This window comes from Oncorhynchus mykiss, chromosome 11 (genome assembly GCF_013265735.2).
Source record: "Oncorhynchus mykiss isolate Arlee chromosome 11, USDA_OmykA_1.1, whole genome shotgun sequence".
NCBI classification, from domain to species: Eukaryota; Metazoa; Chordata; class Actinopteri; order Salmoniformes; family Salmonidae; genus Oncorhynchus; species Oncorhynchus mykiss.
In genome coordinates this window covers 14,596,884-14,739,623 of record NC_048575.1, presented here as the reverse complement: position 1 = coordinate 14,739,623, position 142,740 = coordinate 14,596,884, and the positions used below count along the sequence as shown (strand labels likewise).

The window sequence follows — 142,740 nt, the reverse complement described above, 5'->3', positions numbered from 1 at the left end:
TGACCATAGAGAGCCCTTGTTTCTCTAAGGTGTAGTAGGTCAGGGCGTGACTAGGGGGTATTCTAGTTTAGAATTTCTGTTGTGTTCTAGCTTATATTTTCTATGTTGGTGTTTTGTATGATTCCCAATTAGAGGCATCTGGTAATCATTGTCTCTAATTGGGGATCATATTTAAGTAGATATTTTTCCCACCTGTGTTTGTGAGATATTGATTTGTGTTTTTTTTATATATTTGGTTTTGTTTAAGTTTCTCTTTGAATTAAAAATGTGGAACTCAACATCCGCTGCGCCGTGGTCACGTTCTTACGGCAGCCGAGACAGTATGTGAGATCAACAGAGAGGTGTATTTTCTGGGGGATTTAAATATTGACTGGCTTTCATCAAGCTGCCCACTCAAGAAAAAGCTTCAAACTGTAACCAGTGCCTGAAATCTGGTTTGGGTTATCAGTTATCCTACCAGGGTCATTACAAACAGCACAGGAATGAAAACATGTATTGATCACATCTGTACTAATGCTGCAGAAATTTGCTTGAAAGCCGTATCCAGATCCATTGGATGTAGTGATCACAATATAGTAGCTATATCTAGGAAAACCAAAGATCCGAAGGATGGGCCTAATATAGTGGATGTTGTTGATGTAAAGAATATTTGTTGGTCCGTGGTGTGTAATGAGGAGCAAACAGACACTGAACTTGACACATTTATGAAATTCCTTATTCCAGTTACTAATAAGCATGTACTTATTAAGAAAATTACTTTAAATACTATTAAATACCTGTGTATTGATGAGGAATTGAAAAATGGTATGGTTGAGAGGGATGAGGCAAAAGGAATGGCAAATAAGTCTGGCTGCACAACCCATTGGCAAATGTATTGCAAATTGAGAAATCATGTGACTAAACTGAATAAAAATAAGAAGAAACTACACTATGGAACAAAAATAAATTACAAAATGCAGGGCCGACATGCAAGTTCCTTACTTTTTTCCCCTTCTTACTTACCTCTTCCATTTTTGTGGTAATGCTACAATTAGTTGGTCATAATGGTTAGAGCAGACATTTCCATATGTCTGTGTTAGCTGCATGTGTGACATAACTCCACCAGTCCTATTTATGATATCATTCACTAAAATTATACCTTTTTTTAAAGTTTCTTAGAAAAATATGTTTGTTTTTTTAAATCAATAAGTATATTTCAGTTTAACCACAATATTTGTTGTATTATTTGTTCTGTCTTTTCAGGTGGATTAAACTGAAATTGCAACCAACTTTCTAAGGCTTGTTTTAAAAAAATAAAATATTTTTGAGATGATTTCCTTTTCAAACAACCGAAAGTGAGCAGGTGTAATCTGAATAAAGGGGAAAAGGCCCTTCTTGAACATAAGATGAGTCATTCCTACCAATTTACTAGAGAACCAGTTTGGATTTAAGTATAACTTTTGTATGACTGATGCCTTAAGTGAGAGGTCTAATGCTTTAATATTTAATCATTTCTGCCCTCCGAATTCATATTCCTTATATAAATAGGCCCTTTTAATTTTGTCTGGCTTGCCATTCCAAATAAAATTGAATCGTTTATGTTCATATAATTTAAAAAGCAGGTCACTAGGTGTAGGCAAAACCATAAGCAAATAGGTAAACTGAGATATGACTAAAGAGGGTGATTTTTCCACAAATAGACAGGTATTTTCCTTTGCATGGTAGCAAGATTTTATCTATTTTTGCTAACTTTCTATAAAAATGTATTGGAGTGAGATAATTTCTTTCTTTTGGGATTTGTATACCGAGTATGTCCACATCTCCATCAGACCATTTAATTGGTAAACTACACAGTAATGTAAAATTAGCATTTTTTTGTGATCCAATACGTAATACACTTATTATAATTTGGTTTTAATCCAGAGAGGTTAGCAAAAGTACCTAGATCCTCTATGAGGCCGTGGAGGGATTCTAATTGTGGTTTTAAAAGAAAACATGAATCATCAGCGTACAATGACACCTTCGTTTTTAAGCCACGGATTTCTAATCCCTTAATATTATTGTTTGATCTAATTTTAACAGCTAACATTTCGATGGCAATAATAAATAGATATGCTGATAGTGGACAACCTTGTTTTACTCCTCTAGATAATTTAAAGAAAAATTTAATTTAATTTAATTTAAAAGTTTCTCAGATGTAGCCATTATTTACTTTTTTACACCTCTGGTTACTATACATAACTTTAACCCATTTTATAAGAGATTCCCCAAAATTGAAATATTCTAGGGCATTTATATATAACCTCCAGTCGTACTTCATCAAACATCTTTTCAAAATCATCTTTGATTTCATAGTATTCTATTGTTTCCAGTACTTGTCTTATATTATCTCCAATGTATCGTCCATGTAAAAAACCTGTGGACTGAATCTTTATATATACCACTTGGGTCCTGTTTCAGTAATAATGATATCAGACCTTCTTGTTACGTGTCTGATAATCTACCATTTATATAGGACTGGTTAAAACATGCTAATAATGGTCCTTTGAGTATATCAAGAATATGTTTTGTATACTTCCACTGGTATGCCATCCAGCCCTGGAGTTTTCCCAGCCTTAAAGGATTTAATTGCATCAAGAAATTCCTCCTCTGTAATTTGGCCTTCACATGAGTCTTTCTGTACAGATGTTCATTTTACATTATTATTAGGGGAAAAAATCCATACAATTAGTTTCAGTTAAAGGAGATGGAGGAGACTGAAACAAAAACATATTCTTAAAATACTTTATTTCCTCTTTCAAAATATAATTCTGTGAATCATGCGTGACTCCATCATTTGTAACAAGTTTTAATACATTCGTTTTAGTAGCATTTCTATATTGAAGATTGAAAAATAATTTGGTGCATTTTCCCCCATATTCCATCCAGTTCACTTTATTTTTAGAATATATTACACTGGATCTTTCTTGAATAAGTTCATCCATTTCTTTTTGTTTTTCCTCTAACTTATTCTGTGCCTCTATGGTACCGTTTTTATTGCTATCTAACTGTACTGTTAGTCCTTCAATTTCCTTTGTTAAAATGGACTCTTTTGATCTAAATTGCTTTTGTTTTATAGATGAGTACTGAATTGCACAGCCTCTAAAGGCCCATTTAAAAGTGTCCCATACAGTAACGGGATCTGCTGTACCTATGTTATGTCTGAACAAGTCAGTTATACATTCTTCTGTCCTAGTTCTAAACAATTTATCATCTAGTAGGCTTTAATTAAATTTCTAATATCCTCGCCCACGTGGAAATTCTGTAAGAGTAATATATATGCCAATTATATGATGATCCGACCGCATTCTGTCACCTATCAACACGTTTTTAACTTTTGGTTCCAGAGAGAATGGCATAAGAAGTAGTCAAGACGACTAGCTTGATAAAGCCTCCGCCATGTATATCTCACTAGGTCAGGGTATTTGAGTCTCCATATTAAAATCTCCCACCATAATAATATAGTCTAGTGTTGCTTGTAGAGTTGATATATTCGCATATATATTTTCAAATAAGCTTGGATCGTCATTATTCGGACCGTATAGGTTAATAAGCCATATCTGTTTATTGTCCAATAACATATTTTAAATAATCCATCTACCTTGATGATCTGTTTGGACAATTTGCACATTTGGATCAAAATTACTGTTAATTAAAACCATCACCCCTTCTGAATTTATTTGCCCATGGGAGTAAATATATTTCACCCCCCAGTCTTTTTTCCACAAAACTTCATCTAAAATTGTTGAATGAGTTTCCTGTAAACAATAGATATTATATTTCTTCTCTCTTAGCCAGGTAAATACTGATCGTCTTTTCTTATTATCTGCTAAGCCATTACAATAGTAATTGGCTATACTTATTTCACCACTTACCATAATGAGACAACTTTCAATTCTATTTATCAAAATATATGTTTATAAACGTACCATTAAAAAGTAACATGATGATTGAGTGTCTATATAGCTGTACCTTGATATTTGCATTGCTACTAAGTAAACCTCCAATTTGTCCCCACTATTCCAACCGCTAAAAGCCCTCCTCGTCCCGAGTTGGGTTGTCATCCCAATGCCCGGCAGACCACCCCCGACCCCCCGTATCCCATAGCCCTGAAAAGACTGGGATCCATCCTTCTAAAAGAGCACAGTTCCATTTACAGAACAGAAGTAGATCAACCGCCAAATGCATTTCCATCACCCTCACGTCAATTTGTATTATATATAGCAATATATATATATATATATATATTAAAAATCCTGTTTCTTATTTTCCATAATTAGCTATTAATATTTGTAGTAATGGAAGGCAATTTATGCAAAGGATTTTACCTCTCACCAGTCTCACCATTACCAAAAGTACATTATTGCAAGCAATTATTATATTAGCAAACAATTATTGTGAATCATCCTATATTGTCCCTAACATATTTTACTCATTCGCAACAGTTGTGGGATACGCACATACACCCCCACAATCATACACACTAAACCCTTTCCCCCCACACAACCATAGGCTCACATTCTCAACAGTTGCACCATCCCAGAGCCCAACTTAAGAAAGGTCTTGATTTACGAATGCATGTACAGCTGCAGCTGTATCAGAGGGTGTTCTTTAATCGAAGCCTCTCCAACATAATCCAAGTAGAATCAAAAATTCCCCATGGCAGCTGTCTATGCCCATTGTAAATCCAGCTTTGAGTAAATCCAGTGTGTCTATGTATGCGGATGACTCAAAACTATACATGTCAGCTAAAACAGCGACTGAAATGACTGCAACACTTAACAAAGAGTTGCAGTTAGTTTTAGAGTGGGTGGGAAGGAATAAGTTCATCCTAAATATTTCTAAAACTAAAAGCATTATATTTGGGACAAATCATTCACTAAACCTCTACTAAATCTTGTAATAAATAATGTGGAATTTGAGCATGTTGAGGTGACTAAACTGCTTGGAGTAACCCTGGATTGTAAACTGTCATGGTCAAAACACGATACAACAGTAGCTAAAAATAATTATTAAGGCTATATTATTATTATTATTTCAATGCTATTGCCTGCGTTTAAGAAATATATATTATTGAGGATCATGCGGTGAGTTATGCATGCCTAGTTTGTTAATTTAGCCTAGCAGATATTTACATACCCTAATCACAGTCAAAACAAATCTATTTTGTAACAACAATATCATGGAATGAAATATAATAAGTTAGAAATTGACAGTTTACCAAATGAAAAAGTTACAAGTGTATATAGGCATGCCTGATGATATGCAGCTACTATGTTAAACAACAAATGTATTTTTCTTATATTCATTGAGAATCAGATACTTCAGTTGTAACTGGTTCTATTACGCCAAATGTTTACAGTTGATAGTCAACTTTAGCACTGTTCCAAAATATCCTCTTTAACAATGGCCTGAATAGAAATCACAACGTTTCCAGTGTTGCAGCATGTGCCCATTCGTTCTCATGCTCTGTTGTGGTATTAAAAAGTCATGTCAAATCATGTAGAATTGCATGAAATCATTTTATAAAAAGGCTATTTTTTATCAGACCACAAATAAGATGATAGGTTAATGTAGTGCTTTTATTATAATGGATATCTTTTAACCTCTACCCTTGTCTAAAGTGGTCTGCAAATCCACAACCTTCTGGCTATTATTTTGGGTATAGGGGAGGGTCATTCTTATTTTTTATCAAGTGTTCAGGTTTGGGTCGGGGAAAAAAAACACTTTACTGAAGGGAGGGACATCCATTTTCATTTCAGAGAGGTCAGATTTTCTCTAGGTTTCCCTCATTATAAATAACATACAGTCCCTTAACAAAGAATCTCTCTCTCTACCTAGAGGACAAGCATGGTGAGCAGTGAGTCCCATATTGTCTATGGAGTCCCCTATAACGATGGTGAGGCAATAGGTTTTTATCTAACTCCATGGTTACCTGATCTCTGTTGAATTGTTCCTCTGCTTAGATGGTGAAGTGAATAAGGAAATTAAATCTAACAGGTGTTGAAAGATCAGATCAATGAGAGAAGATTGCAGATTGATTATTGATGAGTCTGATCTATACACTGCATCCTGGAATGGATCAACCATGACACGTACAGGTCCCTGGTGGGGTCTATTCAGAAGTGACACACACACACACAGTACACACAATGACGACTCACTTCCTGGCTTAACACTCATCCATCCACACATTTATGACCAAGTCAGCAGGACATTGAGTATCCTCTTTTCACACCTCTCACCTTCAGTCCATTGAGTCTCGAAGGAGAAGAGCATTGAGCAGTCAGTAGGACTAAAGACAGTGTGGCGTTTATGGATTATTTTAAGTAAATCATTTACCATTTTTTTTATTACTAAGAAATGCTAAACATGAAGTAATATGACATTCAGATAATGATAGAATCAAGTATTATAATCAAACTGTTCACTTTGTTCATGAGACTGGATTTAAAAAAACAGACATTGTAATCATGGCAACGAGAAAAGTAAGACAATGTCTCCACCGCGTGGACATGAGGAATTGTTTTTCGAATGGGGACATTTTAACCCGGAAATAAATTAAAGTGACCTTTCACGTGACATGAACCACGTATGTCGGACATGCTTCCAAAAATGGCTGCTTGCAGTATAGAAGACGTGCTTGCTAAAGCTGAACAAGATGAGGCTGAAAAACTCAAAAGTATCACCGTTCAAAAAGAACTGGACCTTGAGTTTGACATCGGAAACCTGGTCGCGTACGACAAGAACCGTATTGACATTCGACAGTTCCGTGAACAGAAGAAAGACGATTTCCTGCGCTCGCTAGCTCGTGACAACACGCAGCTCCTGATCAACGAGATATGGAAGCATCCCACAGAGAGAGTAGAGGAGGTAATCGTAGTCAAACTACCCGAGCCGACCACTGCACTGCCAAGAGAGAAGCCCCCACCGAAGCCCAGGCCTCCAACCAAATGGGAGGAATTCGCCAAACTGAAGGGGATCCAAAAGAAGAAGAAAACTAACCTGGTATGGGACGATGTTGCCAAAGAGTGGAAGCGGCGTTGGGGCTACAAGCGTGTTAATGATGGCACGAAAGAGTGGCTAATTGAGGTCCCCGAAACAGCCGACCCCAACGAGGACCAATTTGCCAAACGGAACAAAGCCAAGAAGGAGAAGGTTGCAAAAAACGAGCTGCATCGCCTGAGGAACATAGCCAGGGCACAGAAGATCAAAGTACCAGGTGTTGGACTCACACCGACCGCGCAACAATCCACAACTGACCTGAGTAGGGCTGTCAATGTGGCCAAGGTATCCACAGCTTCCGCAGGTAAATTCCAAGACCGCCTACCGAAGGAGAAAGCTCCCAGAAACACCGGGAAGAAGAGGAAATTCCAGCCTGTCATCGGTAACTTTTCCAGTGAAAAGCAGAGGCAGCTGGATCTGCTCAAGGTGATGGACAGTAAGAAACCTCGTCTGGACGTCAACAAAGCTGTAAACAAACAAATGCGAGAGGATGACCGAGAGGAGTCTGCAGCGAAATTTAGGAAGGGGGGGAAGAAGGGACGCAAGGGTGGTCATTTCTCTGGAAAGGGTGGGGGTGGAAAGGGTAAAGGAGGAGGAAAGGGTAAAGGAGGAGGTGGCAAAGGAAGAGCAGGGGGTAAAGGTCAAGGACCACCTGGAGGTAAAAAGGGAGCTGGGAAACGCTAAAGGGGAACATTTGAAACTTTGTATGTCATACATCACAAGAGCCTTGTCTCAGACTACACAGTATGAATTGCCTGCTTCATTATGTTTCCCACCTGCATGTTGCTGGGTCCCTGAGCTGTCTCCCCTTAATGCAGGTCAGGTACAATAGGGGGGAGGGGCTTCTGTCCCGTCATGCAAATTGTAAATAGATCACCCATGACATTGTGTAAAAATGGTATATGGTGATGATTTGCCTTGTGTCTACAAGACTAGCCTAGTGGTTAGAGCATTGGACTAGTAACTGGAAGGTTGCAAGTTCAAACCCCCGAGCTGACAAGGTACAAATCTGTCGTTCTGCCCCTGAACAGGCAGTTAACCCACTGTTCCTAGACCAGTTAACCCACTGTTCCTCCGTCATTGAAAATAAGAATTTCTTCTTAATCGACTTGCCTAGTTAAAGGTAAAATAAATACAAATTTGATGTAAAAATGTGTAACTTTTGGGTACAGAGTTATGTTTGATATTTTTCAACACAATTAAAATCAACTTCATAAAGATGGTGTTTTTTGTGTGATTTATCATAAGAATATAAGGCAACAAACAGTACATTGTAGTTTCACTGAGCACAATAGCAAATCAAATATTTTTTTTTACATGTGCTGAATACAAGTGTAGACTTTACCGTGAAATGCTTACTGATGAGCTCTTTACCAACAAGGCAGTTAAAAGTAAGGAAATATGCAAATAGATAATATTATAAAAGTAACAAGATAAAGTTACAATGCTATACACAAGTAAGTTCACAACTTCCATGTGATCCAGCTACAGACAGTAATGCCACATGAGTTTGAGTTTATTTTTACAGGGACTGCACATTAATCAACGTTTCAGTAAAAGTGATAGTTTTAGTCAGCCTGCTAATTTTCAACCGCAGTCCCTGGGCAGGTTATTTAAAACAATACCAGTACAGACAAATGAGGAGCAGTGAGCCCTTGCAGAGCGACATGGGACAAGCAACACGTAGTGCGCAGACAGAGCAATAGCACAGAAAGCAAATAAACAAATCTATTTATCAGGTTTTTCCCTGCACGTGCATAACAGGCATGACAGCTGGGGTGTGCAACACTTTGGGTCAGAGGGGACGGAGGGGTGAACAGAACTCTCCTTCACTATGCTCCTGTAGAGGAATGCTTTGGAAACTAACATTGTGGCTGAAAGTAGGGATGTGCTATAGTAGAAGACTGCCTCAGTCAAGTCAAGCAATAAGAGCCAGATGGAATCAGCAGAGGTCTGCCCCAAAATTCTACAAATTGTCCTGCACACAGGCAATGCTGTAAAGTTATTGATAAGAAACGGTTTCCTGGACACAGATAAAGCCTACTCCTACACTGACCCTGTTTAGTAGTATCATATGATGATATAAACAGAGAACCTGTCTGTCTGTCTCTCATGCATTGCATGTAGGCCTAATGACCAAGAATAGAGATGTTATGAATGCTCTTCCCCATAAACACACAGTAGACTTAAAGGAGGTAGGCCTGCTAATCAGATTAGCTGTGCTGGTGGTTATATAAAACAGGCGTTTGGCCCCAGAGAAACAGACAGCCCAGGGACACTGCTGTGTATGCATACAAGTCGCAGGAGGCTACTGAGGGGAGAACGGCTCATAATAATGTCCGGAACGGAGCAAATGGAATGGCATCAAACACCTGGAAACCCTGTGTTTTAGATACCATTCCAACTATTCCCCTCCAGTCATTAACACGAGCCCGTTCTCCTCAATTAAGGTGCACCAACCTCCTGTGATACTATACAGTATATCACAAAAGTGAGTACACCCCTCACATTTTTGTAAATATTTGAGTATATCTTTTCATGTGACAACACTGAAGAAATGACACTTTGCTACAATGTAAAGTAGTGAGTGTACAGCTTGTATAACAGTGTAAATTTGCTGTCCCCTCAAAATAACTCAACACACTGCCATTAATGTCTAAACCGCTGGCTACAAAAGTGAGTACACCCCTAAGTGAAAATGTCCAAATTGGGCCCAAAGTGTCAATATTTTGTGTGGCCACCATCATTTTCCAGCACTGCCTTAACCCTCTTGGGCATGGAGTTCACCAGAGCTTCACAGGTTGCCACTGGAGTCCTCTTCCACGCCTCCATGACGACATCACGGAGCTGGTGGATGTTAGAGATCTTGCACTCCTCCACCTTCTATTTGAGGATGCCCCACAGATGCTCAATAGGGTTTAGGTCTGGACACATGCTTGGCCAGTTCATCACCTTTACCCTCAGCTTCTTTAGCGAGGCTGTGGTCGTCTTGGAGGTGTGTTTGGGGTCGTTATCATGTTGGAGTACTGCCCTGCGGTCCAGTCTCCGAAGGGAGGGGATCATGCTCTGCCCAATGAACTGTAGCTCCCCAGTACCGGCAGCACTCATGCAGCCCCAGACCATGACACTCCCACCACCATGCTTGACTGTAGGCAAGACACACTTGTCTTTGTACTCCTCACCTGGTTGCCGCCACACACGCTTGACACCATCTGAACCAAATAAGTTTATCTTGGTCTCATCAGACCACAGGACATGGTTCCAGTAATCCATGTCCTTAGTCTGCTTGTCTTCAGAAAACTGTTTGCAGGCTTTCTTGTGCATCATCTTTAGAAGAGTCTTCCTTCTGGGACGACAGCCATGCAGACCAATTTGATGCAGTGTACGGCGTATGGTCTTAGCAATGACAGGCTGACCCCCCACCCATTCAACCTCTGCAGCAATGCTGGCAGCACTCATACGTCTATTTCGCAAAGACAACCTCTGGATATGACGCTGAGCACATGCACTCAACTTCTTTGCTCGACCATGGCGAGGCCTGTTCTGAGTGGAACCTGTCCAGTTAAACCGCTGTATGGTCTTGGCCACCGTGCTGCAGCTCAGTTTCAGGGTCTTGGCAATCTTCTTATAGCTCAGGCCATCTTTATGTAGAGCAACAATTCTTTTTTTCAGATCCTCAGAGAGTTCTTTACCACGAGGTGCCATGTTGAACTTCCAGTGACCAGTCAGTATGAGGGAGTGTGTGAGCGATGACACCAAATTTAACACACCTGCTCCCCATTCCCACCTGAGACCTTGTAACACTAACGAGTCACATGACACTGGGGAGGGAAAATGGCTAATTGGGCCCAATTTTGACATTTTCACTTAGGGGTGTACTCACTTTTGTTGCCAGCGGTTTAGACATTAATGGCAGTGTGTTGAGTTATTTTGAGGGGACAGCAAATGTACACTGTTATACAAGCTGTACACTCACTACTTTACATTGTAGCAAAGTGTCATTTCTTCAGTGTTGTCACATGAAAAGATATACTCAAATATTTACAAAAATGTGAGGGGTGTACTCACTTTTGTGATATACTGTATATCTGTCTTGTTACCTGAGCATTTATTTAAGATGTATTTCCTGATCTATTCACTAGATGGTGGTAAAGCGCAGCTACAAGCCCCAGATGAACTGAAACTGACCCGGGGTGAGGTCATCCTGCTTCTGTGTAAAGATGAGGAGGCCCGGTGGTTTGGGCGGTTGCAGAATGGACAACAGGGATACGTCCCCGCCTTGCATATCGGGGATCTAAGCCACCAGGTTAGTGGTTAGTGGAAATTATAAACTGGGGGGTTCGAGCCCTGAATGCTGATTGGCTGAAAGCCGTGGTATATCAGACCGTATACCATGGGTATGACAAAACACTTATTACAAAACACTTACCAGTTTATAATAGCAACAAGGCACCTCAGGGGGTTGTGATATATGACCAATATACCACGGCTAAGGGCTGTGTCCAGGCACTCCACGTAGCGTTGTGTAAATGAACAGCCCTTAGCCGTGGATATTGGTCATATACCACACCCCCTCGGGTCTTCTTGTTTAATTGTGTTATGTTAGGCAAAAGCAACGTTCCATCTCTGAGTGTGCAACAAGATATTCTATGTACTTGGCTGGGACAAAAATCTGCCCTAGAATTGCTCGCAGAGATAAGATTGTCCATCCCTGCTATTTATAAAGAATAGCTCTGCTGACTTACAGAACAGTATGGCAGGTTAGAATAGCCTCTTTAGCTGCCTACCTGAGGTTCGTGACAGGACAGAGGGATAGCAGGAGAGAAGAGTCACAGCAGTAATCCCACCCGTTCACTGACACACCTCTGTTTGTGTTCTCGGGATGATGAGCCAGCTAACGATGTCTGTTGCTTAGCAAGACGGTGTTCAGCTCAGGCCACGTATGCAGGTGGTACTGGGTGAGTACATCGCGCCCAAAACACACACAAATATACACATATACACACACACAATCCTATCCTCAATCAAACCCCCCTCCACAAGTGTGTGTACACAACACATACACACACACCCCAGCAGCTGCTCCCACCCCACACAACCCCCCCTCAACCCTTTTCCACCCCCTCCCACTCCACTCCGCCCAGAACAGGTGGCCCCTCTCTCATCCCTCATTAGTTGACAAAGCACAGAGATTAAGACCCCCACCCCACCATCCCTATCTCCCTCTGATCAATTCCCTCTCACTGTACTGCTGTTCCCTCACACAACACAGTGGGGGCTCACAATCACAGCCATAGGTTCAGGGGGGTGATGAGGGATCCCTCTTTCCCTCTAAAGGTATTGTGTTTCATAATGTCAAACAGTGAAACAGAACTGCCTGTATAATCTGACTGAAATACCCACAGTGAGCTAGGAAATGTAAGCAGACAATTGTTGGATGTTGTTTCAGATATTATCTATGATCATACATTTGACTTATCCCAGTATGTGGGCATGTAACTTGGCCCCACCTTCTGTGTGTGTGGAGGTGAACCTTGCTCCTTAAGCTGTGAAAGCTTGCACACACACACACACACAATCACGCACATGCAAATGCACACAAACACACACTCTGAGCGAACCCCCTGAACAGCCCTGTGCTTGTCTTGTCTGTGTGGAACGCTGGAATTTGGGTCAGCGGTAATAAACAAGTCCTTTGTGTTTGTTGTGTCCGTGTTGTCCCCCAGTGCACGCCAGGCTCTCCGCAGAGCCAGCAGAGCAGCAGCAGGAGGGGGTCCAGAGGGGGGCCAGAGGAGGCCGAGGGGAAGAGAGAGGGCCCCATACTGATACTGAAGTCCAGGATTTGTCTCCCTAACAGGCAGCCCCATCCCCATCCCCAGCCCCATCCCCATCCACAACACCAGCCCCAATCCCCAGCCTCATCCCCAACCCCAATACAAGCCCCAGCCCCAGCCCCAGCCCCATCCACCACCCATCCCCATCCCCATCCCCATCCCCAGCCCCATCCACCACCCCAGCCCCAGCCCCATCCCCAGCCCCATCCACCACCCCATCCCCAGCCCCATCCACCACCCCATCCCCATCCACCACCCCATCCCCAGCCCCAGCCCCATCCACCACCCCATCCCCAGCCCCATTCCCAGTCCCAGCCCCATCCACCACCCCATCCCCAGCCCCAGCCCCATCCACCACCCCATCCCCAGCCCCATCCCCATCCCCAGCCCCATCCACCACCCCATCCCCATCCCCAGCCCCAGCCCCATCCCCATCCCCAGCCCCATCCACCACCCCATCCCCAGCCCCAGCTCCATTCACCACCCCATCCCCAGCTCCATCCACCACCCCATCCCCAGTCCCATCCCCAGCCCCATCCCCATCCACCACCCCATCCCCAGCCCCAGCCCCATCCACCATCCCATCCCCATCCACCACCCCATCCCCAGCCCCATCCCCATCCCCATCCACCACCCCATCCCCATCCACCACCCCATCCCCAGCCCCATCCACCACTCCATCCCCAGCCCCATCCCCAGTCCCAGCCCCATCCACCACCCCATCCCCAGCCCCAGCCCCATCCACCACCCCATCCCCAGCCCCAGCCCCATCCACCATCCCATCCCCAGCCCCATCCCCATCCCCAGCCCCATCCACCACCCCATCCCCAGCCCCAGCCCCATCCACCACCCCATCCCCAGCCCCAGCCCCATCCACCACCCCATCCCCAGCCCCAGCTCCATTCACCACCCCATCCCCAGCTCCATCCACCACCCCATCCCCAGTCCCATCCCCAGCCCCATCTCCATCCACCACCCCATCCCCAGTCCCATCCACCACCCCATCCCCATCCACCACCCCATCCCCAGCCCCATCCCCAGCCCCATCCACCACCCCATCCCCATCCACCACCCCAGCCCCAGCCCCATCCACCACCCCATCCCCAGCCCCATCCCCATCCCCAGCCCCATCCACCACCCCATCCCCAGCCCCATCCCCAATCCCATCCACAGCCCCACCCCCAGCACTGTTGCTAGTCTACAGTTGGTCCTCTGGCTGCATAATTTAAGAGCTGGAGTGAGGTTAACTACTTCCCTGCCTCTTCTGTAAAGTGTTCAAGAAAGATCAATCATGTATATAAAGCTTCCGTGATTAAGTTGTGACAATAATCAAGACATAAATTGAGGGGTTGAAAAAGGGGGGGAAGTATTTTATTAATAATCAAAGAGGAATAAGATGTATGACTATATTTTATAAAGCTAACTGTGTTTACTTTAGCCAAATAATGTTCCATGAGTCTACCTGTGCTTTTCTGTTCCATGTTGTCATCCTTATTAGGCTGTATTCTTTATTTAGCAACTACGACATTCGAAAGCAACATGCACTCAATCATTGATATATTTTATTTTGACTATAAACTGTTCAACTGTAATTTGTGTAAAACGAAACATCAGCCAGGAATGTATTTTTCATAAAAATCATCAAACCGTGCTTTACACTCATGCCAAAGGAAATGGCATCTTTATTGTGAAGGTTGCCCGGGCAACGGTAAAACAGCTCTCTCACTGGACTCCACAAAGAATGTATCCTTTGGAAGGACTCAAAGTCAAACTCTCTAATCCTAATCCTAACCTTGACCTATATCAATCAGATGTACACGCCCCGTCCACCAGCCCAGTGACGTGTCTTTTGATCAGTTGGTATCTGTTCCATGTAAGGAGCTATTCTAACAGGGACCATCTCCCTGCCTAATATGTGAATCTACACTCTTAGAAAAAAATGTGCTATCTTGAACCTAAAAGGGTTCTTTGGATGTCCCCATAGGAGAACCTGTTACAGAGTAGTTGATAGGTAATCGACTAGCTGGGCTGTTCCCCTGACCCCGTATGTAGCGACTTGTACAGTACTTGAACATGGCTATTGAACATTTGTGTCTGTCTTCATTCTTTTATCTAACTTACCATACAGAAACATGGTATCAGAAGTGTCGAAAACCACACATTAGTTATTTTTTGTAGCTAAGCACAGTATAGAGGCAGTTACGTTCCATATGCGAACACACGCCGTTGTTTACTGCTAACGTTAGTCACACCAGTGATCAACTCGTTGTTTACTGCTAACGTTAGTCACACTAGTGATCAACTCGTTGTTAGCAGGCTAGCTAGCATCACTAACTACCTCGATGGCTGAAGGAAAATACATCTCATCTCCTATTCCATCGCTATGGCAGCGAACATTCCGCCACCAAAACCCATGGTTCTCACAGGGGACTGGAATACTAATTTGGCAACTCTGAGGAGTTTAATGGGCAGCAAGCACATCTACAGGCACAATCTCACCTTCACAGCATGACAACAGGGTGATGCAAACGCCATACTGAATGCATTGGAGAATTACTTCACACACGCCAGGAATGTCATTTACAAGTTCGTTTTTTCTTTTTAAACTGCAAACAGGAAGATTTTGAGTCAGTACTATCTGATACTTGTGAATAAAGGGGATTGAAAGATGAACTGATTTGTAACAACATAGTACTTGGGATTGCAAATGAGGACACTCGCCGGCGTCTACTAAGAGAGAAAGGCCTAACATTAGTTACTGCCATTGAAATGTCCCGCACTGCTGAGTCACTGACATGAGAATGAGAGCAATGGAAATGGAAACCCCACACACTCACGCGGATAGTGTTCACACTGTTGCCAGGCAAACATTCAGACAAAACCAATTGAGGCAGAACAATTCACCACGAACGGCAAACACAGACTGCCCCAGAGCATGCAAATACTGTGGAGATGCACATGCTAGAGGCAAAGAGCACTGCCCTGCCTATGGCAAACCATGTAGAGCGTGTGGAACTAATAATCACTTTACAAAAGTATGTCTCAAAAGAAGGGTGAGTGAGGGCTGTACACTCAAGAGGTAAGAAATGGTTTGTGACACTAGGGTTACACAACAAGTTGCAACAATGTCAACTGGATTCCGGTACTATGTGCCATGTAATGAGCTACAAAGACAAAATATATCTGGCACCTGACACACATCTCTTGCGCAGCGATACTAGACTAAAGCTGTACTCAGGAGAGCTAATGACTTCTATGGGCACCTGTGCCTGGGGAGGTACACTTTGAATTGAATGAGAGCGTCACTCCAGTCCAGTGTGCTCCTCGCATTGTGCCCATTTCAATAAAAATGGCTGTGATGACCCAGATGGACAAGTATGAGGCCGATGGCCACATGACATCTGTGACTGAACCAACTGACTAGATCAGCAATATGGTCATAGTGAAAAAAACAGAGAAGCTGAGAGTCTGCATCGACCCAAAGCATCTGAACCAAGCACTGAAACGATCCCACTACATCACGCCGACACTGAAGGATGTCCTCAGCCCTATCCCCATCCCCTATCCCCATCCCCTTGGTGGACGCCCGAGATGCATTCCTGCAATGTAAGCTGGATGAAGAAAGCAGCTTCATGACTACCTTCTGGACCCCCTGAGCACGGTAACGCTGACTCAAGCTCCCGTTTGGTGTCTCCGTGGCGCATTGGTATACCAACGCGAGCAGCACAAGTTACTGGCTGGGCTCAAGGGCATTGAACCCATCGCCGATGATGTCCTGATCGTAGGCTGTGGTGACACAGACGAAGAAGCAGTACGCGACCACGATGTGAAGCTCCTGGTACTGATGGAGCGCTGACGATCAGTTAAGCTTGGCCTTGTCCTGAAGAAGCTGCAGTTCAAGGTGAAAGACGTCCACTTCCAAGGCCACATTCTCTCTGTAAAAGGCCTGAAGCCGGACCCAGACAAGGTCCTAGTGATCCTCGACACGCCAAACCCGTCTGATGCAAAAGGAGTGCAGTGTTTCATCGGCTTTGCAAACTATCTTCTAAAGTTCATGCCACACCTATCAGCAGTCTGTGAGCCTCTGCACTGGCTGTTGGACAAAGACACAACATGGCACTGGCTATTCAAGCACAAGGCTGCAATGCAAGAGATTAAATCTCTGGCTTCATCCATGCCAGTGTTGTGTTACTACGATGTTACAAAACCTGTCACAATCCAGAGTGACTCCAGCCAAAGTGAACTTGGATGCTGCCTTTTTCAGGAAGGCCAGCCCATTGTGTTTGACTCGAGAGCGCTCACCCCCGCCAAACAAAACTATGCACAAATTGAGAAATAGTGCCTCAGCATCGTCTTCTATCACTACTTATATGGTCGAGAGCTGGTCACCGCTGAAACTGACCACAAACCACTCATTGCCGTATTCAGTAAACCTCTCCTCAACACGCCCAAGAGGCTTCAAGGCATGCTCCTGACTCTGCAAAACTATAGCCTGTAGGTCATCTACAAGCTGGGACCAGAGATGTACTGTACATCAGCGACACACTGAGCAGGGCAACAGCACCATGTACAGGCAGAGGCATTGCCTATCAGTGACATGACATCTGTTCGCTACAGCAGGAACAACAAAAGGTTCAACAGATCAATCAGGAAGACTACTTGAACATCACAGATCACCGCCTAGGCCAGATCAGGGCTGGACAAACACCTTACAGTCGATGATGTCCATGGTTCTCACAGGTTGGCCATACCTGGAAGAGGAGACACTTCTCACAGTGAGAGAATACTGGACCTTTCGAGAATAGACGAGTGTGCAAAATGGCATCTTGTTCAGAGGTCAGAAGGTCATTATCCCCAAATCACCCAAATCACAGAGATGCTTACACTCACACACTCCAGTCACGTTGGAGGTTACACATGCTACCGCCAGGCTCGTGAAACATTATACTGCCAAACATGCAAGCAGAAATGAAAGACTTTGTCAGAAGCTGTACCACATGCAACGAGTATGCTCATGAACAGCAAAAGGAAACCATGATGTCGCACGAACTGCCCACAAGGGCCTGGCAGATCGCCAGCATGGACTTAATCAGCCACAGACAAAATGACTATTTTCTCATCGTTGATCACTACTCAGACTTTTGGGAAATTGAACTGCTCCCTGACTTGTCTGCAGAGACGGTCATAAAGCGCTGTAAGACACAATTTGCAAGGCAAGGCCAGCCTGACAAGGTCATCACGGATAATGACCCAGAGTTCATTGCACAGTTCAAGCTTTTCGCCTCAGAATGGCAGTTTGACCACGTGACCTCCCCTCCAAGGCACCCAAAGGCAAATGGCAAGGCAGTCAGCTGTCAAGATTGTTATGCAAGGACTTGCGTGACAGCAACAACCACTGATAAAAACCTGTTACCCTTGGTCTTGCGTGACAGCAACGACCCCTGATAAAAACCTGTTACCCTTGGTCTTGCGTGACAGCAACAACCACTGATAAAAACCTGTTACCCTTGGTCTTGCGTGACAGCAACGACCCCTGATAAAAACCTGTTACCCTTGGTCTTGCGTGACAGCAACGACCCCTGATAAAAACCTGTTACCCTTGGTCTTGCGTGACAGCAACGACCCCTGATAAAAACCTGTTACCCTTGGTCTTGCGTGACAGCAACGACCCCTGATAAAAACCTGTTACCCTTGGTCTTGCGTGACAGCAACGACCACTGATAAAAACCTGTTACCCTTGGTCTTGCATGACAGCAACAACCACTGATAAAAACCTGTTACCCTTGGTCTTGCGTGACAGCAACGACCCCTGATAAAAACCTGTTACCCTTGGTCTTGCGTGACAGCAACAACCACTGATAAAAACCTGTTACCCTTGGTCTTGCATGACAGCAACGACCCCTGATAAAAACCTGTTACCCTTGGTCTTGCGTGACAGCAATGACACCTGATAAAAACCTGTTACCCTTGGTCTTGCGTGACAGCAATGACACCTGATAAAAACCTGTTACCCTTGGTCTTGCGTGACAGCAACGACCCCTGATAAAAACCTGTTACCCTTGGTCTTGCGTGACAGCAACAACCACTGATAAAAACCTGTTACCCTTGGTCTTGCATGACAGCAACGACCCCTGATAAAAACCTGTTATTCAAGGCCGTGCGTGACAGCAACGACCCCTGGAAAACCATCTTACAGTGGAGGAACACACCCACCGAAAACATGGATAGCAGTCCAGCGCAACGCCTTCTGTCCAGACGTCTGAGGACTACCATCCCATAGCCAACCAGGTACTTGAGCCCTGTGTCACGGTTGGCGTCATGGACAAACTGTGCCACAGAAAGCAGCTCGCTAAGGTATTCTATGACTGGACTGCTCGAGACCTACCGGTGGGTAAAACGATAAGGATGAAACTGCTCACAGGAGACCACACATGACTTTGGTAGCTGGGCACGTACCTACAGCAAGTTGCACCACGTTCTTACCTGGTGGATGTCGGTGGCTCCCGCTATCGTTACAATCGGGTGGATCTGTGCATAGCAGAGCAGACAACAAACCAGAACACACCATACACTCACCTAGATGAGCTGCATCACAGTCCAGGCCTAACGGCAAGGGGAGCAAAATTGAGACATGAGCCAACTGAGGGGGAGGCTTCTACCCCACCAAGCTCTCCAGCTCGTGGCCCTAATCCTACCCACCAGAGCCCATACTTACTCACCGTGGGTCGGCTATGTAAGCCACCGGAAAGGCTTACTCTGTAAGCAAGGGACTGTGTTAACTTGTCCTCTGTGATAAAAATACAAAAAAGAGAGAAAGACGATAACTGAAGTAAAAAGAAAATGTAATTTATTTCTTATGACTTGACTGTTAAGAACTTAATGTTGTGCTGTTATTTTTGCACTTTCGATTGAAAAATATGATGTTACAGAGTCTAGTTGATAGGTAATCGACTAACTGGGCGTTTCCCCTGACCCCATATGTAGGGACGTGTACAATACTTGAACATGGCTATGAACTTGACATTAGTGTCTGTCTTTATTCTTTAATGTAACACATCATACAGAAACAGAACCCTTTGAAGAACCCTTTTTGGTTCCCTGTAAAACCCTTTCCACAGAGGGTTCCACATGGAACACAAAATGATTTTACCTAGAACCAAAAAGGGTTCTCATGTGGGGCCAGCCAGAGAACCCTTTTGGAACCTTTTTTTCTAAGAATGTATGGCTAGATACTGAATCTAATGGTACTACCTAGCAGTAGTGCTAACTTGGGGGAATGCCCTTGGGCAGGGCATTGACCCTGGATGCTTCTGTGTGTCACTCTGAATGGGAATCTGTTGGATGACTGGTATGATGTAGTTGTTGAGCGGCTTCACTGTAAGTATATTGTATGTTTCGGAGATTCAATAAATAAATCAATTAAAAAAATTAAACTTGGGTGAATGCTGGTTAGTTAACAAGGTAGACATTTGAAAAGCCAAAGCCATAAGCCATTCTGTAACTTATTACCAGTTGTATGGTCAGTTTAAACCCCTGTGTTGTTCAGAGGGAAGCAGAAATGGTGTAAGAACAACATCTTGATCTTCTTCACAATTGGGTATTCACTCACAAATCTTCCTAATTTCTTAGTATGTGATATAGAATGTTTGATGCTGGAGGCCCTGTAGGACGTTTGATGCCGGATGCTCCATAGGTTGTTTGATGCTGGAGGCCCCATAGGATGTTTGATGCTGGAGGCCCGCCACAGCCTTGCTATCAGGATTATTGTGGATGTGGTTGATATCCACGGGTGACAGTGTGCCTTTGTTTATGTGTCCCACTGCTCCTCCCTCACCTGAAAGAGGCCACACTCTTATGGGACCCAGGGGGCTGGGGGGGGGGGGGGGGGGTTCTCTCCCATCCTCACCTGTGGAGCAACAGATGCTATGCAGGACAGTAATGAGCCTACCCCACCCCGGGTGAACAGAGTCTGTACCCCTCATACACTCTGTCTTCCCTGCTCATTCAACCAGGGCCCCTTGACACCCCAAGCCCTATTCAATATATTAATAAACACACACAGAGCCCTCTTTATGTATCTATTGTTTGTAGGCAAAGATGTGTAGTCAGGCAGTAGGCTCCACTAGCATATCATGTACTTGTGTTCGTATGTGAGCCTGTTTAACCTCACAGCAGTGACAAACACAGGGAGAGTGGAAACTAGGACCTATTTACAGCAGAAAGGCCAGGTTCCAAAACATACAAGTACACACCCAGTGCATACATTTACATACACACTGGTTTTCCCGCCTAAAGTGCCCCATCCACTCAGTGGTGTGCTGTGCTCTGTGTTCAGGGGGAGTCTAACAGGGTGCCTGACAGATGACTGCCCTGTCAGTGCTATAATGGCTGCCATCTGCTGTCTGGCATACACAAAGGCTGGCAGTGTCAGTGTGTATACGGATGTGTGTGTGTATGAGTGTGTGGGTGTATGTGAAGGGGATATATGGGAGGGGCGAGAGACACTTTTCACATGCTGCTCCTTCGAGCTCTCTGCAATGAACATACACACACCAGTGGAGATTTTAGCATGTAAATCTTGGTGGGGAAAATTCGCCCAAAAATATTTTCGATGCATGCCAGCAAAGCCACCACACAACACAACCCAACACTAAACAATACATGAATTGCACTATAACGGTGACAAACGTTGCCCACAAACTGTAAGGGCCTACATAAAGCTGTCCCAACAGCAATCCCAACACCTTACCACCACTACACCTAGCTATCAGTGGAGCCTTCTCTGGCAACGAAACAGTTCATCAGCCTCATTTACTGCCTTAAAAATAACATAGCTGATATGGCTGACTTGCTTAAACAAATGTGGTTTCCACTAACAATGGAGATATACAAACTATGGAGCTGTTAAGAGGCAATCCATAATTTAGAGCTAAAACGGACGTAGTTCAGTTCAGCACTTTTGAAATGTACAGCGACAGAATTCAGGACATGGGCTGTTCTTACAGTATTGTCCCTGTACACCAAGTCAGAACTGGAGGATAAATAAAGGGGGCCTATAAGCAGACAATAAAAGCTCTTGCAATATTCAATGAGTACATTTCTCCAAAACAGGCTATAGGCTACATGTGCACAACCAAGTTGGGACAGTAGGCTAAATTAGCTACAGTATATCTCCCTGGCATATTACATAATTTATGCAGCAGCTGTGCTCACTTGTCATCAAAGTCTGGCATTCTCTGGATGTATGGTGCTTTCAAGACAACTGGGAACTCAGAGAAAAACAAGGTTGAATCATGATGTCAGTGATCTTCAGGTTGGAGCTCTAGAAAGAATTTGAGTTCCCGACTTGGAATTCCGATTTGGATGACTGTTCAAAATGTTTTTTTTCAGAGTTCCCAGTTGTCTTGAACTCACTGAAGTCTGAAATTTCCCAGTTCTGAGTTTCCAGTTGTTTCAATGCAGCAGAAGTCATGCTGGACAGCATGGCCAATGTATTCAACTTTTTCTGGCCCATGGTTTTGCATGTGAATGTTTATCCTTTTAAGCTTGGGAAAGAGACCCTTAAACCCAGACCTTGACCACACAACCTCTCCACCAAATAGCAGGCTACAGTAGTGATTGCTTTGCAAAGCTTTCAGTTAGCTACTGATTCCTTTCAAACCACTCATTGTTGAATTTGCAATTTCCAACTTGTGTAATGTTTATGTCCAATGGCCGATGAGCACCGACAAGTTTTGTCTATCATTTCTCTTCATATGACAAGGATTGAAAGGATTTCCAGTAGACTGTTGACTTGATTCATGATGATGACTGCTAGTTAAGACTTTGAAAGTATGATGTTGACATGATCAGTTCAATCAAAGCTACGGTAGATATAATGTGATTTTACGTAATTTAATCTGTGGCCAATGACCTTGAGCCTTCTTGGATGGGCACTTCTAATGTAAATCTATGGCATCACCCAACGGGCTTGAATGTTCTAGCTCTCCCTGTAGATTTTGCAGCGACGTAGTGTCCCCATGAGTGACAGAACACCGAGCCAATCACGGTGCAACTAGAGAACATTACCAACCCCTACGCTCTGTATTTTCCGCTGGCTGCCCCACCACCACAGAAAGCACAGAGCTAGCCTGAAACACCTGCATTTTGGAGCTGACTCACTCAAGAAAGCAAAAAAATACCATGTTTGTATGCTGCTTCATTAACTTTTGTAAGTTTTTATTTTATTTTTTACATTGTTTGCAAACTGATATATGACACGTATCAATGCCAAAATAACATGCAAAACAGGCACACAAAAAAACACCTGCCCTGAATGACGGGTCGCCACTGACACACACACACAGCAAGGTTTGCAATTGCGCACCTCTGTACATTAGGCCACATCCAAAGCACATACTATAATAAATGGAACAGTATGTTACATTTCATTGAAGTAAAATGTATTTCTCTAAAATCACTGAATTTGTTACTCATTGATTGAGTGCTACTACCACAATAAATGGCTGTCAATACACTGTATAGTTTACACATATCTGTACTGATATGCAACAGGTGCATGTGTGGCCAAGCTAAGGCAATAAGAGGTGCACTGTGCAGAACCAAAACAATACACTCAGTAAACATAACACTTTACAGGCTGCTGCCAACAACCAATTAAAAGGCACTTAGCCTTTGACGTGTCTCATAGCTCAAATCAGATTCAGTGTTTAGTGGTCACATGTACAGGGTTGCAGGTGTGATTGCAGGGTACAGTGAAAATCTTAGGCTCCGAGCTCCAACATGCAGGACTAAGTGAAATAAAATAAGGAAAATTGTAATAAATCTTGCCCAGAAAAAGAGCCATAGGCAAGGGAAAATAGATTGATGTAGTGGATATTTGTTTGTGTGTTGCTCATGCTTCCCTAACAAAAGGCAAGTCGCTGGGCCTTGTACCCCTCCTCTTGAGGCAATTGAGTGGATGGGGATGTAAAAGCAACAGGCCCTGGGGACAATGGGGCCCGGGGGCATTAAGTCACGGATGACTTGGCGTATTTAGGGCCAGCAGCTGACCCTGTGGAGAGGCATCTTGTCCTGGTGGAGGGGGGCTCGTGTCCGCAAGTACACCACAGACAGGGGTACATATAAACAGGGCAGGGAACGGGGGTCGGGCCTGCAGTCAACCCCAGCCACAGCCATCAGGACCTGACAGGGTTGGACAGGGAACAGAGAAGTCCTTCCACTGGATGGTAAAGGGATATACAGAAGGTATTGACATTGAGGTTTGACATGTGATTAACACTGAAGTGTTAAAGGTGCGACATCATATCGCTATTACATGACACAATAACAAAGAACCACAAATGCAATGTAATAACATTTTATTACTATTCCATATTAAGTACATGGTTCCATTTGCAGTTGGCAGGAATTGTGTTGCCTGGTTACGATTACAGCAGAAAACAAGACAAGTGTTACGTCTGTGATTACTGTACAAACATGGTACTGGAAAGGTCCAGCGTATTGCTTGTTGTTCATGCATGATTATAACAACTACTATAAATGTATTTAATTCCCTCATAAATAGGGTTAGATGTCCAAGTATTAACATACAAACATGTTACAAACCAAACATACTGAAGTCAAACCAACCAACAGAACATACACATTTAGTGTAGCCGATGATGGAAAATAAGAAAGATCAGAGACTGAAGCTCTGTGGAGCTCAGAGAGGGTGAACATACATTATCTTTCCATGTGAACTCTCCCGAAGAGATTCCCTTTTTATTCTCAAACACACTTAATGCTAGATAATCCAGATTATAATCCAGATTCTAAACAGTTGGAAGACTGTTGGAACGAATGACACCAACCATCACCACAGGGAATATAGATACTCTGCTGCACCCTTTTATTACAGAGGTAACCAATCAGAGCTATAGAAAACTGCATTGTCACATGAAGACATACAACAAAAAAATTATATTTTATTGTCTGTTGAAAATCTTATATTGTCCTGTACTTGTGATTATTACTGATAAACAATTGATCTAAAAAATATATAAAAAAAAGCTTAATCTTTACAATATTTCCATCTTTACAAAAAGCTCAATCTTTACATGCCATGCAAAAACATACATCAAGCAGCTCCATCTATACCTATTTAGGTCAATGTTCAATCGTCACATGTAGTGAGACATTCATCTAACGGCATTGGATTTGAAAAAAATTAACAAAACACACACATAAAACGAGCAATGCTCTCAAACAAATGAACGAAACAACACTTAAAACAATGAGCAAAGTGCAATTTGTCTATGATTAGAGACTGGGTCCTGCTACAAAAAAAACAAACTGATTCCAGGGGAAACTGTTCTATCAATAACAACTCAGTGATGTCACTATACGAATGATAATTAACTCAATCTGATAGTTAAAATAATTAGTGAATAAAAAGGAATTAGTGGCAGTGCATGTTTGCTTGTTATGTCTCATTTGGAGAGATTAGGTGAAAGGTAGCCCAATCCTTTTCTGATAAGAAGAAAATATAATTATTTTATCATTTATCTTTGTATTTAAATAAATAAATGAGTAAACATTGAATAAATAGAACATACAGCCTTCATGCGAACAGGAGGATCCCCTCAACTAAACATGGTCGTTTTAGCACACTGAGCACTATTGGTCAGTAGCAAACATGACAACTGGATTCTGATTTTGGATCAGTGTACCCTTCCCCAATCACAACCTAGATCGATAGAAGGTAAGAAGTAGAACTGACAGATCAAATCTTAGGGGCAGGGAAAGGCTTTAGGAAGATTGTGTTCAATTTACACTTATATTAATATCTACGTTTTAGAATACAGATAATAAATAAAATACGGGGGGAAAAGTACCCTTCCATTTGGAGTTTCTTCGCAGTTTCACGCTATGAAATACATTCAACAAATGTCTCAACTTGAGACTGCTAAAGGAAAGTATGGCCTTGGAACAATACAGTCACATCACAAGTGCTAACCAGTTACCTCCTCAACACTGATCGCTTCTCTGCAGCCAACCCCAACTCAGTAGTGCCATACAGACAGCGCTCTGTCTCTCTCCTAAGACTTGAAAACAACAGGTGTAGCAGTACAGGGTAGTTCTACAAACAAGTTAGAAAATATACATATACGTGTAATATTACATCATAAAACAGATTTTTTTCATTTTTTATTTAAACAATATATGAACAATATGAGACTCAGCCACTGCTAGTAATAATCAGTCTATTTCTACAGCTTACTACTTACTGTATGTGCAGGTTGTTCCGTTTGAACACATTATAGTGCAGAAAATCTAGTATTTCTTATCTGTACCTGTTACATGGCTAGGCTTGTGTGTATTCAAAAGACAAACCAAGGAATTTATGGCTACAAAAACTCAAATCAAGGACGTCAAGGTTCTTGGGTAGTGTGACTGAGAAAAAAATTATTATATAAGTATTCTGTGGTACACTTGAGTGTTCACTTAGGGATCTTATCAATACACAACTTTCAAAATGATTTGAGTTGCCTACACCAGATTGTGTAAGTATGCTAAGAGTCGTTAGGAGAAGGAGCGTGGTTTACATAGCAACTCTGCCGGACGGGTGTAGTGTGTGGTGACATAGGCCTCAGAGGACGAGGGCCCTCGAGGTGCAGGCGGAGGATGGGTAGGTACTACCCAGATACTGCCGGGCCTGCTCTGTCATGATCCGCTGGTCCTCAGTCTTCCCATAAACCACTGCTTCCCACTCGCTTTTTACCTGCATGAGAAGAAGAGAGGATTTATCTCTCCCACCTCTCAACCCTTCTATCCCCTTGTGACAGCCAAGACCTTGATGCTCAATAAATACATTTTTACTAAAAAGTGGCCAGCTGAACCCAACATACTGTGTAATTTGGACAGACAATATTTTCCCTCTCTCCATCATTATATAAATAATCTGAGGAGCAATAATGTGAGGTTAGTTAGGATTAAAACCTAAGAGACATGTCTGTGTGTACCTGTCTAAGTGAATCGTGGTGGGACATTCTGACCGAAGGGGGGTTCTTCCTCTTGCGGGGGCTGGGGAGGTGGAGCAGGGGGGCACAGGACCCCTCCCTCCCAGACGAGGGGGTGCAGGGGTGCTCCTCTCTGTCTCTCTCAGGGAAGGGGGTCATCAGTAAGGAGCTGGTCAGGAGACTCTCCTCTGGGACCTGGAGGGGGGCAAGGAGGGGTAGATATTGATTAGTTGGTTGGTTCATTGGTTGACTGACTAGTCTGATTAGTTCCCAGAACACACCTGTGCATTATTGCGCTGTTCCTGGAATAGCTGGACGTTAAGACAGTCTTTCCCCCAGGAGTCCAGCACCAGGGACTTACGCACTTTCTTGGCTGGCCCATCCACCTGGAAGGAAACAGGGACAAGGTTGTGGTTAGACTGGATTAGAGGTCGACTGACTATGATTTTGCAATGACGATACCGATTATTGGAGGACCAAAAAAAGCAGATACCGATTAATTTTTTAAAATATATTTTTAAAATCAGCCAATTTTTATATATTTGTTATAATGACAATTACAACAAGACTGAATTTTATTTTACCTTTATTTAACTAGGCAAGTCAGTTAAGAATAAATTCTTATTTTCAATGACGGCCTAGGAACAGTGGGTTAACTGGTCTAGGAACAGTGGGTTAACTGGTCTAGGAACAGTGGGTTAACTGCCGCCCAATTAACACTTTTATTTTAACTTAATATAATACATAAATAAAATCTATTTAGTCTCAAATAAATAATGAAACATGTTCAATTTGCTTTAAATAATGCAAAAACACAATATGTGCCATGTATAAAAGCTAACGTTTAAGTTCCTTGCTCGGAACATGAGAACATGAAAGCTCGTGGTTCAATATCCCCTTTTAAGAAGTTTTAGGTTGTAGTTATAGGAATTATGACGCGTCAACTATTTCTCTATTTTTCATTTGTATTTCATATACCTTTGACTATTGGATGTTCTTATTGGCATTTTAGTATTGCCAGCCTAATCTCGGGAGTTGAAGTCATAAACAGCGCAATGCTTGAAGTACAGCAAAGAGCTGCTGGCAAATGCAGGAAAGTGCTGTTTGAATGAATGCTTACGAGCCTGCTGCTGCCTACCACCGCTCAGTCAGACTGCTCTATCAAATCATAGACTTAATTATGATATAATAACACACAGAAATACGAGCCTTGGGTCATTAATATGGTCAAATACGTAAACTATAATTTCGAAAACAAAACGCTTGTTCTTTCAGTGAAATACAGAACCGTTCCATATTTTATCGAACGGGTGGAAACCCTAAGTCTAACTATTGTTGTTACATTGCACAACCTTCAATGTTATGTCATAATTATGTAGAATTCTGGCAAATTAGTTCACAGTTTGCAACGAGCCAGGCGGCCTAAACTGTTGCATATACCCTGACTCTGTGTGCAATGAACACAAGAGAAGTGACACAATTTCACCTGGTTAATATTGCCTGCTAACATGAATTTCTTTTAACTAAATATGCAGGTTTAAAAATATATACTTCTGTGTATTGATTTTAAGAAAGGCATTGATGTTTATGGTTAGGTACATTTGTGCAACGATTGTGCTTTTTTCAGCAATAGGCTTTTGTTAAATCGTCACCCGTTTGGCGAAGTTGAAGTAGGCTGTGATTCGATGATAAATTAACAGGCATCGCATTGATTATACAGGACAAGCTAGTTAACCTAGTAATATCATCAACCATGTGTAGTTAACTAGTGATTATGTTAAGATGTATTGTTTTTTAGAAGATAAGTTTAATGCTAGCTAGCAACTTACCGTGGCTCCTTGCAGCCACAAGGTCCTTTTGATGCTGCACTCGAGTAACAGGTGGTCATCCTGCCACGCAGTTTCCTCGTGGATTGCAATGTAATCAGCCATAATCGTCATCCAAAAAGGCTGATTACCGATTGTTATGAAAACTTGAAATCGGTTGACCTCTAGACTGGATACCAATAAAGACAGCCAGCACTAACAACTACAGTTCTGTAAAAAACACTTACATCATGTTTCCATGTCATGAAATGTGGTTGTAGTTCCCTGGTGAAGATGTCTGATCCAATCTCCTGCTTCAGCACCTCCCTGAGGTCTTCCTCCAGGAAGGCCAGGGACTGGGGCTGAAATATACACACACACTTACATTAATACGAGCACTGTCACAAAGTACTTACACTCTTAAGCACACACATTCAATTATAAATACTTAGACTACAGGGCACAGACAGAGCAACTTTACACTGACACTTACCACCATCTTTAGTGGCCCATGCATCTTCTCCTGGGCGGCCAGGGCATTCTTAAACGGAGTAGGAGTTCTGGGAGTCGGAACCATGATGGACTTACGGATCTTAGGGGTCCTGAAACTGAGTGAGGCAAAGAGAGATATTCTTACAACACCTGCTAAAATGAAGAGATCAATCCATCAACAAACATGTAATATACCCAATTAAAAGCAATTTTGAAGATATGGAGGAACCTGTAGCCGCCTCCTACCCCACATTCTCTTTCTGGTGTTTGGGCGTGGTCTCCCTCTGGAAGGGTGTGTTGAGGAGACACTTCTGGTCACAGACCGGGGTGGAGGTCAGAGCTGGATTGTCCAGGTTCAGATGCTCTCCTCCTGATGTGTTGAAGAACTGGATAAAGTTAGAGAAGGGAGATGGAGAAGAAAGTGGGAGTGTAAAGTAAGCGTCTTTAACAGACTGTACTACCAGAGCCAGATGCATTGTGCCATCATGCTTTAGCTTGATCTAATTCCTAGCATCAGTCTTACCTGGGAGGGGGAGAAGGGCAGTGCTTTCGTGGGGGTGTTCTTGGGCGAGTTGGTGCTGAGTGAGTCTAAGAAGGATGGGCAACTCCTATCAGGGGACTGGTCCCCCCTCTTCCTCCTCCCCAGGGTAGGCAAACTCGATCTGGGCATGTTGTTCGGGGTGTGGGGGGAGGCCTTCCCCTGACCCATGGGGGCACAGTGCTTGGTGGAGATGCCGTTGGGGTGGTCAACTGCGTACCTCATCCCCTCTGTGGCTCTCCCCTGGGGTGCGTAGCACCCTTGTGTTTGTTTCGGGGGGGTAGTCGCCTCAGACATGTCGAAGCTGGACGCCTCGCTCCACGTCATAGGGTCCTGTAGAGCCAGACACATCTACAATGGATTTTTAAAACATCCATACTCTGGGTCTGGTATATGTAAACACACACTGCCACATACACACAGACACCAAATGCACATCTACACACACTCACCGAGTCGATGAGCTCCATGGACTCTGCGAACTCTGGGATGGTCTGCAAGGTGGAGAGCACGGAATTAGCCTCCACAGACAGGAACTTACTGGGGGAGACGTGGTGCTGGACCTGGAGCCCTCGGCCCTCCTCTGGGCCCCTCCAGCCCTCCTCAGCCTGCTCCATCGGGGGGCCCCGGCCCTCCTCTGGGCCCCTCCAGCCCTCCTCAGCCTGCTCCATCGGGGGGCCCCGGCCCTCCTTTGCCCCCCTCCAGCTTCCCTCAGCCTGATCCTCCAGACTGCTGCTGCTGGTGGTCATGGTGTCGTCTGACACGCTGTCTGCCCAGCTGGAGTAACGCTCCACATTCTAGGGGAGAAGAAACTGGGGTTAGTGTGGAGGTGATTGTGGTGGCAGGATCAACCAGGGCTACTGTACAGGTCAAGGTTGGGCCAATGACATTTCAAAAAGGTTTCAATGGAAGTTGAGCTGACAAGGAGAAAGCAATCTAAACCCAAATGTATACCCCAAACCTTATCTCCCACCCAACTGCCAAATTTAACCCCTCAGTTTTAAACTTCAAACTTCATGTGAACTCTTTAGACCCCTAGTGAAAGCCAGATGTTGGCATGGTGTGAGATATTGGCATGGTGTGAGATATTGGCATGGTGTGAGATGTTGGCATGGTGTGAGATGTTGGCATGGTGTGAGAGAAAGAAGGGAGAGTACAGGGCAGGACACACACTGTACAAGTGGGGTGACAATAGTCAGTGGTAAGCATGGGTTGCACTGCACTAAGAGATTTATCAGATAACATCTGAACCACTGACATCATCATAATAGTTTGATCTTCAATGCAGGTGAAAATCAGATACATGGATGGAGTGAATAGAAAAATGAAGAAAGGAAAAGTCAAGGCTGGTCTCAGAGGGGATTCCGGTTGAGAAGCAAATTTGGGGTAAAAAAAAAAGAGAGTGAAAAAAAGAGTTGAAAAATAAAATGAAAATAAAGGACGTTTGGTTCCAAACCAAACTGCTGGCTGAAGTGACACACGGTGCACTACTGCTGTGAGGAGCGAATAAGAGATTGGAGGGAGGGAGGGAGGGTAGAGGAGGTTTATGTTGGCGGCCGCATGGTGGGATGGCAGGAAGCACTGTAAATGGGGGTGGAAGGGGTAGAACTAGGAAACACAACTAACGGGAGTGTGGGGAGAGGGGTGAGATGGTTAGGCTACTAAGACAACACTACAGTACAACTAGGAGCTCACACACAGAGAGTGTGTCCTTACACATGGGCCTCGGTACTGGGCCTGTCTCCGGACCTCAGTCTCTGCTGACATAAGCAGAAGCTCAAGCTCCTTAATTCTCTGCTCTTTGTCTGGGTCGTCATGGCAGGACGGCTGGAATAAACACACACGGGAAGGAGAGGAGGACAGGACGGAGGGAGTGAGGAAAAGGAACGGAAGGAAGGAGACAACAAATGTACTCGCAAATTACTCAAGTCAGACTCAAAGGCTTATTCAGATTAACACCAATCCACACATTTGTTAAAAGACACAGAAGAAGCAAGGATTCAGGAAGATCGTTCAGTTGTTTGATTGAGAGACTGATTAATAAAAAGTGCAGACTGAAGGTAGTAGAGTGGGAAAGTATATGATGGGGAAAGTGGACAGGATTGAACAACTTGTCTACTGATTTAGGATCAGATGCCCTTTCTTCAGTCCAAATGTTGCACATTTTGAGGAAACAAAACACCTGACTCTGGGTCAGTTGTAAGGGACAGGTCACTCACCGATAAGTAGCTGGAGGAGTCTTGGAGGCTGTCCATCAGTTGGCCACAGTGAGGGCTATAAGGGTAACCCCTGAGCTACAAAGCACAGGACAGACCCATCAACAACAAGCCTTCAAAACTCAAATAAACCGAATGATCAAGACAAACCTATGCAGAGGATCTGAACTGAGAGACCCGTGTCTCACCTGTGTTGGTCCTTCCATGCCCAGAGGGCTGTGCCCATGGTGGGGGGTGTCTGGTTGGGGGACACAGGGTCTGTGGTGACTTCTCTTCACCCCCCCATGGTCAAAGCCAAATCCCCTGCAGCCCTCCTGAAGATACCCCTCATGCTCTACCTTCCTCCTCATGGTGGAGTTCCAGTGGTTCTTAATGGAATTGTCCGTCCTATAAGCGTGACATGACATTTTAGACTGGTCTGAACAAACCTTGTGCCCTAGGCCCAACCCTTTTACCAATAATGTAGCTGTAAGCAATATGGCACCACCAGTTGGAGCCATCACCGTACTGAAGGAGATCAGACAAGGAGAAGAAGGGAATCCATTTTACTCTATTGAGTTGCAACCGCCCACAACCTCAGGCATAGAACTGTACAGTATATCATTATGTTACCTTCCAGGCAGCAGCTTGGAGATCTCAGCCCAGCGGTTGCCCAGGCGTTTGTGGGCCTGGTAGATGATGCAGTCCTCCTCCTGGGTCCAGGAGGACTTCTTTACTTCAGGGTTCAGGTGGTTGTGCCAGCGCTCACGACATTGCTTTCCGATGCGTCCCTGCAGGTGCTTAGCGATCACCGACCAGCGCTTGGGGCCATATTTGTGCACCAGGTCGATCACCTACACACACAAACATACAAAGAAGACAGGGAATTGTAAGTGACTTCTAACAATGCAATCCAGACAGGCATTCCTCTGGACCTCTAAAAATATCTATACTGTTTAATATTTAATCTATGACTGGAGGGATATAGGCCATTTATGAAACTCCACTACAGCCCCTTACTTCAAACAGAGCTGCCACATCATCATTGGCAACGTCGTAGAGAATGTCCAGAATGAAGCAGAAGAAGTAGAACTCGGTGCCATAGCGCTTCTATCATGGAGCCAAACGTGTGATGATATCTCTCAACAGTCCCACACTAGCCAGCGCTATTATCTTCCTGCATATCTTACTTCTAGCATGTCACTAAGGGCAAGCCAGAACAATCCTATCACTGGCATGTATTGTGATGTGAAGCCTAGATGTTGGAGGAGCAAGACCCCAATCTTGACATTCCAGCAGGCAAGGCATCATGTAGTTTTATTTAAGGAATGCATTGTTCACCTTCCACCTATGAGAGATATGATCCTACAGCCTGGCTGAGGAGGGTCTCACGACCAGGGAGAGGCTGTTTAAGTTGTTTAAAAGCATGAGGTAGTGGGGTGTTTGCAGTCAATGAAAACTACTGCAGGGGCTGCCGACGGGGACACAGCGCAGGAGAGGAACGTGTGTACTGTATGTTACTTTCAATGTTTCAGATTACAAGAGAAAGGTCTGTTATGTTTATACTGCAGCTTGTTTGTATTATCAATGACCTGCTCCAATAAAGCCCTCTACCTTCCTTTTCTACCTCTTCCCCTCCTCCCTTCCCATTTCTTTCCCTCTACTCCCCCCTCACTCATGCCAGGTTGGGGTAACTCCCATCTCCACTTACCTTCTGATCCTCCTCTTTTGTCCAGGGTCCTTTCACCAGCTCTGGGTTGAGCACCTTCTGCCAGCGGTGCTGACACTGGCCATCTGTCCTCCCCTGTGACAGACATACACAAAGCAGAGCATGACACCTCAGTAACACACAACCCCCCCCCCCCCCCCCCCCCCCCCATCCCACGAACACCACGTGTTATTACAGTTATTCACACACACTGGCTAATAACCCATTCCTTACACAACACCATGTGTTATTACAGTTATTCACACACACTGGCTAATAACCCATTCCTTACACAACACCATGTGTTATTACAGTTATTCACACACACTGGCTAATAACCCATTCCTTACACAACACCATGTGTTATTACAGTTATTCACACACACTGGCTAATAACCCATTCCTTACACAACACCATGTGTTATTACAGTTATTCACACACACTGGCTAATAACCCATTCCTTACACACCTGTGACCCGTCTTATCACCTTTCTTATCCAGATAACGTACTGAGTGTACAAAACATTAAGAACGCCTTCCTAATATTGAGTTGCATCCCCGCCATTTTCCCTCAGAACACCATTTTCTAACAGTGTGTCACAGTTGTACCACTTACTGGGAAATTATTAGCTACTAATTTCCAGGAGTCTGTTCCATGCTGCTCCACTAACTTCTTCAGCCTCTCATCCTGCAGAGAGAGACAGAGACAGAGACAGACAGAGACAGAGACAGAGACAGAGAGAGAGAGAGAGAGAGAGAGAGAGAGAGAGAGAGAGCGAGGTGAGGAGCCAACCTTCCTGAGACACTCCCTGTATCTCCAGTACTTCAGAAAAGTAAACGCCCTATGGGGCTTCCTTCATATAATGATAAATTAAATGATAAACCAACAGTGTTGAACAATACAGCACACATTTACAAAATAAATCATATTCTATCTACTTTGACCCACCTCGTCACAAGACCATTTGACTTTGCACAGTATCTTCTTGTCTTTGCTCTTGTCCTTACCCTCAGGATCTGTGGAGTGTAGATCTTCATCGTCAGACTCACTGAAAAGGAGAAAGAGAGAGAGAGGGAGGTAGAGGAAAGAGAGACATGGAGGGGAGAGAGGGCAGATAACTGTTCAGAAAAACGACTGCATGAAACTAAGCTTACTCATATCACTTCATTATAATCAAATCATTACTCTTCACATTTCATTATCATTAAATCAACATAACTGACATAATTCAAACAGAAAAATACAAAAACAGGAATAGTACATTATTCATGCCACAACTGAGTCACATACAGCACCAACCCACCGATACCCCACTACAAATAACCGCCCAATTTAAAACTGAATCAGATGTCAATGGATTGAGCAGGCACAGAGTAATTCATAGTGAGGCAAGACTGGCAGTAGTCTCAGTGAGTGGCATGCAGCTGTAAACGGCACAGAGATTCATATTAACAAGGACATTCCTAACCATAATTAGAGTAGCCTAGCCTCCCATTCCCCACTAGATCAGACATAATGATGCCTGGCTGTGGCGGTCTCCATGCCTAGGTTGAAAAAGGGTAAAAGCTAGTTTTATTGGTTATAGTGAAACAACTGTTACCCTTTTTGAAGAAAATCCAACATCACACAACTGTCCACTTTTTGCCTCATATGTTGATGTTAGGAAAAAACATATCTCCAATATATTAGAGACTTGCTGCTTCTCAGGCACCAAAAGGCTGTAATACAGCTGGTCCTTCTAATGTGAAACTGTGCTGTAATACAGCTGGTCCTTCTCTAATGTGAAACTGTGCTGTAATACAGCTGGTCCTTCTAATGTGAAACTGTGCTGTAATACTGGACACAGCTGGTCCTTCTCTAATGTGAAACTGTGCTGTAATACAGCTGGTCCTTCTCTAATGTGAAACTGTGCTGTAATGCTGGACACAGCTTGTCCTTCTCTAATGTGAAACTGTGCTGTAATGCTGGACACAGCTTGTCCTTCTCTAATGTGAAATTGTCCAGTAATGCTGGACACAGCTGGTCCTTCTCTAATGTGAAACTGTCCAGTAATGCTGGACACAGCTTGTCCTTCTCTAATGTGAAACTGTCCAGTAATGCTGGACACATCTGGTCCTTCTAATGTGAAATTGTGCTGTAATACAGCTGGTCCTTCTCTAATGTGAAATTGTGCTGTAATACAGCTGGTCCTTCTCTAATGTGAAACTGTGCTGTAATACAGCTGGTCCTTCTCTAATGTGAAATTGTGCTGTAATACAGCTGGTCCTTCTCTAATGTGAAACTGTGCTGTAATACAGCTGATCCTTCTCTAATGTGAAACTGTGCTGTAATACAGCTGGTCCTTCTCTAATGTGAAACTGTGCTGTAATACAGCTGGTCCTTCTCTAATGTGAAACTGTGCTGTAATACAGCTGGTCCTTCTCTAATGTGAAAATGTGCTGTAATGCTGGACACAGCTTGTCCTTCTCTAATGTGAAATTGTGCTGTAATGCTGGACACAGCTTGTCCTTCTCTAATGTGAAATTGTGCTGTAATGCTGGACACAGCTTGTCCTTCTCTAATGTGAAATTGTGCTGTAATGCTGGACACAGCTTGTCCTTCTCTAATGTGAAATTGTGCTGTAATGCTGGACACAGCTTGTCCTTCTCTAATGTGAAATTGTGCTGTAATGCTGGACACAGCTTGTCCTTCTCTAATGTGAAACTGTCCAGTAATGCTGGACACATCTGGTCCTTCTAATGTGAAACTGTGCTGTAATACTGGACACAGCTTGTCCTTCTCTAATGTGAAATTGTCCAGTAATGCTGGACACAGCTTGTCCTTCTCTAATGTGAAATTGTGCTGTAATGCTGGACACAGCTTGTCCTTCTCAAATGTGAAACTGTGCTGTAATACTGGACACAGCTTGTCCTTCTCTAATGTGAAACTGTGCTGTAATACTGGACACAGCTGGTCCTTCTCAAATGTGAAACTGTGCTGTAATACTGGACACAGCTGGTCCTTCTCTAATGTGAAATTGTGCTGTAATACTGGACACAGCTGGTCCTTCTCTAATGTGAAACTGTCCAGTAATGCTGGACACAGCTTGTCCTTCTCTAATGTGAAACTGTGCTGTAATACTGGACACAGCTGGTCCTTCTCTAATGTGAAACTGTGCTGTAATACTGGACACAGCTGGTCCTTCTCTAATATTAAACTGTGTCACCAGAGAGTAGTTGTGCAAACTTAAATCTGTCCATGGAAATGTCTTGTTGCTGGGCAACACTTCCTTCATGGCATCACATTGTGCCAGGGGTAGAACATCTAATAAACAAACAGGAAGGAGGCTGAGGACACCGGTTGCCCAGAGTAACCCCAGAACAACCCTAACCTATAAGTTCACACTGACACTGTTCTAACTGATGAGAGCTACACCACAGCTGCCAACAGATATACTGAGCTGTTGCCCTTGTTGTATTCCAGATATTGTCAAGTAAGAGTCTGATGTTGGGCAATACCACAGAAACATATGGGCCTAAATGTACTCTAATTGTACAGTAAGGTTAAGCTACCCTGGTAATTGATCAAGGTCAGCCACAGCCCCATACAATCTGGAGTCTGAAGGACAAGGACTGCATTCAGTAGCCTTTGTAACATTAACATGCCTGTGTAGCATTTGCCAGCAGCATACCACTCTGCATCCCATGGCTAGCTTGCTTCTAAAGCTAAGCAGTGTTGGTCCTGGTCAGTCCCTGGATGGGAGATCAGATGCTGCTGGAAGTGGTATTGGAGGGCCAGTAGGAGGCACCCTTTCCTCTGGTCTTGAAAAAAAAGATTGAAAAGGTGATTGATTGTCCTGTGTAGGGTGCTGTCTTTTGGATGGGACGTTAAACAGGTGTCCTGACTCTCTGAGGTCACTAAAGATCCCATGGCACTTATTGTAAGAGTAGGGGTGTTAACCCTGGTGTCCTGGATAAATTCCCAATCTGGCCTTCATACCATCATGGCCACCTAATCATCACTAGTTTACATTTGGCTCATTCCTCTCCCCGATAACTATTCCCCAGGTTGTTGCTGTAAATGAGAATGTGTTCTCAGGTCAACATACCTGGTAAAATAAAAATGGCTCTCTAATGTGCAAAATAAGCAATCATTTCTATACAATATTCAGCATGATGCAATCGTCCTGGTTGGGATGAACATTCGGGTGGATTTACAGCACTTTTCTTCTAAAAGAAATGTCAAAGTACAAAGTTCCTAAACATGGCTGTTGTTTTGGCCTCTGAGAAACACTTGCACGAGCCAGCAGAGCACATGAACACACAAATATTGGAACACGCACACATACACACACTGTGGTGGGTAGAACAAGGCCTCCCACAGGTTCAGTACTGGCCTGTGATGAAAGGGCTTCTTCAGTGCTGACTGGGACATGCCAATAAAATGTCATCATAATTCCCTCACTACAGGAAAGAGAGAGGTAGAAGTGGCTGGGTAATTCTACATCAACAGGCTCTTTGTCCTATATAGGTGTGTGTGTGTGTGTGTGGCATAAAGGTAGGAGTGTGCGTGGCATATAGGTGTGTGTGTGTGTATGTGTGGCATAAAAGTGTGTGTGTGTGTGAGTGTGTGTGTGTGTGCGCGCTGCGAGGAGGCAGGTCAGGGAGTGGCTAAACTAATAGGTCAGCCCTAACGGTCCAGGCTGAACTAAACAGGAGTTTCAAAACCAACCCGGGGGGATTGAAATGATTTCTTATATAAGAACTTGGCTAAGGTGCCTGAGCGAGCCTACACTGTTTGAGGCCCACTTTCCCTCACACACTAGTTCTTCATTTGTAGTGGTCAGATTATCTTCATCTCTGTCTAATACCTACGTAACAAATGAACCTATGTAATGAATGTGTATAATGTTAGCGAAGGTGCAAAAATATATTTTCTAAATCAAACTGAACCTAAACGTGTCATCCTCTTCATATGCTTTTTTAATCCCTCATTTAGCATGTGAATAAAATATAAAACTGCAATACTGTCTTTGTCAATGTGTTTCCACCCGTCACTTAATTTAAACTTCCACGTGAAATGTAAAGCAGAGGGAGAGGCGGAGGACCATCCTCCCCCACCCTGGCCCTCCCCTTTCACCCCCAGATGGGGCACACCGAAGGGGGTAGGGTCTAGGTGGGTAGGGGGTGGAGGGATCCACACACGCGCCACTGAGCTGTTCATTCAGACAGAAATGACATAATTGTCATGTTTGTGTGTTTAAGGGCAGTGAGCAGGGTCCAATCAGCCGATAAACCAATAGTTCATTCAGCCATTCACAGGCTCAAACTCATGAATACTAATAACACACAGCTGCATCACTCTGGCCTTACCTCAAGAGGGAAAATATCTCCATAAATTAATACATTAGTGCTCTTGTCTATTTAATAACCAAAGCATTAGCATTAATATATGTAATTAACTGAACATTCTGATTTGTGAAAACAATAGATGCCTAGCCTACAGTTGTAGCCTGCTCTGTGTACCATTTTTTGGGACTCTCTGGGACTTTTTTGTCATTGGGGATTTCCCCATCATGTACCCACACAACTGGGTAGAATGGTGTACAAAACAATCACACTATGTTGGATTTAGACTACAGCAACAAAAACGTGCTTTTTCTAAATACATACACCTATATTAACTCCCTTTGTCCTAAAACAATAATGTTCGTTCTAAAATAAGATGGCCGGGCCATGACCCAATCTTATAAACAACAACAAAAATGTACCCTGGGATGAAAATAGCAAGCTGACATACAAATCATTAAAATCCAGACAGAAAATATTTAAACAAGAAGCAATCTAATATCACACAGTCAAACTCTGTCATTTAGTTAAATTCACCATTCTGCGATTCTGACTGTAAATAAACATCGCACAGGCGTTTCAACACAACGGTTCTTCACCTGTTCAATTATAGTCGTTCACATGATACAAAGCCACGTTTTCTGTTCGGGGCTAGATGTCAATGAATGGGTGTTGAATTGAACCCCAAAATAGGCCACAATACCGACCAAAGCAGTTACATAACCCACCCGACAACTCAAATCAAAAGTTTATTTTGATTTTTTGTCAATGGTATCATTAGCAATTTAGGAAATAGCCTAGCTTACTACAAAATAAGCAACTGTTTTGGTTATCAAGCTCGTGCCGCAGGCCTTGACAGGAAATAATCAGTGAGACATTTTTTGTGCCACATGCATACTTTGACTGTTCTATAATCAGGCATTTTTCACATACATCCTGCCAAATAACGTATTAATTAAATTATACAATTATTTGAATGAACCTTTATAGGCATAAATAACTAGGCTGTAATTTACTGTAGCCTACTGAATTTCACTATCCTAAAATGCTACAATGTGACAGAGCAGGTGTTCGTGATGTGTCAAAATCAACGTGACATCTGGCTTAATAAGATAATGCCATGCAAAGAACAGGGGTTCAGAGTGAGTTTCCTTAATATAACTATTCTGTTGCAACGATCATTTTTGTATCATATCTGAAACAATAAAATGTAGCTAGTAAGTAGCCTAATGAATGGTAACTTTAGCAACAATGTATCACCCACCTGAGCGACTTTATTTCGGCCATATTGACAGCTGATCAACGCTTTTTAAAAATATCCTCTATTTGTAGTTAGGCTAAAATCCATATAAAAAGCGAATTAGGTGATCTCTATGGACAGTTTTCCATACCACCCGATGTCTATAATCTTCCAGTTTATTTTATGACAGTGAAAATAAAGTGCTAAGTTTGCTGGCTAGCGCTTAACTTCCATGTCAAACTCGTTCTCGCTGTAGGAAATGTGTGCAATCTTATATATAAAAAAAACGAGTCTGCTTATCTTTTGCATGTCACCACGATGCATGTAATGTCATAATCCGATCGAACAGGATGTGAACATATTTATCTAGCTGTGACCCGCCTTGTAGCCTAAACACTATTCTCCCTCTCACTGTTTACTGCACTTCTATTTTGTTGTTTTCGCAGTCTGATTTTTGTCCATCCCGCCGAATCTCGCGTCCAGCCTCCTTCTAGAAGAGTCTTTCAATCTGCGCAGGCGGCCTCGCACCTGATTGGTCAGAATCGGGGGAGCGCTCCAAAAAGCGCCTGTTGCGTTGAGCGCAAATGAACCTGATAATATTAATACGACAATATTGTCATCACATAGGAGTCATTGTGTCATTGCAATCATCCGGAGGATGGTGACAAAATATATGATTTTATATTTTTTGTCCGTTGATTCTACAATCCTCACACAATGTTGTTGTCAAAACGAGCCGATTATGGACGTTTTTATAACAAAACAATGTAACAATAACAACAAAACAGTACGCCTTCTGTAGTACTATTAACAAACAGATCCTGGCACACAGAGTACTTACTGTATGGATGACATCATCCGTGGAATGACAGCTCTATTTCAAACGACGTTCTGCTGCCCCCTTGTGTACAACTACTTTGACGTTACATAATTTGAGTACGGTAAACCTACATGAACAATGCATTCGGAAAGTATTCAGGCCCCTTCACCTTTTGCACATTTTGTTACGTTAGTCTTATACTAAAATGTTTTTTCCTTCGTCAATCTCAATACTCCATAAAGACAAAGTGAAAACAGGTTTTGAAACTTTTGCACATTTATGAAAAAATAAAAAACAGAAATAACTTATTTACATAAAGTATTCAGACCTTTTGCTATGATACTCGAAATTGAGCTCAGCTGCATCCTGTTTCCATTGATCATCCTTGAGATGTTTCTACAACTTGATTGGAGTCCAACTATTCAATTGATTGGACATGATCTGGAAAAGCACACACCTGTCTATAGAAGCTCCCACAGTTGACAGTGCATGTCAGAGCAAAAACCAAGCCATGAGTTGAAAGGAATTGTCCGTTGAGATCAGGAGACAGGATTGTGTCGAGGCACAGCTCTGGGGAAGGGTACCAAAACATTTCTGAAGCATTGAAGGTCCCCAAGGACACAGTGGCCTCAATCATTCTTAAATGGAAGAACTTGGGAACCACCAAGACTCTTCCTAGAGCTGGTCACCAAGCCAAACTGAGCAATCGGGGGAGAAGGGTCTTGGTCAGGGAGGTGACTAAGAACCCGATTTTCACTCTGACAGAGCTCCAGAGTTCCTTTGTGGAGATGGGAGAATCTTCCAGAAGGACAACCATCTATGCAGCACTCCACCAATCAGGCCTTTATGGTAGAGTGGCCAGACGGAAGCCACTCCTCAGTAAAAGGCACATGACAGCCCGCTTGGAGTTTGCCAAAAGGCACCTAAAGGACTCTCAGACCAGGAGAAACAAGATTCTCTGGTTTGATGAAACCTAGATTGGACTCTTTGGCCTGAATGTCAAGCGTCATGTCTGGAAGAAACCAGGCACCGCTCATCACCAGGCCAATACCATCCCTACGGTGGAGAGTGGTGGTAGCATCATGCTGTGGGGATGTTTTTCAGCGGCAGGGACTGGGAGACTAGTTAGGCTCGAAAGATGAATGGAGCAAAGTACAGAGATCCTTGACGAAAACCTGCTCCAGAGCTCTCAGGATCTTAGACTGGGCAAAGGTTCACCTTCCAACAGGATAACGACCCTACGCACACAGCCAAGACAACGCAGGCGTGGCTTCGGTACAAGTCTCTGAATGTCCATAAGTGGCCCAGCCAGAGCCTGGACTTGAACCCGAATCGAACATCTCAGGAGAGACATGAAAATAGCTGTGCAGTGATGCTCCCCATCCAACCTGACAGAGCTTGAGAGGATCTGCAGAGAAAAATGGGAGAAATTTTCCAAATACAGGTGTGCCAAGCTTGTAGCATCATACCCAAAAAGACACGATGCTGTAATAGCTGCCAAAGGTGCTTCAACAAAGTTCTGAGTAAAGGGTCTGAATACTTATGTGAATGTGATATTTCAGTGCTTAATTTTTAATACATTTGCAAAAATTTCTAAACCTGTTTTTGCTTTGCCATTATGGGGTATTGTGTGTAGATTGATGAGTGGAGAATTGTTTTAAGGCTGTAAAATAACAATGTGGAAAAAGTGAAGTGGTCTGAATACTTCCCGAAGTCACTGTATGTTGGATCCAGTTTTAAAGTGGAAATACCAATTTCTTAAGCCCTGTGTTTAACTAGCTAATTCATTACAATACACATGCCTACTTTTGGTGAGCTTTATCTCAATAGATATCCACCCACAGGCATAAATAGAAAGGCCACTATTATAGCCATGGGAAGAGCCAGTCAGTATGACTGTAGTCACATCTAAAGAAGTGTGGTATGTTTCATCATGAACATTCATTCATAGCGATGATAAGAAGGTTCGTTTTATCTACTGGTACCGGTTGAGGACATATCTGACAGATGAGTCAATATTTCCTGAAGAGGGAGGCAGGGCCAAGTATAGTTCCTTGGCAGACGTCCACTTTCCTGGAGCACTTTAATGCTGACCTCAAGGTGCCGCTGCAGCTTGCAGGACTGCTCTCTTCCTGTCACCAAGCCTCCTGTCAGGGAGAGGTCAACCTTCACAGTTATGATATAAGCACCGCCAAGCATGTAGAGACAATTTCAAGAATGGAAGGGACACCTGCTAGATAGGACTGGGACATCCATGTGCTCTAACTATCAAATAATATAATTACAGAATATAAATAACATAACAGACTAGACCATAATATATTTATAATACAATACAATTGAGTAGAATAGAACAAAAGTTACAAGAAATGACCAAACAGGCAGACAGACCTTTAATAGCCATTAAAGATGACGCTCTACATACATGCATGCAGTGGGCTGTTGATCTTGTGTCAACGACACACTCATTTCACATGGAACAACGTGGTTTAGGTTGTGGCCTTGCCCATGTTCCACCGCTAGGGGGCAGGGGTACTGTTTGCTAATGTTTCCACCTAAATGTTTTCATCCAGTTGAAGTGTGGTCCCGTGACTCATTTCATTTGAATTTGAGCACAAACCTCTAGATGTTTCCTGTTTCGAGCTACCCCTCCACTGAAGCTCGGAGTGGATGGTAGAAAGTACACGCTTTACCGTTTTTTACTGACCCATTCATTTGCCTTCAGCGCGACACGTCATTGGAGTTAGTTGGAGGTATGTTTACACGTATACTTTTCTGAAATATTGTCGTACAAGATGTCTATGCAACTCACCGCATATCATTGCCTCAATATCGTTGTGCCATCTACAGCCCTAAAACTGTTAAATGGTGTCATTACGTAACTTTTTATTCAGTTAAATATATGTTCAGTAACAGCAACTTACAGGACCTGGTTTCCCAAAAGCATCGTAAGGCTAAGTTTTCTTGAGATGCTTTTGAGAAACCGAGCCCAGCGCTCTCTCTTTACCTAACGTTTTTCAACTAACAAACACGTTTTTAAAGTCCTGGGTGTATTCATTACACACACATGTGATCTTAACGGACTTTCCTAGTTAATTTAAAGGTTCAATAAAAAATTACGCCGATTCTGTTGCAAAAAGTTTTTTAAACGAAAGTAAACGGAACGAAACGGAGAGGGACCGAACAAACTCTGCAACTGTTTGGACTAATAATTATACCCCTATTCTTTCCTGTCTGTTCATGGAACACCCAGATGTCTTCAATGTGAAAACATCTGTGTGTAACGTTACTTTTCCACTTGTAATTTCACGTCAGTGCAGTGTTCCCTGTTGAGATTGAGACTTCACTCTTGTTATGATGGGACTGTATGTAGGCTAAAATGTAACAACTAAATGTCATTGTATTCAACATTCTGGCCTGTAAGGAACGTTAACACGATTTTGCAGGCATTCGTTTCAGGCTGTATATACCGATGACTTGTGTATTACAGCCTGATTAATCCGAGTTTTGCCTAACCAGCAGTCCAGTCCAGACGCCTCAGTCCTCCACCATTAACAAACACAACACTGTCTGGCTGGTCACAGCCAGCAGATGAACCAACTACCATAATACACAAACTCACATTATGTCTCATAAAGCTCTACTTCTCAGGATTGGGAATTATGGCTGTAAACGGCACCACTGAGAACTAACAGACCAGAATTTGATGAGTAAAACTATTTGAACACTGCAGCATTTTAAATCTGCAAATAGGCCAAAAAGTTGAATGATGAATATCTCTGAAAATCTATAACTGACGTTGGTGTATTGAGACTGGCGGATCTACCACACAGCAGTCATTTTAGGGTGTGTTTCCTACTTGAGCCCCCTCCCCCCCAATGGCTAAGTCCCCCAATGTCTACACAGCTTACTGACTGGGTTCATGCCACGCCTGGTTGCTCTTTCACTTCTGTTTATCAAGAGTTTCCTGACCTCTCAGTCTAACCGCTGACAAGATACGGTGTGCTGCTGAGACTCCTACAAATGATGCCGTTCAGATTGTTCAACATCCTCAGAGGATGTCCAGAACGCAAGGATGTGTGTGTCTGAACAAACCTGGAAGAGGAGGGTTATTTCTGATAGCAATACATTTGAGCTTGTCAGCACAAGTTAATTCAAGCCCAGTGTTGTAACAAAGTGCACAACATCTGGCAATCAGTGAATGTGTTTTTGTTGTAGAATGTGAGGATTCATTTTCTTTTTGACATATTTATTTAGTGATCTAAATCCCCTGAACACAAACTTGGGCTAAAGTCTGATTTCCCCCTATGTGATCATGTGTATCACTGTAATATGGGTTTGAGGTTGCGGATTCATCAAGAATATTAATCAAGTATATTCTGCATTCCAAATGAAGGAGTATGCTATAGATTAGACTGCGGGTAGTTTATTTCTCTTTTGAACAAAAGTATTTCTGGTATGTTAAAAAGTGGATTCTGCCTGGTGACCCGCAGTCATTTTGCCAGGCTTGCATAGATGTGAATTTGAATTGAGTTTGGAATTGACGATCCCTGCACTTGTGCATTTTAACAGGCTTTCTCCCTTGATGTCGTTACTACTACGTGAGTTGAATTAGATCTCTTGACTCGGGACATTCAGTACAGCACAGTTAAACTAACTCTACCAGCGTGTTATAGCCTACACCGAGCACACAATGCCAGGGCCTGAAAGAAATGACTTAACATGCTAGCTGACCTCACTCGGAAACAAAGGCACAGTCACAGCGTCGCGCCACCAAACAAAGAGCTTTGTTTCTAACAAGATAACAGACATGACGCAATCAGCATGTAAACGTTAACAAATCTGAACACGAATAAGGTCTTCAAGATGACTTCCATATAGGCTACTACGACCTTTGTAGAGTGGTCTCTATAATGCCCCTCTTCCTGTCTTGGTGGTCCCACTGGGCAGCTTCCTAAAGGTCTCTTACTAGCCTGTGCGCCTCAACCTTCCGCTGACTCTTTGAAGTTTATCTATAAATACCTCCAGTCCTCCACACTCTGACAGGAGCCAGGGAGAATGTCACAGACCCAGCGTGTGTGTGTGTGTGGGCAGCGAGAGGGACGGTGTGTGTGTGTGTGTGTGGTGAAAGAGAGGGTGGGTTGGGCGCGATGGAGAGTGGGTGTGAGGGGGTGTGGTGCGAGAGGGAGGGTGTGTGTATGTGTGGGAAGGGAGGGTGGGTGTGGGAAGGGTGGGTGGGGGGGGGGTTGGGTGGGGGGGGGGTTTTGGGGGGGCATGAGGGATGGAGGGTTTGTATGTGTGGGGTGGGTGAATTTGGCGACGGGGGGGTGGGAGTGGGGTGAGAGGGTGAATGTGTGGGGCGAGAGAGTGGGTGTGGGAAGGGAGGGTGTATGTGTGGGGAGGGGGAGTGGGGCGAGAGGGTGGGTGTGAGTGGGGCGGGAGGGTGTGTGTGGGGCGAGAGGAGGGTGGTGGGTGAGTGTGTAGGGAGAGAGGGTGGGTGTGTGGGGTGGGAGGAAGGGTGTATGGGGAGGGGGTGGGGCGAGTAGGGAAGAGGGTGGGTGTGAGTGGGGCGGGGGGGGGCAAGTGGGTGTGTGTGTGTGTGTGTGGGGGTGGCGAGAGGAGGAGGGTGGTGGCGAGCTAGGGAGGGTGGATGTGTGGTGAGAGGGAGGGAGTGTATGTGGGGTGAGGGAGGTTGGTGGGTTGGGAGGGAGGGTGTATGTGTAGGGGGAGTGGGGCGAGAGGTTGAGTGGGTGGGAGGGAGAGAGAGGGTGTGGAGGGAGAGGGTGGGTGAGGTGGAGGGAGAGGGTGGGTGTGGGGCGAGATGGAAAAAGAGGGGAGAAGGAGGTCATGCAGCTCTGGGTCTGCCTATTGGGGGAGAGAGGGTGGGGTAGGAAGGGATTGTAGGCATGTGGGGAAGAGAAGGAGAGGTGAAAATGTGGAGATGAGATGAAGCGAGGTGGTGGATAATAGTGAGGGAAAGAATTGATTGAACGGGTCATAGTGGCTGTATAGGCCAAGTAACAAGTGAGAAACTGAAGGGGAGTGTAACAGGGGGAGGCCTGGCAGGGTAGCCTAATGTCTGTCTGCCCAGGATGAGCTGAGCCTGCTGTTGATGTTGCTGCTCACTGACCCCAGTGTGGTTTCTTCTCTGCCACGCTAGCAGCTAGAACCACCAGCTCCCTCCACAACTGCTGAGGATCCATTTGACAGTGCTCTGCAATCAGCTCCACACAGGATCAACGTGTGGGGGCTAAGCTTGGGGTTTATTCCGGTGGTTGAAACGTTAAGAGGGTTGTAAGGTAGAAATGTAACATGATAGAGCAGGTATGCTCATTCTCTTATATGGAATTTAGAGCAGTATCCCTTCTCTAGAGTAAATGTCTATCTATAGTCTAATCACTCTCATCTCTTGTACACAGCAGTGAACCAGGATTGGGATGGTCCAGTCGTCAATGTGACCTCTGTCCAGGACTGGACGCCGTGTAGGAGTGCTGAGGGGCTTGACCTGTTGACCCTTAAACCTCTGAACTCTGACCGCTCCAGCTCAGGATGGAGGAGCAGTCCAGCTGCCCCAATGTCAGCATTCCCTGCTACCCCAATGTCAGCATTCCCTGCTACCCCAATGTCAGCATTCCCTGCTACAATGAGCAGAGGGACAAGAAGAAGCGCTACACTGTAAGTAATGAGTTTAGTACACTCCCAGTCGGAATTAGATAAAATGTTGCGGCCCACCCGCCTTGGGGGGGAAATAACCCCTGGTTACCTTGGTTTCACAGCAAAAACTTTTCAAACACATTTTTTTTGTCTCATTGTTTTAGTCAATTACAAAACTTTAATTTAAGAAAAGTACAAAATGCCTAAAGATTACTTTTCAACATTGCCTCCTCCCGAGCTTTCTCATTACTTAGAAAAATGTAAGAGAGGGACCTACCAAATGCCCCTTTTCAAGATGGCGCTAGCAGTCATGTGAGTGCTAGCAAGCTACCAACTGGAACATTAAGCTAGCCAGATCACAGCTCAGGTCAGAGGTCAAGCCCCTCAGATGAAGCAGATGCTAAACTACAGGACTGTTTTGCTAGCACAGACTGGAATATGTTCTGGGATTTTTCCGATGGCATGAGGATTACACCACATCAGTCACTGGCTTTATCAATAAGTGCATCGAGGACCTCGTCCCCACAGTGACTGTACGTACATACCCCAACCAGAAGTAATGGATTACAGGCAACATTCGCACTGAGCTAAAGGGTAGATCTGCCGCTTTCAAGGAGCGGGACTCTAACCCGGAAGCTTACAAGAAATCCCACTATGCCATCCGATGAACCATCAAGCAAGAAAAGCGTCAATACAGGACTAAGATCGAATCGTACTACACCAGCTACGAAGATTGTTGGATGTGGCAGGGCTTGTAAACTATTACAGACTACAAAGGGAAGCATAGTCCAGAGCTGCCCAGTGACACGAGCCTACCGAACAAGCGAAATTACTTCTATGCTCGCATCGAGGCAATTAACACTGAAACATGCATGAGAGCATCAGCTGTTCCAGACGACTGTGTGATCACGCCCTCCGCAGCCGATGTCAGTAAGACCTTTAAACAGGTCAATATTCACAAGGCCGCTGGGATAGACGGATTACCAGGATGTGTACTCCGAGCATGCGCTGACCAACTGGCAAGTGTCTTCACTGACATTTTCAACCTCTCCCTATCTGAGTCTGTAATACCAACATGTTTCAAGCAGACCACCATAGTCCCTGTGCCCAAGAACACTAAGGTAACCTGCCTAAATGACTACCGACCCGTAGCACTCACGTCTGTAGCCATGAAATGCTTTGAAAGGCTGGTCATGGATCACATCAACACCATTTTTCCAGAAACCCTAGACCCACTCTAATTTGAATACAGATCCACAGATGATGCAAATCTATTGCACTCCACACTGCCCTTTCCCACCTGGACAAAAGGAACAACTATGTGAGAATGCTATTCATTGACTACCGCTCAGTGTTCAACACCATAGTGCCCTCCAAGCTCATCACTAAGCTAAGGACCCTAGGACTAAACACCTCCCTCTGCAACTGGATCCTTGACTTCCTGACGTGCCACCCCCAGGTGGTAAGGGTAGGTATTAACACATCAGCCACGCTAAATCCTCAACACGGGCCCCTCAGGGGTGCGTGCTCAGTCCCTTCCTGTACTCCCTGTTCACTCATAACTGCACAGCCAAGCACAACTCCAACACCATCAAGTTTGCTGATGACACAACAGTGGTAGGCCTCATCACTGACAACGATGAGACAGCCTAGAGGGAGGAGGTCAAGAGACCTGACCGTGTGGTGCCAGGATAACAACCTCTCCCTCAATGTGATCAAGACAAAGGAGATGATTGGACTACAGGAAAAGGAGGAGCACGCCCCCATTCTCATCATCGGGGCTGTAGTGGAGCAGGTTGAGAGCTTCAAGTTCCTTGGCGTCCACATCACCAACAAACTAACATGGTCCAAGCACACCAAGACCATTGTGTTGAGGGCACAGCAAAACATATTCCCCCTCAGGAGACTGAAAATATTTGGCATGGGTCCTCAGATCCTCAAAAGGTTCTACAGCTGCACCATCGAGAGCATCCTAACAGGTATGGCAACTGCTCGGTCTTCGACCGTAAGGCACTGCAGAGGGTAGTGCGTAGGGCCCAGTACATCACCGGGGCCAAGCTTCCTGCCATCCAGGACTTCTATACCAGGCGGTGTCAGAGGAAGGCCCTAAAAATCGTCAGACTCCAGCCACCCTACTCATAGGCTGTTCTTTCTGCTTTCGCACGGCAAGCGGTACCGGTGCGCCAAGTCTTGCTCAACGAGGCTTCTAAACAGCTTCTACCCCCAAGCCAGAAGACTCATGAACAGCTAATCAAATGGCTACCCAGACTATTTGCACCCCCCCGCTGCTACTCTCTGTTATCATCTACTTTAATAACTCTACCTGCATGTACATAATTACCTCAACACCAGTGCCCCGCACATGAACTAACCATTTAAGTTATTTTCTTAACTGCATTGTTGGTTAAAAACTTGCAAGTAAGCATTTCACTGTAAGGTCTACCTACACCTGTTGTATTCGATGCATGTGACAAATACAATTTGATTTGATCAACACTAACAGACTATACAGCTACAATTGTGAGTGAAGTTACAAATGGACTACACTAAACAAGTGAAATGTCTGTGGAAAACATAGCTATGTGTTGCCTACTTGAACACTGTATCTCCACAAATTTCCACTCCCTCACTGGGGCGGCAGGGTAGCCAAGTGGTTAGAGCATTGGATCTAGTAACTGGAAGGTTGCAAGTTCAAACCCCCGAGCTGTCGTTCTGCCCCGAACAGGCAGTTAACCCACTGTTCCTAGGCCGTCTTTGAAAATAATCATTTGTTCTTAACTGACTTGCCTAGTTAAATAAAGGTAAAATAAATAAACACTGAATATCCTGAAGCCACAGGGTTCTTCTCGCAGGCTTCATTTCCCTACGTGGGAGCTTTGTGAACCTTAGGTTGGGATTTCTGACCTGGTTACATGGCAATTTTTCTGCATTTGTTTTGTTATTTCTGTATAGAAAAAGTATTTGATCCCCTGCTGATTTTGTAAATTATCACTCTATAATTTTAAGGGTAGGTTTATTTGAATAGTGAGACAACAACAACAAAATCCAGAAAACCGCATGTCAACATTTTTATAAATTGATTTGCATTTTAATGAGGGAAATAAGTATTTGACCCCTCTGCAAAACATGACTTAGTACTTGGTGGCAAAACCCTTGTTGGCAATCAGAGGTCAGATGTTTCTTGTAGTTTTCACACATTTAGGGAGGGATTTTGTCCCACTCCTCTTTGCAGATCTTCTCCAAGTCATTAAGGTTTCGAGGCTGACATTTGGCAACTCGAACCTTCAGCTCCCGCCACATATTTTCTATGGGATTAAGGTCTGGAGCCTGGCTAGGCCACTCCAGGACCTTAATGTGCTTCTTCTTGAGACACTCCTTTGTTGCCTTGGCCGTGTGTTTTGGGTCATTGTCATGCTGGAATACCCATCCATGACCCATTTTCAATGCCCTGGCTGAGGGAAGGAGGTTCTCACCCAAGATTTGACGGTACATGGCCCCGTCCATCGTCCCTTTGATGTGGTGAAGTTGTCCTGTCCCCTTAGCAGAAAAACACCCCCAAAGCATAATGTTTCCACCTCTTATGTTTGACGGTGGGGATGGTGTTCTTGGGGTCATAGGCAGCGTTCCTCCTCCTCTAAACACGGCGAGTTGAGTTGATGCCAAAGAGCTCCATTGGTCTCATCTGACCACAACACTTTCACCCAGTTGTCCTCTGAATCATTCAGATGTTCATTGGCAAACTTCAGACGGGCATGTATATGTGCTTTCTTGAGAAGGGAGACCTTGCGGGCGCTGCAGGATTTCAGTCCTTCACGGCGTAGTGTGTTACCAATTGTTTTCTTGGTGACTATGGTCCCAGCTGCCTTGAGATCATTGACAAGATCCTCCCCTGTAGTTCTGGGCTGATTCCTCACTGTTCTCATGATCATTGTAATTCCATGAGGTGAGATCTTGCATGGCGCCCCAGGCAGAGGGAGATTGACAGTTCTTTTGTGTTTCTTCCATTTGCGAATAATCGTACCAACTGTTGTCAGCTTCTCACCAAGCTGCTTGGCGATGGTCTTGTAGCCCATTCCAGCCTTGTCTAGGTCTACAATCTTGTCCCTGACATCCTTGGAGAGCTCTTTGGTCTTGGCCATGGTGGAGAGTTTGGAATCTGATTGATTGATTGCTTCTGTGGACAGGTGTCTTTTATACAGGTAACAAGCTGAGATTAGGAGCACTCCCTTTAAAAGTGTGCTATTAATCTCAGCTCGTTACCTGTATAAAAGACACCTGGGAGCCAGAAATCTTTCTGATTTCCCTCATTAAAATGCAAATCAATTTATAACATTTTTGACATGTGTTTTTCTGGATTTTTTTGTTATTCTGTCTCTCACTGTTCAAATAAACCTATCATTTAAATTATAGACTGACCATTTCTTTGTCAGTGGCAAACGTACAAAATCCGCAGGGGATCAAATACTTTTTTCCCTCACTGTATTCTGACAAAATGCTGTGATATTTTTGTTTGTGGTGGTGTTGAGACAAGTTGAAGTTCGATAGCCAAAGTCTATGCCCCTTCGTCGGTCAACGGTACTACTCATAGTAGGAGTGGAAACTATGGACGGGATTCTTTAATGAAGTTTGTTGTCATTCAACGTGAGTTGACTATACACATTTTAACTTGACAAATACTGCACCAAACATCTTAGTTAGATGTAAAATTGTGCAACTAAGACATCTTCTGCAAAAATGTCAATGATTTAAAGATATCTTGATTTATCTTAGATTAATTCAGACTATTTTGAGGAACTGTACACTGGTTATGTTATTGCTCCAGTGTTTCAAGAGGGACAAATATAATATTACTGCTTTTTTTTCTCTGTTTTTCAACCGAAGGTCTTTTTAAGGGAGTATGCGAGGTACAAACTTTTGCTTCGCCTAGCCGAGTTCTGCCAGGAGTAAGACAAACCTAGTATGGGGATGCTTTTATAGTGTTGTTGTGGCAACAGCTGTTCAACAGGCTGTATTGCAGACTGCAGTATTACAGTATCTATAGAAAGTAGGGCATCATGTCTCTTGTTTAGATTTATACTAAAATGTGTTTCCCCCCAACATTTGTCCAGGTTTACAAAGTGATGGTCAATGTAGGAAGACATGAGTGGTTTGTCTTCAGGCGATACGCAGAGTTTGACAAGCTCTACAACACAGTAAGTGGAATTACTTTCTTTTTTTTCCATCTTTGGAGGACAAATATATATTTTATAGCTTTTCTGCTACATGGAAGTGTTCCTGTGTAACAAATACGTGTTGTAATAAGACTGCAGGCTTCCTTTCTTACTAAACCATTTCATCAGACATCAGCTGACTAAACTGGGCCAAGCTCGGTTTTTATCAAAACAGAATCCCTTACCTTATCAAAACAGAATCCCTTACCTCATCAAAACAGAATCCCTTACCTTATCAAAACAGAATCCCTTACCTCATCAAAACAGAATCCCTTACCTTATCAGATGTTTTAACATTGAAGGTCTTAGATTTTTTTTAAATTATGTGTTGGCTCTTTTTATTTTTTTTATTTTTTTTGACTCGAGGTGAAACCTGCGGAGTTGATGTTGTAAGACGTGTTAATGACGTTTCACACACGTTATATTACTCACTGTATTTAGACACTTACTGTGGATTTGTGTATAGTTGACATTTCGAAAATCAGGTAATTCAACTCTCATGGTTGGGGTAGAGATGGAGAGTCATTTTGGTCCCCATGACATACCTAGCCTCATCTTTGATATAATCTGATTTGTCTGTCTTTTTTTTTGTGCAGTTGAGGAAACTGTTTCCATCTTTGAACTTGAAAATCCCACCCAAGAGAATATTTGGGGACAACTTTGACCCAGGTGACATTGATTAATCTGACATTGTCTGGTAAAAGTACCTGTAACTGCACTCAATGTTTTTAGTAGATCAGAAATCAATACATGCCACTCTGTTCTCCTCTGTCCTTCAGCCCAGTATTTTTTTTTATTTTAAATGTTTAACAAATTAGATCATGTACACATGACAAACTGGATTATGGATAATATGAAACTAAACCAGAACAACTAAGTGATTTTGTGTCTAGAACTTGTCTTTCATTTGTGAATAAAGGGTCAATATTAAATATACTATTTATAACATTTTCCATTTCTTTTAGAGTTTATCAAGCAAAGAAGAACAGGTTTACATGAGTTTATTCAAAGACTGGTCTCACATCCTCGGCTCAGAAACCAGTAAGTATTCTACAACTGACTTTACAGTAAATTAATTAAAAAATGACCCGATTTATTGCACTGTACTTGGATGGTTTGACAAATCAATCTGTATCCAAGGTCAGTTTAGCGTTTTCTTCCCTAATGGGTATGGTTAGGATCTGGGGATGATCAGCTGATCCTAGGTCTGTGACAAAGGGAGGATCTAACCCTGTTTTATGGCAGTATCTCCTAACCCAGTGATGTTTAACATGGAGTCTAAAAGCAGTGCTTTTCTAACAGCTGTGGCTTTGTGTGTCTGTCAGACCCCTAACATGTGACCTCTCTCTCGCCAATGATCTGACAGGCCTGATGTCAGAGCATTCCTGCAGATGGACAAATCTCAAAACTTCTCAGACCCATCAGAAGACGAAGATGACAAGGTAAGCGATGACAGGACAGTATGATGTCTCAGGGAAGGAGATATGACTCTTTCAAAGATTGAGCGGTCATGTCTTTCAAATGAAGAAATGTTGACCAACATCTCTGCTCTGATACAGCACGAATGAATACTTGAAGTATTCTGTGTTGGATATTGTATTTTCAATGTGGGATCATTGATTCCATTATACAACCGTAATAATGCAGCAGATTCGTATATTGCATTATCAGCATTGTCATTCTGTACAGTATGTGTAGTTCAAACCCCTAGAGACTTCTGTCAGAATAAAGGTTTAGATCCTATGGCCTCACTTTTTAACCTGTGTTTTTAACAGATAATCTGTGCCATCTCTGTTTTACAGAACGGCTCTACCTCCAGAAATATTAACCTGGGACCGTCTGGAAATCCACAGTAGGTTATAGTCTCACATTAAATTGACCTGTGAAAATGTGTGTGCTTTCTGGATGTCTTTTTCCTCCAAGTAACCTTTGCAGGCCTTGTCATAGCCATTCATTTGTTCTAAAAATATATTTCTAGATACTTTTGTTTGCCAACCTTTTTTTGTTTTCCACATTTCAGTGCAAAGCCCACAGACTTTGACTTTCTCAAAGTCATTGGAAAGGGGAGCTTTGGAAAGGTATGTGATTATGTATAATACAGTGCATTACGCAGGGTTGCAAAACAACTTTCAATAAATACCCTGCTTTTCCAGATATCCTGGTTGGATGATTCTGGTATTCCTGCTTATTTCCTCCTGATTCCAGAATTCTCCAAACAGGATTTCAGGAAAACCAGGGATTTTATTGAACGTTTTGCAACTCTAATATTACAGCCGTTATAATGTCTTGGTCATTCTTGTCAAACTCATTCCACAGAGGGCCTAGTATCTGAGGGTTTTCGCTCCTCCCTTGGACTTGTTTAATGAATTAAGGTCACTAATTAGTAAGGAACTCTCCTCACCTGGTTGTCTAGGTCTTAATTGAAAGGAAAAAACAAAAACCTGCAGATACTAGGCCCTTCGTGGAATGAGTTTGAAACCTCTGGTCTTGAAGTAGGTCACTCAAAAGAGAATCACAGCAACACAAACAATGAATATTGAAACGATCAGGTATTTAGTTTGGTCTTTCCAGTGTGGTAACAAAAAGCTTTACTACTTTGTCTATTATTAGAAAGCCTTTCTATTTGAGAAGTGATTTTTGTACCGTATTGTCGCTGCTATGGTAACTGGGGGGGTTTAACAGCGAGTCCACCATGCTGTCTCTTCTCGCCCGCGTGAAGGTTCTCCTTGCTAAACGGAAACTGGACGGAAAGTATTACGCAATCAAGGTCCTGCAGAAAAGGGTCATCCTCAACAGGAGAGAGGTAGTTTATTCCAGAGTATAATTGAATTGGACATGTTTCTCGATGTTGGGTATGTTATTTGTACGTTCACCCCAATAGTAAAATGTTTCCTGTTTCCAACAGCAGAAACACATCATGGCGGAGCGCAATGTGCTACTGAAGAACATGAAACACCCTTTCCTGGTTGGCTTGCATTATTCCTTCCAGACCACTGACAAGCTGTACTTCGTCTTGGATTTTGTCAACGGGGGAGAAGTGAGTAGTTTCACTGTTATTCATAAGACACACTGTTGAGTCACTGAGGTCAAAACACAGGAAACCTGCTAAAAAGCCCTGGGATATGAGCCCTGACCTGTGGGCAAGGACCCTTTATAAATGTTGGGGCTGGTTCCACAGACCCAGATGAAATAGAATTTATATTGAAAGTTTATACACTATCCAAACATAATCTGTTGCGATCCACTCCCAAACCACCATTTGAGAAGCACTGGTTTAAGCTATACTCGTTTTAAGCTATACTTGTTTTAGCTATATAGTAGGTGTTGATAAACTCATACATTTTGAAGCTCAACGCCTCCTTTTCAAAAAAAGGAACTGTGCAGTTGGTGAGAGCTGAATTTCCACATTTGAATAAATGCCTCCTGACCACTAGTGCAGTGTTGGCCAATTTAACTCTTGTAAAAATATTTATTTGCATTTTTATACATACCATTCTGGGACTGTAAAAAAGAGCCCAAACCAAGAGTGGTTCAGACAATATGGAAGGTTTGTAATGTTTCTCTAACATTGGTATAATGGCAAGTCTGTAAAAATATTTTGACTGAAATACTACAGATATCTTTACAAAAAGCTACAGAGGCCTATGGATATTCCAGATCTGAAGGCTATGTGCCTTAGCTAACGTCTCTGATTACCGTTGTCATCAGTATGTGCTTTAGCTGGGGGGAACTATGCTAGATATCTCCTCCTAAATCACAGAATCTGGGAACTGGCAGTGCAGGTAAGCTACACATGGTGTTTTTCCAGGGAGCTGAGGCTAATCTCGTAGCTCATGTCATGTTGATGCTAGTATTCAGGCACTCAGTTAATCCCCTCAACGTGCTGCTTGAGACAATTGTAATAGTGATGTGGAATTTGCAGACGGGGCAGGAACTTTGACCCATGGCTGTGTGTCATGACTCGGCTACAATTGTTAGCAACCTGGGCTAAATATTGTGGAAATACAGTGCCCTCCACTAATATTGCCACCCATTGGTAAATATTAGCAAAATGTACTGTTAAAAAAATATCTTTGTTTATCCTCTTGGTCTTTCATTTAAAAAAAATCTAACCTTTAATTAAAGTAAATTAAAGTAAAAAAATAAATTATTATCATAAATATTTTTCTCAAAGGTGTGTCACAATTATTGGCACCTGTTCATTCAATACTTTGTGCCAAGATAACAGCTCTGTGTCTTCTCCTGTAATGAGGTTGGAGAACACATGGCAAGGGATCTTTCCTCCATACAGAATCTCTTCAGATTCCGAGGTCCACGTTTTCTGTGGGGTATAGGTCAGGGGACTGGGATGGCTATGGTAATACCTTGATTCTGTGGTCTGTGAACAGTTTTTGTATTGATTTTGAGGTGTGCTTTGGATCATTGTCCTGCTGGAAGATCCAACCACGGCCCAGTTTAATCTTCCTAGCAGAGGCAGGTTTTGATTGAATATCTGCTGGTACTTGATGGAGTCCATGATACCATGTATCCTAACAAGTTGTCCAGGCCCTTTGGAAGAAAAACAGCCCCACAACATCAAAGATCCACCACCATACTTCACAGTGAGGATGAGGTGCTTTTCTGCATGGCTATCTTTCTGTCTACACCATGTTTGTTTCCAAAAAGCTCTATTTTGGTCTCATCTGAACATAGAACCTGGTCCCATTGAAAGTTCCAGTAACGTTTGGCAAACTGTAGGCTTGAGTTTGTTGTTTGATGACAGCAAAGGCTTTTTTATGGCAACCCTCCCAAACAACTTGAGGTTATGTAGGTGATCATTTCTAGGGGTGCCAATAATTGTGGCACACATTTGGGAGGAAAATATTGTTTTCATGTATTTTTTTTCAATCATTTTAAGGTTTGATTTTTGAATGAAAGACCAAGAGGATAATTGAATTTGTAATAAAAAAAATGTGTTAACCTTTATTTAACTAGGCAAGTCAGTTAAGAACACATTTTTATTTACAATGACGGCCTACCGGGATCAGTGGGTTTAACTGCCTTGCTCAGGTGCAGATTGACAGATTTTTACCTTGTCAGCTCGGGGATTCGATCCAGCAACATTTCGGTTACTGGCCCAACGCTCTAACCACAGCAAAGACATTTTTTTTTCACAGCCCGTTTTGCTCATATCTACTAAGGGCGCCAAAATTAGTGGTGGGAACTGTATCACGTCATGCTCCTATTAGTTCACCATGTCCTTTGGAACTGTCTCACTGTCCTCCATGATTCCAGCTCTTCTTCCATCTTCAAAAAGAACAGACCTTTCCGGAACCCAGAGCCAAGTTCTACATCGCAGAAATGGCAAGCGCACTGGGCTATCTGCATTCTCTTAATATAGTTTACAGGTACGTGGGTTGTTTGTGTGTATGTAACAATGTTTGTGGACTTTCACTCAACAGGCTAACAGACCCAGGTTCAAATCCAGTTTGTGTTACAAAGGCCCAGTTGTCATTGCTCTGGTACACCAGCTGGCTGCTGGAGGTCTGTAGTAGAGCGTTTTCCTATGCTGTAAAACACGGTTTTCCACAATAACTATACTGAATGAGCAGTGCATGCAACACACCCTTTTCAATTATTGGGAAAAGTCCCATTTCTAATGGCATCTTATGGGAAATTCCTGGATCTTTGTGAACATGTTGAAGTGTTCCTATTTAAAGCCGTCCACTGTAGTAATTTTCATTAAGTCAAACGTCACGGTTGCACGTGTATAATCATACATGAATTGACATGTGAGGGCAATTTTCCCTTAACAAGTACCTCAAGCCATCCACTCTGCCTGTGGTTTCAGTTTAGTGTAATGCTGGTTCTGTTAATCATGTACATTGTAATCAACTGGATCATGTCTGGATGCAAATCACTAAGATGAAATAACCTCTCTTTTCATTATTTGATTGTTTTGATACCCTCTTGCTGTTCAATTGGCCACTTTCCCAGAAGACAATAGCCATTGTAATCCATTAAGCACAATTCTATTATCCAATAACAGTGACTTTGGATAATGAATGTTCATGAGATGTATTTTTTTCACAGGGATTTGAAGCCAGAAAATATCCTTCTCGACTCTGAAGTAAGTGTGACATCCTAACTCGGTTTGCAGTGCGTAAGTAGTCCGTTCTGTGTCGTAGCTTAGGGCTGTGTTCATTACAACCTGGACTAGCAAAACTTATGCAGGCTGTTTGTTTACAAACAGCTGTTCACATACAAATGTGTCTTGAAACTGGAAGCATCCTCCCATGGCTGTAGTCTACCTTGTATTTTTACATTACCCCAAATAATTCTGCAATGTACTTTAGTAAAGTCCTTACTAAGTGTTTACTACAAGTCAGTGGAACAAATTATGAGATTTGAATGTACCAAACAAACCAATCCAAGCATCTGTGGTGAAAACAAGCATCTGTGGTGAAGCCTAATCCTTCACCAGCTGACACATCTGTCACAAACGGCAATTTCAGTTTGTTAAGTAGAGAACGCTTGTGATTTGATTGTTTTACTCGTTCCTGACCGGCCTTATTGAGAAAGTGAGGAAATTTGTAAGTGGGCTACGCTGTCCAAAATTCCACAATGACAATAGATGATTTAGTACTGACTGAGGATAATGGGCCATCTGTGTGGCGAACAGTGTCTAAAATGTTCCCTGTCTCCCCTTCTTTAAAGGGACATATAGTTTTGACTGACTTCGGGTTGTGCAAGGAAGGCATTTCCCAAGCCGAGACGACAAGCACATTTTGTGGGACACCTGAGGTAACATTAAGCGTTTAGTGCAGTCGATTTAATGCCATGTGTTCTTTTTGCTGCCGTCCACATGACATGCCACAATTTAGTGTCAAGTCACTACTAATTATTAACAAAGGTAATGGTACATAATGAAAATAGAAGAGCGAGGCATGAAAGTGGTTAATAATTTGACATGCCTGTCTCCATTTTAAGTGCCATATACAGTAGTATGTATAGAATGAGCTTGAGTAATGTTTTCCAGGGCAGTGTATGTAATAAGAACATTTTCAGCTACCAGTAATTTACCAAAGTTACCTGACTCTATGGCAATCTATAGTAACTCGGGTAATATATACTTGAGTAACGTTTTTTTTAAATAATGTATTTATACTGTATTAATTTTCTATATCGGTGTCCATGAGTTTCTTGTAGATAAACTAAATGGTTCCAGAGAAAACAGCCTAATTAATAAAGGAAAAGCATCTAATCAATGAATGCATTATTTTCTATTCACTCTGCAAATCTTTAATCTATTGACTTTTTTCACAACTGCCACCAGTTTTATGCCAAAACATTTACAACCGACATGTTAAATACATGTATGAATAAATATGAGGGATATTTCATTCAGGAACTCTCTGGTGAAAATCTTTTTATGCCTCTCCCGAGTAGCAGCGATGGGACAAGACTGTAACTACCAATTGACTATCACGACAATTGTGGGGTAAAAAGTACAAAAAATAAAGTATATATTACCTGAGTTACTATAGATTGAAATCCTTTACCAGCTGACTCATCTAGACACATCTCTCATGAATGGCAGTGTCATTTTCAGTTTGTTAAGTAGAGAATGCTTGTGATTTGATTGTTTTACTCGTTCCTGACCGGCCTTATTGAGAAAGTGAGGAAATTTGTAAGTGGTCTACTCTGTCCAAAATTCCACAATGACGATAGATTATTTAGTACTGACTGAGGATAATGGGACATCTGTGTGGCGAACAGTGTTCAAAATGTTATTCAACACTGGTATTCACTAAGTTGATGGTTTATATTTAAGATCATTTGTCATTCTGTTTTATTTGAAAATCTTCTTGTTCTGGATTGAGACTGAATAGGCCAGTTAATGATAATGTGTGTAACTCTGTCCTCTCCCCAGTACCTAGCTCCAGAGGTCCTGAGGAAACAACCGTATGACAACACAGTGGACTGGTGGTGTCTGGGATCAGTGCTCTATGAAATGCTCTTTGGCCTGGTGAGTTACTGTTGTAGACAATGAAAACCGGAACAACATTTACTGTCAGTGCACCCTTGACATGCTGCCTGATCACACGCTGCCCTTACACTAATACAGCTGTCTCCCCTCTGTTCCACAGCCTCCGTTCTACAGCAGAGACACCCATGAGATGTATGACAACATCCTTCACAAGCCCCTGATGATGCGTCCCGGAGCGTCAAACACGGCCTGGTCCCTCCTGCAGGCTCTACTGGAGAAGGACGGCACACACAGACTGGGCTCCAGAGATGATTTTGTGAGTGGTCAGCATCAGTCTCACAACTGTGACTAGTGTATTGCCATAGCTGATGGCATCTGACTCCCTCTGGTGGAGAAATATTGTCATGACAAGGAGTTGCTCAATAGCTGCAGTGTTCATTTCTCCTGGGCAGATGGATTGCATTACACCACTTATCAGTATGAAGTAAAATAACATTTGCCTTGGTCATTCTAGAACCTAAACATGAATTATATTCTATATTTTTTTCAGAATGAGATCAAAGCGCACTACTTCTTCTCAGAGATCAACTGGGATGACCTGGAACAGAGGAAGGTTCCACCTCCATTCACTCCCAATGTGGTAAATGTTCCCAGGATTATATCTGATTCTGATCACACAGATACACACCGATATGTAAGACACCAGACCACAGGCATGAATGAACTGAATGTTGGTGTGTTTTCCCCTATTTTGCAGAATTCTCCTCATGACATCACAAACTTTGATCCAGAATTCACAGGCGAGACTGTTACGAACTCTGTGTGCTATACTGAAGAGTCCATAGTCAACGCCATCGTGATGGAGGCTGACGATGCCTTCCTAGGTTTCTCCTATGCACCACCCTCAGATGACTCCTTTCTATGAGACTCGCTGTGAGTCCCTGCCCCAGAGTTCTGTGAAATTGCCTTAACTCCGTGTTCTTCCATCATGGTCCTGTTGATCCACAGGGTATGCAGGCTTTTGTTCCAACCCAGTAGAGCTTGTCGATTAGTTTAATCATGTGTGTTAGTGCTGGGCTGGAAGGAAGGCCTGCCCACCCTGCTGGTCTCCAGGATCAGGACTGAAGAACAGTGCCTTAACCTGTCCAGATTATTTTGAATAAAAGGGAACTCCTACTGTGGATGAACCCGTAAAGCGAGCAGAAGTTGTGATCAGACAGCACTTATGAATATGGTTTGGGCTGCAGTGTGTCAAGAAATCTTTATTTTTACCTAATTATATTTATATAACAATATATTTTTAAGAAATGTAGGCCATCTTTCTTGACACGTATTGTTTGTTGGCTTATGTTTATCCACAAAAAAGTGGTGTCAATGTTGGTCCTTTTGTTTGAAGAAAAGATACACATTCAGTGTCTTTTCAGGATGGGATGGGTAAAACTAATCCCCAAAATAAAATCCAAGTTTAGAACTAGAGTCCTTCATTAAAACAATACCAAGGCATTGTGCTCTCCACTTCTCTCTACAAAGCTAAGGGATGGTGCTGGAGAAATGTAACCGCTTTCAAATTCATAGACAGCTATGGATACAAGGACTGACTATCCATGATATCAAATGTATAGTTTTGAGGCTATACAGTGTTTTTTTTTACATTTACATTGTTTACAAACTTATTTTGTGTTCTAACGGGTACAACAGGTGAACTAAGCTCATGAGCCATTCATGAGTTATATTCTTCAATAATCAATGGGTATATACATTGAGTGGACAAAGCATTAGGAACATCTGCTCTTTCCATTACAAACTGACCAGGTGAATCAAGTTGAAAGCTATGATCTATTATTGAGGTCACTTGTTAAAATCCACTTCAATCAGTGTAGAGGAAGGGGAGGAGACAGAAAATGATTTTTGGGCCTCGAGACAATTGAGACATGGATTGTGTGCCATTCAGAGGGTGAATTGGCAAGACAAAATATTTAAGTGCCTTTGAACGGGGTATGGTAGTAGGTGCCAGGCGGACCGGTTTGAGTGTGTCAAGAACTACAACGCTACTGGGTTTTTCACGCTCAACTGTTTTCCGTGTGTATCAAGACTGGTCCACCACCCAAAGGACATCCAGACAACTTTACACGACTGTGGGAAGTGTTGGAGTCTACGTGGGCCAGCATCCCTGTGGAACACTTTTGACAACTTGTAGTGTCCATGCCTTGATGAATTGAGGCTGTTCTGAGGGGAAACGGTGGTGCAAATCAGTATTAGGAAGGTGTTCTTAATGTTTTGTACACTCAGTGTATATACCCATTGATTATAACTCACGAATGCCTCATGAACTTAGTTCACCTGTTGTACCTGTTAGAACCCAAAATAAGTATGGAGCAACTAAGGATTCTAGCTTTAAAAGTGTAAGTGAGGAATGAAACAACTTCCCCAATCATTTGTGTTCCACTTTAAAAACAGACTGTGGCCTTAATGAAATGACAGTGAACATATTATATTCTCTCAGAAGAACAGCTGAAAGGAATTGTGTTTTGTCTCTTCTCTCTTTAAAAGATGGCTTATCTTAGTTCATTTTTTTTCTCAATGGGGGAATACTTGAGAGGTCACTGAATAGAGTCTTGTGTTGACAGGTCATTTCAGTTCATATTTTGATGAAGTTCATCGACCTTTTCTGTGATGGCTCCATCCATGACTTTACCTTGCAAACAGATGCTGAGCCATCTGATTGCTTTCTAGCTATGTTGGTTGCTTGCCTGTCTGTATTATAGCTTACATCTCTTAATCTTGCTTTAATTGACACTCTGATAATACTCAAATCCTCAACCACCATCATTTTGGGTTTTCACACAATTTCTAGGTAGTGAGTGTGGTCAACAGTCCTCATTGTTCAATATAAGGATTTAATGAGTAAGTCCTGTACACAAAATAAGAATGAAACAACTATGTAGTGTGTTTTAGGATGTACAGTGTATTCAGACGCCTTGACTTTTTCCACATTTTGTTACGTTACAGCCTTATTCTAAAATTGATTAAATAAAAAATACCCAATAATAGCAAAGCGTAAAGTTATTTTTTTAGGTTTTTTTTAAACATTTTTGCAAATGTATTAAAAATAAATAAACAGAAGTATTCTGACCCTTTGCTATGAGACTCAAAATTGAGCTTAGGTACATCCTGTTTCCATTCATCATCCTTGAGCTGTTTCTACATTGGAGTCCACGTGTGGTAAATTAAATTGTTTGGACATGATTTGAAAAGGCACACACCTGTCTATATAAGGTCCCACAGTTGACAGTGCTTGTCAGTAGAAACCAAGCCGTGAGGTTAATGGAATTGTCCACAGAGCTCTGAGACGGTTGTATCGAGGCACAGATCTGGGGAAGGGTACCAAAACATGTCTGCAGCATTGAAGGTCCCCAAGAACACAGTGGCCTCCATCATTCTTAAATGGAAGAAGTTTGGAACCAAGACTCTTCCTAGAACTGGCTGCCCAGTCAAACTGAGCAATCAGGGGAGAAGGGCCTTGGTCAGGGAGGTGACCAAGAACCCGATGTTCACTCAGAAAGAGTTTTAATCAATTTTAGAATAAGGCTGTAATGTAACAGAATGTGGAAAAAGTCAATGGGTCTGAATACTTTCTGAATGCACTGTATATGGAGATGGGTGACTTGGCTGGTTGTCTTGTCTGTACTTTACAGACGCGCGCAGTTCTTATGTTCAGGTGGCCGGCGGCTGCGACTGTCAGGTGCAGGTCCCGTGCTAGCTACTGAGGTCTCTGTGGCTGAAAGCTGTAGGTAACTAGCTTAGCTAGTTTGTCAGTAATAGAAAATTGAAAATGATTTCCTATTGAAAGAGTCTGTTTTGTCTTTAGACATTAGTGGAGCTCTTCAACTTGCTGAAGACTGCAAACCATTCAACGTAAGTTTAGTGGTAGGCTAGCCATCAAGAGCTTTCAATGAGCTGTCAGTGTAGCTACTGGGATTGCGTCATGTGGTCCAGAGGGGGTAACCTAGGCAACCCTGTATCCACAGGATTGTGGTGACGTGAGAAGCCGACCTTCATAGATGACAGGAAGCTCTTATGATAAATAACTGATGGTTATCTGTCCAATTTGATTTAGCTATATATTATAAAGTCAACTAATATCACCCAAATTCATATTCCCTTCAGATCCCTAGCAGAGTGAGACTGTGTATCTGTTCTGTATCAGTGTGAACCCTTCAGACCTAATGGAACTGGATCCTAGATTTGGGTGACTGTGCTCTGTGACCCCTCAAAGCTACGGCACTATCTCAGTCAGTAAGTCCAAAACATCTCCTATTCAAATCTTGAATTTGGAACATATCCGAATTGACGTTTTGTGTCACTCCCTCGTAGAGAAAATACACACAGTCAGGTGAATGTGATCCTGAAGTTTACACACCTCCCTCCGTTCCCTGAGGACACCCTGGATCTCTGAGTTTCCCCGTGCTTCCATGTGCTGGGAGGTGAGAATGACGCCACTAATTGGCTCTGTCCCTGAATGATATCTGATGAAGTAGCCTCACATGCCATGCTTACATGTAGCTGTTGTTTAAATACAATACGGTTTTGAAACCGACAAGCATCTGGTAGAGCTTATCCATGTCAAAGCACTGGATGTCCTGAAAGTCCATCCTCCCAGGCCCTCAGGTACCAGTCTGTCACCCTGTTTCTCAGAGGTAGGTTCACATTCTGGTAAATGTATCATAATGGTCATTTTGCCCAAACATTTTGTAATGTGCACGTACAGCCCAGTACATCACTGGGGCCAAGCTTCCTGCCATCCAGGACCTATATACCAGACGGTGTCAAAGGAAAGCCCCAAAGTTGACATTGACCCCCCCCCCCCCCCGCCTTGTTTTTACACTGCTGTTACTCGCTGTTTATCTATGCAGTCACTTTACCCTTACCTACATGTACAAATGACCTTGACTAACCTGTACCTCTGCACATTGACTTGGTACCGGTACCCCCTGTATATAGCATCTTTATTGTTCTACTTTTTTGTTGTTGACACTTGTTTATTTATTTAATATTTTCTTAACTCCATTATTGGTTAAGGTCTTGTAAGTAAGCATTTCACTGTAAAGTCTATACCTTTTTGTATTCGGCGCATGTGACAAATAACATTTGATTTGTATTGCAAGTCATGATTTTCTTTTCAATAGATGTGACTTCGATTATCTCCTTAGAAAAGGTTACTAAGACGTTTATGAATATTCTCTTCCTTTTTGAAAACAAACCATTTTGGAGCCCAACCCCAGTGGGGGAAGTGGTGAAAATAAACAGACGTTTGAGTAGCCAGCCATGCAGTAGTGCCCCTGGGTGAGAGATTAGGTGTTCCTGTCCCCTCCAATAACATTGTCCAGCCATTACCCCTGAGAGAGCAGTGATTCTCAGTGCCAGTATTTACATATTCTGTTGACATAGTCTTCTGGAGGAATTCAACACAACGAGCTCACGTTACTAAACATATATGTTAATAAGTGTAAGAAACCGTCATTAGTTGAGTCGCACGATGCACACAGTGAGATCTTTGTTCTGAGGGCCTCGTTCCTGTGTTCTTAGCAGAGACGTGTAGGTAACTTGCATGTTCCTCAAATAATCAGGTGACAGCAAGACAACCCCCCCTGAGTGTTATGGTTCCCTTGTAAACGGAACACGCCTGTACACACTGGAATCAGAATGCACGGTAGTGAATGACAGAACAGAAGGGCAGAGCATCACCGTCGTCAAAGCGACATGCGCTTCAAATTAGAAAGCATGTTTTTTTTCTTGCATCTACACATAGCAATGCTTGTTCGCATTTTGTTTGATTTGGCCTTTAGGTTGATGACGTACAGCCTGGGCCTGGCTGGCCATGGGGTGAGCACGGAGCAGGCACGGCCAACATCCATGCTGCAAGGACACGATGTCAGGTGCTGAGCCCTGCTTACTTTGTAGCCTGGGAGCCTTATTCAACTCTAGCTGATGTGTCAAAACAATGAAGAAACATTATGGCCCCACCTGTGATACACAACGTGTAGAGTGGATGCTGACAAACAAGATGTCCTTTCCCATCCAGTTTCAGCCCCCTCAAACAAGACCCCCAGGACTGACAGTGTAGTGCTGGGAACAGCGTTTGGTCATTGTTGGCTTTCACTGTGTTAATGTAAATTGAACATTAATGATGATTTCAAATGTACTGCATCACTTGATAAATGTGCCCCCAATGAGTGTCCCTGTGGTGATTCTGAAACAATGCCATTCCATGTGAGCAATTTGAAGCCTTTTATCATATCGTCTTTGCCAGTGCTGAGTTCTACTGGCAATGTATTCCGGACTGCAGAAATATCAAATCTCTGAGCCAACTGTCTATTTAGGCGTGTGCTTTATGTAGGAAAAACAGGAAGGGAAGACTATTTACTCTTTCCAGAGGAAGCAGTTAATTGCTCCCACAGGCTGCCGCCCAAACAAACCCAGCCGGAGAATAGACGAGATGCCTTCAGGTCCCCTCTACTTTGGCTTCAGCAACAATTCAGGATGGACAAGAAACGGTAGCGGTAAATATTTCCGAGCCATGTCGCACCAGCGTCTTAATCTGACCCTAGTGCAGCTGTAAACAGCGTTTCCCTGTGACCTGGAGGCGCTCCACAGGAGCAGCTTTAGTAGACACCTACACAGCCAGCTACATCACTGAGTAGGACCAGAGCATGGTAAACTTCCATTAGGTATGGTTCAGTGCAAAGATTAGGGTTTATTCTGGGTAACAAGTAGCTTACAATAGAATGTCATGGTAATATTGTATTTAGTACTTAAACACCATTTCAATGAGGCCAGAAGAACACAATGTACTATAAAAGTTTATTAACATGTATCATAATGAACAGGGCAGAATAAAAATCACAGCAAAAAAATCATTTGACTTTATTTAGACATGGTCACATTGAGACCAAGGTTGTTTTTTTTGCCAGGCAAGAACGTTTTGAAGGGCAAAGGATATTGGTGTCAAGGGTCAACTTTTGAGTACATGAGCCACCATCCAAACCTTGGATTGTGTTAATAGTCAAACACACCAAAAGTAAATTACCAGTTTCTTAATTGATCAACTGTAATTATTAAGACTAATGCCTAGATCAGGGGTGTCAAAGTCAAATGGACGGAGGGCCAAATAAAAAAATCAGCTACAAGACGAGGGCCGGACTGTTCGAATGTTCATTGAAAAATTTTTAAATGACGCATATAGTCTAGTGAACCTAATTGAACCTACTGAAAACCTAACAAATATATTACAATATGATCAGATAAATAAAGCAATATTTTCTTATGGCTCTGTCAGTAATCTTTAATTTTCAGACACAAGACAAATTTCCTTTATATAAATATCCCCATAACATGAACATTAAATGAAAGAAACCGGTATTCAAGGCACCATCAGTAGACTATATTTTCTATTTTAGCAAAAGTGGGCTAAATTTACTTCAAAGAAAAAACAATAATAGCAATTTTCTATCATCCACTCAACTGAAATATTTTTAAAATATAATTGGATTGAAATACAAAAAAATAAAGTGCAAAAATCTATTAATCAAAAACAACACTTTGTTTAAGGAGAAGTAACATGCAGTGAAAACAAATATTAAATTTTAACTTTTAAACTTGAACTGAGTAAAAACTCTAAATATGTGATTGCACAGTAATGTTCACTTGTTTGAGGTTGAGGGTGATACTTGGTGGTGTCCCATCTTTTCCACAAGTTCATCAATGTTCGGGGTAAGGCTCTGAGCTGAAGAAATCCTCAGAATTGAGTGGAGGTGTTCAGCAGTAAGTCGACTTCTGTGTGATGTTTTGTTCAGGTTCATCAAAGAAAACAGTTGTTCACACAGGTATGTGCTGCCAAACATAGACAACGTTTGAGCAGCCTGGATGCGCAGCTGGGGCATTGTGCCGGGGAGGAAACGGGCGAACTCCGCAGCACCCACTGCCGCATATTTTGCCCTCAGTGTATCATTGCATTGGAGGTCAATCAACTCCATTTGGAGGTTTGGTGGTGAGCTTTCCACGTCAACAGCAAATGGGTTACCGAGCAGTTCCAACCTGCTTTTTTGTGCTTCAAAGTCAGCAAATCGGCGTCGAAAGTCAGCGGCAAGCATACCTATTTTATCAGCCAACTGTGTGCTCGGGAACGCACTGGTAGAGAGCTTCTCTTTCATGGTCTGGCAGCTGGGAAAGTGGCTCAAATTTTCTTTCCGCATCTGCGTCTCCCACAGAGTCAGTTTGGTTTTAAATGCCTTCACTGTACTGTACATATCAGAGATGACACGATCCCGACCCTGCAGCTGCAAGTTTATTGCATTCAGATGACTCGTAATGTCACACAGAAAAGCCATTTCACACAGAAACATTTCGTCTCGGAGTTGTGTTGTGTCTTTCCCTTTGCTGTCCAAGAACAGACAAATCTCCTCACGAAGCTCGAAACATCTTTGAAGCACCTTTCCCTGGCTTAGCCATCGCACCTCTGTGTGATAAGGCAAATCACCATGCTCCGTTTCTAACTCCGTCAGAAATGCCTTGAACTGGCGGTGATTCAAACCTTTGGCTCTGATAAAGTTAACTGTGCGCGTGATGATGCTCATTACATGCTCCATTTTCAAGGCTTTACCGCACAACGCTTCCTGGTGTATGATACAATGATAAGCTGTCAGCTCACCTGTCGCGTTTTCCTCTTGCATCTTTTCCCGTATCTTCGCCACCAGTCCGCTCCTGTGTCCACACATCGCAGGTGCTCCGTCGGTTGTCAAACCCACGAGTTTTTCCCAAGGCAGCTCCATCTCATTTACACATCTTGACACCTCTTCATACAAATCATGCCCCGTAGTTGTGCCATGCATAGGACGTAAAGCCAAAAACTCCTCTGTCACGCTTAGGTTGGAGTCCACTCCGCGGATGAAAATTGACAACTGGGCAATGTCAGAAATGTCGGTGCTCTCATCCACAGCCAAGGAATATGCAATAAAATCTTTTCCCTTTTTCACAAGCTGCTCTTTTAGATTGATGGACAACTGGTCTACTCTCTCGGCAATGGTGTTTCTGCTCAGACTCACATTTAAAAAGAGTTGCCTTTTTTCTGGGCAAACTTCGTCACAAACTTTAATCATGCAGTTTTTGATGAAATCCCCCTCCGTAAATGGCCGGGCTGATTTAGCGATCTCTTCTGCCAAAATAAAACTGGCCTTGACAGCAGCCAGGCCTCGTTTTAATTCCTCTGCCTTTTGTAGCCTTTGTTCCATGTCCATATTCTTGTTTTTGTCCGCGTGTTTCGTTTCATAATGTCGTCTCAGATTATACTCTTTCAGTACCGCCACACTTTCTCCACACAGAAGACACACAGGTTTTCCAGCTACCTTCGTGAACATATACTCCGACTCCCACCTTGTTTGAAACCCCCGGTTCTCAGTATCCACCTTCCGTTTTGCCATTTTTGATGGGTATCTGAAAGTTAATTTTACTGTGATGCTGACGACTGCTGTGCCAATAAATATTGAAATGAAGCAGCCTACTGCTCGGTGCGTCACCTTTGCATTGTGGGAAATGTAGTATTGGTGCGTGTAAAAGATCTGCGGGCTGCCGGCTTGCTGCGGGCCGGTTCTAATAATAAATCAAGATCATCCCAGGGGCCGTAAAAAACCTTCTTGCGGGCCGGATGTGGCCCGCGGGCCTTGACTCTGACATATGTGGCCTAGATAAATAAAAAGTTAAATTAAAGAGACTTGCTGGCAACAACTACTTTAACGTTCTACAATAGTTTAGTGCTGGTAATTCAGATTAATGGCTTTTCAGGAGGGTAAAGCAGCAGAAGCGTGTCAGAAAAGGGATCACAATTCCAGTAAAATGGACACCTCAAACCAGGAAGGAACTCACCATAAGACACTCATCTACTGCAGGTCCAACAAACCTACAAAATAATAAAAAAATTAAAACAAGTCTCAGTAAACATTTTTAGTCAGGGATTGCAGGTTCAGCTATTAAATGATCAATGATCATGCTGGTGGTTCAGTTAGTCACAGTCTCAACACCCCAATTTAGTCAGATGGGTAAACGGCAAAAGTGTGAAGTCATCACAACTCCAGTAGCAGAACAGACCCGAGGAAAACAGTTTATTAGTGATGTTTAGCCCTCAGACAAACTTACCATAGGGTTGAGATAGCTCTTCATACTCCACATACTGGGCCATCAATCTAGGATCGAAGAACAGTCTATTAGCATATCATTTGATTGTAATTAGGCAAAATATTCAAGAGATTATACTGATAGTTCAGTTCATCACATTGTCAGCACCCCAATTAAGTCTGATGGGTAAACGGCAAAATGTAGAACTCATCACAACTCCAGTTGCATGCACTTTCGCCAAGACGTACACATCAGGTTTGGCCCTCAGGAGGAAACTCACCACGGGGCAAGATTTACTTCTTCAGAGTCTCCAGTCCACATGCTAGCCAATCAAATCTAGGAAAGAACACATGTTCAAATTAATGTCATTTGATAGATGTAATGTAAAATATGTCCGAATACACTGGTAGTTCAGTTCATCACATTCTCAGCACCCCAATTAAGTCTGATGGGTAAACGGCAAAAATGAGAACTCATCACAACTCCAGTATCAACATTATCCAAAGGGAAAACAGATTTCAAACAGCCAACTCAATTGGGCTAGTTGTATAATGTCAGTGGAGAAAGGGTATAGGCCAAGGGTCAGCAACAGGCAGCACCCCAAAATGTACAGCACAAATTACTGGGAATTCAGATAAAAATGCATTCCATTTAGGAAATCTGAGTCTCCCCACAAATAAAAATATGATCATGTCTCAATGTAATCAAGGTATACATTTTTATTTTTCAAATACAATGTGCTTCATTGTCAATTTGTAGTACACAATTATATTCCTGCCCTCCCCGACACAATAAATAGGCCCACGGCAGAGTACAGTTGCCTGCCCCTGGGTTAGGCCTAACTCACCAAAAGACTAGATGATCCTCCTACAGCATCTTCAGCACCCTGCCAGTCCAAGTCTGTGGGAGAAAAACAAATTGTTATCCTGATGATCATTGGTCTCCAATTGAGAGATGATGGTTTGGAAATTGTATTATCTCCTTAAAATAATGCTGATGGTTCAGTTAGTCACAGTCTCAACACCCCAATTTAGTCAGATGGGTAAACGGCAAAGTGTGAAGTCATCACAGTACCAGCAAAACAGCCGACTAGCAGAGCACAGCTTATAGTTAGGAATGGAATGGACTCACCTCGGTACCACAGTAATGCATCCAGCACCATCGATCCCTAAAAGACAACCTGTGAGGGGAGGGGGGGGAACAATTAACTTTGCATCAAGAATAGTCAATCAGATCTACGAAAGTATGGTCAGTGATAATACTGGTGGTTCAGTTAGTCACAATCTCAGCAATCTAATTTAGTCAGATGGGTAAACGGCAAAAATGAGAACTCATCACAACTTCAGTACTATCGGACAAGAGATGTCTTTTAAATCTTGGATCAAAATTGAACAACTCACCTTGAGTGCAAAAAATAAGCCCGTATGCATGTCTGGAACCATTAATCCCCATCCAACTACAAGAAACAAAAACACATGTATGTAGAATACATCAAATCAGCTTACACAGCTGGTGGGTTTGCCAAATTAAGGTTAAATTATTTCTGAGATTCATAGTCATGGTCTCAGCCACACCCCAATCTGGTCAGATGGAAAAAGAAAAATGACCACATTGGATCGTTAAGTGTAACGTGGGTGATCGAAAAGTGAGACCTTCTGCGTCATCAAAAATTCATCCCAAAAAATAGTACTGCCAAGTAATTGCCCTTTAGGATTGTGGAGCTATTGATTTCCATATTGCATGGATAAGCTGTACTGAAGGAATAGCCAATGCACTCAAGACTTCAATAAGACCGCCAATGAGTGATGAACTTCGGGTCATGGGGCACATGACAGCTCGGGAGCCCAGTGCACACACTACAGCCTCTGCTATGAAGGTTCAACAGCAGGTCACGACTTTTACCAAGACCTTTACTCCTTTGAAGGGCCAAAGTCGTGAATCCCAAAGAAGTCATTGTGAAGACAATTCCCAGACCACCGCGGCCTATGACCCGTTAACCCTGGTCAGAGTCGGTGGACAGCAACGTTACTAACAGGCGCCAAAATGCCAAAGGGACCATTTATCATCGGATCTGGGACAAGCAGCTGCCAGTATGATTTATTACAATACTGTGGGGACGTTTATGCCCAAATAGCCTAACACCGTTTGTCGAGTCATGACTTTCTTTGACCATGTGAAGTTATGGATCCATTCTATTCACATGACCAGACATGTTGGTAGTAGGCTCCCAAACGGCAACTTGGGTAAGTTTTCAATAACTAATTGCTTGATTTACCACCAGCCCACATGCACCGACACATTACTGCAGAACGTTAGCTGGGTGCGGTATGCGCCAATTTTGAGCATAAACGTGGGGAGATCAGTGGTTAAATACCTAGCTATGAGTACTAGTTAATGATAATAAAAATTACAACGAGATATGCCGTTCGACAGCCAGTATTCATACTTTAACAGTATGTTTTGCCTGGCCTAGCTACATTGAGGGGCCTGCAAACTCTTGCGGTCAATGAACACGTGGTCAGCGGCATGCATTGGATGTGTGGCCCTCGAGCACTGGGAGCCAGGCAGAATCGGTTCGTTTAACTAACAGCTACTAACCATGATAAGCATACAACCATACAAATTGTATTTAAGAAATTATTTTGAAACCATTAAGGGCTGAAAAATCTGAATTTCTACGCCGCTAACATTGCACTGAAGTTCAAGCTAGCTAACAGGACTAACCTAAGCCAGCGTTTAAAAAAATAAATCGCACTAGTTAAAACACCGATTTGCATTATTATTAAATAAAGCCGACTAGCTAATGTTATTAGCTACCTACCGGTTGAATAAACGGGGATTTCAACAAGTATTTGTCATAAAAGTAATCTTGGTGAGAGCGCACGTAGACTCCATGCGTCCTCCTCCGTTCTTCTTCCAGAGAGAGAGAGAAAAGGACTTCCAGTTTGTCTTTATTGACATGCGCAGTCTGAGCTTACGTCACACAGGCACTAAACCTTGGGACTTCCCATGTCTGACGTTTCCCGGTTGAAATTGAACGGGTTTAGATTTAGGAAAAGTAGAAAGTAAGGTTAGGGTTACGGTATGGACGCCCCAAGGATCCCAGATAGTAACCCTACCAAAATCACACTGCACCAAAGATTGTCTATTATAGTGACATAGTTATAGTTAAGTGACCGGCGAGATCAGGTGGGACCAATGAAAGGGCAGGTAGGTGAATAGGACTCATCTTTGTATCTGTGCCATCATAGCGTCTGTGACAGCATGGCAGTGCCATTTACACTATCTCCATTTTCTTCTTCTTCATTGGCTGATTGCTCCCAACTCATAGCAATCCCCACCCAGTTGACTACTTTAAAATGGTGGAAGCCCTCAATGGCAATGTCCATGCTAAAACTGGTTATATCCGTGATGAGTCCTCAATTTATCTCTAAGACAACAGACACAACTCCAATACCTGCGTCCACTTATATCAGTGCATTCATAACAACCTAACCATTTCCAAACTTCTATTCGATCAAATAATTCTCACATAGCAAATGACCAATGAAATGTTTTGTTGAATCATTTTGACGCTCAGTGACTTCCACACAGAAATTCCTCACTTCGTGAACAGATTTGGGTAGAGTAAAACCCATCACTTAGCCTCTTCCTCTCTGAATACACCCAGTTTCATCAAGAGAGACAGTTTTTTTAGTTATTCTTTTCAATTATTAGGCTAAGTCTCCAATTTGCACATTTCAACAATGTAACGGTGTCTGAAGACATAAAAGTGGACTTTCTAAATTGATCTCGGTCAATTCGATTTCAACTTCATAATGCCCGAATTATCTCAAAAGTGGCCTATAGTCACACTATAAAACACACTTTTGTATTATGAATAGGCTTAATGCCTATAAAGATACATTCCATTGCATAATTATGGCCATGACATGAAAAAAAAAAAGTTTTATGAGGAGTGTGTTTTGGTTGCAAAATTGTGCATTTGTGTAAAATACATAACAGGTCTAATAAAAACCACCAAAGCATGATTATCAAGAAGCCTTCTAAGACATAACTATTATGTAAAGTATATTTAACTACACTGAACAAAAATATAAATGCAAAATGCAACAGTTTCAAAGTCAATTTAAATAAGTTCATTTGGCCTTAATCTATGGATTTCACATGACTAGGCAGGGGAGCAGCCATGGGTGGGCCTTGGAGGGCATAGGCCCACCCACTTGGCAGCCAGGCCCACCTACTTGGGACGATCCCGCAGGTGAAGAAGTCGGATGTGGAGGTCCTGGGCTGGCGTGATTACACGTGGTCTGCGGTTGTGAGGCCGGTTTGGCGTACTGACAAATTCTCGAAAACTATGTTGGCGGCAGTTTATGGCAGAGAAATTAACATTCAGTTCTTTGGCAACAACTCTGCTGGACAAAACTTCACATTTTATTGTCCTCAGCACAAGGTGCACCTGTGTAATGATCATGCTGTTTAATCAGCTTCTTGATATGCCACACATATCAGGTGGTTTGATTAATTTGGCAAAGGAGAAATGCTCATTAACAGGGATGTAAACAAATGTGTGCACAAAACTTAAGATTTTTGTGTGTATGTGCCACGACTCCTACCGAAGGTGGCTCCCCTTCCTGTTCGGGTGGCGCTCGGCGGTCATCGTCACCGACCTACTTACTAGCTGCCACGGATCCTTTCCCCCTTTCTGTTCATTGGTTTCACCTGTTTTGTGTGTAGGCTGATTAGTCGGGCTATGTTAACCAGTAGGCCCGCCTGCTCTTTGTGCGGGATTGTTTGTGTTGCTTGTATGCACGTTGGAGGTTAACGTGGTTGCCGAGCGTGGGTTTTTCTCTGGACTGTTTTAGTCCCCGTGTTTGGGGCATTTGTTTTGTGTGCGCCCTGTGTTTCGTGGGGTGGCTGATGTTCGCCGTCTGTGCATTAAATAGCACTACCCTGAACTCTCTGCTTCCTGCGCCTAACTTCGCACCCACTACACCCAGATCGTTACAGTATGGAACATTTCTGAGATGTTTTAATTCAGCTCTTGAAACATGGGACCAACACTTTACATGTGGCGTTTCTATTTATTTTTTTCCAGTGTAATATATTTATCTGAGTCAGCACATGCATGCAAAAAAAAAGTCATATTGCCAAAGAATGTTTACTCATAATTCCTTTTTAGGCAAATAATAAAATGGAATCCCTCTTGATTGTTAAAATATATAGCTTGTCTTCAATGAGATAACATGTTTATTCACTTACAACTAATACATCTCAGTAAACGTATTTACAACCTACGGAGTGGGAGACATGTCATTCTTTTTATTTCTCAAGCCATTATCAACAAACACATAAACAACCATTCCCGTAAGAAAGAAGGGGAGATGAAGAGGCTCCTACCATTGTTGAGATTCTGACAGACCACTTCACATGACAGATGTTAAGTTATTCACACATGCATTTAGTGCAAATGTTTTAACTGAAAGTGCATAGCCAACAAGTCAAGCCCGAAAGATCATTACCCAACACATGGAATTTAAAATAAAAGTATACACGGTAATACCTCCAACAAGTACATAACTGCAGAAAACAGAGCAGAGCAAGGCCAAAATAACAACAGAGAAACAATATTTAGGCTTTCTCAAATGTTATATACATACATCCCATAATATATTAATTTACAATGTGTTTCCTACAATTGAAAGAGTTGACTGTCTCGTGACTGCTCCCTTTACATGATATGAAACGTCAAAAGCAGATACTTCAATTGTTTGATGAATAAAAATTATAATGTCAGGCGACGAACCATGGTCTGCTATTCATTTCAAAAGTCCTCATGGGTGGATTCTGCTGAAAGAGTCTTCATAATTAATGGTCGTCTGAATGAGAAGTTCCTTATGCAATGGAAAGATTTATGTCCTTGAGGTTGACGATGATTCACCTCGATTTTCTGTCTGTTTTGAATTGTTCAGAAACTGACCGCTGGCTCCGACGTATAACCTGGATCGCATCGGCCACTTCTGTTGAGATAAAAAGAGAACACCTCCTCTAGTGAGTGCAGTTGACTAATTTCAATGCACCTGAAATGAGAAATTGTGTAAGATATTGCTTTAAATATTTAATTGAACATCATTTATGGTGCAAATTGGTGCTTTCAATAACCAATAATAACAATTCCGCTCTATATCATTTAATTAATAATTAATCATACGATGAAGCCTATTCGTGTTAAAGATATGTGTGATATAAAAAGTGGTGCATTATTAAATGCATTTTATGCCTGCATGATTGACCATCTCATGTTCATGATTAGGGTATCATCACATAGGCCTTAGACCAGAGTTATGCTCGATTTACCAGACTTATGCTCGATTTGAATGTTAATTTAATGTAAATTATGATTATTGTTGTTATTATTAGCCTACTATTTTTATATGATCATGATTTTTTATTCCATTATGTGGTATATCGAATAGAGCTGAAAATACAATTATCGCACCACAACACAATTATTACACACAGAAACACTTTGTCAGGTTCGTTTCAAATGTCATTTCGAAATCAATTAAAAATCTAAATGTAATGGCCGGGTCTACTTACTTTCACAGGGTGCAGGTAACCATCACCTTTCAGCGAGCGTAAGGCCTCTGTTTGTCTAGTGCTATCTCCCTCATCCATCCCTTCCTCTTGCAAGGTCTGAGTCAGATGGGCAATGTACGTGGTGGCCAAAATCAACACGTCGAGCTTGGACAGTTTGGTGTCCGGTGGCACCGACGGCAGAGTCCTCTGTAACTCCAGGAACGCGCTTCTCAGGGTCTGCACTCGACTCCTCTCCCGCGCTGCGTTGGTTGCTGCCGGCCGTCCTCTGCCACAGAGCCCACCGGCCTGGACCACCCTGGAGAGCTGCAGGGCCTCTGGACGCCGACTGTCGGTGGTCAGCATGTCAGGACTGGGGCTGGGGCTAGATGTGGGACTCTCATCCATAACTGTCACTGGGCCATTTCCACTATCCATACGGATCGTCTGTCTTCCAACCATAGGGAGCACTTATTAACCTGACGGGTAACAAATGTCTTGTTGATGAATGTACATTTCCAGATGTCTAATTCCTAAACAAACTGAAAACACCAAGATTGAAAGAAAACAAGTTATCTGTATTTAATTTTTTTGAATAAATCTTAGATTTGCCTACAAAAAAATATAACGTTAATGTAGGCCTATTCACCAGTAGATTCGTGTGAGTAAATGCATTAGATCTGTAACAGGCCACGTAGGTTGCTGAAAATAAATAAAGGCATACAAAATCTTCATCCTTGCCTGGAAATGTGCTTGCACTTTGAACTTGTGCATGACTAAACATTCCATGAAATATTAATGTGTTTAGAAAAAGATTAGTGGAACGTCTGTATTGAAACAAATTATGTATCCAATTGTGCCTATTGGTCAATTTACATTACACATATAAAGCATTCATTAGGCTACATTTTCACTATCAACATGGCATAACAACATTGCAAAATGATTGTGATGAATTTGTATCATCGCATTTAATTGTTGCTTCATTACTGCAATAAAACGGAAAAATAATCATATTGAGGCCAACGTGTGCTTAACCTAAGAAGGCTGCGTTCCCAAGTTCAATTTGACATAAGAATGCGAATTTTATCAAAGATAGCACTATTACTGTATATGTGGCAATTTAATCATTATTTGGTGTGATGCAGACTAATGTAAATCGTTACCAATTATTGTGCATGTTCCATCATTGGCCTAGTTTCACAGCGTAACTTAATATGTTTACATAACCGACTCTGCTTGATGATGATGCTGATATCAAGAAATCAAAACACCCTCTGAAACAAAATAATATTACTTTGAAGGTATTCCAAGCCATGACGTCAATGAAAATATGGAGAGCTTACCTTCAAATGTACCCAACAGCTTTGTCTTGAGTAACGACATCAAGGCAATGCGAAGAGAATCTATAGTGCACCACAGACTCCACTGCTGCTCCAATACGAGATGGAGAAAAGTTGTCGTGCCGCTCCAAGTCCGGATAATCTTTATAAAGAGGCGCGGTCGTGGAAGAAGATGCGCAGTGGGGATGTCCACGTACGTAGCGCTCACCTGAGGAGCCTCTAATTTATTGCATACACAAAGAGCTGACAACTTTTTCACTCCAGAGTAATTAATCACAAGCCCTTAAGACTCCCTGCCAGTGGGAGAGACTTACTGCTCTTTTCCCTTTCGCAACATGTTTCTGTCGAAGGGGAGAGTGGAGAGACCTCTTTTCAACGCCGGAGACGTTTTTCTTCTAGCAAACAAATTTTGGGGGACGGTACTTCTCCCAAAACCATGTATTTTTGTCATAGCCTTTGGTCACATCAATAAAGAGGGGACATCTGTGTTATTAACATCATATGGGTAATGAACTGATTATATGCCTTAGCCTACCTGCCTTCCTACCCAAGTGCTCTGTCATTGCTTCCCACTAGGCTACAAGAGGCCTATATCAGGTACCTGCCCAAATAAACAGTCCCTAATATTTTGATACTAATACTTGTTGCAGACTCAAATGGTTGCAACAGACCATGATGACAAGAAGACTAGGGTTAAGGTGATATGCAAAATTGACTAATTGCCAGGGTGCCTTGAAATGCAGGTCACAAAATAGTATAATTTCCATTAAACAGCTAATAAATAAACTCTAAACAGTGCAATCAACAGGCATGTATGGGGAAATACTTGCGAGACTCATAAATTAATCACTCTGATTTCCAGGGTCAGAAAACGGAGATGTCGGCAAATTAATTAATGGAATTATTCATAACATGCATATCCTCAGACTGTTCTTAATAAAAAATGTTTTTGTAAGGATGGAGTAACAGTATTGCTCCGGGCCACTAATTATGAGGTAAAGCAAAGAGGGTTAAGTAAGCTTCGTTCCTTAATTACCCCACATCTTTCAGGGGTTACTCCGACATGTCTTTAAAAACACATTCAGACGCTCGGGGGTGAATTTAGACAGGGGATAATAAAATAACCAAAGCAATTTTACTCCTCTCTCAGCGAGTATTATTTCCACATTATGAGGGAGTGACTGCAAGGAGTGACATTAGGCTATCACGCTTTTTTTGTCAAATAATATGATGCTCTGCAATGACTATTTTGTTTAAAAAAAAAAAAAAAAAACAAGAAGGTTCCTGTTCCAATTAAAACCTTCACCATTTATTCTACAATAATAATTTATGACAATGCTGGGCAATTAAGTGCATATCTGACATCATTATGCACGGTCGGTGTCCCCCAAAACATGTCATTAATACAGCAGGGGGAAAAAGACAAACTACACCATCAAGGACACAGATAGTGGTTATACTCAAATGATTCTTTTTTAAAGTTATTTAATTTGTATAAAACACACATTCAGATTGGATTTGCGGTGTGGACTTATTTGACATAGAGTTCTGGGATATAACTTCCAAATTGGTGAAAATGGTATTTGTAAAAATCCAACAAAGCCATTTGTATGAAGTGAGTTGTACTTCCCAGCATGGACACACCCAAACACCAAACGGCATTCAGTCATTTCATAAATAAACACATCAGATCTTACACTCTAAAATCCAGGTATTGTAAAATTCTTATCAAGTCCACTCAGGTACACAAAACAAACATCAAACAGGCAAAGGCCAAAAAAACATAGATATAATATCAGACACTGTTTTTATAGGGCAGCTATTGTTCTGTCATAATATTTGAAGAAGACTTCAAAGGTAGTACATATATTATGACCATAAAGTGCCTCTACTGCAGTCCATCAGTCCCTGACAGTGACAGACCATAGTGTAGACTCTTTCGTATTGAGTGTGTCAGGGGTCAGGTCCACCCCTGATGTGTGGTGATAGCAGTGGGAGGTTATGTGCAGTGCTTGACTTGGACTGGAATAGGTGCCGGTAATCATTTTGGGTCCCGGGAACTGTTTATATTTAGTTGCAGAAGTTCCACAATAGTTTCTAGTTAATATTCTATAAGAGATGCAGGAGCTCAATCAGTAGAACATTTTAGGTGCTGGTACTCAGCTCTAGTGAGCTCCTGCCCAAGTCAAGCACTGGCTATGTGTTATGTGTAAGGTAAAGTTTAGGCGTGAGAGGGTCACCAGAGTGTATATTATGTGTGTGTGTGTGTGTGTGAGAGGGTCACCAGAGTGTATGTGAGAGGGTCACCAGAGTGTATATTATGTGTGTGTGTGTGTGTTAGAGGGTCACCAGAGTGTATATTATGTGTGTGTGTGTGTGTTAGAGGGTCACCAGAGTGTATGTGAGAGGGTCACCAGAGTGTATATTATGTGTGTGTGTGTGTTAGAGGGTCACCAGAGTGTATATTATGTGTGTGTGTGTTAGAGGGTCACCAGACTGTATGTGAGAGGGTCACCAGAGTGAATGTGTGTTAGCAGAGCTGGCATGTCCGTCTTACAGGCCGCAGACATTAGCATTGTCGGCCACATCACTAAGCAGCCCCGCACTCACTGGGATCTTCACGTTCCGTGGCCTGGGAGAACAGAGAGAGAGAGCTGACTAGTAAGTGATCATCAGCCTCTTCATACTTCATATTTGAGTGGTATGAAAAAGTAGAAAGCAATATATGTAAATTGGCTATTAAAGAGGAAGCCCTGAATGAACGGTTCATATGATACTGATGGTCAACACCAGGCCGACAGCAGGGAAGGCAACTATTTATTTGCATGAAAAGAAAGAAGAGCATTTGACTAATTAATAGCAGGCCGTTCCTCAAGCATGTATATACAAATGGAAGGAAACAAGCAGTTAAGTTAAACGTCTTGATGTTAAAATCACTTACTTCAACTAAGATACAATATACATTTGCCTCTAATTTTGGTCTGAATTAAAGAATAAATGAATCAATGATCAGACATGGGTGGAAGAGCCACTGTATTCTAAATCTGTCATATTGAAAAGTCTAAAAACACTGAATGTTTCTTTTGTGTCCCATATGGATGTATTAAGACTGTCTGTAACAATACATGACCAAATAAAACATTTTGTATTGATTGTACTGGTGACAGGCATTGATGATATCTTGTTGTGAAAACCTTTGCTGCTGCACTGGGTGATAGGACTATAGATTGTTACGGCACCTCATTGCTGCGCTGTCCAGTTGTGAGTGTTCTGAGCGGACCTTCCTGCTGGGTCTCCCACACCCCGGAGGATTCCTCTTTCCCAGGACGTTGGCATAGTTATATTTGGATGAAGGATGGGGGCCCATGTGGAAGTCTGCTGCAACACAAACAAAGCGAGTCATACAAAGCAAGTCATACATACACCTTGTCACAGTTCTAACGATACTTCGGACATACAGACAGCAGGACCAGAGTAGGGAGAGCGTTGTGCGCCTTGGAGCAACGTTTGTGAGGCTGTAACATGGGATATGCACGTTTCAAAAGTGCAAAGTGAGTGTCTCTTTTTAAATATTTTTTAGATATTTGTATATGTCTCTAGCAGAATGATGTAAAAATATATAACAGTACATTATCTTACCAGTAAAGGGATAGGTGATCTGGCCTGTCATGATTCTTTCATCTTTCAGTTTTTTCTTGGCGTCTTTCGACGCTTTCCAGTTAATCAGGAACTGCCTGGACAACTCATTAATTTCCTTCCCATCAAGTTCGTCTACAAAAACAACATTATCATCGTCTACAATTAAATTACGTCCTGTGTGTTATAGAGCTGATATATTTTCGGTAATTGTAGAGAATTACGTAAAAGGCATTAGTTATTGAAAAATAATTTAATGTGAAATGCATAATGAAATTCCTATGATCATTAGGTGGATGTACACAACTATTTTCTCACTCAGGCTTCTGCACACAGTTATCAGCCTGTCTCTGTACTTGGGTTTGTGGCACACAGGATTTCCACTCAAATCCATTCGATGCAGCTGAGGCCATTGGCTGAACACCAACTCTATATCCTAAATAGAATACAAGAAAAATACAGAGAAACTTACGCTTTACATACTGTACTTACAAATGTAAAGGAGTCGGAAACTATATTGCAGAGTGTCTGTAGTCTTTACATGACAAAGTGTGGGAAACAAAATGGCACTTTAACCTTTGAGGAAGTGAAAATGAGGCACTCTATAGTATCCATTTATAATGCGTCTACGGACTGTACTTTCCACAATGAATAAGATGTCATATAATTAACGTAATCAACAAACCACTCTCCAGTGGGAAAATCATACTATCAACTAAAAAAATCTAATACATAATTCAAAGGTGGCACTGCCAAGAGAAAAATCCAAGGGAAAAGGTGTAAACAACACATCAGCAGTTAAAAAAAACAACAACATTTAAACAATGTTGTTGTGTGACTAACAAGTTTTCCCTGCGGGCGCCTTCCAAGGGCTCCTCTAGCGTGTTGCCTGTCCTGCAATGTGTGTTTATCTAAAGGCACATTAATCCAAGCCTGGAAATATGTATACTCTCTGGACGCGCTCTGATTGTTCATTGCCTTCCTGTCTCGGCCAAAGCGCTTCCACTTTTCCAGCCCGCGCTGCAATCAGTTCAGAGGGGACCCCTTTGGTGCGGCGCGCTCCCAGGCTTTGATAAATGATCGTGTCAGGGCTGTCACTCACAAGGGCCTTTGCGAGGAGTGGCTCAGCGCCAAATTGCATCCCCTGCGGGAGCGCGGAGACTAGAGCAGCCCGGACTGGACGAGCACTGCACGGCGCTAAACTGCTGGGCCCTGGTTTCTCACTGGATTTAATGATAGGCCAGTTAGGAACCTGTATTTGACCAGCGATTAAATGAGTCCGTCCTCTCTGGTCCTCTCTACCCCGTGCCGTGTGAACGGCCTCGGTAAATACCAGCCCATTTGTCACCCTGGCTGACTGCCTGTCATAATATCTTTTTAAAATCTATAATGCTTCCTCGGGATTCTGACCACACTGGGTTGAAGGCGGGATTGATCCTTCACGGTGCTGTCTTTGCAGGATCAATAATGGCAGAGGGGTTGTATAAATTAAAGGAGATATCCACTAAATATGAGAACATGAGAGCTCCCTCTGACACATGTACAGCAATTACCTGCAGAAGATTGCTCTGCTCAGTGGAATATCATTGTGTTGAGTGCCAATGTTACCCACGCTAACATTGTGCTTCAATGCTGTGTCCCAAAGTGATATTATAGCATGGATGAAGAGACATCCTTTTAAAAAGAATTCAACCATCCAGCCTTTCAGATCCATAGAGAGAGAAAAATGATTTTCCTCAGAAGTGGAGCCACAGGAACGCACAGCAGGTCGTTTTTCAAGGTCAACACATTGAACAGAAACCATATCTCTGCTTCAAATGAATCTCCCATCAACTTTAGTGGTGCTGCTGGGGAGGAGGTATCAAATGCTGTACTCACAGAGAAAGAGGAAAAATCAGCCTCCTAAGGAAGGGGAGAAACTTGCGCTTGTTTAAAGCTGTCAGCGAAGGCGGTCCTGGGAGACCAGGCCACTGATTTGTTGAATAATTCTGACCTTGTGCGAGTCGCAGAGACTGTGAACCTCTGGCGGGATTTGCAGGATTTGGTTCTTTAGCACCCTGCTCTCCATATCATTTCACACATCACTTACAGAGAGCAGCGCTGCTATGTTCACGTTACCCTGATCTGCTTATAGTCAGCGTGTTGATTTGAATACATCACGGCACACATCGTTTCTGTGATGTGGTGGGGGTTCTTTTTCGATTGCACGGTACGCTCACAGTTTACATTTTTGTCACGTAGAGTAAGTAGTGACTGGTATTAGCTAACTCCATCAGTAGCGGTAGTTTTTTTGTTCATGAGGAAACGTAGGAGCTCTTACCTGCATGTCCTGTAGCTGGTTGTCTGCAGCAAAGAAATGTGTGAGTTTCTTTAGAACGGCAAGATCTCTGACATCATCTATGTTGTTCTTATTGATATTCAAGACACCTAGAGATTCCTGCAAAGATAAGTGAAACATTTGAAAAACTACTTGAATAATATTTACAACCAGTATATATTATTGTCCCTTGAGTACACCTGTAAAATGGTTCACCAGATTGCTTTGGTTCTATATTGGTTCTATTAAATACTGCTGTTGAAATGTGATATTCCTCTTAGTTTCAGTCCCTTTAACTAGAGGCGTTGATAAAAAGTGGGAGCTTTAACATTTGCACTGCAATTTCTTTAATTATCAAAATAAACAAAAACGTGAGATTTGCAGTTTGTTTACCCAGGGCCCGAGGAGTAAACAGCCATGGTTGATCTGTGAGACCAGAAAGTGCCACAGAGCTCTCTTTGACATCATCAAACCCAGTACAATACCACTTTTACAGGGACCACTGGCCTTATGGAAATCTGAGAGACCTTTGCCAGACAAGCACATAATGCAGGTCGTGAACATACAGTGGGGCAAAAAAGTATTTAGTCAGCCACCAATTGTGCAAGTTCTCCCACTTAAAAAGATGAGAGAGGCCTGTAACTTTCATCATAGGTACACTTCAACTATGACAGACAAAATGAGATTTTTTTTCCTCCAGAAAATCACATTGTAGGATTTTTAATGAATTTATTTGGAAATTATGGTGGAAAATAAGTATTTGGTCAATAACAAAAGTTTATCTCAATACTTTGTTATATACCCTTTGTTGGCAATGACAGAGGTCAAACGTTTTCTGTAAGTCTTGACAAGGTTTTCACACACTGTTGCTGGTATTTTGGCCCATTCCTCCATGCAGATCTCCTCTAGAGCAGTGATGTTTTGGGGCTGTTGCTGGGCAACACGGACTTTCAACTCCCTCCAAAGGTTTTCTATGGGGTTGAGATCTGGAAACTGGTTAGGCCACTCCAGGACCTTGAAATGCTTCTTACGAAGCCACTCCTTCGTTGCCCGGGCGGTGTGTTTGGGATCATTGTCATGCTGAAAGACCCAGCCACGTTTCATCTTCAATGCCCTTGTTGATAGAAAAAATCTCACGATACATGGCCCCATTCATTCTTTCCTTTACACGGATCAGTCGACCTGGTCCCTTTGCAGAAAAACAGCCCCAAAGCATGATGTTTCCACCCCCATGATTCACAGTAGGTATGGTGTTCTTTGGATGCAACTCAGCATTCTTTGTCCTCCAAACACAACGAGTTGAGTTTTTACCAAAAAGTTATATTTTGTTTTCATCTGACCATATGACATTCTCCCAATCTTCTCCTGGATCATCCAAATGCTCTCTAGCAAACTTCAGACGGGCCTGGACATGTACTGGCTTAAGCAGGGGGACACGTCTGGCACTGCAGGATTTGAGTCCCTGGCGGCGTAGTGTGTTACTGATGGTATGCTTTGTTACTTTGGTCCCAGCTCTCTGCAGGTCATTCACTAGGTCCCCCCGTATGGTTCTGGGATTTTTGCTCACCGTTCTTGTGATCATTTTGACCCCACGGGGTGAGATCTTGCGTGTAGCCCCAGATCGAGGGAGATTATCAGTGGTCTTGTATGTCTTCCATTTCCTAATAATTGCTCCCACAGTTGATTTCTTCAAACCAAGCTGCTTACATATTGCAGATTCAGTCTTCCCAGCCTGGTGCAGGTCTACAATTTTGTTTCTGGTGTCCTTTGACAGCTCTTTGGTCTTGGCCATAGTGGAGTTTGGAGTGTGACTGTTTGAGGTTGTGGACAGGTGTCTTTTATACTGATAACAAGTTCAATCAGGTGCCATTAATACAGGTAACGAGTGGAGGACAGAGGAGCCTCTTAAAGAAGAAGTTACAGGTCTGTGAGAGCCTTGTTTGTAGATGACCAAATACTTTTTTCCACCATAATTTGCAAATTTAATTCATTAAAAATCCTACAATGTGATTTTCTGGATTTTTTTTTCTAATTTTGTCTGTCATAGTTGAAGTGTACCTATGATGAAAACTACAGGCCTCTCTCATCTTTTAAAGTGGGAGAACTTGTACAATTGGTGGCTGACTAAATACTTTTTTGCTCCACTGTATATGATTAATTAATGGTGGAATCCTGGTGCATAACTTGCATTTCAGTTGTCAATTGTGGTGTGAAATGAGCTGAAACAACCTCCTTTACTATAGGATGTGGTTGGTGATGTAGTTGGTGTGTTAAGGCGTCTGCATACTAGGTTTGTCTTGCTCCTAGCAGAACTCGGCTAGGCAAAGCGAACGTCTGTGCCTCGCATACTCCCTTAAAAATCAATTTTCTTTAAAAACAAGAAAAAAGTGCCAATATGACTTTTTGTCCCTCTTGAGATGGCCTAGCAACAACATACAGCTACACTTCCTCAAAATAGTCCGAATCGATCTAAGATTAATCAAGGAATCTGTCTTAGTCGTGCAATTTTTCATCTAAGATGTTCGGTGCAGTATTTCTCAAGTGAAAAAGTGTGCATGAAAACTAGTCATCTCTCGTTGAATGACAACCAACACGTCATTGAAGAATCGCTACTGTTGATCAATCACCAACGAAGGGGTGTAGACTTCGGCTACAGAACTTCGGCTTGCCTCAAGAAAAAATGTGTGCTTGAACAGCTGAAAAAACCCTGCCAAATGCTGCCGAACACAAAAACGAACATAAATGTTACAAAATGTATTTAGAATATATGCGCACACTGTTTAGACTGGGAAGCATACAGTAAGCTTTTGTGTGTCTTACAGCGAGGGAGAGGAGAGTCCTGGGGTCAAAGAGCAGCTTCTCTCCACTGGGGAGTCTCTGGCCCTCCATGTGGAGCTCCTTCAGCTCCCCCAGCTCCTCTAACCCCTCCACCACCGTGATGCTGTTTCCCCCCAGGTACCTGATATGGCACAGAGAGAGACACACACACACACACACACACACAAACGTAAGAGATATACATGCATGCACGCCAAGACAAAAACATGGGCGAATGGAGAAACATGGACACATGCACACAGACAGTCAGAGACAGTTTTACCACAGACGTCATACATTTAAAGGGATACTTTGGGATTTTGTCAATTAAACACTTTATCTACTTCCCCAGAGATAGATGAACTTCTGGATTTTACCTCTTCGTCCAGTATCAATTTCACAAGCCAATGCTAAGTAGCGTAAGCACAGTGACTGGAAGTCTACAGGAACAGCTAGCATGTTAGCTGTTGCCATAGACATCCAGTCATTGTGCTAACACTAGTTAGAAATTGTGCTAACGCTAGTTAGCAACTTCCTTCAAACTGCACGCAGCGACATAAAAATGGTATCATCAAGTTAATTTATCGCCAGGGAAGTAGATAACAGGATCCATTGCCAAAATCTCTAAGTATCCATTTAAACTGGACAAGCTGCTACTCACAGTTTGGAGAGCTTCTGCAGGCCGGAGAGGTTATCTATGTGAGTGATGTTGTTGTTCTGCATGTATAGGTGAGTGAGGTTGGAGGCAAAACCCAGGTTGCAGATCTGGCTGATCTGATTGTCGTACAGGTAGAGGACTGTGAGATTTCTGCACATGGAGAGATCGTCCTGCAACAAACAAAGATAATATCCCTACTAGGGACGCAAGATATATCGGTAAGCATATAGGAAACGGACGATATTAGCTAAAAATGCCAACATCGGCCCGATGTCTAGTTTAACGCCGATGTGCAAAACTGATGTCAAATCTGACGTGCATACCTATATAACGTAGGTAGATGACCTACATACCTATATAACGTAGGTAGATGACCTACATACAGTGCCTTGCGAAAGTATTCGGCCCCCTTGAACTTTGCGACCTTTTGCCACATTTCAGGCTTCAAACATAAAGATATAAAACTGTATTTTTTTGTTAAGAATCAACAACAAGTGGGACACAATCATGAAGTGAAACGACATTTATTGGATATTTCAAACTTTTTTAACACATCAAAAACTGAAAAATTGGGCGTGCAAAATTATTCAGCCCCTTTACTTTCAGTGCAGCAAACTCTTTCCAGAAGTTCAGTGAGGATCTCTGAATGATCCAATGTTGACCTAAATGACTAATGATGATAAATACAATCCACCTGTGTGTAATCAAGTCTCCGTATAAATGCACCTGCACTGTGACAGTCTCAGAGGTCCGTTAAAAGCGCAGAGAGCATCATGAAGAACAAGGAACACACCAGGCAGGTCCGAGATACTGTTGTGAAGAAGTTTAAAGCCGGATTTGGATACAAAAAGATTTCCCAAGCTTTAAACATCCCAAGGAGCACTGTGCAAGCGATAATATTGAAATGGAAGGAGTATCAGACCACTACAAATCTAACAAGACCTGGCCGTCCCTCTAAACTTTCAGCTCATACAAGGAGAAGACTGATCAGAGATGCAGACAAGAGGCCCATGATCACTCTGGATGAACTGCAGAGATCTACAGCTGAGGTGGGAGACTCTGTCCATAGGACAACAATCAGTCGTATATTGCACAAATCTGGCCTTTATGGAAGAGTGGCAAGAAGAAAGCCATTTCTTAAAGATATCCATAAAAAGTGTCATTTAAAGTTTGCCACAAGCCACCTGGGAGACACACAAAATCTACAATGGAATGGTTAAAAAATAAACATATCCAGGTGTTAGAATGGCCAAGTCAAAGTCCAGACCTGAATCCAAGCGAGAATCTGTGGAAAGAACTGAAAACTGCTGTTCACAAATGCTCTCCATCCAACCTCACTGAGGTCGAGCTGTTTTGCAAGGAGGAATGGGAAAAAACTGCAAAACTGATAGAGACATACCCCAAGCGACTTACAGCTGTAATCGCAGCAAAAGGTGGCGCTACAAAGTATTAACTAAAGGGGGCTGAATAATTTTGCACGCCCAATTTTTCAGGTTTTGATTTGTTAAAAAGTTTGAAATATCCAATAAATGTCGTTCCACTTCATGATTGTGTCCCACTTGTTGTTGATTCTTCACAAAAAAATACAGTTTTATTTCTTTATGTTTGAAGCCTGAAATGTGGCAAAAGGTCGCAAAGTTCAAGGGGGCCGAATACTTTCGCAAGGCACTGTACCTATATAACGTAGGTAGATGACGTGCATACCTATATAACGTAGGTAGATGACCTACATACCCATATAACGTAGGTAGATGACGTAATGACTTGAAAATAAAGTAGAGCCGCACACTCTAAGAGCTCAGATGCAAAAATGTAATGTCCAAAGTTTCGACAGGCAAGCTATCTTCATCAGGGTAGCATCTGAGCTCTTAGAGTGTGCGGCTCTTCATTATTTTCAAGTTTTCCACTCCACTAGCCAGCACCTCACCTGAACAGGTGTGCATTTTATTTTCCTCTAGATGACGTAATGACGCCACGAAAAAAACAGCGCTACACAGAACAAAAGCAGAAAAATACTAAGCGCACACTTCTTACAATTAAACAAGTTCAAGTTGAGCAGTCATTTGAAAGACTAAGAACATTTCAGCGAGACAACAAAGGCGAAATCCATTAACGCCAAGATAATGGAATTCATTATACTACTTGATATGGGCGTCACTGCTATTAGCTTCACGACTGACATTTGGACCAGCGATGGCAGCCCCATGAGCATGCGGAGTCTGACAGCACAGTGGGTCAACGAGGATTTCGTACTGAGGAGAGCCGTATTGCATGCTCAAGAATGTGCTGGTTCTCATACCGCTGCTGCCATTTCAATGGCATTTGAAAACATGTTTAAAACTTGGAAACATGAACACACTCCTAACACCATTTGAACAACTGAGTCGAGAAATAAGCTAACCCTCTGTCATGGCACCGAAACGCCTGCTCAACAAAACTGCAGACAGACCGTGGAGTTAACTTTACAAAAGTACTCGAGGCTGTGAACAAGTGATTCGGTGGTATTCTCTCTGAGCCTCTTTACCGTGTCGCCACCATGCTCGATGCTAGGAACAAGGACCGCTACTTCGATGCAGGCAAGAAACAGGGTTTACATGAAATGTGACAGACACAGCTGGACAAGATGGAAACGGACACAGTGACAGTGCGCACAGAGGAAGAGAGGCCACGGACAGACAGAGCTGAAACTTCACTGCTTGACATGTGTGATGAAATCCTGGTTGAGAATGAAACGACTGAACAAATGAACAACGAAACAGCACTTGTTTCGTTGAATAGGCCATCTATTCCTCAAGCAGACCATCTATTCCTCAAGCAGGCCATCTATTCCTCAAGCAGACCATCTATTCCTCAAGCAGACCATCTATTTAGCAGGCCATCTATTCCCCAAGCAGGCCATCTATTCCCCAAGCAGACCATCTATTCCTCAAGCAGGCCATCTATTTAGCAGGCCATCTATTCCCCAAGCAGGCCATCTATTCCCCAAGCAGGCCATATATTCCTCAAGGTGTCCATCTATTCCCCAAGCAGGCCATCTATTCCTCAAGCAGGCCATCTATTCCTCAAGCAGGCCATCTATTCCTCAAGCAGACCATCTATTCCCCAAGCAGGCCATCTATTCCCCAAGCAGGCCATCTATTCTCCAAGCAGGCCATCTATTCCTCAAGCAGACCATCTATTCTCCAAGCAGGCCATCTATTCCCCAAGCAGGCCATCTATTCCCCAAGCAGGCCATCTATTCCTCAAGCAGGCCATCTATTCCTCAAGGTGTCCATCTATTCTCCAAGCAGGCCATCTATTCCTCAAGCAGGCCACCTATTCCTCAAGCAGGCCATCTATTCCCCAAGCAGGCCATCTATTCCTCAAGCAGGCCATCTATTCCTCAAGCAGGCCATCTATTCCCCAAGCAGGCCATCTATTCCTCAAGCAGGCCATCTAAACAAGACTTCCTTTTCCTCTATGCCTCATTTCCAGTGGTATGCACACATGCCTCAGTTCCAGTGGTATGCACACATGCCTCAGTTCCAGTGGATGCACACATGCCTCAGTTCCAGTGGTATGCACACATGCCTCAGTTCCAGTGGTATGCACACATGCCTCAGTTCCAGTGGTATGCACACATGCCTCAGTTCCAGTGGTATGCACACATGCCTCAGTTCCAGTGGTATGAGCACACTTCTGTTGAGAGAGAAATACACGCACACACAGATCTGAATGTGACAGCAAGTATTTTCTAAACTTGATCTCTGGGCATGAGCAAGTAAGTGAAAGAAATAGGTTTTGATTAAGTTTGACTGGTAATGGGACATACGTAAATGCCAACAAAATTACTTTTTGGTCAGTGTGTGTGTGTTTCAACTATTTAACTGTCCTAGAATACATAAAAGGCCCCTAACAATGTTTATATTGGTTATCGGTATCGTTTTTTTTGGCAAGGAAAATATTGGATATCGGTATCGGCCAAAAATATAATATCGGTGCATCCCTAATCCCTACCATTAGAAGCTAAAAGAGAGAAGCACAGAAACAAAACATAGCTAGCCTATATTAATTTAGGTAACTGTAGTGTGTCTTGTGATATCATACATACAATGTCCTCTATGTTCCTGTTGGAGAAGTTCAGATGAGTGAGTTTCTTGAGGTACTTTGGGAGGGAGTAGCTTCTCTTGTTTTTGAAATGGTTGCTGGATTTGGCAATCAGATCCATGGTGAGGCGGACCATGATGGCTCGTTACAGACACTGCTTCAGAGTGGATCCTTCTCAGCTTCAGCAAAGCGCTCACAGAACAACCACCAGAAACATCTGAACAAGGGAAACACATGAACTAGCTGTAAAGAGACGAGTCAGAAGGAAAATACATGTTATTGGAGTTATGCCACAGAAAATGTCTGTCCTTTTCAAAAATATATATTTCCTCAATGAAATATTTGTGATATTAGGTGCTCATTGAAGTAAAGTGGAATATATCTATGCCTAAATTAAACTGAATGTGTATAAAAGGAAGCTGATAGCATTTGTCAAAGTCAGTACCGGTAACTGCTGCTAAAAGCATTAGCTGGTCATTTTTATTCTCACAACTGACTTTACACCAGAAAGGATGAGAGGTGCAAAGGTGGGATGGGCACTCAATTTGTGGTAATTAGGTCCATCTATTCCCAAAGCAGGCCATCTATTTCTCAAGCAGGCCCTCTATTCCTTAAGCAGGCCATGTATTCCTCAAGGTGTCCATCTATTCCCCAAGCAGGCCATCTATTCCCAAAGCAGGCCATCTATTCCTCAAGCAGGCCCTCTATTCCTCAAGCAGGCCATATATTCCTCAAGCAGGCCATCTATTCCGCAAGCAGGCCATCTATTCCCCAAGCAGGCCATCTATTCCTCAAGCAGGCCATCTATTCCTCAAGGTGTCCATCTATTCCTCAAGCAGGCCACCTATTCCTCAAGCAGGCCATCTATTCCCCAAGCAGGCCATCTATTCCGCAAGCAAGCCACCTATTCCTCAAGCAGGCCATCTATTCCCCAAGCAGGCCATCTATTCCCCAAGCAGGCCATCTGAACAAGACTTTATTCCTTTTCCTCTGCCTCAGTTCCAGTGGTATGAGCACACTTCTGTTGAGTGAGAAATACACGCACACACAGATCTGAATGTGACAGCAAGTCTTTTCTAAACTTGATCTCTGGGTATGAGGCTGAGTTGACATGGAGAGCCTCTGATTGATTGAGATGAGATCTCCACTGTGCAGCTGCAAGGTCAGTGAAGCCCTCGGGACTGGACGGACAGCAGTTAATCACGTTCAAAACAACTGACACAAGCAGCAGTTAACTTACAGGATAAACACAAAGCCACATACATAAATGCTCTGTAGCAACTAACGTTAGCTAACAAGCTAACTGTTACTACTACTGTTACTAGTACTGTAGATAACGGTAGACATAAACAACACACTAGCAAGGCAACTAACTTTAGCCTTTCAACAAAGCTGTCAGCGATAGCCAGCCAAAAAAATAGGCTTTAAAAGTACATACAAATCTACCTACCACTGTAGTATATGCACATGTCCTTGTAATTTGGCGATAAAAGAGACTAATGCTAAAGATGTGGGGTGAGATGAGGTGAAAGTTTACACTCGTGTGTGGATATCCTTGTTGGGAATAGTTGCCATGGGAACAACACAGATGAGCGTGCAGAGAGGACTGCGCAGCTCATCTGCATACTTTCCTATGTAATAAATACATATTTTATGCAGATACTGTTAATTTCCTTTCTCTACTATATTGGAATAGTAACAGATTGCTTACAAGTACGCTAATTAACAACCACGGATTTATTTGAGTTTTTCGAGCATGAGCTGTTTACAAACTGTGTCTATGGTTTACACAAGCGTCAATCAAATTGTGCACCATGTGCAGTTGCAGTCAGAAAGATAGATTGCTATTGTGCTCATTACTAATTACTTGCAATGGTTGTCTGTATACACGCATGTAATTATTGTCAACGCTCTGTTATATTTAACTACAAAACTTTTTTTTCCATTATGACAGTTTTGTGAAAAATGACCAAAACACAGGCCGTTATTAATGTGAAAAAAAATGACCGTGCCCCAAAACTTGAGGATATAAATTAATTTCCTTTTTCTTATAGTACATTTCAGTTAAAAAGGAACCCAAACGTAACTGGATCTAGAACAAACATAGGAATTCACAAAGGAAGTGGTAGATGAATTACATGGCTTTGGCAGAAATTAATTGGCTGTGCAGTGCATTACATTATTGCTGCAGTCAGCATTCAGGTAAGAAAACAAAACACTTCCTTTAGATTGTTCATTTCTCTGTGAACCACAGTTTTTTGCCATTTGTATCTAGATCTTCCAAATGGTTATATATGCATCCAAAATATTTGTGAATTGGATTGCATTTCACACTTAATTACCTTTGGGCCAGACTTTTCTGGCGGAGTATATAAAAATAAATATTGGATAAATATAGAGAAAGCCAGAATCAAACAAGCTAAATTCCATTCAGCACTTTTCCTTTCTTCAGAAATAGCCAGTAAACAATTCCATTCAAACACCATTAATCATGTAGTATTTTATGTACCTTTCTGATGATCAGCTACTTGTGTGGTATTGACCTCTGAAATTAAAACTGTTTTGCCTTTTCAGTGGTGAAATGTAAAACATTTTATGTCCATGATCCACGATTATATGAGGTCAAAGGTTAAATAAAGATCAAAGAGTGTGGAAGATGTCAAACAGACAGAAAGGCAGACAGACATACACACATAAACAGTAAAACAGAGTCAATTTAGTAAAGATCTTGCAGCTACCCCTGAGGTCAGGCCTCTATTGCCTGCGGACTTGTACATGAGGTAACCCGACACCATGTTTATCAGTTTCTCCAACTTTCTGGGCTGAATGCTGTCCCACTTCTCCCCTTCTCTCCAGCCAAGATCACATTGCTCCCAGTAATAATGTGTATAACGCGCCAAGCAGGCCGGGGTCACAGTGCGATTGGCTCAGTGAGTCTCAGCAGTGACCCGTGTATTGTTATATAATGTCAGGGCCCGGGCTTCCTGCGACTGAATGACTTGTCTCCACTTATGCATGCAGAGCACTTGGCAGGGAGGAAATGTAGCGCTATGGGCCCTTATTTCCCCCCAAACATAGCTCCCCTTTAGGGCAACCAGTGAGTTCCAACCCCCTTCACTACACCATGCTTGTTGATCGTGTTCTGAGATCCAAAGTAAACAGGGCCTATAAGGGCCTAGTGATAAATAGCTATTCATCTTTAACCTTATCAATCGTCTGTTCTCAGAACTACAGTTAGTTTTTTAAATCAGTATTACATCACCCCTGTTTATTATTCCAATTAATTTTCTATTAATTCACCAAATTAGATGGAATTTCAGTTTCATGGACGATTTGGATAATAGGAAGCCTATTTAATGTATGCTTAATGAAAATAAATGTAACTTACATTGCAATAGTATTGAATGCTTGTCTTTCTATGGAATTCACATTTACTAGTTTCCACTGTTGCATAGAAATGTTAATCTGGTGTTGATCATAAGATTTACATGCAGGCCTAAGTCAAATGCTTTCAGTACGGAACACTGGTCTTATATTTAAATGATCATTTTACAAACCTTGCATTAGGTAAAACCATTACTAAGAAAGTACATTCCATATACTCGTAGAGCATCTAGCCATAACAGTACTTAGCTCTTACAGTAACAGTACTGTAATGCACTTAATGGTTTGGCAAAACCACTAGCTACAGTGGATTCAATGGACCATGTGAGGGGAAAGCCAATTGTTCACGCTTGTTAATTCCAAAATTCTCAAATTGCATTAAACACTATTCAATAAGTTTCCTATTTCTGAAACCCCACATTAGGATACACACTTAACCTACTATAATAATGTAAAAAGAAAATCATTACAAGAATTGGTGCCAAAAGCCCATGTACATGACAAAATGCAGAGACCCATTCAATCAGCCCAAAATATGGTTCAATGCCTCTGCAATGCTGCATCGAAAATATACATCCCACCAGTAAAATACTACAAGAAAAAAAAAGTATTATTGCATGAAACTGTGCCAGAGCTGCTGTGAAGAGCAGACGGGTTGTGTGAATAGACTTGTGTGCATGGCTCCTGTTTCTGTGCTGCATCATTGCTGCGGCGCAGCTTGACCACTCCGTCACCCTGAAGGACTGTGTACCATTGAGACAACCTGCCCCGAGAGCCACTCCACGGAGATATCTCGACCATGCCAGCCAGTGTTTACGTTTGAGCCGATGCAGCGGCTTGAGTTTGTTGTTCCATTATGTAATGCTATGATTGGCCAGAGTTGAAATGACTGGCTAACTGGTTAATATAATTTTTTAATGGAGAAATATGTAACCATGGTCTTTGTTAAGGTGTTAGGTTGTACTCTACTCCAGCCAATGCCAAGCAGCCATGGGACATGACAATGGCACAGCACTGTGTCATGTTGAACCCAAAGGAGCATACCATTCAAATGTCTGCAAGCATTCAAAAATAAGAAATCTACATTATTTAGTGTATGCTTAAAGAAAAGCAATTAAGTTAAAACGATATGGTTCATCAACCTCAGGAATACGTCACTGAAAACTTTAGTCAAGGAAATAAATACAGAACGTAGATACACTTTAAACACCACTATTTATTTACGTACACACAAGTTGAGATCAATCATTCACTAACTTTCTTCAGATAATAAGTGACAGATCATTCTGCTAACAATAATCTAAATGCTAAACATACACAGTAACACACACACACACACACACGAGGCGTGAACTCGACTCGGGCCGTTTCGGGCTTAGTTGGCAGACGTGTTGATTTGATTGAAGAGTTTATCCTTGATGACTTGAGACATTAGACCATGGATCGCCTCAATGGTCGTCTTGCAGCTAGAATAGCCAGGGGAAAAAAGGAAAGTGAACTTTCGCTCTGGACATGAAGAGGTGACACAGATTACCTATCAATCAACAGACCAGGCAGATTAATAAACAGATAGGTGTTGCATTCATGGGAGAAACTCAAGAAATCCCAGCTTGAATAAATAAGCAGACATTGATTAGTTAGGTAGGACATGCCACCAGCTAAAATAGTAACTAATCATTCTTATCACATCTACACACAAATCATTTGTGATCAAAATGGTTGCAAAACATATCGCAATAATAGGGATATTGGATAACTTAAAGGCCTAAGCAGACCAGAGATTTAGATTTTACATTGATGGTGTTCATCAGACAATATCATAAGACAGATCAATGACAATTGATTTTGATTTTGTCAGCCGTTTATTTCACTACTGTGGAGTTTAACAGCATTGGTTTATGGTTTTCAATAACATCAGCAATCATCATCAAAGTAACAGTAAATGAGGAATTATCAACACTCCAGTCAGTCAATACCTCCGCCTAAACAAAACATATGGTGATGTATGCTTCTATGACAACAAACTATTGACCATGACAATATTAGAGAATCACGCTATGAATCAATCACTAAATAACCCGAGGTCTGGTACTGAATGCCAAATCAATAAGTTAGCCAAAAATGCCTAATAAACATTATCTAAACTGTGTTGCCTTACCTGTCTCGTGTAGCTTTGGCCAGTTTGTCCTCAGACTTCCTGTCGTGTGTGTCCAGGCCCAGCATGAAGCTTCCTCTTCCCAGCTGAGCCTCCGACTGCTCCAGCTTCTCAGACAGGTCAAACACCTGGCCTGTGGTGTATTCTGAATTCTGCGGACATAAGGTCACACACATTGGATTATGTACCTATATGTTATATTGTCATCAGACGAAAGTATACGATGAAGTTCCTCAAAGTGCGTGGAAGCAGTAGCCTATATACTGGTCCGTATGTGGGCTTTCTTTACACACACACACACGAGAATGTTCATGCACAATTTCACCACCAACTATTTGCTTCACCGCTACTGAGACATTCAATACAAGCATGCCGAACTTGATAAAGGCTTAAATGGCTTGCCAAGTCGCCGTGAAAAGGGATCGTGAAAAGGTTTGCCTAAGGTGAGGCCGTGTTTTCCATGGAGCAGGTAATTAGGAGACAATGACAGGGGCCCAGACTGTGGTAACAGTGTAGTCACTGACAAAGCCCTTTGCCAATGGAGCAGCCAATTCCTGACAACTAGTCAATCCATCTTAATCCAGAATGCCCAGAGTGCACTGTTTGGATAGTCCGCTGCCTTTAGACTGTTTAGCCAGAGCGGCGGCATCCACAATGGGAATTCACTGGGGCTTTCAATCTCTAGAATGTACTGGCAATGAGGGAGATGATCCATAGTAAACCACAGTGACAACTGTGTCACATCTCCAACTCATAGATTATTTGTTTGCAGGTTAACGTGGTGGCCTCAGTCATATTAATTAACCCATTTTTGTAAATCTGTTTACAGACTTTAAAAAAAACATAAAATGGCTATTAATAACAATCTAAATAAACAGAGGGATTTTTATTAATATGCAAGACCTCTACTTCAGCTGCTCCTTGATTCTGCATTGAATTTTTAGATATCTCATTGTAAAGTGTTCTTGAACATTGCTTAATATAGAGTTATATTCCAAACACTTACCGTCAGAAGACTTGAAGAGCTCAGAGTGTTGACCCAGTATTTATTCCAGAGGAGCTCCAGTAATTTCCGGTCGAGGGAAGACTTGAAATAAGTCACCTCCAGGGCATAATACCTAAACAAACAAAACCCCATGACACTTAGTGAATAATTACACAATGTCAATTAAATGAAGAATATATTACCTTTTTATTTACCACAGTGTTACGAAGGCATTATTAAAACATAATAACTTGAACTTGTGTTATAGGCTACATCAACCTAAACACATGTTTTTATTTGAAGTAACTTGTCATGGTTATACACAGACAATTTGCGAGATGATGCTTAAGATTATTTGTGTGCCTAAACATTCTGCCAGTTAAATGTCCAACAAGACTCACTGTTTGCAGTGCACACCGAAGTCTTCGATCTTGTTCAGGGGAATGGTCTGATACTCAGAGGGTCCTTCATCAGGAGGTTTGTAACCCTGAAAACACAGACAATTATTAGACTCATTGATAAATTGATATTTAGAGAGAGGAAATGTGGTCTTAAAATATTTGCCCAATTTGATAGACACACCCATCCATTAAGGAATTAGCCAATTAAGGAATGGAGACAATTAACACAAGAGTTAACACAAGATTGACAATTAATCATAATATTATTTATTATAGATACAAGAAAACCTTAAGTGTTCCATGTTGTATGGGTAAAAAATACTGTACAAAAATGATATATTATGTATTTATGAGTGGAATATCTTTTGCAGTAATTTTGTACCCAACTTGTCTAATGTAATAGAGCTAAAGACTGAAATAATTGCAATAAACACATTTTACTCCTTACTTTGGGATATGTTCTGAAGGCGCCAAGATTGACTTTCCCTGCAGATATGGTGCGAGTGGGGTCAATCTGGGAGGGAAACAGATACAGTAGAACAGGAAAATGCATTCTGAGGTCAGACAGTCTCTAGAGATCACCCCAAGCCGGCCACCAGGTGTGAAGTTTTTTTCTTAACTACTGCTGCCAGTGTATTCAAAGAACACACTTAATTACCCTATGCCCTTGAGACTGGAGCACTGCGAATCCAATCAAGTGCAAATAACATCTACAGTTACAAAAGCCAAATATTTGCCCATGTCTCTTGGTGAACGACTACCATACATCAACAACCACTAAAGGGATGCCTAAAACCTGATTGCACCCCTCTCAGTTACTCATGCATTACTTTGTACCTGCAAATTCAAAAAGAAAACCAAAGTACTGTATGTAGGAAAGCAAATGGAAATTCAAACATGTTGTAAGGTTGATCATTCACTGTACTCACCACCACTGCCACGAAGGGCTCTTGAAACTGCTGGTTGAGCATCTGAGTGCTGACATCGATACCTGACAACCAGCAGCCGTAGCCTGGATGACTGTGGTACCAGCCAATGGCGTTCTCCAGACGACCAACCTGACAGTTCACAAATGGCATCAGCATCAAGTCAATGAAGAGAGAGTGTCCATTAAGAGATAATGGACACTATGTTGAAACTATGTTACCCTTGTGATAAACAGTTCTCACTAAAATATCATATGTTTTATCAATCCTTTTCTGCAACATTGAGGACGAAAAACACGTCCCTCCCTTCCAGGAGTCAGTCATAATACCTGTTTGGCATTCTCAATGTAGGCAGCCATGTATTCATAAGCCGCAGCCTGCGCGTTGACCCGGGTCTCTGTGCCCTCCACTGGTAAGGCAAAGCTGTCCATGATGTTCATGGTCTCCCCGTCCACTTTCCCCAGCATCAGTCCCATCACCTCTAGGTTGCCCCCGGACCTGGCGTGCATCACCATTTTCAGCAGCGCCAGAGCAGAGATCTTGCAGTACTTAAAGTATTGATGACTACGGAACAGCAATCATAGTAGTGTGAATCATGCATTTGTTATTGCCAGTTCAGCTAGCTAGCTAGCATTAGCAGCTACCTAGCAATGTAGGGAGAATTTCCATTGTTGACATGCTAACTAGCTAGCCAATTTAGCTAGAAGCTAGCTGGTAAAGCTACGTTAACTCAGTCCAACAATGAACTAGCAAGCAGTTGCAAAGAAAAGCAACTGACAATCTATAAAATGTATACTTACTCCTTTGTCCATGGCTTCGCAGCAAGGATTTCTTGCTGTTGTTTTTTGTCATATTTATAGATTTCATCTATGCTCTGAACTTCCTGCATACTGTTTTGTAGCTCCCATGTTTTCTGTGCCATGCTACTCCCTGCCATTTTGATAAACTAGTTTTACTACCTCTCTAAAATATAAAGCAATACTAGAGAAAAAAGGTAGATAGAACTAGAGTGCTATCAAACGCTGAATAAAAAAAACTCTAGCTAGCTAATTATAACATAATCAAAAAACCGGTATCCCTTGCTCATCTACTTGTTCAGGGAGCCATGACACTGGTCTGTACCATGCTGTGGTAAAGGAGGACATGCACGTTTCAAAATATAAAATGTTAGGTGATATTTATATTCAGTTCATGACTATAGCTACATAGAAAACTATCAAATTAGCCCAGAAATGCATGGAATTTAACAAATAAACTCGTGCTTTTATTCACCAACAGCTCAATAAAACACCCATTGACGTGATGGTTGAGTCCAAACAACACAGCAGACGACGTGATACAAATCGAAATACTGACATCTTCTGGGGAATGTTTGAAATGCAGACGCTTTTTACTAATTTGTTATTTGGAAACAAAGTAATTAGTACATTTAATTTAGATTTGAAAGCCAAATAATGTCAATGTGTTACTATTGTTAGAGTGGTGAAGCACAATTTTCGATTCTTAAAAACAACCTGATAAAGAAACGTATTGAAGTTCTTGTGGCGGTGCGAAGTCTCGCGACCCTGCTGAACTGACGAAACCACTTGATGGTCATTCATTCAGATAGCGCACTTCATCATTCATTGTTTGTCACAAAGATTGTTCATGCGGTAAGGTACCATGTTGGTTTGGGTTAATATTTCCCTAAACGTGTTGCATGAAGAAGAAAAAAAATAGTTTTGGAACAACTTTCGCAAGGACTGTAATTCAAATTAGCTAACGTTAGCCAATTAGCTTTGTGTATCCTGGTTGCCTAACAACGGAAATATAGATGCTCTATCCTAGCTTTTTCCTAATTTCGAGCATGTATTTGTATTTTATGCAGAAATGGATAACCTAGATCGTTTTTTGGAGGAGCATACAGCCAAAGTGGCTAAAGAGAGGGCATGTTTGGAAGAGGAGGAACCACCTTACATGACAATCAAGGTGTGTAATTGTGCCAATGTAATAATGAGTAATGGTCAGCAAACTCCAAATGTTTGGCCAAATGTTAGTTTCATGTTAAAATCTTTCCTCAAATGTTGTCAGTGATTTGATTACATAAATGATTGAAGTAAATGGCCAATATTATCTTTATTTTTCCACTGCAACAGACAAAGTCAGACAATGTAAACTCTGTAAAGGAGAACGCTGCTCCATTTGACTGGGCATCAACTCAAAGAGGACATCCAAACCCTGGCAGAGGTACAGTGTGGCCTATGGTTCTATGACCACCACCATCGTCAGGAATGTGACAAATAAAGTTTGATTTGATTTGAATTGTCATGGGGCAAGGTGTGGTTTGTTGTGTGTCTGTGGAATTGCTAGTGATATGCAGCACTTATTAATGATTAAAGTCAGATTTTTTTTTCCAGAGGAGAGCTCAGGATTAAGTTTGCAGTTGGGAGCAGAATATGAGCAGAAGAAGCAAAAACTCAAGCAAGAGCTTCGTTTGGACTACAGACGATATATGGCTCAGGTTAGCTGTAGTTATGTTTAGAACACAATCTATTATACTGTTCCTTACTAAGGTACCATGATGGGTATAACAAAAATAACCGTAAGTTTCTAACTGCATTTTCTTAGTTCTCACAAAAACTTGCAGGAATTTACTGGCGAGGGAAGAAAGGTAGGGAATCCCCTTCTCTAACTGTCCACATCACATCAGCTGAGGTGTTATTGAAAGTAGCCTTTAAAATGGAATTTCCTTTGAAGAACAGAGTTTGGGTTGGATCCATCGTTACAGGACAGTGTATTAAAGCAGATCGTTGTCCCCCTTTTGTTATTCCCCGTGTCACACTGACCCTTCCAATCTCTAACTTTAGAAAAAGGATCTGCATGCTGGTGAACCCGGCCCACAGGCTCAAGGCCTCTCCTTACCCATCGGTGAGAGGAGATTTGCCAAGGTAGCCATTTACTCTGTGTGTGTGTGGGTGGTTGGGTGGGTGGGTGTGTGTGTGTGGGACATATTTTAGTGGGAGTAAACAGAAAGCCTGGCCATGGCGACCTGGCAAACATACCGACCAAGCCCTCTTTCATTGCACCGAGAGGCCCTTTTACCTTAGAATGACTTAAGGAGTGATATAGTACAATAGTTGACATTTGTTTTCCAATGTTGATTGTGCAAGATAAGATTTGGTGTCCCACAGCAACTACTTTAGTTGACACTTGTGTATGCTGGCATGCTGTAGCTAACTTAGCATCAGGTTTACCTGGTAAAATAAAGCAAAATAAAATATTGTTCAATTGATATTTTTTTTAAACAACTGAATGGCTTGTGATTTGAAGATGGGCAAGTTTGTGTTGTCTTTCTCCAGGACAAATTAAGAGATGAAAGAAACAAGGAATACAACCTCTTCCTTAATGGACAGTCAGGGCAAATAAGGAGACTACTTTCAAATGCCTCTCAGGTAACAATAGATTATGCATACCTAGAATAAGATGTATGTGTTTTTTATGAAAATATCTCTACCTATTCAATGTGTTTTTAATAAGTTTATGTTTGAGTCTCCTGTTTATTGGCTACATTTGACTAAGATCCTACAGCATGTTGCCACATTTTGATCATTTAACATATCTCTTTCCTGATTCACAGGTGCAGGCCCCGGAGACTGTGAGTCCAACTGTACTTTATTCTCCCCCAGCCATACCAGAGGCCCAGCATAACACCCAGCTTAACCATGGAGGCCAGCCTTGGGAGCGACTCCCATCCAGGAGGAACGCTGCCACCCTAACCGACAGGGGGACAGGGACAGAGGGTCAGGCCCCACGAGGGCAGAGGCACTGGGAGCACCACAGACCAGAGGAGTCCCTGGAGCGCTGGGAGAGAAGGAGGCCCAGGAGGAGAAGCAGGCACAGGGATGAGTACAACTCTGAGGAGGAAGAAGAGGAGTTTGAGTTCTTGGAGAGGGGGAGATCCAGGCGGAGCCGAGAGCCAGAGTACACTGGGAGAAGAGAGAGGAGAATAGTTCATCACAGCCCTGACAGGTGCTTCACAGGAGAGTTGATCAGATCCAGAACTACCCCATCTATAAGCTATGTTTTTTTTTCTGTCGGCAAACTACCTGCCGCTGTAAAGAAATACACTGAGTGTACAAAACATTATTACACCTGCTCTTTCCATGACAGACTGACCTGGTGGATCCAGGTGAAAGCAATGATCCTTTATTGATGTCACATGTTAAATCCACTTTAATCAGTGTAGATGAAGGGGAGGAGACCGGCTAAACAATGATTTTAAGCCTTGAGACAATTGAGACATGGATTGTGTATGTGTGCCATTCAGAGGGTGAATGGGAAAGACCAAAGATTTAAGTGCATTGGTTTGTGTCAAGAACTGTAATGCTGCTGGGTTTTTCACGCTCAACCGTTTCCTTGTGTCTCAAAAATGGTCCACCACCCAAAAGAGATCCAGCCAACTTGACACAACTGTTGGAAGGAAGCATTGGGGGGAGCGCATCTCAAGAAGGTGTTCTAAATGTTCTGTACACTGTAAATATATAGCGATCATTGTAATCTTCCTGTTTAAAGGCCCAGTGCAGTCAAAAACATGATCTTTCTGTGTTTCATATATATGTGTGTATATATATATATATTCCTACACTGTGGTTGGAATAATATTGTGAAAATTATGATAATGCACTTAGTGTATTAGCAGTTTGAAAAGACCACTTGAATTTTCAGCCTGTTTTGGCCTGCCTGGTGGCAACACCAGGCGGTAAATTAGTTAAGAGACTGATAAGAAAGAGGATTCCAAACTTCTCTGCCAATAGCAGCTCATTTTCAGGTTTCTCCTCCACACTCAGACCCCTCCCAGAAAGTCCTAGCAAAGTTCTTCCTTGAGAAATTGATCTTTGCTAAGAAGCAATTTTTCTTTCTTTTTGACAATTTTAATTGAAAATAATCACAGTAAGGTATTTAATTGTTATCTAGAAAGGATTTGATATTGAGATTAAAAACGGGCATTTTAACAGAGTATTTTCTTTCTATGGCAGAGTTCTGCGGGAGAGGAGGGAGGTGGAGCCGCCTGTTGTCCATGAAGAGAACTTCAGAGACCGGATCAGAAAGTCCCAGTCGGTGACACCAAAACCCAAGTACTGAGTGACCCACTGGAATTAAACTCATTAGATCAGTTTCCTTAACTAAAATTGAGGGCAAATGTATTAAATGGCCACTAAGGTAATCACTTTAGCAGAGTTGGCCATCACGTGTATAAAACCTCTCTATCGATCTGTTCCTGTATTGATTGTTGAGGAAGACCACAAAGGAAGCAGAACTGTAATGTACAAGATTTATCTTTAGTCCCGACTCCCAGGCTTGTTTATTTATTGCATTCCTGTGTAAAATATTTTGTTCTTCCATTGCATTTGATTGTCATGCCATTTCTGTCCTTCTAAATATAACCACTGTTCAATAAGCTGTGTAAGAGAGCATTCCCTCATTGAGGTTTGGGTTTTAGCCCCAGGCAGACACACTTCAATTCCATCAGGGGAGCTGCATTGATTTGACTGTGATGGGTCTTTACTCTTTAGTGTCTGGGTCACTGGGTAAAGAGAAGACTGCAGTCAGACCTGTTGTGGTAGTGTGTGAGGTGCTGGTGGTGGTGCGGGTTGACTTGGGTGGGGCTGCGAGCAGTACTGCTTGGCTAGGCCATGTATTTTATGAGGTGGTTCATTGATTGGGTGAACTGAGCTGCAGACGTTTACCTAGCTACTGTCTGTCTATGTAACGGTGTAACTGTTCTCCAGTGCTGTGATGCCAGCGGCCATGAAGACTGCCGAGAGATCTAGGTCTGCAGCCCACAAGGACAAGGCCCAGTTTTTCACTGGACTCATGATCGGTAGGAGACACTCATTTAATGCATGTGTGTGTTCAGGTCTGATCTTTAGATACAGGTAGGCTATATCTATATACCGGTAGCTGTAACTAATAACATTAGATGTGTTATGTATGTGGCCATATGAGAAGTGCGTAATGTGAATGATGGGTAACCTGTAATGTATGTATTATGTTGAATGTGTAATGTACAATTTGTATTTTGTATAAAGCAGTACTGTGTGTCTGGGACATTTAAAGTTCATTTAATTAACATAAATGTGAAACGCCATTAGCTGTAACACGGGTGGGAAAACTACGGCTGCTGGATCATTTTTTGGGGGGGGTGAATTATTATTTTGGGTACCAAAAAATACTCCATACCAAACTTGAACATCTAAAACTTACAAATTATAATTATAAGATTTTGACAAACAAATCAGTCCAAAAGAAATCTCTGCGGCCCTCCGTTGAATTTTGAAATCCCGATGTGGCCCTCGAGCCAAACAGTTTACCCATCCCTGCTCTAACACACGCTTGTTAAGTTGAACGGCTATTTGTTGTGTGTTGGGATTTTTCTCAGGGGAAACAGAGGGGGATGTGGCCACACAGAGGCGGAAGGACCGCTACAGACAGGAGCTGCTGGAACAGATGGCTGAGGGGCAGAGGAACAAAAAGAAGTGAGTTTAACACGGGGAGATTTCATGGTATCTTTCACACCAGTATGGGTCAAGTTGGTTGTTAGATATGACCAGGGCCCTATGTTGGGTTATAAACCGTGAATGTCAGTGAATAGTGTTTAAAAATTGTTTCAAAATGTGATTTTTTTAGGGAGAAGGATCTTGAGCTGAGGGTTGCTGCCACTGGGGCGATTGACCCAGAGAAACAGGTAAAAGGGTTTAATATTTTTTGAGGTACAGTATTGTCCTTGAAATGCATACTGTATGACATTTGGGTTATGAAAGTATGGTTAACCATATGAAAGAGAATGTAAGGTCATGACTTAACAAATATGCTGTGGTGGTAACAATGTTGTAATGATGTGTACTCTTACATTTTGCCAGAATGTAAATCATGAATTTCAAGCTCTGGAGAAACAAACAAATATGTCATAACAAGATGTTTGTTTGTTCACTCATTTCCAGTGACTGTTTTGACTTGGGTTTTTATGTTTTCAGAAAAGACTTAGCATCATGTCTGACTAGCTTGTCAAGTCTTTTGGAAAGTAGCCCTTCTCACAACAATGGCATGATCAGCACATTTCACATCGCTCTAAATCAATTACACTGATAATCGATTAATATATTTCTGCCCCTGAATTACTTTGTACTTTACCATAGATGGTGACTAAACTTTCACTCTGATGTATTCAAGTGTTCCATCATTTTTGCCCACATGAGTCACATAGTCTCTTTCCACGTGTACTCCCAGCCTGACCGCATTATGCAGTTTGGGGCGGTGAACCGCGAATATGAGGGCCGTAGACGTGACATCCCCTATAGACCCGGAGTAGGCCTGGACGCCCTGGGGACCAACTCTAGCCCTAGGCCCTGCCAGGAGATGCCCGAGGCGGGCACAGAGGAGAGAGGTCCCCCTGGTAGGCCCCGTGTTGCCTTCCCCTCCCCTCCAATGGACTACACTAACATCCTGGGCCAACTAACAGGGGCAGGGGGGCCGCGGTTAGAGATGGGGGCTGGAGCGAGATTAGGGGCAGGCATGGGGGTGCCTGGGGGTGCCCCTCTCAATGAAGACTTCCACAGGAGCCTCTCTAGTACCCTGGGAGAGATAGTTGCCCCAAGGTACAGTGAAACAAGATGGGGTAACAAAAGTCAATCTTTACTTGGTCAGTTGTTGTTGTGTTTTTTGAATGTGTATACTAAAATTGTGTGTGTGTGTGTTGCTTTTTCCAGAATTGCTAGCTTACCTCCTCCATTGCCGCCCACTCTAACTGATGCCTACAGGACTCCGTATGATGAGGCCTATTACTACTATGGAGCAAGGAATCCCCTGGACAAAAATCTGCTCTACTGTTAGTATCTCAGTTAACAACTGGGGAAAAGTTTAGGAGTTTTAGGATCTGGCTATCCTTAAAATTAGACAGATTTATTACAGACAATTGTGATTCACTGTCAGTGAAATCTCTTGGTAATATATGGTGACTCCATTGTCTGCGATGAGTAATCCACCAAGCCTTAAATAAACCCCCCGAGACTCTCCATGGAGGGTCATTACCATTTTATTATGAAGCCACTATGTCACCAGATCATGGGCCAACAGGGCTTGGCACTGTAACGCTCATATGACCCACTCATGATTTATACAGCTCATGGACAGGCAGCTTATTGGAAATGAGTTCCACAGACTCCCAGTCCAGATGTATGTGAGCAACTGCATCCAATATGCTCCACTTCTGGAGAAATGCCTCCTATTGTTCAATAGACAATACTCACTATACTTGATCAAATGGGAAGGTATCCAGCCAGGGCAGTGGTGGCTGGTTGTACTTTAAATGGGGAGGACAGGTTCATAGTAAGACTGGAAAGGAATGAATGGAATGGTCTCAAACACATGTGCTTGGTACCATTCCATTAATTATTATAAGCCGTCCTCCCCTCACCAGCCTCCTCTGATCCAGTGATGTGTGTGTGCCGGGCAAAGACGTGAGTGCTGCTGTTCTGTGCCAAAACATGACAATCTACTAACTTAGCTTGAGAACACCTGTTGTAGCTGCATTCATTAATCCAGTAAAGGTCTGACAATGTTTTGGACACTTTTTTTGGTGTGTGTGTTGATTTGATATCCAACTGATATAGTGTTCTCCTATCTTTCCCTTTAGATGGACCTCAAGGAGGTGGAGGGCAGCCCATGGTCTTCCCAAATCTGCCTCCAGGAATGATTCCTCCACCTGGACATCAAGGGGCCCGGTGGGTGTCCTTAGTACAGGAATTCCATACCTTTCCACATTGTCTGGAGACCTGGACACAAGTCACCCACTCACACACAATCACACAAATTTGTTTTCATACAGCTCATTGCTAAGTAACACAACTTCAGGTTTGAGTTATTTAAAGAAACAGAAGAGGGCACCCTAAGCAAGCATTGAGAGCTGTGTGTAGGCTATATGTCTCTCACAACTAGGGGTATTGTGTTGATATGGTTACCCATAATGTTTGAATGTCTTTCTCCAGAGGAGCCTATCAGCATGCTGTGGCCCTCCCTGGAGCTGGGCGGGGTGTTGGGGCGATAGGAGAGAGGCCCAAGCAGTCCAAGGAGAGTGTGTTGAACTACAAGGAAGCACTGAGACAACAGGTAGGCTACACATTGTAAAATGTATTTAAACATTGTTTAAACAAAGGAAAATCCCATTGACATAAACAATATCACAGGACATTATGATACATTATAAAGTGGGTGGTTCGAGCCCTGTTTGCTGATTTGGCTGAAAGCCGTGGTATATCAGACCGTATACGACGGGTATGACAAAACATTTCTTTTTACTGCTCTAATTACGCAGGTAACCAGTTTATAATATCAATAAGACACCTCTGGGGTTTGTGATATTTTGCTAATATACCATGGCTAAGGGCTGTGTCTGGGCTTCAATTTCTCCCCAGCTGTGTTATGGAGACAGGGTAAGAGTGATGGAGGGGTGTGTTAGCCGTACTCTCATTAGTGTGATAAAAGACTGAGAGGAAAGTGTCCTCTTACCCCTACCTCACCTTACTGACTCCCTCTCTGTCCTTCACCCATTCTCTCTCTCTGCTGGCCATCTCTGTGGACTCACAACTGGCCAAGATTGACTAAGTCCAGTTTTAGTGAAGAATAAACCATTAAATATTGATCCAGTTTCTTAGTCATCACAGCATTATTATGTGGACCAATAACTGCATATTTGGGAAAATATCCAAATGTTTTGCTGTGTTGTGCGCTACTGAACATGACCCTGTGAGAGTGAAGGTGGAGGGCGGCTTAGTGAGATGCTAACTCTGCTAGCTAGCGGCGTCAGACTGTTTTGTTTCCCTCTGCTGATGCCAGAGGAACAGGAAACCAATGATTCAGATTAGTGACAGACTGCAATATTTTGACAGGAAGAGATCAGGCGAGAGTGGAGTCAGCACTTTTCCAAGGTAAAGGGAATACAGCAGGAATACCACAAGGGCAGTAGAAAAGAGGAACACGTTTCATTTCCTACATACTGTAGAGCTCAGATTGAATAGATTTACTTTTTCTTATCTCTCAAATTAACTCAGACATTTTTTTAAAATTAAATTTAATGATGAGTACTTGATGGCATCTTCCCCCCCTCTGGCCACAGATCCAGGAAGGAGAGGAGCGAAAAAGACAGGAGAGGGAGAAAAGGGATCGCTATGATGCCAAGATCGAGGCTGAGATGAAGGCCTATGATCCCTGGGGGAAGGGGGGAGGAGGGGCCCCTATCAAAGACGACAGGGGAAATCTCATCAGTACGTCACCTTTTTATTTTATATAAACTCAGCAAAAAAATAAACGTCCTCACTGTCAACTGCGTTTATTTTCAGCAAACTTAACATGTGTAAATAAATATTTGTATGAACATAACAAGATTCAACAACTGAGACAAAAACTGAACAAGTTCCACAGATATGTGACTAACATAAATGGAATAGTGTGTCCCTGAACAAAGTGGGGGGGTCAAAATCAAAAGTAACAGTTAGTATCTGGTGTGGCCACCAGCTGCATTAAGTACTGCAGTGCATCTCCTCCTCATGGACTGCACCAGATTTGCCAGTTCTTGCTGTGAGATGTTTCTCCACTCTTCCACCACGGCATCTGCAAGTTCCTGGACATTTCAGGGGGGAATGGCCCTAGCCCTCACCGTCAATGGGATTGAGATCCCGGGCTCTTCGCTGGTCATGGCAGAACACTAACATCCCTGTCTTGCAGGAAATCACGGACAGAAAGAGCAGTATGGCTGGTGGCATTGTCATGCTGGAGGGTCATATCAGGATGAGCCTGCAGGAAGGGTACCACCAGGGATGTCTTCCCTGTTACTCACAGCGTTGAGATTGCCTGCAATGACAACAAGCTCATTCCGATGACGCTGTGACGCACCGCCCCCAGACCATGACGGACCCTCCACCTCCAAATCGATCCCACTCCAGAGTACAGGCCTCGGTGTAATGCTCATTCCTTCGACAATAAACGCGAATCCGACCATCCCCCCTGGTGAGACAAAACCACGACACGTCAGTGAAGGGCACCGTTTGCCAGTCCTGTCTGGTCCAGCGACGGTGGGTTTGTGCCCATAGGTGACGTTGCCGGTGATATCTGGTGAGGACCTGCCTTACAACAGGCCTACAAGCCCTCAGTCCAGCCTCTCTCAGCCTATTGCGGACAGTCTGAGCACTGATGGAGGGATTGTGCGTTCCTGGTGTAACACGGGCAGTTGTTGTTGCCATCCTGTACCTGTCCCGCAGGTGTGATGTTCGGATGTACCGATCCTGTGCAGGTGTTACACGTGGTCTGCCACTGCGAGGACGATCAACTGTCTGTCCTGTGTCCCTGTAGCGCTGACTTAGGCGTCTCACAGTATGGACATTGCAATTTATTGGATTGGCCACATCTGCAGTCCTCATGCCTCCTTGCAGCATGCCTAAGGCACGTTCACACAGATGAGCAGGGACCCTAGGCATCTTTCTTTTGGTGTAGAAAGGCCTCTTTAGTGTCCTAAGTTTTCATAACTGTGACTTTAATCGCCTACCGTCTGTAAGCTGTTAGTGTCTTAATTGTTTATGGTTCATTGAACAAGCATGGGAAACAGTGTTTAAACTCTTTACAATGAAGATCTGTGAAGTTATTTAGATTTTTACGAATTATCTTTTGAAAGACAGGGTCCTGAAAAGGGGATGTTTCTTTTTTTGCTGAGTTTATCATAGTCGTTAGTCCTCTTTAGTTGCTCTGTCTACCGTTAGATTTAGGTTTATTCACATACGTAGCAACTGTAAAAACCAAAATTATAACTTCTCTGAATTTGTCTATGAAACCTTTAGTTTTCAGTCACTTGATTTAGTCTAGCATGCTGACCACACCGCTCCATCGCGCGTGTGTTGATTTTGTCCACCCACACCAGATGCGAACCAGGATATGCAGGTTGAAATATCCAAACAAACTCTGAACCAACTGTATTAATTTGGGGACAGGTCAAAAAGCATTACACATTTATGGCAATTTAGATAGCTAGCTTGCTGTTGCTGGCTAATTTGTCCTGGTATATAAACGTTGGGTTGTTATTTAAGCCTGAAATGCACAAGGTCCTCTACTCTGACAATTAATCCAAGGATAAAACGGTAAACCGAGTTTGTTTCTAGTAATCTCTCCTCCTTCAGGCTTCTTCTTCTTCTTTGGACTTTATATGGGGGTTGGCAACCAACTAAGGTGCATTACCACCACCGACTGGACTGGATGGTGGACCTCAGTTCATCTTTCAATCACCCACATGGATATATGCTCCTAAAAACCAATGAGGAGATGGGAGAGGCCGGACTTGCAGCACGTCAAGCGTCACAAATAGAACCAAGTTCATTGACACGCGCAAGCAGTGTGGGTGCAATGATTGAATAACATGTATGTGTACATTTATTTTGCAATGCACACAACGCCGGCGTTGTGGTCAGCATGTAAGCCTCCAGGTTATTTCTCTGTCAACATCTCTGTTGTCATTGCATTGGCCCTGGTGTGAGAAGGCACTGTAGCGTAAGCTGTGAGTCACCACTACATTGAAAGTCTCTCTGTAGCTGATAACGATGCCTTCATGTTTCCAGGTGATCTGAACAGAATGCACAGGATCAACAAGGAGGTGTACGTAAACCCAGAGTCCAGGGACAGGAGATGGCCGCCGGGCTCTGTAGGCAGGATTGGAGGTGGAGGGGGACTTACCCCCAGGGGAATATCAGGTAGCCCAACTCTCACAGGCACTCTGTAAATGTCAGTTTTCACTGTCCTGGTCTTTTGTATGTATGTGTGTGTGAATTGATGAGTCACCCCTCTCCATCCGTCCCTGTAGGTTTCTCCTTTGCCCAGACGTCCCAGTTCGCCCGTAGCAACGTGTTCAGTGATCAGCCTACTCCACAGCAACTCCAGGATCAGGACACATACAAAGACTACCTGAAGCAGCAGGTACCTGGCCCTACAGCCCTCAGCCTACACACAGGGAGAACACCTCCACTGGCTCCACAAGAGTAATAATGGAACCATGCTATTGATCTGTGGATACTATGGATCAAACAAGAACCACAAAGGTTCTTGATAGGCGTTCAAAAGAGCCCATCCAGGCTGTGCTCACAGACCACGGTCAGACTGTTGAACAGTGCTGTTTGTTTTGTGATGGACAGATCGAGGAGAAAAGGAGGAAGGAAGCGAAGGAGAGGGACCGTGAAAGGATGGAGGAGGAGAGGGAGGAGAAGAGGCTGGCAGAGCAGAGGGTTCTTATCCAGCAGGAGTTTGAGGAGGAGCAGCAGAGGAGAAAACGGAAGGAGGTTGAGGTGGGGAGGAGGTTATCATTTTTGATTAGATACATGAACCCACATTGGTTGAAGGATGCAAGTATTGAAACTGGATTCTGTATTTTCCCCTGCTTTAGCAAAGTGCCAAGAATGAAGAGCTGATCCGCCAGGCTGAGGAGCGCCGTAAGGAGGCAGACAGGAAGAGCAGGGAGGAGGAAGAGCGTGAGAGCAAGACCCTGAGACAGCAGGTTGAGAGGGAAAGACATGCGCGAAAGGAAGAGGTGTGTAACATGTTCAGAAGAGACTGGATACTGTAGAAACTACTTGGTGTTGTTAGCCGTCTGAATGGGAGTTGTGCCATGTCCTTTATGCAGAGTCAGAGGGATCCGTCACCACCTATCCCAGCCCTGCAGAAGAGACTGGGGAAGCAGCACCTCACTCCCAGACCTCCCTCTGCTGTCAGCCAGCTCTCCTCTAGGGCCCTGTCTGTAAGTAACTTAGTCACTCTAACCCTAGCTTCATATCCACACCCTGGCTTAACCCTAGCCATAACCCTGGTCGCGTTCGCCTGCTCAGACATGGCATGCAATTAACAATGGTTGTGTGCCACTTAATGGACTGTGCAGTCAGGCACCAGATTGCTATAACCTATGATGTTGTAAGCTGATACGTAAAATACCGATCCAGGCGTTGTACGATGCTTCAGCAAAGCCTGGGCAGAGGCTTCATGTCCACACCCTGGCTCAACCCTAACCCCTGCAGAGACACACACATACACACTCACTCTCCTTGTTCCTTGTGTCCCCAGGAGCGTTCCTTGTCAGCACCACACTCTCCACCTGTACCTGCCAGGAGAAACCAGCTCCGAGCCACAGGTTAGAAAGAGCAGGGTTCCCCAAACTCGTTCCTGGGGCCCCCCCTGTGTGCGCGTTTTGGTTTTTGCCTTAGCACTGCGATAGACCACTGACAGACCTGACTTTACTGATATCTTCTCTCAACTATGTTTATTTCCCTTTCTCCACGTTCTGTCTGTCTCTACCTGTCCATCTCCCTGCCAGAGGACCAGCAGCAGGGTGTGATCAGTGAGTTGTCCACGCTGCGGAGGCAGCTGCGGAGCGAACAGAGACGGCTGGAGGGGCAGCTGCTGCAGAGTGACAGAGAGGAGACAGACACACCCATCTCCACCAGGTAGGCAGGATAGACACACCCCTTACAGTAACACCAGGGCCACAGTAGGTCACGTTGACAAATATAAACCATTTACCTTGAACAGTCTTGTCCTTATTGCCCAGGGTATGTTCAGGAGGAACAAACATTTCATGAATGGTGAATGCCCTTGGCTTCAATAACAGAACTTTGCTCTGGTCACGCATGGCTCTTCAAAGTGCTGCATGTATTCAAACACTAGTGCACCTTAAGAGCACTGGAGAATACATCTTTGAGCCTCTGCCAGTTAGAAGGCTTTCCTCAGGTCGTATAAGCAACCTATGCTGAATACCCCATCATGCCTGCTTCGGGTCTGAAATAAACACTTGAAAGTGTCGAACATCCACAGGCCCAGGTACTATAGCTTTATTCTGACTCATCCCTGGAACAATACACTGTAATCCATGTTAATTGAAAAAACTGATTTACCAGGTACTTGTTTGTTCTGTAAGCTGTATGCTCATCAGTGTATGGTTGCAAACAAAACATACATATTTTATAGGGGCGACTGTGGCGTGTTGATGTTCCATTCTGTGTTGTGCCCAGGCGCAGAGGGCGCCCCCATGGGGACGTGTTTGAGATGGCACTCATCAGAGCCCAGGGGTCGTCCAGAAGACCCAACTCTGGAACGGCTGCTGCAGATTCCCATGTCAACATGCAGAACATCAGGGAGTTCAACCAGCTCAAATACAGAGGTAAGTCAATGACACACTCTTTATACTATAACTGGACATGTGTCTTCTCCCTCTCAGTTCTCATTCTCTTATTGATGCCCTCCCCAGATCAAATATAGAGGTTAATTGACAGCGTACAGTGCATTTTGAAAGTATTCAGACCCCTTCACTGCTGCATCAGATGACCTGTCCTCCATAATCTCCTAAACTCACCCCAATTGAGATGGTTTGGGAGGAGTTGGACCGCAGAGTAAAGGAAAAGCCGCCAACAAGTGCTCAGCATATGTGGGAACTCCTTCAAGACTGTTGGAAAAGCATTCCAGGTGAAGCTGGTTGAGAGAATGCCAAGAGTGTGCAAAGCTGTCATCAAAGCACTACTTTGAAGAATATGAAATATATTTAGATTTTATTTAACACTTTTTGGGTTACTACATGATTTCACGTGTTATTTCATAGTTTTGATGTCTTCACTAATATTCTACAATGTGGAAAATAGTTAAAATAAAGAAGGTCAAGGAGGTGACCAAGAACCTGATGGTCACTGTGACAAAGCTCCATAGTTCCTCTGTGAAGATGGGAGAACTTTCCAGAAGGACAACCATCCCTGCAGCATTCCACCAATCAGGCCTTTATGGTAGAGTGGCCAGATGGAAGCCACTCCTCAGTAAAAGGCACATGACAGCCCGCTTGGAGTTTGCCAAAAGGCACCTAAAGGACTCTCAGACCAGGAGAAACAAGATTCTCTGGTTTGATGAAACCTAGATTGAACTATTTGGCCTGAATGTCAAGCGTCATGTCTGGAGGAAACCAGGCACCGCTCATCACCAGGCCAATACCATCCCTACGGTGGAGAGTGGTGGTAGCATCATGCTGTGGGGATATTTTTCAGCGGCAGGGACTGGGAGACTAGTTAGGCTCGAAAGATGAATGGAGCAAAGTACAGAGATCCTTGACGAAAACCTGCTCCAGAGCTCTTTATGGTAGAGTGGCCAGACGGAAGCCACTCCTTAGTAAAAGGCACATGACAGCCCGCTTGGAGTTTGCCAAAAGGCACTTAAAGGACTCAGACCATGAGAAACAAGATTTGATGGTCTGATGAAAACAAGTGTGAACTTTTGGCCTGAATGCCAAGCGTCACATCTGGAGGAAACCTGGCACCATCCCTACAGTGAAGCATGGTGGTGGCAGCAGCATCATGCTGTGGGGATGTTTTTCAGTGGCAGGGACTGGGAGGCTAGTCAGGATTGAGGGAAAGATGAACGGAGCAACGTACAGAGAGATCCTTGATGAATACCTTCTCCAGAGTGTTCAGCACCTCAGACTGGGGTGAAGATTCACCTTCCAACAGGACAACAACCCTAAGCACATAGCCAAGACAACGCAGAAGTGGGTTCGCGACAAGTCTCTGAATGTCCTTGAGTGGCTCAGCCAGAGCCCGGACTTGAACCTGATTGAACATCTCTGAAGAGACCTGAAAATAGCTGTGCAGTGATGCTCCCCATCTAACTTGACAGAGCTTGAGAGGATCTGCAGAAAAAAATGGGAGAAACTCCCCAAATACAGGTGTGCCAAGCTTTTAGCGTCATACCCAATAAGACACGAGGCTGTAATCGCTGCCAAAGGTGCTTCAACAAAGTACTGAGGAAATGGTCTGAATACTTATGTAAATGTGATTTCCCCATTTTTTTATTTTTTTTATATATATTTTTTTAATACATTTGCAAAAAACTTATAAAACCTGTTTTTGCTTTGTCATTATGGGATATTGTGTGTAGATTGATGAGGGAAAACCATATTTAATCCATTTTAGAATAAGGCTGCAACATAGCAAAATAAGGAAAAAGTCAAGGGGCCTGAACTTTCCGAATGCACTGTACATCCCATGCAATTACAAGCCTATACCCAATTTTTTTTCCTATAAGATAAACTCTATGATCCATTGCCAAGGCTTAGTTCATTCCTGCTGCTGCCCATCTGTTCTGTAAATTTAATCTAAGATCTTTTTTGTTGTTGAGGGATTCTGTGTTCTCTAGTTGCCAAGGTGACTGTCATTGTGGAATCCTGTTGTTTATGGTCAGGAATCCTTCTGCTATGATGCCGTTGGCTGTTGATGGAGCTAAATGAAACACACACCATACTGAACTACCCTGGCATCATGGCTCAACTATTCTGTTTAGCTTGGCTGGATGTGCAGCCCTCATCAAGTCTCCTTTCCGTCTCCTCTCCGCCACGCTATGGCATTACTCTCATGAGGTCATTGGTTGACTCATCTTAAAAGCCATCCATCGGTAACGGACAGTTTGGACGCATAAACACAGAGGGAGAGAACACAGGGCTGAATCAAAGGAAATTGCCTTTGAATGGATTCCCAGTGCTGAGTTTATTTGAGGGTCTAGAGAACACGTAGAGACACACAAACATTCCCAAGTAGGTGCTAGACAAGCCCAAGCCCTATCTATGTGTACAACAAAAATTGACCCTTCCCCACAACAATTGATCCCCTCCGTCCCACTCGGTTACTGTTGCAACCTCAGACAACCTTCCCACCGGAGGCCCAATTCCCCCATCTAACCACTGGTGAAATCCCCTCACAATGATCTCAAAATGTTGAACACAGACTACCTACCCTTTGCTAATCAGGAGGTTTTCTGGTATGTTGTGGTGGACTGTCATTACAATTGCTTCAGGGGAACCTGGTCAAATGAAGGTTGTAGTGTGGCTAGCCACTGGAAGGTTCTGAAAGCACTGTTGGCATGAAGCCAAAGCTACTAACTCCCTTTGGCGCTAATTAGTGCTCTCACAAATCATATCCTGATGTCGACAGCAGATTAGGGTTTTATTCATAACATGGCTAGCTAGCGTACATTTAGAAAAAACAAGGTATATTAACTTGCCAGCTACCTAGCTAGTGTTAGCAATGTTAGGTGGTCAATAAGACTGAGAACTAGCTAGCAAACCAGCTGAGCTAGCAAACAATGTAACAAAAGTATCATTTCAGGATCTAAAAATACTCCAACAGGCTCTGCGTTTCAGGAATCACAGTAGCAAGTACCACTGGTGCACTGTTACATTATTTAGCCATTTAAACCATTTGTTTTTAGATGACGTTCTCAGTTTTTGTAATACCCTCAATGGCTATCATGTGCTTCAAACATGAGTTGTCCGAGGACGACAGTTGCTATCGATTGGAGCGCTGTGATTGGTTGGCCAAAATTCTGGGGCTGGCTTAGCGAAGGGTCTGTGCATTAGTGTGCCTGTACATTACAGAGCGATGACAACATTGTATGCCTTTATTATGTATACAGGGGCAGATTTTGTGATTTGGATGCCGGCGGTAGAGGCCATTCTGAGCCCCCATCCCTCCTCAGATTTGATTTATGGAATTTGTAGTAAAGACATGTAATTTAACTGTACAAGTGTATTACCTTTTAATGTGCCACGACAACAACCAGTCATGATGTTTTCATCTGATTGTCAAACAAATCAATTCAAAATGTAGGTTACCTTTTGTACATTCATCCAAAATAATTCCAGCATCCGAACAGTGCACTATGCACCTGCCAATTTTGCTTCAATTCGCAAGTGACTGAAACTATCTCACCAGAGAAAGCATCCTATCGAGCGAAACAGTACCCGCTGTTTTACCATATGTAGCCCATGTATCTGATTCTGTCTGGCCCAAAATAGTATGACATACCATAATATTTTTAGCCAGACAGCATCAGATACATGGGCTACACATACATGTCCTCTGCCTTGACGACAATGGTAATATTATCAGCAGTCTTTTTACTAAATAAATGTGTATTGTATCCTCCTAGAGTCTAAGGGCCTGGGGCTAGGTTTCTATTAAGCTAACATATGGAATTGTTTTAAGATGGTCATACCAAGGATCATTTAGCTGTTTAATTTGGAATTTTAGGACCCCTGTAGTATAAAAATGATTTGATGTAACATTGAATTTGGCCTTATTGCTGTTAGCCCATAGAAACGCATTGAATAACAGTCAAAAATAATATCAAAACGAATTATGTTTTGAAGTCTGTCCTATATCTGATAGATATAAGAAAGCGCAGGAAAATGTTAATTGTTATTGCTGTGGAATTACCCTTATACCTTTTACATGGAAATGCCCTATTCACATAGATTCAATTTTCAGCCCGGTACCTTCAGACGAGTCCCATGGCACTTGTGGGGGACAGAGAGAAACACGGAGATCACCATTGTGTTCGCTACAGATGTTTTCATGAGCATCTTCGGGATGCTGTCTCCTGGTCTGACAAACACCTCTGTAGGTCGGCCACCTTCCACCTGAGATTCGGAAGGTCGACAAAAATACAGACATCTCTAGCTTAAACAGACATTTGGGTGGGGATTTGTTTTTATTATTTCTTATGCCTCAAGTGGAGCATTGTAGATTTCTTATTTGTATATAAAAAAATATATATGCCCAGCTCACGGGGCACCTTGATTCGAGGCCTGAGGCAATTGCTGGCTCTGCCTAATGGCAAGTCTGCCAGTGTGTGTATACTCCAGTGAGTGGAAACACATTGCTGTTGTGTGTGTGTGTGTGTGTGTGTGAGCAGAACATCTCTTGCCTCCAGTACTATAGCTCTCCAGAGGCCTACCTCAGAGCCGGCCTATGTCTTCCTCTCCCTTTGCGGAGAAGTTGGGGTACAGTCATGCTCAAGTATGGTTGTCATGTCTTGACACAACAATTATGTTCCTTACAGTCCATCTGTAGCTCACTGCTCAGTGTCTAGACTGCGGAGTAGCTGAGTCACCATGGCACTGCCTCAGCGTATACACCGAGTGTACAAAACATTAGGAACACCTTCATATTATTGAGTTGCACCCCCTTTTACCCTCAGAACAGCCTTGATTTGTCAGGGCATGCTGGCCCATGCTGACTTCTATGCTTGTTGGCTGGGGGGGTGAACCATTCTTGAAACACATGGGAAACTGTTGAGTGTTGAAAACCTAGCAGCTTTGCAGTTCTTGACACTCAAACCGGTGCGCCTGGCACCTACTATCATACCCCGTTCAAAGGCACTTAAATATTTTGTCTTACCATTCACCCTCTGAATGGCACACATACACAATCCATGTCTCAATTGTCTCAAGGTTTAAAAATCATTCTTTAACCTGTCTACTCCCTTTCATCTACACTGATTTGAAGTGGATTTAACAAGTGACATCAATAAGGGGTCATAGCTTTAACCTGGATTCACCTGGTCAGTCTCATGGAAAGAGCTCCTAAACTTCCTAATGTTTTTTACACTCAGTGTAGACTGATGGAGGGGTTGAGGACAAAGGATGTTTTCTGTTAGAGGTCGACTATCAGTTTAATCTTGGCCGCAGCTGAGCCTATACTGTAATACAGAGCTTAGCCTCTCATCATAGTGGACACTGGCCAGAGAGAGTCCCTCTGATTGGCTGGTGTGGGAGGAAATCCACTGTGATAGGCTAATCTGCATCCACCATTAGTGCTGCATCCGTACACATGACCACCGCTGCACTGCCTGACATCTGTGTCATGGTGAGGAGGTGGTAATCCTGAAGGCAGGGACCAAGGTGTGTGTGTGTGTTTTATAGACAGCGCATCTCGTGAGGAGGTGCATCATGTGTACCCTGACCCCCCCATTGATGAACACAGTCTGGACATCCAGCAGCAGGCTCTGCTCAGGGAGCAACAACGCAGGATCAGGAACATGAGGAGAGGAGAAGAGTCAGGTCAGTCTCGCACGCACAGACAGAGAGAGAGAGACACACACACTGTTCTTAATGTGTCTCTCCCATCCTGACAGACTTCTTTGAGCCGTATGTGGAGCGACAGCCTCGTTATCATCCTGTGAGTTCACTGTTCTCTTGTTACATCTGAGCCAGCTTCCTCTGGCCACTCCTGTCTGACTTTGTCCAGACTGAGATTTTTATAGGTGTGACTGGCTGTTATTCTGTGTCTATCCTGTCAGAGGGAGAAGCCAGGCCAAGACCACCAGAGAGTCTCTTTATTGGAGTCAGAGAGCGCTTTTATTGGTGAGCCTGCTGGGCATACAGCCTGTTTTTTTTTAGAGATGTGGCCTGGTGTTGTCAGTGACTGAACAAATATTCTCCTGAGGATGTGCTTACTGGATAGAAATGAATAGTGTGATACATTGGGGTACAGTATTACAATGAAGTGGATATGGGATGAACACACACACGCTACACCACAGCCAATTGATGGGAGGGGCATTGGGCACGATCTGGGTAGCTGCCAGTGCCAACACGGCACATGTGAAGCCAATGGCACCCACACAGCTGGTGCCAGTCCTGCGAGAGGGCAGAGAGCCTGTGCCAGCTGCATGGTGGGTTTAGCAAGACCGGACTGAGAGAGGAAGGTAGGAAGGGAATGTGCTGCAGCTGCTATAGTGTTAACCCCCCAATATTGCCCTCATAGTTTTACCACTGCTGTAGCAGGTTCATTTTAAAGAGACTTGGGAGTAATAGCAATTCAGTCATCCAACCTTGCTTGTTTGTAAATGTGTTACTGTGCCGTGTCCTCAGATTACCCCAATGGTGACGCAGGGTCCCCATCCCCAACGCAAGCCCAGGTTAACCTGAAGTCCAGACAGCCCTTAGCCCAGGAGAGGGAGAGCAGGAGGCCTGCCAGGAGAAGAGACTTTGAGGATGTAAGAGTCTATTCCAGAGGAGTGAAAGAAAGAGCCCTCATCACATAATTAGTGCCACTTCAACAGCTCTTTAATGAGTCCATTCATGTCCACCATTTGACACAGGCATTGGGGAAAGGATTCTAGTGAAGATAAAACACAACCGTCCCTCTTTTCTAGGTTTTAGAATGAGAAGATAAGGGGAGATGAACAAACACATTTGATGGGGGGAAGGAACACGATCAGGCTTTCAACTCACCCAAGCTGGGTAGTCCAGCAGCAGTTTTCCTCTTCATGTCAGTCATTGCAGAAATGTCCAGTTTATCAACTAGCCCATGTTAGCTAACATTTTTTAGCCCATCGATTTTGTTGAGTCACTCAGATATCGCATGAAGACATAAGACATAAGACCTGCAAAATGTTCTCTCCACTAACAAGAGGGATGTGAACAGTTTGTGTCATGGACAAGTGTATATTCTCTCTGTAGTCTTTAGTAACCCGTCATCTTTAGTAACCTGCTGTACTCAGAGATGTTGTGATGTTTCCATGTTGTGGTCCAGGACATGGTGACTCCCGGTGGTCAGAGGGATGACGAGGGCCAACCGGATGCCCAGTCTCTATTCTCTGTGGCCAGCCTGAACATTGAGGGGGTTAAGGACCGCAACCAGAGACGCATCCGCAGACTGGATGACTTCAACGACCACAACTGGAGATCAGGTGAGAGCGACATCACATGTCTTTGTGGTTTACTTTATTACATTAAAGTACAGAACAGTTATTGACAAGGACATTCAATTCTACATTTAAAAAATATGTAATTATTTAACCTTTTATTTAACAAGGCAAGTCAGTTAAGAACAAATTCTTATTTACCCTGACGGCCTACCCTGGCTACGCTGGTCCAATTGTGCGCCGCCATATGGGACTCCTAATCACGGCTGGATGTGATGCAGCCTGGATTCGAACCAGGGACTGAAGTGACGCAGTGCCTTAGACCGCTGCACCACTCGGGAGCCCAAATAAAAAAAAATATATATTGGAAAGACGCCAAGAGACAACAAAAGTCAAACATTTGGACACACCTACTCATTCCAGGGTTTTTCTTTATTTTTACTATTTTCTACATTGTAAAATAATAGTGAAGACATAAACTATGAAATAACACATGGAATCATGTAGTAACCAAAAAACTGTTAAACAACATTCTTCAAAGTAGCTACCATTTGCCTTGATGACAGCTTGTACTTTCTTGGCATTCTCTCAACCAGCTTCATGAGGAATGCTTTTTTATTTTGTCTTGAAGGAGTTCCCACTTATGTTGAGCACTTGTTGGCTGCTTTTCCTTCACTCTGCGGTGCAACTCATCCCAAACCATCTCAATTGGGTTGAGGTCAGGTGATTGTGGAGGCCAGGTCATCTGATGCAGAACTCCATCACTCTCCTTCTTGGTCAAATTTATTTAGTACTTTTTTGGTTACTTCATTATCCCATATGTGTTACTTCATAGTTTTGATGTCTTCACTATTATTTTACAATGTAGAAAATAGTAAAAATAAATTGAGTAGGTGTGTCAACTTTTGACTGGTACTGTGTATGTATGTATATATATATGTGTATATATATATATGTATATATATATATATACAGTGCCTTGCGAAAGTATTCAGCCCCCTTGAACTTTGCGACCTTTTGCCACATTTCAGGCTTCAAACATAAAGATATAAAACTGTATTTTTTTGTTAAGAATCAACAACAAGTGGGACACAATCATGAAGTGGAACGACATTTATTGGATATTTCAAACTTTTTTAACAAATCAAAAACTGAAAAATTGGGCGTGCAAAATTATTCACAGAGTATAGTTAAACTAGATCTTTAGAAAGAGGAGAGGCACTGTCATACCTCTAGTGGAAGAGCGTTCTATGATGGCATGGCTATAGATCACAGGCTGCCGGTTGCACCTTAATTGGGCGGACTCATAGTAATGGCTGGAACAGAATGAATACAATGCTATTGAACACGTCAAATACACAGTTTCCATGTGTTTTAATAACATTTCATTCACTCCATTCCAGCTATTATTATGAGTGTCCTCGCCTCAGCAGCCTCCTGCGCTTTATATATAACTGAATAGAGGTAGAGAGGACAAGGTTGTCCTCATCCTTAACGCACCAAGAACTGCAAATCATTCACTGTTGCAACATAATAGAGGCTTTTTGGTAGATTCCTTTCTAAAATAAATGACATGATAAATGCAGATCTAGGTATCTCACGTTAGGATTGGGCCATCAGGTGTCTTTCTGTGTGAATGACAAGGCTCTCTGGTCTCCAGGAGGGCTGTCAGCTGATGAAGGGGACCACCTCTCGCTGCGGTCCACCCCATACCACCCGGACAGGCGTGTGTCTGTGGAGACGGTTGCCACGGAGCCCTGGCTGCGGCCTGGCACATCGGACCCGCTGAAGAGGTTAGGGACTGGTCAGAACCGGAGAGAGAGGCCGGTTACTAGAGACATCCTGGACGGGGACGGGCCCTCCACCTACCATGGATGACCTGTGACCTTTTTAGGTCTGTTGACCTCATCTACACATAGGATCCCTTTCTAGTGCACTACTTCTGACTAAAGTCTGTGCCCTTAATTTCAAAGCCAAAGAGGTGTATTTTCTATATGCAGTCGATCCCTATTTCTCATTTTACAAAATTAACATGGGCTATATCTGTCTCGGGATCAGATGAGCGCAAAAAAACATCCATGTTTGTGCTTTTTACTCTGAAAAAACTATTAATGTAGCTTGTGTGTCCATTTTGAACCTATAAAGCCCCCAGAGGGGACATCCTAATGGAGATGAGAGCGGTAGTAGCAGAGATATTTCAGTCTCTGTATACAACGGCTTTAGCCTGGGTACCAGTCTCTAGCGAACATTCCACTCCTTGCCACTCCTTGTCATTGCCAAAGAGACTGACCTTTTGGGCAATCTCAACGTTCAATATGCAGCCGGATTTACAGCGCAGTTGCTGATTGGTAGTTGGAAACAACATTCATATTTTCCATGGCAACGTTCTGGAACATGAGGTGGGTGCAAATTTGACACCATATAGAATTAAAATTGGTGGATTAATAGCCCAGCCTGTGGATTAATTTCAAATTTACACATCTGTCTTCACTATTCCCTTCTCAGCTGGCATCTCCACTGGGCCCTTTTCCATCCTCTGTATTCCTTTTATAGCTCTTGAACCAGTAGCCTAGCCCAACGTCCCAGCAGTAGCAATATACAATAGTTTGGTCACTTATTTTGAGAAATAGAAAATATATTTTTGGGTGTTTCTCAAAATAATAAATAAATATTTGAGGAAAGAAGTGCCTTGCTCTTGCTTGCTGGATATGAAATAGGCTACAGCATTCACAATGAACTGCTGGGGAAGTTTGAATGGCAAGAGCTTCTCTGGTGTGACGCGATCACATTGGCTGGTGGTAAACATGAAATAAACGTAAATCCTCTGTTCTCCCAGCGCCAAATGTATGTTTACAATGACATGTATTACGTCAGAAAGCCCAATGTTTCCAATCGCATGTATGAATGAAGTTTTCCAATCAGTCTAATTTGCATTAAACATTGTGACTGGAGGATAGCTGTGAGGGTTAGAAAATCAGGATCAAATCATCTGATCTCTTTGAGCTCATTAGTGATGATATAATGTTCATATTTGAAGATTGCCGAATGGCCAGTCTCTTTGGCAAGGAGTGGAATGATAGCTAAAGAGACTGGTACTCCAGCTACAATGGCTCCGTGTAGTGAGGAGGAGCAGGGCAGCGTCAGTGAGTGTCTGCTTTGCTCAGAGTGAAGCCAGTAGACAGTGAAGAATTCCAGCACTGGGTCCTGAGCTGCACCACTCAGAGATACTGCAGAAGGGCTACGGTGTGGATGATGGCTAGGCTCTGGTCTGGTCTGCTAATCTTTTGAATGTACTTTGGCAAAATAAATGTATATTTAAAACGTGAAATGTGAATCTGATGTTGAAATTTTTGTATGTATCAAGTAAAGATGTGATTTTATATATATATATAGAGAGAGTAATATTCAGATTTTTAAAATAAATGATTTTAATAATCTAGCTTTTTTTCCAGGCTGGTCCTTGAAGCTTAGTCCGTTCCTTGTGAGGCAGACTCAGACTCATATGGGTCTTTTGCGTCCCTTTGATATTTTAATAAGAAATTGTGAACCAATATTGAATTTTAAAAGCCTGTTATATTAAATGAAGTGCCCTTTTTAATATAGACCACATGGACGGTTGAATAATTCTGTAATCAATTCAGCATATGGACATGTCCCTCTGTCAACCCCATTTCACTTCTAGGAAGATTTCAGTCCACTTAATCCCAAGTTTTCACCATCATACATCTGTCCCTCATTTTAAGGTCCACCCTGTTATGTGAACTGAACTCTAGTTTTAATATGGTGAAACTATTGTTGTCAAAAGTGACATTGAACATCTAGTCAAAGAATTTTCTGGTGTTTTGTGTTGGAAGACTGAGTGGGTCAAACCTGTTACCTAGCAAGTTCCTATTTTTTTTTTCTTGCATTCAATTGCCACTCCCTGTTGCACACAAGCTTCCATTCCCCTGGTCACGAAGGGATTTATGGCTGATTAAGAGATTTAACAATTTAAAACAATACAACCACACGCATTTAAAGTCATCAAGGATGAGTTTGAAGATTAAATCATCAACCCTGTTACTTTATTAGTAATTTATTTAACCTCTTGAGATGGGAATAGTTGTTTTTTTATGAAGTTTAACATGTGCTCTTTGACAGAATGTTGAATTTTTTTTTGGGGGGGGGGGGGGGGGGGGGTGGACCAAGTCACACTTCTCAAAAAGGCATGGAATTGGTGGAACAACCCATATAGTCCAATCAAATCAAAACGGCCGAACAAATCAAGTTCAAAAACTTTATTGACCTATAACCTGATTAAAATGTCGGATGATGACCAGTTTTGTACAGAAAGTTGTACAGAAGTCTTTTTTCAACATAGAAAACTTTACATTGCTGTACCATATACATTTTGTTTTCTACATCCGTGAGCAAGGAATGCGTCCCATTCACAAGTCTTCTTTTAAACCACAGTTAACATTATTCGTCATTTACTCTATACATACAGCATGTCCCCAAACAAAAGAAAAAGGATATTAAATATATTATGAATTTATTCAAATTTGTACACAGAGTGGAAACTAACTTGAAACATGGAAACAGACCAGTGATTCAGAAGCAGCTCACACCAGGGGCCTATTCAGAAGCATTGCAGATAGAAATGTTGTATATAGAGCTGATAATTCCTTGTAGTATATGACAATCATATCTACACACTACATTTCTATCTTGAACGTTGGAACCTCCTGAACGGGCCTGTAGTTGCTCTCCTTTTTTTCCAGTTTTAGGAGGAGTCCCAGTTATAGACTATCAGTTAAAGTCTCAGAACATATCAAATGGAATAATTTACCTATAACTTTCTGCCGTGTCGTCATTCAATTACAAACTGCAGGACAGATGGTTCAGTCAAAATAAATAATCACAAAAGCAAAAATCTTCAATAAAGAGATCAAGTGCAGCAGAATACAGAAAAAAAGGAAATAAAATCCAGTGTTATGAGATTACATTACAAAGCGCCATTTCTGTAGTTAATTTTTAATCCACAGTGCTATTGGTTTTTAACGTTAGCCATCAATGGTGCAGCCTGGAAAATATCTGAATTATTATTGAGTAAGAATGTCACATTTCACATTACTGAATAATCGTCATTTGCATTGCATGATGTATGTGTATCCATTTCATTCTCAAGAGTAGCTTGTAAGGACACAGTCATGTCAAGAAGCAGTACCTTTTTGAAATATATTTGACTCTTCGGAGTCAGAAAGGTGGGTAGGCCAATTGTATAATCATAGTTATTCTGCAGTCGTCAGTAGAATTGGAGAATCAGATCTTCACACAATGCCAAGCCATTCTTCCAGTGATATGAGGGGCTTCAGGTAGAAGTTGCTCATAGGATCTAAGATCAGCTTGACCTCCCAATATTCTAACCTTAACCATAAGGGGATGCAAAAACTGGCCTTCGATCAGTTTCTAGGGGCAACTTCAACCTACTCTGAAATGAGGGGGCATTTCCTGTCACATGACCAGTCAGGTTCACAGTAGAGATCCCTGGCAGTTTCCTGTACTGGGGGATTCTGGGTAACTGCCAAATCCAGAGGGGGTGAAGTCTGGTCAGATGCACCCCTTGTAGTACCCTGGGGGATGGGAGACCATAGTCCTAAAGGGTTTGTGGACAAACCCAAGGCAAGAGGGGAGGAGGACTTCCAAGTTCCAGGCTTCCCTATCCAGAGGTCTCGGTGCCAGCCCGCTACAAGTGGAACATCACTGGGCTTCCTCTCCAGCCACCTCCCCTCTCTCCACCTCAACTTCCAGTCCTGGTTCTGGCATTGGTTCTTGTTCCGGCTGGGAGGTGTCAGGTAGCTGGGCGATCTGGAACACGATCCCGATGCGTAGGTAGAACTTCCGCAGCACGGACCGCAGTTCTGGGATAAGATCAATCTGCATGATCTCACACAGCAGAGGGTAGTACCTGGACGCATGGGCCTTGAACTGGGGACCAAGAGACAGAGACAAAACATCTACATACAGATTGATATCCATACAAAGATGGAGTTAAGTCTCCTTGAACATGTCACTGACAATGACCTGACCAGATCAATGGCCTGTCAATGTTGTTAATGGTTGAGATCCTTACCCTGTCATCACTGATCTTCAGGACCTTGGTGAGGAAGAGGAGGAGTAGGTTTGTCCAGGCTTCTCTGTGGCTCTCTGATGTTAGAGTCAGGAAGTAGGCTACTGCCTCACTGCACACACTAGAGGGAAATAGGAAGGGATCATGACCACATGACTCATTTGCCATATGAAAACGTTTCAGTGACACAGGATTAAGATGCGATTCACTAATTAATTAGCACCCAGACTTATTTCACTGCCAACGTGAAATTGTTTGATGAGTTGACTACACCAGCCACAGGGAGAGGAGCAGCCATGACCTCAGCATTTCCCTCTAGCCCTCACCCTGGACCTTTCCTCAGAACCGCCATCTGCCAGCCCTTCATCCCTCCACCTCCTCCTCCTCTCTTTCCCACCTTCCAGTTCCCCTACACTCCATGACCTAGTCACCTCCCAAATCTGTTTAGTTATTTTAGAACACTGCCATAATCAACCCTGCAGTACTGTTGCAGTCTCCTCTAGCATGCCCTGCTGTGTTTGTGTGGTGTGTGTCAGTTTGCTGCTGCAGTCTCCTCTAGCATGCCCTGCTATGTTTGTGTGGTGTGTGTCAGTTTGCTGCTGCAGTCTCCTCTAGCATGCCCTGCTGTGTTTGTGTGGTGTGTGTCAGTTTGCTGCTGCAGTCTCCTCTAGCATGCCCTGCTATGTTTGTGTGGTGTGTGTCCGTTTGCTGCTGCAGTCTCCTCTAGCATGCCCTGCTGTGTTTGTGTGGTGTGTGTCAGTTTGCTGCTGCAGTCTCCTCTAGCATGCCCTGCTGTGTTTGTGTGGTGTGTGTCAGTTTTGTTGCGCATCTTTGTGACAGTGCAATTCAGTGAGTGTTCCCTTTGTCTCTCCCTCTCTGGCTAACTCTCTCTCCCCCTTCTTTCTCTGTCTCTCTCTCCCTCACACACGAATGCACATAGAGACCGACAACCTAAAAGTTTCCTGCTAATCTAGACACTGCCTTTAATACAAAGTGAAAGAGAAAGAAAGAGGAAAGAGACAAGATGATAGCTACTTGGTTATCCTCTAAAAGAGACAAGGCGATGACAACTGTGTTGACTCGGTAATAACAACGGCATCCTGTCTGTTTGTGGATCCATATACAATACCCACTATCCATTCCAGACATTTCAGATAGCTGTCACATTTAGACAGGCTGTCTAAATGAGTGGAGAGAGTGGGAGTCATCGACTGTTGGCGATACATCAACACAATCTGACTCAGTCATTCTCTCTCAGGACCAATTTATTTCGATTCCACTCTCGCTTTGGTGGATAATTCAGTTTTGCGTCGGCGACTGTGACTTCTCTATTCCCTAGTAAACAGAGGCGTGACTCTGTCTCAGTCCCTCGGACAGCTGTGGTCAGGGTCAGGACAGAGCACCGGTGTCGTATCGAGATGCGTGCCCACCCCCCCATTCAACTCTGCTCCCCTCTAATGACATGGACTGATCAATGCCTGCCCTCTCCCAGCAGCCTGTCCTCTCCCAGCAGCCTGCCCTCTCCCAGCAGCCTGTCCTCTCCCAGCAGCCTGCCCTCTCCCAGCAGCCTGTCCTCTCTCCCAGCAGCCTGTCCTCTCTCCCAGCAGCCTGTCCTCTCTCCCAGCAGCCTGTCCTCTCTCCCAGCAGCCTGTCCTCTCTCCCAGCAGCCTGTCCTCTCTCCCAGCAGCCTGTCCTCTCTCCCAGCAGCCTGCCCTCTCCCAGCAGCCTGCCCTCTCCCAGCAGCCTGCCCTCTCCCAGCAGCCTGCCCTCTCCCAGCAGCCTGCCCTCTCCCAGCAGCCTGCCCTCTCCCAGCAGCCTGCCCTCTCCCAGCAGCCTGCCCTCTCCCATCAGCCTGTCCTCTCCCATCAGCCTGTCCTCTCCCATCAGCCTGTCCTCTCCCAGCAGCCTGTCCTCTCCCAGCAGCCTGTCCTCTCTCCCAGCAGCCTGTCCTCTCTCCCAGCAGCCTGCCCTCTCCCAGCAGCCTGCCCTCTCCCAGCAGCCTGTCCTCTCCCAGCAGCCTGTCCTCTCCCAGCAGCCTGTCCTCTCCCAGCAGCCTGTCCTCTCCCAGCAGCCTGTCCTCTCCAAGCAGCCCTTCATAAATAACAGGCGTCTGACATGCCCTTGCTCCCCCTCATGAAAAATTATGAAAGTAGTTTATTCTGGTAGATAGCTGCCTGCTGCCTGGTTCTTAAATACCCCAGACATTCCATTTATAGGATTTAAATAAAAGTAATGTTTGCAGAGAATTCCACCCACACCAAAGCAGCAAATTAGTTATAAAATATTTTTGTAAATCGAGAGCACATTCTGGGCATCCTCCAGACATATGTGAAAATACAGTAATTCCCTCCGTATGACTCCCATCACACACTGCTCCATGAGGGAGGTTTGTGTGTGCAGTGAGAGGATGATCAGGGATTGTCGTGACATGGTGAAAGGCTCGTTAGTGAGAGGGAGAGGAGCAGAACAACAGCAGGAAGCAGTAGAAAAGAACTAGACACTGCCTTCTCAGAGGGCATTTGTATAGTTTGACAGGCGCCATTCAGTGATATGGTGGTGGGGCGTGGCGGTCCTTCCTTACTTGAGCAGCTGTCTCTGGACCTCTTCCCAGGCAGTCTGACGGCTGTCATCAGTGTACATCCGGAACAGGATCCTCAGGCCACACGCCAGACTGCTGGTCTCCTGCTTCAGCAGATTGGGCTTTGACTTCCCTTTAAAACCTGGAACAGACAGAGAGAGAGAGTGGTTACTGCCCGTTAGTCACAGAGAGGCCCATTACAATTAGGGAGTACAAACGAGGGACATTGTGCCAATTGTTCAAAGAATTCCATTTGAGATTCATAACATCACTCTTCTACTTCATGTCATTCTAGCAGATTCCTCGGGTGGTGCACTGCATAGCCATAGATGGACGCTGGTATAACCGCCTCTGTTCTGGTGCAGTGACCCACCTGCCTTCCAGAGAGTGGTCCTCTGCTCGTTGTTGGCGTTGAAGGCTTTGGCGAAGTGGTGGGACTCCAGCAGACAGTCCAGCAACTTGAACAGCTGTTCTGAGGTCAGATAGTGGTACATTCCCTGGTCCTGGGTCTCCACAAGTACGTCTGCTGCGTCCAGAGAATCTCTCTGGAGAGGACCAACACATACATACATTACACAACCATTAGACAACCAAACACATACATACACAACCATTAGACAACCAACACATACATACACAACCATTAGACAACCAAACACATACATACACAACCATTAGACAACCAACACATACATACACAACCATTAGACAACCAAACACATACATACACAACCATTAGACAACCAAACACATATATACACAACCATTAGACAACCAACACATACACAACCATTAGACAACCAACACATACATACATACACAACCATTAGACAACCAAACACATACATACACAACCATTAGACAACCAAACACATACATACACAACCATTAGACAACCAAACACATACATACACAACCATTAGACAACCAAACACATACATACACAACCATTAGACAACCAACACATACATACACAACCATTAGACAACCAAACACATACATACACAACCATTAGACAACCAAACACATACATACACAACCATTAGACAACCAACACATACATACACAACCATTAGACAACCAAACACATACATACACAACCATTAGACAACCAACACATACATACACAACCATTAGACAACCAAACACATACATACACAACCATTAGACAACCAACACATACATACACAACCATTAGACAACCAAACACATACATACACAACCATTAGACAACCAACATATACATACACAACCATTAGACAACCAACATATACATACACAACCATTAGACAACCAACACATACATACACAACCATTAGACAACCAACACATACATACACAACCATTAGACAACCAAACACATACATACACAACCATTAGACAACCAAACACATACATACACAACCATTAGACAACCAAACACATACATACACAACCATTAGACAACCAACACATACATACACAACCATTAGACAACCAAACACATACATACACAACCATTAGACAACCAACACATACATACACAACCATTAGACAACCAAACACATACATACACAACCATTAGACAACCAACACATACATACACAACCATTAGACAACCAACACATACATACACAACCATTAGACAACCAAACACATACATACACAACCAACACATACATAGACAACCATTAGACAACCAACACATACATAGACAACCATTAGACAACCAAACACATACATACACAACCATTAGACAACCAAACACATACATACACAACCATTAGACAACCAAATACATACATTACACAACCATTAGACAACCAAACACATACATACACAACCATTAGACAACCAACATATACATACACAACCATTAGACAACCAACACATACATACACAACCATTAGACAACCAACATATACATACACAACCATTAGACAACCAACACATACATACACAACCATTAGACAACCAAACACATACATACACAACCAACACATACACAACCATTAGACAACCAACACATACATAGACAACCATTAGACAACCAACACATACATTACACAACCATTAGACAACCAAACACATACATACACAACCATTAGACAACCAAACACATACATACACAACCATTAGACAACCAAATACATACATTACACAACCATTAGACAACCTTTCGACAACCAAACACATAGAGCCTTCTCACTTTTTTGTTGTCAATAGATTCCTCCTTCCATAACAACTACTACAATTAGAACATACAGTGGGGCAAAAAAAGTATTTAGTCAACCACCAATTGTGAAAGTTCTCCCACTTAAAAAGATGAGAGAAGCCTGTAATTTTCATCATAGGTACATAGGTTCAACTATGTCAGACAAAATGAGGAAAACAACTCCAGAAAATCACATTGTAGGATTTTTTATGAATTTTTTTGCAAATTATGGTGGAAAATAAGTATTTGGTCACCTACAAACAAGCAAGATTTCTGGCTCTCACAGACCTGTAACTTCTTCTTTAAGAGGCTCCTCTGTCCTCCACTCGTTACCTGTATTAATGGCACCTGTTTTAACTTGTTATCAGTATAAAAGACACCTGTCCACAACCTCAAACAGTCACACCCCAAACTCCACTATGGCCAAGACCAAAGAGCTGTCAAAGGACACCAGAAACAAAATTGTAGATCTGCACCAGGCTGGGAAGACTGAATCTGCAATAGGGAAGCAGCTTGGTTTGAAAAAATCAACTGTGGGAGGATTTATTAGGAAATGGAAGACATACAAGACCACTGATAATCTCCCTCGATCTGGGGCTCCACGCAACATCTCACCCCGTGGGGTCAAAATGATCACAAGAACGGTAAGCAAAAATCCCAGAACCACACGGGGGGACCTAGTGAATGACCTGCAGAGAGCTGGGACCAAAGTAACAAAGCCTACCATCAGTAACACACTACGCCGCCAGGGACTCAAATCCTGCAGTGCCAGACGTGTCCCCCTGCTTAAGCCAGTACATGTCCAGTTTGCTAGAGAGCATTTGGATGACCCAGAAGAAGATTGGGAGAATGTCATATGGTCAGATGAAACCAAAATATAACTTTTTGGTAAAAACTCAACTCGTCGTGTTTGGAGGACAAAGAATGCTGAGTTGCATCCAAAGAACACCATACCTACTGTGAAGCATGGGGGTGGAAACATCATGCTTTGGGGCTGTTTTTCTGCAAAGGGACCAGGACGACTGATCCTTGTAAAGGAAAACAGCCCCAAAGCATGATGTTTTCACCCCCATGCTTCACAGTAGGTATGGTGTTCTTTGGATGCAACTCAGCATTCTTTATCCTCCAAACACGACGAGTATCGTGAGATTTTGAGTGAAAACCTCCTTCCATCAGCAAGGGCATTGAAGATGAAACGTGGCTGGGTCTTTCAGCATGACAATGATCCCAAACACACCACCCGGGCAACGAAGGAGTGGCTTCGTAAGAAGCATTTCAAGGTCCTGGAGTGGCCTAGCCAGTCTCCAGATCTCAACCCCATAGAAAATCTTTGGAGGGAGTTGAAAGTCCGTGTTGCCCAGCAACAGCCCCAAAACATCACTGCTCTAGAGGAGATCTACATGGAGGAATGGGCCAAAATACCAGCAACAGTGTGTGAAAACCTTGTGAAGACTTACAGAAAACGTTTGACCTCTGTCATTGCCAACAAAGGGTATATAACAAAGTATTGAGATAAACTTTTGTTATTGACCAAATACTTATTTTCCACCATAATTTGCAAATAAATTCATTAAAAACCCTCCTATTTTTTTCCCTCATTTTGTCTGTCATAGTTGATGTGTACCTATGATGAAAATTACAGGCCTCTCTCATCTTTTTAAGTGGGAGAACTTGCACAATTGGTGGCTGACTAACTACTTTTTTGCCCCACTGTATAGTAAGTACATCAGCGTTTCCCAAACTTTGAGCTGGGGACCCCAAGGGCTGCACGTTTTGTTTTTTGCCCTAGCACGATTCAAATAATCATAGCTTGATGATGAGTTGATTATTGGAATCAGCTGTGTAGTGCTAGGACAAAAACCTAAACGTGCAACCCTTAGGCCCGGGTTTGGGAAACGCTGCAGTAGATACATTTAACATTTTCAATGATCAGTCCATCCAGCCAAACTATTGAAAATTAATCTGGCAAAAACAAACATTTTAGCAAGAAATGTGTCCTTCCCCAAAGTTCTGAAGCAGTGATACCTCTCATCCTCCACAGAGGGAGTGAGCCGTTACCTGTGCAGCAGCCAGGTTCTCAGCATCCTCCTTCCTGCTGGTCGCAGGGAAGAAGACCATGTTGTCTATGGTCTGGATCAGCTCCAACTGCACCACACACTTAATGAGCAAGGCTGAGAATAACCTCTGCTCCTGGATCTCTGTGGAACACACACACACACACACAAATAATGAGCATAAGGTTGAAAAACACTCCAGTTGCACAAGGCGTAAAAGTGGTAAAAGTGAGAGAGACACTAACTTATTGGGGTCCTGTTTCTGGGGCCGTCCTCATAAATGCCTGTGCTGTACTGACTCTGCCGCCGGGTCTCCATGGCAACCCTCTCTGCGCTGTTGATGGAATGCTGGTCCTCGGAATGGGACTGGATGTCCACGGACTTCTGGGAAATTGAGTCCTGAAGGCACATGGGCAGAAGTTATTTTGTCTGCATGGTACTGGGTTACGTTGCTGTACGGTCTAATCTGGCATAAGAGATACACCAGACTGACTGTAAGACCTACAGTACAGTCAGGGTTTGAAACATACCAGCTGTCTGTCTGATATGTCCTGTGGTGTCATGGGATCTCCCTCTGCTCCTGCTGGTCTCCATGTCAACAGCCTGACGAGGGCAGAGAGGTACGATATGTGACAGGACAGTGCTACTCTACTTTTACACAGCATGACAGTGTTATACCATACACAGACAGTCAGATATCACTCTGTTAACTAAACAATGGTAGAAGTGACCCCGGCCATTAAATACCACCTCTCCCGTCCCTTCTTATTGGGTGTGTCTTCATATGAAGTTTATACTGGGGCGGCAGGTAGCCTAGTGGTTAGAGTGTAGAGGCGGCAGGTAGCCTAGTGGTTAGAGTGTAGGGGCGGCAGGTAGCCTAGTGGTTAGAGCGTTGGACTAGTAACTGAAAGGTTGCAAGATTGAATCCCTGAGCTGACAAGGAAAAATAAATCTGTCGTTCTGCCCCTGAACAAGGCAGTTAACCCACTGTTCTTAGGCCGTCATTGAAAATAATAATTTGTTCTTAGCTGACTTGCCTAGTTAAATAAAGGATTTTTTTTATTTTTATAAAGAAATATGACTCGGTGCTCTCCATGTTTACTATCACTATGGTCATCAATAACACAATCATCACAGACAATATTCCCAGATGAATCTCAGCGATATGAATAAAGCCTGCATCAGTATCTTACGCGTGTGGGATGGTGGTCTTGAAGATGTCCAGCATGCAGTTACAGGTCTTGTCCCAGGTCTCCGGAGTAAACTTCTCTCCATTCAGGATGACCACGTTCTCCAGACAGTTGGTGCCTGACCGGGCCAACTGCTCATTATCTAGGCCGAGAGGGAGAGGAGGAGTCAAGAAAAGAGAGAGTGGAGAGAATAAGTGAGGGACTGCTGGTTTAGCAGTCCATACGCATCTGGATCACATATACCGCTGCAACATGGGTTCAAATCCATCCTACTGCTATTTCACTATACTCTCTACCTCCATCTTATCCAGTCAACCAAAAAATGACCCACTCCTTAAAGAAAAAAGGAGAGGAAATATGGACTGAATGGAGGTGTACTCAGTATAAACCCAGGACTGAAGGTGTCTGTCTGTCCTCACCTTGCTGAACACACCAGTACAGCTGTGCCAGAATGTCATCCAGCAGGACATCACTGAGAGACTCAAAGTACTGCGTGAACACGTCAGAGATGGCGTAAAGTGCGTGGTTACAGGTCGTCGTCATCCACTCTGCTTTCTGGCAGACCAAAACACCACAGAAGGGTTTACAACGGTTACACCAGTGCCTCTGGGTATAATCTAGTCATTGTAGCAATTGGTACTGGATACTAGTTGTACCCAGGGATTGGTGCTGTAAATTGTGGAACCAATGGTGTACATATGGAAATAGGCATTGGTTACACAGGAGATACAGCTGGGTCTTTGATGAATGGGTATTTGGGATGTAGAGACTTGCCTCAGTTTGCTGCTCAGGCAGTTTCATGTTGTCAAAGATCCTGAAGACGATCCTGAACAGATCCTGCCACCAGTGTTTCTCAAAGGTGTGTCCATAGGTCTTCATCACCTCAAACATCACCGTCAGACCCCTGACACACACACACACATTTACTCAACAGTACACCTTTTACCATCAGTTCAGACTTAATATTCCCATCTAGGATGGCACAGGACTGAAACTCTTCTCACCTGGTCCTGACGTCCAGTTTACACCTGTTGATGATGCAGGACAGCTCAAAGAGGATGGGGAACCACCCTCTCACCCAAACCCGGTCCTCTGGGACTACATTCATATCATCACTGGTGTAGTCTTTGAACGCCTGCCAGAGAGAAAACAGGATTGCTTACCACCATGCCCGGAGATGACACACACATACACGGACATGCGGACAAACACTAACGTTTTAACAGTCTAAGCCGTATGTACGGTTCACTGGAGGCTTTCCCTGAATTTGCCCCACTGCCCATGCGCGCGCGCGCACACACACACACACACACACCTAATCCCCTCCTCTCCTCTTGTCCACCCCCACACACCACCCCACACAAACAAACAGAAAGCAGGCTGTGGGGCTGGAGGGTAGAGACAAGAGACCTTGGGGAAAAGTACTGGCAGTAAGCACCATATTTTCTAACATGGTACATTTTCATATGCAAAGCTGTCATTAAAGCAAAGGGTGGCCACTTTGAAGAATCTCAAATATAAAATAGATTTTGATTTGTTAAACACTTTTTTGGTTACTACATGAATCCATATGTGTTATTTCATAGTTTTGATGTCTTCACTATTATTCTACAATGTAGAAAATAGTAAAAATAAAGAAAAACCCTGGAATGAGTAGGTGTGTCCAAACTTTTGACTGGTAGTGTATATATAGTCACAGTGGTCAGGTACTCTGTTTAGGGCCAAATAGCATTCTAGTTTGTTCTGTTTTTTTGTTAATTCTTTCCAATGTGTCAAGTAATTATCTTTTTGTTTTCTCATGATTTGTTTGGGTCTAATTGTGTTGCTGTCCTGGGGCTCTGTGGGGTCTGTTTGTGTTTGTGAACAGAGCCCCAGGACCAGCTTGCTTAGGGGACTCTTCTCCAGGTTCATCTCTCTGTAGGTGATGGCTTTGTTATGGAAGGTTTGGTAATCGCTTCCTTTTAGGTGGAATACAGGTAAAACATTATTATTATTTTTGTATATACACAGATATATCTCTAATTTGGGAGATGCTGTTACCTAGAGTGACTTACAATGTTTAGCTGGTAAGTCACAAGAAAAATATGAATGTTTGGGGAACAGTCATGGTCTAACATGAACAACTATGGGCAGTACCATTCGATGTTCAGCAATGACTGATTTGGGTTCAGGTCTTAACTATGAAACCTGGTAATAAACCCAGTCCAGTGTTTGTTTGTAACTGACCTGGGGCCTGTCAGAGACGTATTTGGCGCAGTGTCGGATGAGGCGGATGGCCTCCATGCTGGTGTCCGGGAAGGAGGCGTTGCAGGCGAACTCAGACAGACACTTGACTGCATCCTGGAAGGAGTCTATGGTGGCTGGGAAGTGCTTCTCAAATACATTCGCTGAGAGAAGAACAGATGAAGATCAGAGGAAATGGACCAAATTGGAATCTGATGACTAAAGTTAACTGATCTGTCAATCAGAATTACATTCCATGGCCCTGTCATCAAAAATACTAAAATAAACAACTTGAGGATTAAATATTAATCTAATAGTGAAACCATCATATTGAAAATAACACATTATAAGATAGAGACAGGACAGATCAGATATGAAAGTTCTTAGCCCGAGGTGTGTGTGTGTGTGTTAGTAACTCACTGGAGATGTGCCCCGTGGTCTGGAATGCTAGCTCTACGATGCTCTCGTCCTGGTCCGAGGCAGCCAGGTGGAACACTGAGAAGATGTTCTTCCAGCCCGACCGGATGTTCCCCGCCTGTGAGTTGACCATCTGGGCTATGCAGCGCACCACCATGTCCCTGATCGTTGGAGATCTGGAGGAGCAGGAGGAGGACATATGGGTTATACTGTATGTGAAAGAACGTTGGACTATGAGGAGGATCATCCATACTGCAGTACAAGTACCCCTGCTACAGCCCTTCTCATTTTCCCCCTTTTGGATGTTGTGACATACTGGTTTCCGACAGTGACTGTTGTCATAGCAAAGAGCTGGTCTATTTTTCCGGGTGCTTTGAAGAATGAGAGAGGACCAGCCTCTGCACAAAAGTACTCTCACACACTGAGTCTAATGAACACACAGCACCACAGGGCGTCCGTGGCTTTACGTGGCTCCCTGCCACTTCCTCTGAGCTGTAACACTCTTCTCACAGTAAACCAGTGGTTGGATTTGGGACTGGTAGTGCTCCTTCACATCAATGAAAACAGCCTTTAACTCCAATTTGAATCAACTGCATCTGTGTCACAACTTCAACTCTGTTATCTTTGATTTAGTTGCCAGAGTGCAATTCTAGTGCTCAAAACCAAGAAGAGATATTATATAAAATCACAATCTCCATCTCGGGTTAGATCTGACTAAGGATGTTGCGGTGACCATATAACCGCCACACCGTCGGTTACGAGTCACGAAGGCAGTCAAATTCCATGTGACCGTTTAGTCACGGTAATTAGGCTTCTCCAAGCTCTGATATGCTGCTGCTGGTCATTAGTAGCCTACAAAGCCTTCTAACTTCCTGGTACTCAGCACTCTATTGTCCCTCTAATCACTCTGACATCAATGCAAATGTCTTCGAAACAGGTGCATGATAATAGCCCCATTCTAAATCAAATCAAATTTCACACATATATATTATTTAGTATATGTAATGACAAGATTAAATCAATAATAGTCTGCTGGGTGACAATATGAGCCTATCACTTGTGAATTATATATTATCACTTGTGAATGATGCCCATTATAAGAAATTCCCTTTTTTTTGGCGACTTTTTAGAATCATAGTCACACACCTCAATGCACCTTTAAATTTAAAGCATTACATGCATAATCACATTTGCAGTCACTTTTGATAATGGTGTTTTCAGCTAATGGAGCATTCACACTTAAAGGCTACTGCATGTGCGCATTGCTGCCCTTATAATGTGAAGAAATAGCCTAATAGTTTATCAGCATTTTAAGCTAAATGTTCTGATCTGTTGCGTCGGCCACATTGCGTCAACGTTTTTTTTGATGCTAGTGGTTGTATTAATTAATTTGGGATATATTGCATCCCACAACTGCCCAGACTATGTTGGGAATATTTATTTCTCGCACAGAATAGGTCAACTTTTGTACAATGGGGGATAGTAGATCGACATAGGCTAATGATTTTGCTGTTCGTTAGGCCTACTCGTCTTGTTGGCTGACAAAAAGTAAATGTGGACGGACAGTTCTTCCGATATCTTCAATACGCATTGGATAAGGAATTGTATAAGGACGTGTGCAGTTGCATCCCAGATGTGTCTGTCTTCACTTGTAGCCTGTGAGAAAGACCCGATCAAGTGATAGGAGAAGGACACCACTGTCCGCAAGAAGCATGGATGCATTAGGGTGCATTACGGCCACAAAGGGGATGCTGCCGTGAAATTCAAGGCTTTATCAAGTGCTTGTCAAACTGTGAATGAGAAACTAATGAAGTGTGTACAAAAAACAAAGCAGAGCTCATGCCTTTTTTCAAATCATCATTAGAGACTCATCATGCAGCCTAACAATATATTACACATCAAAACATATAGCCCAACATTTGTAGAACAACTAAAGTTATATTAATAACTCTAAATTAAGCATATAGGAGTACCTATTTCTTTGTTAACCGCACAACACAGAATAGCCACATGTGCGCACTCCCTCAAATCATTTGGAGAAAATATTTATATTTTATTCAGCTTTGTTCAATTGTATTCTTCATACTATAAAAGAATGCCATGGAATTCTAAGCAAATCTTGTATGCTAAATGAACTAGTGTAGCCCACAACCATTTGGCAGTCACGTGTGTTCCCTCTCCGGCCTCTAGGTCACCAGGCGGTTCGTTAGGGCGCACACCTGTCACCAGCGTAAGGCGGATAATGACACTCACCTGGACTCCATCACCTCCTTGATGACCTGCCCTTTATATATGTCACTCCCTTTGGTTTCTTCCCCAGTCTTCATTGTTTCTGTTCCTGTTTCATGTCGGTGCGCTGTTTGTGTTTCTTGTTTTGCTCATTTATTAATTAAATGTATTCACTCCCTGAACTTGCTTCCTGACTCTCAGCGGACATCGTTACAGAATGATGATTCACCAAAGGGAAGCATCTGGGAGTGTTTTTTGGTGTTTTCTTTGGAGGTGATGTCGGGTCCGGGTGTCAAAACCGGAGCTACCTGGGAGGCCTCAGCCGGTTCGATAGGCTTCCATGCCGAAGCCGGTGGAACAGGTTCCCTTGCCTCAGCCGAGGCAACCGGGGAGGTCTCAGCCGGCTCATCAGGTTCACTCCTCAGCCGGTTCTTCAGGTTTCTGTGCCTCACTGGAGACAGCCGGTCCGCTCCGGATCCCGGGGATCGTCCCTGTGGTTGGCGTCCTGCGGCTGGAGCCCAATGCGCCTGGGAGGGGGTACTGTCACCTGGACTCCATCACCTCCTTGATTACCTGCCCTTTATGTGTCACTTCCTTTGGTTTCTTCCCCAGTCGTCATTGTTTCTGTTCCTGTTCCATGTCGGTGTGCTGTTTGTGTTTCTTGTTTTGTTCATTTATCTGTTAAATGTATTCACTCCCTGAACTTGCTTCCTGACTCTCAGTGGACATCGTTACGTTAATAATGGATTTATTGTGGTGTAGGCTATATAACATGGATTTATTAGACTTTGTCAAATGTAGATGTTCCAAAGGTCTGCATCAGTGGCTTGTAGGCTGTGTGTGGAAGCCAGGAGATGCTAAATGTGTTTGTTAATTAACAGACAATTACTGTGAGACCGACAGTTATTTGCTTGACAATCACCGACTGGCAAAGTTTCGTGACAGCGACAGCCCTAGTTC

At 43.0% G+C, this 142,740-nt stretch overlaps 8 protein-coding genes across 30 annotated transcripts in view; 3 read left to right on the top strand and 5 right to left on the bottom strand.

The window, feature by feature from the left end:
* Positions 1-6,593: 6,593 nt before the first annotated feature.
* Positions 6,594-8,241, top strand: LOC110535325 (ribosome biogenesis regulatory protein homolog). The gene has a single exon (XM_021620255.2). The coding sequence runs from the start codon at positions 6,613-6,615 to the stop codon at positions 7,705-7,707; it is 1,095 nt and encodes a 364-aa protein (XP_021475930.1). The 5' UTR covers positions 6,594-6,612; the 3' UTR covers positions 7,708-8,241.
* Positions 8,242-24,200: 15,959 nt separating this feature from the next.
* LOC110535322 (myb-related protein A) lies at positions 24,201-73,957 on the bottom strand. 10 transcript variants are annotated; one of them, XM_036934971.1, is made up of 22 exons: positions 73,806-73,957; positions 72,385-72,440; positions 72,116-72,164; positions 71,832-71,884; positions 71,233-71,320; positions 71,006-71,052; positions 70,736-70,769; positions 34,546-34,645; positions 34,213-34,284; positions 33,599-33,691; positions 32,521-32,741; positions 32,097-32,415; positions 31,912-31,986; positions 31,409-31,519; positions 30,145-30,489; positions 29,678-30,043; positions 29,401-29,540; positions 29,156-29,270; positions 28,911-29,024; positions 27,139-27,243; positions 26,861-27,052; positions 24,201-26,619 (listed from the first exon to the last, which is right to left on the bottom strand). In XM_036934971.1, the coding sequence occupies exons 7-22, from the start codon at positions 70,747-70,749 to the stop codon at positions 26,488-26,490; spliced, it is 2,514 nt and encodes an 837-aa protein (XP_036790866.1). In that variant the 5' UTR covers positions 70,750-70,769; positions 71,006-71,052; positions 71,233-71,320; positions 71,832-71,884; positions 72,116-72,164; positions 72,385-72,440; positions 73,806-73,957; the 3' UTR covers positions 24,201-26,487. The 10 variants fall into 10 exon arrangements, 8 of the variants coding, with proteins under 8 accessions (XP_036790866.1, XP_036790863.1, XP_036790867.1 ...); XM_036934968.1 differs by having other exon boundaries at positions 71,265-71,320; XM_036934972.1 differs by lacking the exon at positions 71,832-71,884 and having other exon boundaries at positions 71,265-71,320.
* sgk3 (serum/glucocorticoid regulated kinase family member 3) lies at positions 43,537-65,709 on the top strand. Of its 5 annotated transcripts, XR_005034575.1 has the most exons (19): positions 43,537-43,737; positions 47,404-47,659; positions 52,747-52,830; positions 53,445-53,517; positions 53,814-53,889; positions 54,215-54,290; positions 54,651-54,700; positions 54,869-54,926; positions 55,568-55,651; positions 55,754-55,885; positions 58,123-58,235; positions 58,921-58,957; positions 59,545-59,631; positions 60,761-60,856; positions 60,978-61,133; positions 61,368-61,457; positions 61,575-61,750; positions 64,985-65,113; positions 65,192-65,705. XR_005034575.1 is itself a non-coding variant. In XM_036934975.1 (18 exons), the coding sequence occupies exons 2-17, from the start codon at positions 47,534-47,536 to the stop codon at positions 61,740-61,742; spliced, it is 1,506 nt and encodes a 501-aa protein (XP_036790870.1). In that variant the 5' UTR covers positions 43,537-43,737; positions 47,404-47,533; the 3' UTR covers positions 61,743-61,750; positions 64,985-65,709. The 5 variants fall into 5 exon arrangements, 4 of the variants coding, with proteins under 4 accessions (XP_036790870.1, XP_021475929.2, XP_021475928.2 ...); XM_036934975.1 differs by having other exon boundaries at positions 64,985-65,709; XM_021620254.2 differs by lacking the exons at positions 64,985-65,113; positions 65,192-65,705 and having other exon boundaries at positions 55,757-55,885; positions 61,575-63,867.
* A 2,106-nt stretch (positions 73,958-76,063) lies between the features above and the next one.
* On the bottom strand, positions 76,064-79,339 carry LOC110535321 (transcription factor 24-like). 2 transcript variants are annotated; one of them, XM_021620247.2, is made up of 3 exons: positions 78,907-79,339; positions 77,585-78,102; positions 76,064-77,004 (listed from the first exon to the last, which is right to left on the bottom strand). In XM_021620247.2, the coding sequence occupies exons 2-3, from the start codon at positions 78,020-78,022 to the stop codon at positions 76,897-76,899; spliced, it is 546 nt and encodes a 181-aa protein (XP_021475922.1). In that variant the 5' UTR covers positions 78,023-78,102; positions 78,907-79,339; the 3' UTR covers positions 76,064-76,896. The 2 variants fall into 2 exon arrangements, with proteins under 2 accessions (XP_021475922.1, XP_021475921.1); XM_021620246.2 differs by having other exon boundaries at positions 77,585-78,039; positions 78,907-79,336.
* An 845-nt stretch (positions 79,340-80,184) lies between these two features.
* Positions 80,185-93,982, bottom strand: ppp1r42 (protein phosphatase 1, regulatory subunit 42). Of its 3 annotated transcripts, none has more exons than XM_036934964.1 (9): positions 93,868-93,982; positions 92,422-92,660; positions 88,335-88,501; positions 87,677-87,815; positions 84,860-84,976; positions 82,858-82,975; positions 82,543-82,674; positions 82,143-82,281; positions 80,185-81,535 (listed from the first exon to the last, which is right to left on the bottom strand). In XM_036934964.1, exons 2-9 carry the CDS (start codon positions 92,551-92,553, stop codon positions 81,457-81,459), a joined length of 1,023 nt encoding a protein of 340 aa, XP_036790859.1. In that variant the 5' UTR covers positions 92,554-92,660; positions 93,868-93,982; the 3' UTR covers positions 80,185-81,456. The 3 variants fall into 3 exon arrangements, with proteins under 3 accessions (XP_036790859.1, XP_036790861.1, XP_036790860.1); XM_036934966.1 differs by having other exon boundaries at positions 82,143-82,278; XM_036934965.1 differs by having other exon boundaries at positions 92,422-92,634.
* Positions 93,983-96,999: 3,017 nt separating this feature from the next.
* On the bottom strand, positions 97,000-101,365 carry csn5 (COP9 signalosome complex subunit 5). Its single transcript, NM_001165048.1, is given in 8 exon segments — positions 97,000-97,267; positions 97,960-98,108; positions 98,963-99,074; positions 99,343-99,428; positions 99,791-99,856; positions 100,272-100,400; positions 100,598-100,832; positions 101,069-101,365. Coding segments are annotated over 8 exon segments (1,005 nt in total). The 5' UTR covers positions 101,206-101,365; the 3' UTR covers positions 97,000-97,176.
* Positions 101,366-101,620: 255 nt separating this feature from the next.
* Positions 101,621-126,928, top strand: LOC110535319 (centrosome and spindle pole-associated protein 1). 4 transcript variants are annotated; one of them, XM_036934961.1, is made up of 31 exons: positions 101,621-101,920; positions 102,136-102,236; positions 102,404-102,494; positions 102,665-102,768; positions 103,115-103,195; positions 103,607-103,699; positions 103,885-104,276; positions 105,284-105,382; positions 106,037-106,128; positions 106,687-106,783; positions 106,935-106,992; positions 107,535-107,902; positions 108,014-108,132; positions 108,940-109,027; positions 109,292-109,412; positions 110,192-110,230; positions 110,419-110,566; positions 112,904-113,035; positions 113,146-113,258; positions 113,474-113,623; positions 113,722-113,865; positions 113,959-114,072; positions 114,393-114,459; positions 114,643-114,772; positions 115,337-115,485; positions 121,060-121,197; positions 121,272-121,315; positions 121,437-121,500; positions 122,011-122,135; positions 122,675-122,831; positions 124,447-126,927. In XM_036934961.1, exons 2-31 carry the CDS (start codon positions 102,138-102,140, stop codon positions 124,662-124,664), a joined length of 3,834 nt encoding a protein of 1,277 aa, XP_036790856.1. In that variant the 5' UTR covers positions 101,621-101,920; positions 102,136-102,137; the 3' UTR covers positions 124,665-126,927. The 4 variants fall into 4 exon arrangements, with proteins under 4 accessions (XP_036790856.1, XP_021475917.2, XP_036790857.1 ...); XM_021620242.2 differs by lacking the exon at positions 110,192-110,230; XM_036934962.1 differs by lacking the exons at positions 121,272-121,315; positions 121,437-121,500 and having other exon boundaries at positions 124,447-126,928.
* Positions 126,929-127,048: 120 nt separating this feature from the next.
* The window catches only part of LOC110535318 (brefeldin A-inhibited guanine nucleotide-exchange protein 1), a 96,640-nt gene continuing 80,948 nt past the window's right edge, over positions 127,049-142,740 (bottom strand). For all 4 annotated transcript variants that reach the window (XM_036934957.1, XM_036934958.1, XM_036934959.1 and 1 more), the window contains 13 exons: positions 139,555-139,727; positions 139,138-139,298; positions 137,916-138,046; positions 137,686-137,815; positions 137,331-137,466; positions 136,915-137,053; positions 136,252-136,324; positions 135,967-136,120; positions 135,726-135,865; positions 131,847-132,018; positions 131,477-131,615; positions 128,899-129,016; positions 127,049-128,753 (listed from right to left, as the gene is read on the bottom strand). In XM_036934957.1, the coding sequence (XP_036790852.1) occupies positions 128,526-128,753; positions 128,899-129,016; positions 131,477-131,615; positions 131,847-132,018; positions 135,726-135,865; positions 135,967-136,120; positions 136,252-136,324; positions 136,915-137,053; positions 137,331-137,466; positions 137,686-137,815; positions 137,916-138,046; positions 139,138-139,298; positions 139,555-139,727 (1,894 nt within the window). In that variant the 3' untranslated portion in view covers positions 127,049-128,525. The remainder of the gene's footprint in view (positions 128,754-128,898; positions 129,017-131,476; positions 131,616-131,846; positions 132,019-135,725; positions 135,866-135,966; positions 136,121-136,251; positions 136,325-136,914; positions 137,054-137,330; positions 137,467-137,685; positions 137,816-137,915; positions 138,047-139,137; positions 139,299-139,554; positions 139,728-142,740) is intronic.

Bases quoted from the DNA above. Each gene is read 5' to 3' on its own strand.
- LOC110535325 (XM_021620255.2), top strand. From the start codon at position 6,613: ATGTCGGACATGCTTCCAAAAATGGCTGCTTGCAGTATAGAAGACGTG.
- LOC110535322 (XM_036934967.1), bottom strand. From the start codon at position 40,211: ATGGCCGAAATAAAGTCGCTCAG. The intron at 33,692-34,212 runs GTAAGTGGTACA...TGTCTGTCACAG, and splicing joins TAGTAGCTAATAATTTCCCA to GGGAGGACAGATGGCCAGTG. The intron at 27,244-28,910 runs GTAAGTGTTTTT...GTTTCCTTCCAG, and splicing joins TCATGACATGGAAACATGAT to GTGGATGGGCCAGCCAAGAA.
- sgk3 (XM_036934975.1), top strand. From the start codon at position 47,534: ATGGAGGAGCAGTCCAGCTGCCCCAATGTCAGCATTCCCTGCTACCCC. The intron at 47,660-52,746 runs GTAAGTAATGAG...ACATTTGTCCAG, and splicing joins ACAAGAAGAAGCGCTACACT to GTTTACAAAGTGATGGTCAA. The intron at 59,632-60,760 runs GTAACATTAAGC...TCCTCTCCCCAG, and splicing joins CATTTTGTGGGACACCTGAG to TACCTAGCTCCAGAGGTCCT.
- LOC110535321 (XM_021620247.2), bottom strand. From the start codon at position 78,022: ATGGTTGGAAGACAGACGATCCGTATGGATAGTGGAAATGGCCCAGTG. The intron at 77,005-77,584 runs GTAAGTAGACCC...TTATCTCAACAG, and splicing joins GTTACCTGCACCCTGTGAAA to AAGTGGCCGATGCGATCCAG.
- ppp1r42 (XM_036934964.1), bottom strand. From the start codon at position 92,553: ATGGTCCGCCTCACCATGGATCTGATTGCCAAATCCAGCAACCATTTC. The intron at 82,675-82,857 runs GTGAGAAAATAG...TTGTTTTTGTAG, and splicing joins AACTGTGTGCAGAAGCCTGA to ACGAACTTGATGGGAAGGAA. The intron at 81,536-82,142 runs GTGCCGTAACAA...CTGTTCTCCCAG, and splicing joins CTGGACAGCGCAGCAATGAG to GCCACGGAACGTGAAGATCC.
- LOC110535319 (XM_036934961.1), top strand. From the start codon at position 102,138: ATGGATAACCTAGATCGTTTTTTGGAGGAGCATACAGCCAAAGTGGCT. The intron at 110,231-110,418 runs GTAAAGGGAATA...CTCTGGCCACAG, and splicing joins GGAGTCAGCACTTTTCCAAG to ATCCAGGAAGGAGAGGAGCG. The intron at 114,773-115,336 runs GTAGGCAGGATA...TGTTGTGCCCAG, and splicing joins GACACACCCATCTCCACCAG to GCGCAGAGGGCGCCCCCATG.